The sequence below is a fragment of the Aedes aegypti genome, chromosome 3, assembly GCF_002204515.2.
Source record: "Aedes aegypti strain LVP_AGWG chromosome 3, AaegL5.0 Primary Assembly, whole genome shotgun sequence".
Classification (NCBI taxonomy): domain Eukaryota; kingdom Metazoa; phylum Arthropoda; class Insecta; order Diptera; family Culicidae; genus Aedes; species Aedes aegypti.
Window position 1 is genome coordinate 227,779,583 of NC_035109.1, and position 144,179 is coordinate 227,923,761.

The following is a 144,179-nucleotide window of genomic DNA, read 5'->3' on the forward strand; positions in this document are numbered from 1 at the left end:
TTCTTAAGAAGTAAGTTTGACACATTTCAGATTTCAAATAATCGCAAAACCAACCCAAATGTATTGAGGTGTCTTAAAAGGAGCTGTTTTCCGAGCTTTATGACGGAAAAGAAATGTTCATAGAACTCACTGGATTCGAACCGTACAATTTTCTATTTCCAGTCTTACTTGAAGCCACTAACCTGTAGATTACTTCAAATAATAATAAGACATTTGAATTCTTCTCTTTTAGGTTTTAGGGATAACACATCACCAGTATGACCAGTAGCGGCCCTCAGGAAAAACGTCTCCGAAAAATTTAAATTTGCCTATCTCAGTAACGAGCAATTATTTTGAAATTTTTTAAAGTTGTATTTTGTGTTAACATATAGATGTATTATAAATGGTACATGGACATTGATTTTTCATTGTACTCAATGCGAGATCATCTTTCCAATATTTTGCTGTTCGGATAATTTGCGGACACCCTGTATCAATTTTTGCTTATTTCTATAAATGTTTATACACTAGCCACCTTAAGTATGGAATTCAACCAGTTTTGCAACACCCATTTTCAATATAGCAACACTTCAAAAAGTTTAGTCATCGCCAGTTGCTGTTGTAGTGATTTTAATCTCTGGTGTTGCAATATTCAAAGCAAGTGTAGCAATACTCGGTGAAGCAATTCCATACTTTAGGCCGGTAGTGGATGTATACAGTTATTACAATTATAGTTATTGGACTCGGTGTTGAGAATACCATGAGTTCATTTGCTACACGGGATAAAAATCTGTGGTAAAAATAATTATTTCAGCTGACCCTTTCATAAAACTACCATGGAAATTCAGACCAATTTACGATGTTATGGTACACCCCACCGCATTACTGGTACATTTGACAGAAATAATTTGCAACAATCTGATTCCAACTACAGACATGGTAAAATCAAGCGCATTTCTGGTCTGCTGAAAATTGCCGGTGCGAGCGCTTAAGTTAACCCCCTTAAAAGGTAGTTTTTACCGCACATATTTTTTGCGTGAACCAAGTTCGTTTGGACAAAAAAGTATGTTTTTTTTGCAAAATAATTAATTTCCTTGATTTAACGTTAACAACACGAGCAACCAGCTTCTCTTAAAAAAACAACTTGGTTTGATTAAACTTATATATACAAATTCATAAATTTTGGAGTACAAATAATTAACACAGATAAAGTTGACCGCTTTCGGTTCAATTTGTTCTCTTGGTGGAAAAATAAGAGAACCATTGTCTCTGCGTACATTTTTGAATCGGGGTGTAAGTTGTCCGGTTACGCTCATACTTTTTGGAGGCTCCGTACTGTAGAAATAGTTCGCAATATTCGAGACAAAAATGCTGTCTGCTTGGGTGGCCGAGTCAATGATGGACTGAATAACATATAGGTATGTCTTGAAAGTCCATACATGATTGTTTCAACAGTACTAATATACAATTGCTGGTGATTTGATGATAGCTTAACGGGTGATTGAATCTTTTTGCCTGTCTATCATTATCAACGAGATTTTTAGCCCTGAGCTAGTTTATATCGGGAGCAACGGCTTTACTTCCCTTCCGAAGGAGGTCGTCACTGAAATTTTTGGTGACTATCTCAGGGATCGGATTCGATCCCAGGTCTTCGGGTGCGAGGCGTATGTTCTTTTAGGGTACTTATTTTTTTATTTCGGCTTGCAGTCACAATCAAAAGCGTTGATAATTTTAGTTCATCGCTGGCGTTTCGATCCTATGGTTTGGATCTTCTTCTGGGCCTGTGTTTATTAATACATTTTTTCGCAAGCATCGGATTGCTTTGCGGTCTTTGGCAATGTTGTTCATTGTAGAAATACCTATCGACATTAGGGCGGTTCAAAATTTAAAAATGTTCGAAAATTCAATCTCCCATATGCTCCTTACCATCCTTACTATAAAAATAGTGTTCTGTGAAATTTTCAGCTTTGTAGGTGGTGATTTAAAGGTGGCCCAAAGACAATATAGGTTTGTATGGAAATTACTATGGAGAAGTTTTGAGATATGTTCCAAACACGGTAGTTCTGTAATATTATTACAAACTTACTATTCCATATTGAAAACCCGTTCTTCAAACCATAATGAAGAAATTTGCTGAAGAGAGAAATTCAATCCGAAGGATAGCAGAAGAGATATCCATGAGTTTGTTTGCTATTATTTAGCTTAATATACACTTGCTAATTTCTCCGATCGAGCTGAAATTTTGCACAGTTGTTATGGGACCTAAATGCAATCTAAAAAGTGGACTGGAGCGAGAATCTAAATTGTCCATATAACTGTGTCCCAGGCTACTGTACACAGTTTTGTGTAAACGGTGATAAACAAACCGAATGAGTGAAATGCGCACAGAGTAGGAACGCTTGAAATGCTTCTGAAACATTAAAAAACCATTACAGTTCAATAGTTTTTCAGAGATTTTTTCATCTGAATAGCCGAAGCGGAAGCAAATGGGGAAAAAACTTCCGCATTTGCGACCATGTTCCGGCTTTTCGTTAAAAACAATCCCGGAAAACTTCCCATCTTACCAACGGTTAACTGTTTGCTGCCACGCGGGAGACAGTAACGTTTCCATCGATCCCCGCACAGCCGAAGCTGCGTGGAGCTGGCTTAGCGTGATGTGAGTGACAAGCGTTTGTTCGTAGTCACAACAATGTCTACGTTTAGGCGTTTTGATGATGGGAAAGAACTGCGATGTTTTCGAAATGGTTGTGAAGAAAATTTCTTTTCTCTATTTAATAGATTGCAAATCCATGCAGAATGTTTGCAAAGTATGAATAGAATGCAAATTCATGCCTGATGGATTTAAAAATCTGATATTTTTGAGATAGAGATTTCTTTGACTTCTCTGAGCATGAACATGGCCATTGATGATCTACAATTCGTAGTTACTACTCCGTGGTTGACCAGAAATATCGAAGTTGAACAAAAAAATGTGGCTTGGCATCTTCAATGCGCACTTAAGAGGATTCCAAAATTAGGGCATCGGCCGACATCCATTGTTATTAGAGACCGAAATGATCCCTTCATCTTCAGAAGAAGTTTCTTTAAGTGGGCAGCTACATGAACTGGGTTTATGTGTTTTTTTTAAATATACAATACAAAGTTTTTTTAAATATGTGTTTGATGTTATGTAGAGTATAAACAAGTATTGCCAGCCATAGTATGTTAAATATTTACATGAAGTTAACATTCCTACAGTTGTCGCAACAATATTTGTTCCATAATATGTTACATATTTAAAAAAAGGCTAGGTGATTTGACCAAGTGGAGCTGGATCTTGGAAGTGTGGGGCGATCGAAAAATTTGAGGTTAGCAGCCATATACCAAGTTAGTTGGCGTAACATTGTGGCGCAGGTCATGTCTTGAAGGACGTAGAGCCAGCAAAAGTAAAGTAAGTATTTAAAAAAAGGCATGAAACGAGCTCACCAAATTGATTCTAAATTATCGAGCAGCAAAAGTCTTTTTCAATTTATAAATACAGAGCGAAAAACATTCCGAGAAAACCTAAAAAATACATCAAGCAGGCTCTCAGTTAATAATTGTGGTAGTAGTGATAGAAGCTAACTAAGAAGCCGTTATGTCAAAAGGAAGAGATATATACAATGCAAAAGAAATGTATGCATCTATTCATAAACTTCTCTCAAATGTAAATAATTTCAAGGTCCACATGGTATATGATGATTAGTGTAAAACACCTACAATGTATGTGCAAACTAGAATGTCTACACTTGTAAGTTGCGTTCGACTTAAAAACTGACACTAAATCCGAAAGATGGCTAATAAATTAAAGACACGTGTAATTACAACGTTCAACAGCAACACCCTTGAAGCGCTGATGGGCTAGCACGTATTGTGGTGACGCATAACACCATAAAGTACACTTTGTTCCGTGGATGGCTAGTTGCAACTGAACGTGAACCAACAGGCGCAGGCCATCGAATGGTTGAATGGATCGCTAAACTGCAATCAAATTGACTGCGCATGGTAACAACCAATATCGGTTCATCGCTGAATGGGCGATGGTTTAGGTTTCAGGCGACTGGCTCGTTGCATTATGTTTTACGATTATTGCAAATTATGCTCTGACAGAAAGACTGCGCCAACGTTGTGCATCACGCGCATCGCAAAAATGTGGCATTTGATCTCCACATGATTATTAGCCGTTCGTTGGATAATGATCTCGTGACATGAGCAGTGAAAAGCTTCGTGTTAGATAACGAGAATGAGTGAGATGAAACTAATTTCTTTGCTGAAAATTATAATATTCATAAAGCACGTAGTTCCATTTTTGTTATGGATTTTCATAAGATAGGCCATCTGTAAGAGGAAAAGATCTGGAAATCAGATGAATTTTCTCTTATCTTCAACTAGAGGTAAATACATGATACACTAACTTCAAGTTGTCGATATAGTAAGGAGAAGTTAAATGTAACTCTATCCACAACACACAAAACTTTCCAAATCAAACAAAAAGTCATGGACTTTAAGATGTACCTACGTGGTTTCGGTCAAAATTTTTTTACCTTATTTTTAGAATGTAGGAAAAATTCTTGACAATAAAGAATCAAGCGGAAGAAACAAAAATTCGACAGTCAGTGTTCGCAAGAAGCAGGAAGATGTTGAGATCAATAATGCTAATGCAGCCCACAGATGACAAAGACTGTTTGTCCTACATTGACTCCGCTCCAGGTTGGTGCTCATGTTGGTGCTATGTTTGACCGTGTGTAGTGCTGCTTGATGTACCAATTTGACAGTTCGTGAAACCTATTTAACGGTTGGCGAATCGGTCGGGCAAAATCAAACGAGTTTGAATTAGTTAAAACCACCGGTGGTAGGAGACAAAAGTTTGACGAACTGATCGTACGTACAGTCCGTAGGGATGTTGTACGACTATAGATGTCAGCATGTCAAATTAAAGCTTAAGCGTCACATGAACTGCCGATGCATATGGGTGGCAAGTTGAAATGCGTGAATTTACGCAGCGTCTATGCCATGGTGCACTAGCAAATGTACGCATTTTAGTTGTTTCTATATATTTCACTAGCGTTTTCCACCAATATTTAACCTATTTTTTTAGCAAATCCACCAGTAGTTCTACTTGTAGTTACATAAAAAGTTCAACAAGGAATTCCTCCATGGATTGTGATTGTACCATGAATTGCTATAAGGATTCCATTAAAAATTTTATGGTGATGCTGCAGGAATTTCTTTAGGATCTACCAAATCTACCAAAATTCCTTCATGGTTTTCATCAGTAATTTCTTCATGATTCTTCATGATGCAAATGAGAATTCAACTGATGATAATAAATCTTCGAGCTGTTTAGTAGAATACCTATAAGTAGATGAAATAACCAAATTTAGTACTGTACCATTCAATTCCACTAGAGTTTGTATCCTTTGACAGATACGCGTATTTCGACCTCAAGTTACAGTTGAGTTCGAAATACGCGTATCTGTCAAAGGATACAAACTCTAGTGGAATTAAATGGTATAGTACTAAATTCGGTTTTTTCATCTACTCATTCAACTGATGCTTTTTTGTGTTTGTCGACATTCATTCTAAAGCTCGTGCTGTGACTGCTGACCATGTCAACGAAACGAACGTCGCGCAAAGTGTTGAAAATTTGCAGCACTGGCTGTGAGTGTGAAGCTGCAGCATACTGTATTTACATGTGTGTCGTGGCGTGCAAAGCAAGGCACTTGTCAAGCGTTATAATAAAGCCGAGAAACGAATGAAGGAGAAAAAGAGTCTGATGTCTAATCCATGCTGATCAAATGAACCGACTCTCACCAAAAAAGAGCCTTGGATTACTCGTTCTTTTGAGTGATCCGGATCTTTTGAATGGCTCCGACTCTAATCAGAAGTACTTATAAGGAATCGAATTGTTCATTTTCCGGGTCACTTTTTGTCTGATCCATGCTGATCAAATGAACCGACTCTCACCAAAAAAGAGCCTTGGATTACTCGTTCTTTTGAGTGATCCGGATCTTTTGAATGGCTCCGACTCTAATCAGAAGTACTTATAAGGAATCGAATTGTTCATTTTCCGGGTCACTTTTTGTCTGATCCATGCTGATCAAATGAACCGACTCTCACCAAAAAAGAGCCTTGGATTACTCGTTCTTTTGAGTGATCCGGATCTTTTGAATGGCTCCGACTCTAATCAGAAATACTTATAAGGATTTCACCAGGAACTCCATTAAAAATTCAGAAGTCCCTCTAGGGTTTTCATCAGAAGTTATTTTAGGAATTCCATCAGGAGTTCCTTCAGGGATTCCACCTGAAATTCCTCCAGGGATGCCATCAGAAGTTCCTCTAGCAATTCCATCAGAAGTTTCTCCAAGAATTCCATCAAGAGTTCCTTCAAAGATTCCTGTTGAAGTTGTTCAGGATTCCATCAAGAGTTCTTTTAGGAACTTCATAAGAAGTTCCTCCAGGGATTCCATCAAGAGTTCTTTCAGAGATTCAACCTGGAATTCCTCCAGAGATCATATCTGAAGTTCCCCCAGAGATATCAGGAGTTCCTCAAGGAATTCCATCAGGATTTCTTCTAGGGATGCCATAAAGAGTTCCTCTAGCAATTTTATCAGGAGTTCCATTAGAAATTCTATCTGGAATTCTTCAAGGGATTTCATCAGGAGCTTCTATGCCAGTGATTCCCAAAGTATGCAAATTCACCGGGACGATTTTCAAGCCCAGGGGGGCGAAAGTGCTAGTATGTAAGAAATTGAAAACAAAACAACTAATAACATGTGTAGAAGACACTCTTAAATAGGGGATTGTACTCTTATGCATTTGAAGAATTACTAATTGCAGATCTCACTAAGAGATACAACTGGGCATGCTCATTTTCAAATAATGTAAGGCAAAACTTGGGCCCAGATAGCCGTAGCGGTAAACGCGCAGCTATTCAGCAAGACCAAGCTGAGGGTCGTGGGTTCGAATCCCACCGGTCGAGGATCTTTTCGGGTTGGAAATTTTCTCGACTTCCCAGGGCATAAAGTATCTTCGTATCTGCCACACGATATACACATGCAAAAATGGTCATTGGCATAGTAAGCTCTCAGTTAATAACTGTGGAAGTGCTCATAAGAACACTAAGCTGAGAAGCAGGCTCTGTCCCAGTGGGGACGTAACGCCAGAAAGAAGAAGAAGAAGGCAAAACTTGAGGATTGTCAAAAACCAAAATTTTGTGTAACGCATTCATTTGTTGTACCTTCTGTGAATTGTCAAATATGAGTAAGCAACTAAGAGTTTCATCAAAAACAACGTAGAGCTGAATAATTTAAACAAATATTTTGAAACCGTAAAAAACAGTGTTTTGATGACTTTGCAATAGAGAAATTTTAGAATTAGATAGCAGATGCTTTCATTGTTGGTATCTGGTTCCTTTCGCACAAATTTATTGATAATATTTATTTTGAAATTTTTGAAGAAATGGTGAAAAAATCTTTGTTTTCCTGGTTTTTTTGAGATACATATCACCTTCAACATTATGAAATTTTTGAAATATCACCTTTTGGATTATATTGCGGTAAACTAGAAGTTGAAACATTTTCAGGATTTTCAAATATTTTTTTAAGTTTTAGAAACAATGATAAAATGTTTACAAGATCGCAATCATCAATCCAAAATTTTGAAATATATTCCACCATCTCCAAACAACATGTGGTTCAATACGAAAAGATTAAAAAAAGAGGAAGTGGACCAAAACTGTATCGATGGTCGCAGTTCAGTGAAAACTGATTCAGAAGCCAGTAATGAACGCATGATAATTGAATATTTGTAAATCTGAATTACTTAATAGTTGACCCTTACATTAAATATCGATTATCGTAATTTGAAGAGTTATGGTGAGAGTTTTGTATTGAATATAAAATAAAATTTCATGTAATAAAAACGATAGATTGCTGATACTGTAAAGATAAGAAATATGATAGTTATTCCATGACTCTTTTATGGATATGCAAGTGCAGAATATTTTTGACCTAGACCGGAACAAGTGATTCTTGGCAATAACAGGAAAATGTACTCTAAACATTCATAACAAGATACTTGCATTATTTCTTCTAGTATTTGAACTTACCTATTTGATAACACATATGTTTTAAATTATCATCAAAAAGATCAAAATTGATGGAGTCTTTCACTTATCTTTACAAAGCCAAAATATTCCTTAATGCAGCTTGTTTGAACATAGATTCTGAACAACATTTTTTTTTTCAAAATTAAAAAAAGGTCACCTTTTCGTCATATATAGAGTACTACATTAATTTGATATTTTGATCAATTTTCGGTACACTTATTAAAAGATGTGGATCAGAATCTCAACACATAAAAATAAAATTAACACATCAAGGGGGCGATTCCAAAATTTATTGTTCTCAAGGGGGCGAAAGTAAAAAAAGTTTGGGAAACATTGTTCTATGCAGATTTCATCAGGAGTTCCTCAAGAGATTTCATCGGAAGTTCCTTCAAAGGCTCCATCTGGAATTCCTCCAGTGATTATATTGGAAGTTCCTCAAAGAAATGCTTCAGGATTTCTTTTAGGGATTTTGTAAGGGGTTCTACCAAAGATTCCATAAGGAATTTCATCAGGAATCTTATCAGGAATTTCAACAGGATTTACTAGAGGGGTTCCATCAGGAGATCCTGCATACCACTGTGACCATTGACTTGATCTATTGTGGTGTTATCTTTTTAATTTTTGAGATATTTCTTGTATGAAATCTTTCTAGATAATTGCCCTGTGATTTTTTCTAACGATTCTAACTAAAAATCCCCCAAATAAATCCTACAGAGATTTCTCTGAAGATTCCACCAGAGTTCTATCCAACGATATCAGCTGATATTCTCAAATGGGTTCCATTAGAAATTATTTGAGAAACTCCACCAATATTTAAAGGTGATATTACTGGGAATTCAAAAAATCCTCCAGAGGTTCTCCCAAAACATTCTGGAAAACATCTACCATGGATTCCACCAAGAAATTCTCCACGGATCTCATCTCACCAATTTCTCAAAGCATAAAAATAATTAATTTAAACTTTAGTTCATTCTATCATTAGGGCTTTTGAAGTCTGTTGATGTTGACTTTTAAATAAATGAAGAGTCCACAAGATTTTTTTTTCTTAAAACCAAAAATATTTCCGTGAGAGAATCTATCAGGAACCGCGAAGGATTGAACTAGAAATCCTTCCACTCTCTACTCTAGGCAGTGATGGCAAATTGGTTTACATGTTTGCTGAATCGGAACAAAGGCTGATTTACTCACACCTGTCGTACTCGCGAGTAAACGAAGTGATTTGTGAAAGTGTTCGAAGTTATTCAGTGTCAAATGCGCTTTTATGAAAACAACTATTTCTTCACTGAGATTTATGGTTTTCAGCAGTTTTTGACAACAAACTGGTAGTTCACTGTCGATTTGATAGATATACAATGGATTTGTTTACCGAAACTATAATAAATCACAGTCAATCACAGAATTCTTGAAGAAAGCATTGGAAGAACGTCGCGAGCTTGTCAAGTCCATCAGTAATGTTAGCACCAGGATCGTCAAACAGGCCACTAACAGCAAGTTCACCTTATCAACCGCAGAACGCGGACTAAAAGAAGCCCTGTCGTAGTTGACTTCTATGAACACCCGCTTCTCCGTTTCTCCGGACAAGGGATACACCAGGCGAACAGATGAACATCATAGGGCGCTTGCAGCAAACAAAGTGTACCCTACGGCCCCCTTTGATTTGGCTGGGTAGGGTAGATGTACCAATAGTGGAGGTACTAAGCACGATTGAACTTCATTGAACCGCCTACATTCAAGAAGCGTAATTAATGTACTAGTTTATGTTGTAACGGGAAGTAACGACCATTGACTTAATGAGAAAATTGATTTCATCGCAGTAATCCACGGCATGTCAGTGAAAAATAATACCTCCACTATTGGTACACTGTTCCTTTAGTTGCGGTATATTTTTAATTTGTATTCCTATAGTTGCGGTATCCGTTGTTTTCTCATCGGATCCTCCACTATAAGAACACTTTACCGCAACTATTGGTACAAGTAAGTGAAGTTTTAGAAATTTTAGTGATATTTCATCAATTTTAAAGCAATTTGAGTGGTCTTTTCAACTATTCCATGTATCAAGAAGCCAATACGTCGATTGGCAGTGTTGGTTCTGTGGCTAGTGTAATAAAATCAGTGAAAACGGCACTACCGCAACTATAGGAACACCCACAACTAAGGGACCCTAACTGTTTGAAACGGAAAACATGTCATGTTATGAAACGTTTCCCAGCAAAATCAAAGGGGTCCGTTGCAATGTCATATATAACAGGTCCGGCTCTTAGTATGTGTTTGCTTGTATTAGTCACGAAAAAGATGGAAACAAACGATCAGCTGATGGTGACGACAAGGCTGCGAAAAATTTTGTTCGCAGTTTCCTCAACGTGACGTCATCTTCGGCTGCTTCGTGAACTTTCGGCTCGCCGAAGTTGCCATTGCACAACTACCACTTCAAAACTGATGTTATCACAAATACTGATTTGATAATCGCCCGCACCTCTAGATACCCCACATCGGGTCCGTTGGGCACACTAAACAAAGGCTGCATATGGTGCAAATAGAAAAAAGAGCAAAAAATGCGAGGAGGGGAACGAAAGAACGAACGGGGAATGAAAGAAAACCTTCGCAGTGCTTCCAAGGAGAGTGAGAGAGGGTTCGGTGCTAACAGTGCTGGGTGGCCACCAAAGTGGTCAGAGCCAGGCGCACTCAAAAAGGGGATGTGCTCTTCGAACTCAAGAAAAATTCTTCGATCAAGTAATCAGTCTACCGGGAGTTCGTTAAGTCCTGGGCATCAAGGCAAGTGTTGAAACCCTTATCGTAGAAAGTTGAATACAGAATCGGAACGAGATCAAAGATTTAAATGAAATTCCAAAGTTTTTCAGAGCCTTATTGAAATCCTTTCGATAACTGCAATTGGGTAGCAAACAGAACAGAGATAATGGCAATCCAAATAGGGTTGCCATCAGGGTTGCTACATTAAAATCTGAATTTTTCCTTAGAATATCTGTATTTCTGTATCCTGGAGAAACATATCTGTATTTTAAATTTGTATACTTAAAAATTGAAATAATCATGAGATTTAACAAGAAATTCAAGCAAATACTAATCATTTGAAACCTAAATGCAGAATAGTCACAACAGGTCACAACTCAGTTTGAATTTTTAAGGTTTCAAAAATATTTATTTTCATATTTGCTCAAAAATCTGTATAAATCTGTATAATGTTGGCAAAATTCTGTATACAGAATCTGTATATCTGTATTTTTGCAAAATATCTGTAATCTGTATATACAGATTCTTGGTCATAAAATATTCGCAAAAATCTGTAAAATACAGATAAATCTGTATACAGTGGAAGCTCGTTATAACGACAACTTTTATAGCGACAAAAGCTCTCTTTAGTGACATGTTTCGGTCCCTTGAAAAATATTTTAATGTTATAATTGTTCTCTATAACGACTTTTCCTTATAACGACGGTCCCTTGCGATGTCGTTATAACAGGCTTCAACTGTATGTGGCAACCCTGAATCCAAATCATAGGCCGATACCTCAATCAGGAAGTAGTCGACAGCTCATATTAAGATTGTGCCAAAATCAACGGAATCTTTGTATGTGTTGCTGTGCCGATTTGGGTGACCAGAAAATACGGAGAGAATGTCAAGGAAACAACGGAGCATATAATATACGACCGCCATCTTGTGCGGGATATACGAAACCGCAAATGTTCTGAATCGGGAAAAGACTGTGCAGAAAATCAGCAGAACGTACGCGGAATACGATCAGCAGAGGGATAACGCAGGTTTATCTTTGCAGCACCGACGGGCGTAATGTAATATCCGAAATAGGCCGTCGAGGCACCTGGGAGCTACAAGTCATGTGTTACCTGGAATCATTGGCACTTGTCCGATCAGCATCGAGATTATGGTCGGGGCTCCTATGAGCCAAAGGTCTCCCTCCACCGGAATCGCAGGACCGACCTCGGCGTCTGCGCGGATAGTATCGGTTCGGAAGACCTTTCGTCGTTGGGGAAATCTGCGTCGGAAATCCATAGCTGGGGATTATTCTGAGAAGTACATAACGTATGAACGGCCACCCGGAATCGCTAGACTTTGGTTGGTATTCTACTGGCTAGAAAAAACGCTTAGCGGCAACATCGGTTCGGAAGATATTTCTATGTTGGGAAACTCTCCATCGGTGTAGGCAAGCTCCATCGTCGGCGACTAGACTGCGTAAAATCAGTTGAGAGATGATCAAGAAACGCTAGTGCTGTTTTGATGCAGTGTGCGAAATCGCACGTTCGAATGATTTGTTATTATGTGAGAAGTCCTTCAAGATATGTTTTTCATTATTGCTTTCGTGGCAGATCTGAAGAGCAGACTTAAATAAAGTAGATCGTTTTAATTTGATGGCAGCAATTGTACAATTATTACCATGACTATCCAACAGGTTATGGGCCCAGAAACGTCTGGATACACTGAAGCGATTTGACATGTACAAAGATCATTTTCTTAAGAGTAGCAAGCGCATACCGAATGGTTTCTAAAGAAGCCGTTTGCATTATAGCGGGGATCATGAAGGAAGATGCTCAATGCTTCAACAAAAGAGGTACCCTTGGAGTCCGCAACGCATGCAATGCAGCCCACAGACGCTCAGACGGTTTGACCAACATTGATACTCATGTTGGTGCTATGTTTGACTGTGTATGATGCTGCTTGGCGAACTAATTTGACTGTTTGTGAAACCGATTTGACGGTTGACAAACCAGTCGGTCAAAATCAAACGAGTTTGTTTTTGCTCGGTGGGCGGAGCTAAATGTTTGACGAACTGATCGTACTATCTGTAGGAATGTTGCACGAATATCAAAGTTAGCTTGTCAAATTGAAGCTTCGGCGTCTCATGAACTGCCGATGCAGATGGGTAGCAAGTTCAGTACGTCGCACAGTGCGTTGCTGCATAGACAAAAATAAGATTTCTAGTTATTCTATCCGACGATACTTACTACCACAAGTGTTTATAGATAGTATCCATTATTGAAACAAGTATTGATAAGCTATACAAAGCACTAACACTACTACAACAAGCGTCGAAAGTATCAGTTGCCGGAGTAGCAAAAACAAAAAAAAATGTCGCATGTTTTTAGCATTCTTTTCAACTCGTACGGAGAGTGTTGAAACAAATCTATTCAATCAAAATCTAAAGGAGAGCATGCCTGAAGGTTGATAATGTATATTTGATAGGATACACCAATTTTAACTTTGAATATGAGTTGGCTATGAAATCAAACTTGAAATACTAACATCTAACTTTGATTATCGATTCAAAAAAAGTTCCACCGGGTTCCGCCCTAAATCACGCATAGACATGTTGCTTATAATGTCGTCTAAGAGGTCTGAAAGATACAACTGCAACTCCCTGCAATTCTTCGAGATTTTGGCTATTTTTAGCTAACCAGAACAAATATGAAAATGAGTTGTTGGTGATTAAAAAATCCGAAAATCTTGCAACGCTATGTGATCCTGGCTCAACCAGACATTAGACCAGAGCTAGTTTATGGTTGAAATAATATATTTTAATTGTAGTTTTCAAGATTTTATTCAAAATTTATATTGAAAACTGAAAAATAAAAAAAAAATGCGATCATTTTGCACAAAGGCGTATAAGTCATTTTTGCAGCCACGAATGAGAAGTGATATATTTGCAAATGACTTCTTACATCAGTATGGGCAATACAAGTACAAATTGCTAGGTTTTTCTTGAAAAATAATGAAATTGGCGCTTGGGGCAGTTTTGCGATTATGCGTATATTATGTGTTATTTATGCAAATTGTAGCTCTTTTGACCAGAAACAACTTTTACCAAAGTGCTCAAATGGCTTGATCTTCCAGTTTTGATTTTTATCCCGCATCTCCATACATTCAACGCACTGTGCGTCGGCTAGAATGCGTGTGCTCCCGATGAAGTTGAAAGATTTACAGTTTCCAATCGCTAGTCCCTTTACGTCGCTGTGGTCTTCGCCTTTTTATGACTCGCTTACAGGGCCTGACACCAACCCCCTAAATTTCCGGACCATTCCCCCTAAATGTTCGGAGGGCCATAGTGCACAGATTAGCTTAGAGTGCTTCTCTGGCACTCAGACGATGTTAAGCCACCCCTGACATGGGGAATAGACGCTGTTGTGAGCCACTCCTAACATGGAGTACAGACGCTCCAGGTTTGCAGAAGCAAAAGCAGAAGTAAACCCCTTTTCCCTGTCAGCGACCAAAGATCCCACCGGGGTTGGTTACCCGATCTTCCCAAAGGTTACTCGTACCCCGGCCAGTACCGCGAGGAGGTGGGCATAGGAGTTTCTGGGCAGGAGGCTAAGAACCGCACAGAGTGGTCGATTTCATTCCTTCAAGTACGCGAGGTACCATGCCCAGCCATTTATCAACATTTTTCACAAGACGACAGACTTTTGAAGTATTTTCCGTACTCTACTATTCAAAAAGTATCTCTTGAAGAGTAGTGATTATGAGACACGTGATTATACGTTTGTTCCTCAGATATCTGAAACCGAATAATTTTTGCGCTTGAGGTTACGAAAATCGGCGCAACTACCCTTGTACATTTTTTTTATGCTAGCATTGTGAATGCAACATCATGGTTATCCAATTCGACTATGGTTCATGGTTATAAATTTACTTGGTTGACAACACTTCAGATAACAAAAAATACCTATGCCTTTATCCTTGAGCTATCTATCTAGACTCTGCTTATTTGTCGAAAATTAACGTAGATGTGCATCAAAACAGACTCGTAGATCCATTACCCTTCTCACCATACACATGTAGCAATTATCCCGATTCATTGTCATAGCACCGAAGCGTTGTTATTGTCACGCGTTTCAAGCTTTTAAACAAAACCCACTCTTCGCACATCCAAGCATTACGTGAATCATAGCATCACTTATTAAAACAATCCATTCACCATCTCTACCGCATCTGTGCGTTACACGCATGCCCTTGAGCTTAAACTTGATCTTCATTGGCCTGTGAAAATTCTCTCTCACTCTTCGTCATCGGCTTTGGAGACTTTGGACCATTGATCTCCATTTCGAAGATCGACCGGTAACGATTTTTGAATCTTTCACCTTTTTCTTGGACCGGCCGGCCTGTTGTTGACGGACATGTATAAGCAATTATTCCATTAGCTTTGCGTGTCGTTGCACTGGCATACTGGCAAGAATCATTGAACTGTGAGTTCCGCGAGAAGTTTTACCTACATCGAGGGCGGAATGATTCTGAACAGGGAAGTGTTCACATATATGGAAACTCATAAAGAAAATTTATTATAATATAATATAATCATATTCTCTGGTTCATCCTAGGGTTGAGCACAATTACTATTCAAGCCCTGATTTTATTCAGGGACGTCCTTTCATAAGCTCATAGGTCCTTTTTGAAAGTTACTTATGAGTTAGAAACCGCTCTATGTTTTGAAAACATTTATTCTATCACACCGGAAACATGCGTAAAATTCAAATCGAGGACTCTCGGGCACGATTCTGGGCAATTTTACGCATTCTTGTTAGAATTCGTCTAAACCTACCATGTCTTACGTGTCTCAATTTTTTCAACCCACGCTACAAAGTTTGCCGGCTTAGTTTGTTTCGTACATGGCTCTCGTCTAGGCTGGCTCATCTGGGGGTCAAACTTTTGCTTTCGTTCCGCAGCTCGTCTCTCCACTGCTGTCTATCGCTGCTGAGCACGTCGTCGTCAGTATGCAGCATGAATGGAAATGAGCATTGTTGAAGGCATGGACTTGCAGTTCGAGTGGTTGGTGTACACCATAGGTTCCCAAACTTTTTAGAGTGAGCAACCCATTTTGCGACTCATCAGTGCAAAATGTTTACATGAAGAAATTTTTTAATGCCTTTTGTGACGAGTTTCGTTCACAAAGTGAGATAAACATGCGACATTTTTATTTGCACCAGTCACAGATACTGGTTTTTGATATTTTACTCATTTGCATTGTATATGTTGTTTTTTGACGTTAACTACGTCTTACGGCAATATACTGGGTGTCAATTGAAAATCTAAAATGTTGCGACCGTCACGAAATTATGTAAGATTTTGAATGGTAATAACTCAGCCATTTATCCGTAGATTTTCAATATTTTCCCACCAATCGGTCGGAAATTTATACAACATTTTACTCAAATGGAGAAAACTTTTGATTTTTTACGATAGACTGTCGAAAATTGGGAAAATGTCGACCCCTTTCTTACGCAACCAAACTCGTTCATACCGTTTTGATTCATATTACTGACAGCTTCATATTCCGGACACTCTCGTTTGTATGGGAAACATTTCACACGAAATGTTTCAATTTTCGCCGTCCAAAAGTTCTCATTTTCGAGGCTCGTTTTATTAGGTTTTTTTTTCCATAAATATCATTGCAAATTTATAATGCCCAACTACCTTAGACGTCTCTTAAGTGGTTAAACGATTTCAATTGATGATTTGACTGTTCCATTAATGATTATCATGAGCTGTCCGTAATTCGAATCAAAGCGTCCGGAATATGAGGCAAAAGTGAGGGAGCGTCCGGAATAAGAATCATGAAAAGGCCACACGTTTTGATTTATTTAAAATTATTCAAGTTGCGAACGCGTATTCTTCACCCACCATCCGAAAGTTAAGGGCTTCCGACGCTCGATAACGCTAAGAATTCATACAGAATGATTTATTTTGTATGGTCCAAGCTGGGTTATACTTCACTGAGGCCTTAAGTGTCCGTAATATGAATCAAAACGGTATTGTCTTCCACGATTCTTTTGGGTTGGGAAGCGCACTATAAAGGAGACCATTTTCAGCTTCTTCGCTCATTCTTCTTTTGATATTAACTACATCTTACGGCAATTAAAAATCTAAAATGTTGGGACCGTCACGATATTATGTTAAAGTTTGAATTAAAGGAAGGCTGCAACTATGAAAATCGACTACAATAGACCATTTCCGTCAGACCTTACCCCCAATTTTTATATTTTTTTTCGAAAGGCGATTATTTTTAATGATTATTGACGCTTTCAGATATTTTTTATATGCACTCCTGATTTTCTTACAATTTTTTGAAAATTTGGGGGTTTCAACCCTACGGGTATAGAAGGTGGAGATTTTTCAAAATTTATAACATCCCTGCATCGAATGTTTGTAGACACAACAAAATGGCAAATCCAGCAGCAACAAAATTGACTCGCACGTTGATTTGTTGCTTATCAACCTCACGCTAAACTTGTTCCGCTCAAAAATCAGTACCGGGTGGACAAAATCGGCCTTCTCATGCAGCATATGTCCAGTGCAAACAGGTTGTATTCATTATTGAGCGTAATGATAAAATCCTAAAACATCATAAAAAACATAATGAGTAAATTACGCATGGCGAAAAACGCTCGAAATGCAGAATTTGCTTCTTTTCTTTATTATGAAAACATGACAACGTAGATCGAACACATGCGATGCGTGAATATGGTTTAGCGTGCTGCTTTTATGCCCTCAAACAGTCACCGAAATCACAAGAATTCCACGAAAAATGGCCGTCGTTGTAATCCAAATAAACATTTCATCTCATTGCCTGAAGCTGCTGTGGTGCGCCGGATGATCCGCGATAGGTTCCTGATCTCTTGTGGTTTTGTGGCCGGCGGAAAACTGGTAACGAAGATTCCACGGCGCGGAAGCACATCATTTTTATTCCCGGATATCCATGGAAGCCGGGGCGGAATCCAAATCAAAATAATATATTAATCGAACAGCTCTTGCTACCTTGAAGGCGGCATTGTTCCGGATTTCAGATTGGGATCAAATAGCTTATAAGACGATATGCTGCAACACAATCATATTTTACGTCGCCAGTTTTCCAATGTTCGCAAAACCGGGAGAGAGCAGGAACCTTTTCGAAAATTATTCAGCTGGAGCACCACAGCAACTTCATGCGAAGGATAAGAAGGGGATCTTTAATCTTTTCGTGAAGAATTTCGTCGCAACGGCTATTTTTGCTCTCTTCCTGATGGTCATTTCCAGTTCGTCTTCGTCATCGCGACGCTAAAATTACGGCGATTATCGCAACAGTTATCCCTAATATTGTGATTAACTTTACTGAGCTGGAAGAGTTCTAGCTAAACGAACGCTATTCATTGAAAATTGTGTTTCCGAAATTATAAGCTCGTCCGAATTCAGCAATATTTGACTAATTATCCTAAAATTTGATCAACGATTGTCCATGTAAACATCTATCCCAATGTTTTTTAAGTAACCATTTCAGTAGCCAATGATTTAATAGACCATTTCCGTCAAAAAATTTTATTTGCTCATGAGCTTTCTTTCAATTAACTAAACGAACTTCCCTAAGGAAGCCATATGTTTTGAGGCCCCTAACTATTAAAAAACAATGAAAAACTGGCGGCACGACAGTTCACCCCACGGTCCCCTACATTTTATTTCTCTCGGATTTTTAGCAGGCCCTATTTTTCCCTAGGATTTTATCTCCACGTTGTGGTGAATTTTGATCAGCTGTTCCTCTGCGGTCTCCACTCAAGCTTCTGGATTTACTCCAATGGTTAAGATTTACTCAGGTGGCGCAGATCATTGATGCGTGACACTACACTCAGGCAAATGGACTATCGATAAACATAGGAACCCCTTATGAAAATTCGCCACAAGAAATCGAGTTGAAATTCATAAATTTGCCTTATGAAACCAGAATTTGAAAACTAAAAACGTTTACGCGGCAACCTGGAATCGAACCAAGAACCTTGCGATCGATATGCCCGAGCGTACACCACGCGCCTATCGACGCCTTGATGTGGAGTAATGCTAAAACTATACATAAAGCGTTCGTATTGCAGTAATTGTTCCACCTTTCATAAGGCAAAATGTATGAAATTCGATAGTCTAGTTCGCTGCGTGTAGTTCTCTCTTTTATTCTTTCGCTATTCTTATGCAGAGCAAACAGTGACGTCAGTCGGAAAATAAAAGAAAGAAATAGTGGCACGCATCAATGATATGCGCCACCTAAGTAAATTCAGAACATTGGTCTCATCTTTGTTGATCTTCGGGTTTGGATGCACTAGTTGTTCCTTTTTTTGGTAATGGTGGTGACTGCAATCCCCACATCCGTCCCGGGAACGACCTTGGTACTGGTGCTGGCCGTTCAAATATCTATCTTAACAGGTTCCAACATCGGAACCTTAATGTTAATTGCGTGCGCAAACATATTTCCCCGTTTTATTTTCAAGACCCCAAACAAGGGGAAACTGGAACCATCAGGAAGAGAGCGAAAATAGCCGTCGCGACGAAATTCTTCACGAAAAGATTAAAGATCCCCTTCTTATCCTTCGCATGAAGTTGCTGTGGTGCTCCAGCTGAATAATTTTCGAAAAGGTTCCTGCTCTCTCCCGGTTTTGCGAACATTGGAAAACTGGCGACGTAAAATTTGATTGTGTGGCAGCATATCGTCTTATAAGCTATTTGATCCCAATCTGAAATCCGGAACAATGCCGCCTTCAAGGTAGCAAGAGCTGTTCGATTAATATAATATTTTGATTTGGATTCCGCCCCGGCTTCCATGGATATCCGGGAATAAAAATGATGTGCTTCCGCGCCGTGGAATCTTCGTTACCAGTTTTCCGCCGGCCACAAAACCACAAGAGATCAGGAACCTATCGCGGATCATCCGGCGCACCACAGCAGCTTCAGGCAATGAGATGAAATGTTTATTTGGATTACAACGACGGCCATTTTTCGTGGAATTCTTGTGATTTCGGTGACTGTTTGAGGGCATAAAAGCAGCACGCTAAACCATATTCACGCATCGCATGTGTTCGATCTACGTTGTCATGTTTTCATAATAAAGAAAAGAAGCAAATTCTGCATTTCGAGCGTTTTTCGCCATGCGTAATTTACTCATTATGTTTTTTATGATGTTTTAAGATTTTACCATTACGCTCAATAATGAATACAACCTGTTTGCACTGGACATATGCTGCATGAGAAGGCCGATTTTGTGCACCCGGTACTGATTTTTGAGCGGAACAAGTTTAGCGTGAGGTTGATAAGCAACAAATCAACGTGCGAGTCAATTTTGTTGCTGCTGGATTTGACATTTTGTTGTGTCTACAAACATTCCCAAGTAACAATTTCAGTGCTTTTTGATCTTAGATGTTATTTATGGAGGTTTTATTAAAGATGTAACCATTCCTAACAGATTTAATAAAGCATTTCAAAGTGCCAAACGTTCTTTTCGGTAAAACCCACTTTAAAATGCTTTGTAGATATCTACAAGAGCTCCTGTTAAAACTTATTTGCTGGTCACATTTTTTGATAATAAATTGTATTTTGAAGGAGCTGTGTAGTGTCTATTAAAACCTATACTTAAAACCTCATCTTGCTTGTCTTGTCAAGGCATTAGTAAAACTTCTAAGACTACGCTAAGTCATGTTAAAGCCTTCTTAAATCTCAACTGTCTGATGCATGTTATTGGGTTGCAGTCTGCGTGTGGTTATCAATATCATTATGTTGATAATGATAATCACGTAGTTAATTATGGATTATTCAGAACGCAAACATAGAAATGACAAATATTCCTCTCGATGAATTAACAGAATATCGCATATTTTTCCCATACTTGCCTGAACTTTCCGTTCTAGTGGGACAACTATGCTGCACACAACAGCTGAGCTACACGATAAAAGCTTTCATTTTTCAGGCACTTATCACTTACCGTTTTCTGCATCAATACAACCGATCAAGCACGACGGGCTTTATTATAACAATTCATTCAAATAAAACAGTTAGATACATAACGGCACAAATTTACCTTTTATTTACCTTTTTGACAGCACTAGCTTTCCTGAGTGCATTAAGTTTAAGTCAAGGCTCCCTAAAAACCAATTTGTCTTAGTGCAGAACAAATATTCTGATTTAGGAATATTTTAGCCAGTGAGGGTTTTGCGCACGGGTTCTTAAGATCAAAAGCGTTTATGAATGATTATATTGTTCGGAATAATCACCAATTGATCTTAAACCATCCCAGACAAGACCAGCAAGATTTAACTGGATGGAATCCATTTTTATTGTCGCCGTTTCGGATTGATAATTACAATATGCGTGGGAAATTCCAATTTATGATTGAGATGAGCATGAAATCATTCTGAAAATGGAATGGAGTAAAATATTGGATAGCCAATAATGATGTCTTAATTATGGCGCGTTGCTGTAAATCGAAAAATTTTATGTCATTCCACCAGTAAATTTTTGTTGGCAGGAATTTCACGCGATAGTAAGGAAATTTTCTGCCACGCAAAAAATGATTATTTTAATTTATTATTATGAGTCGGCAGACATCATGATGGTTTCAATATCAAAAAAAGTTATGGTTTATAAACAAATTATTGGTTGATGTTTGTTCAATTATATGCTCTTAACATTGGTTTTATTCTGTGTATTAGGATATCGTAAAAGATTTAATACCGCTAGTTGAGCTCAATAAGGCTATACAATAGCTCTTATGAATGTTTTATAGCATACAACAAGGATAGATGTATTCATACGATACAAAAGTAAGAAGTTTAGAAACGGTTTTAAGGTATAGTCTTAACAACCTCCTGTAGTGTGGGCCTTTTCAGGCTTAACGGAGTTTTATCAAAGGTTTATTAGGGTTATTAAGACTAATAAGTTCTAAAATGAGTTTTAACGATATGGTGGTAACAACAGCTTGTAGTGAATGAAAAAACTAAAAATGTTACTTGGGATTCGATGCAGGGATGTTATAAATTTTGAAAAATCTCCACTTTCTATACCCGTAGGGTTGAAACAACTGTGCCGCACGACAAAATTCACCTCAAAACCCCAAATTTTCAAAAAATTGTAAGAAAATCAGGAGTGCATATAAAAAATATCTGAAAGCGTCAATAATCATTAAAAATAATCGCCTTTCGAAGAAAAATATAAAAATTGGGGGTAAGGTCTGACGGAAATGGTCTATTCAAATATTTCATCAAAGTAGTATATGAAACACTTTTAGAGCTTTGAAAAATGCGTAATTTGGTGAGTGAAAAAACTCGCTCTCTCTTTCCATTTTGGAGTTATTGTCGTTTATCTCACAAAAACATGCCTAATTTGATTGTGAATATCAATGATTGGGGCAAACACAAAAAATATCTTTTGACGGCATTTAAAAGACAAAATAAAATTGTATATTATATAAAAAAATACAGATGTGTTATATTTGTAACTCCGATAAAATGTTTTGAAAAACATAGGATTTTTAACAGAAAAACTTCAATAACTTTTGAACTTGCAGGGCCTGACACCAAACCCCTAGAATATTCGTAGGACAATTCCCCCCAAATGTTCGGGGGGCCATAGTGCACAGTTAAGCTTAAATTCTTTACTCTGACATGTGGAACAGACGCTGTTGTGAGCCGAACCAAAGTTACCACCGGGGTTGGTTACCCGATCTTTCCTAACGTTGATCGTACCCAGGCCAGTACCGCGTGGTGGTGGGAAGCCATTTACCAACCGGGGCAAGTGAGAACTAAAAAAAAACGATAGTTCACACAAATTGTTCAATATAAATTTCAAATGTTAATATTTTGCAAATCTAATAACACGATCACATTTTTGCTGTTGTGTGCATGGATTTGATCGAATAATTTCGAATTTGTGAAAACCTTAGAAGAAAGTAGTAAAATGAGCGAAAACGTATTACGTATACGTATTTTGAGATTGATCTTGTTTGATAAATATCATTTATTTGAATGTTATGTGCGACTTTCTAGGAAAATGTTTGAAACATGTAGGAAAATTTTGAATCCGGTGATTTTTGGTAGATTTCACTTAGGCAGTATTAGATTTTTGAAACACCCAACTTTCAAAATTGAGTATGAGTCGTAACGCTCGAGCCTTCTCCTCTTCCTTTGAGCGTTATGACAAATTTGTGTTATTTGTCATTGAAAAACTTTTCCGAAATGAGCTCTAACGGATGGTCCCCATTTTCCCAGATTCTCACTTGCTCCGGGGTATCCTTAAAAAAAAAAAATACGCATGCAAAGAACTCATTTTCTACATAAAACCTTAATTTTTGTTAGGTAATGAATGTAAGATAGAGATGTACCATTCATGCATTGAAAATACTCCATTGATAAATATTGATTTGAACTTCTTACTACAAGAGACATTGCGAACAATTTTACCCCCCATTTCACGGTTCATTTGTATATTATAGATGAATAATTACAAATATATTACAAAGTTTCGAGGAAGCATTCAAAAACAAAGTAGATAAAAGCTTATTAGAATGCTTCGTGACCCACCAGTGATAGGCCCATGACCACCCAGGGGGTCGCGACCCACCGTTTGGGAAACTATGGCGTACATATTTACACACTTTACATGATCTTCCACGAACGTCTAGGAGGAAAACTAGTAAATCTAACGCGGTTTTTTTTGCTTAGATCCGCTTCAGTGCAGATTGCTCTCAGAACGAATCGGCATCACGAGCTGCCACTGTTGCGTTAGTGCTACTCGAAGCCTGACGCCGATCAAACGTGATTCTTGAAAAGTGTCGTTCCGGTCGTTCGCGGTCGTGCTTCCTGATGGCGAGAGCGTTGAGATTGTGAACGTGCGTGAGATTTTTAGATTGTCGTTTTAAGGTTCAGGTCAACTGTTCACGAAATGAGTGCCAAAGTGTGAAAATACCCACAAAGTGTATTTCAGCTCTTTACCTCCCTTTTAATAATATGTTTCTGGCAACCGTTTCTAGAACCAATTAAGCCAGTTAGATAGGATAAAGCATGTGCAAAAAAATACGTTCAACTTAGAATGGGTGCACTCAGAAGTGACGGGAAGCTTGCAGTGACCAATGAAGTTGTTGTACCCATTTAGTTGAGGTTCAATGCAGATCAGTTCAAAATCAATGTCAATCAATGACAGCGCGTGGTAGCCGAAGCTGAAAAAGTGTCGATTGATTTTGGTCACATCCGTTTGAGCGTCGACACGAACGTATGAAGAATGAAGATACTACACATTGGTTTGGAAGGAGTAATTTATGAGCATACTATTTAAAAATACCAATTATCCAATTGATATGTGATAGAACACATTTTGAATGCCACTTCTGGGAAATTAATGGGGCTTGCGTTAAATTTTGGTATATGGGTTACTTATTCCGTGCATACCAGTGATTCCCAATTATGATCGTTTTGTACTCGATGTATTTGATGCGGGAGGTACATCTTTTCCACTAATTATCAGCCGTCAATAAGAATCTAACACAGCTAAAAATATGTTGTTAATTTCTGTTTTATTTCATGCACATATTTGCAGCATCAATATAAACTGAAATGTCAACTTCAAATCGTTTATTTTTCAATTGAATGCACTTTGAATTCACACGATCATGTAACATTCAAGCATCTTTAGTTGAAAATAAAATTGATGCTGTAAAAATAGATGAATTTGATTTACTTCTACTGTAATTTTTTGTTTACGCTACATTGAAATTTAAATATTTTTATCTGTAAAGATACAGTAAGGTCTCTCATTACTCACCGCGACCCACTTTTATTTCACCGTAATTTCTCTGCCGTATTTGATAGCAAAAAGCTGATTTTCGTTTGTAGCTGAAACATGATATAAGCTTATTTCCCACAGAATTTTGTTTAAATTATTTGGAAAATGGAATCAGTTCATTGGGCCGATGTATGTTGGGCCGGAGCTTATTAGGTTAAATGGGTTATTTGGCCGAAGAATGTGAGGCAGAATGGGTCATTAGGTGGAAGCATTCGAAATATAACGATCCAACCTAACGTACTTCATTCTAATGACCCATTTCCTTGAAAGACATCTGGGGAATTGCCTGTGCATAAAGTGGGTGGTAGCGTTTAAGGTATCTATGCCTATCATCTGCTTTCTGGGTGGGCCCTGTCACTACGACTTCAACTGTTAACACGTACCGTAATTTCTGGTAAAATTGGCGCATTCATGTTTTTTTTTAAATTTTTCTCTTTAAATTCCTTTATTAGTAGCGTGTCACATTCACTGAATACCGTAAAATAGGGTGAAATTGATCACTTTTCATCATTCTATTCTATAATATATGCTAGGATGCATGTATTATCATCTATATATTTTTTTATCATCTATATAATGTTTAATTCTTCTTCTTCTTATTCTCCTTTTCTTGGCATTACGTCATCACTGGGACAGAGCCTGTTCAATAAGCACTTCTACAGTTCTGAGAGCTTTCTTTGCCAAAATGTATATTAATCTAAATACCGTTTTGATTCATATTACGGACACTTAAGGCTTCTGTAAATAAATAGAAATCTGTGTACTTCTTATGATTCTTATTCCGGACGCCACCTCACTTTTGCCGGACAATTTGATTCAAATTCTGGACAGCTCAAGTAAATCATAGGTAGAAAAACCAAATGATAAATTGAACACGTCAAACCACTTAAAAGACGTCTAAGGCAGTAGGGCATTATACATTTTAATAGATATCTTTTGAAACTACTTATTAAAACAAGCCTCAAAAGTGAGAACTTTTGAACGGCAGAAAATGAAACATTTCGTGTGAAATGTTTCCCATACAAACTAGAGTATCCGTAATTTGAGGCTGTCCGTGATATGAATCAAAATGGTATGCAGGCGAAATTTTGATAAAATGGTAACAACATGACACACATTATTTTTAGGAATAAAAAAGTAAAATTTATGATTTCGGGCCTAAGTTGACTAATCATTGCGAATGAATATTCAAGGGTGGCTTCAAAACTTTTGCAAATCGTTTTGAAATTTGTCAAATAATATTGTGGGACTTGTTCATACTTTTAAAGCGAATTCCTCCTGCTGGACATCCATTCCTTATTAGCAAATTGGTCCTGGAAAATGTTCCCCGATTTACCTGAAATTCGATATTCAATCTTTTAAAAGTTCACTCTTCTCTCGAAATTCCTCCAAAAAATCATTGAATCGAATCTAGTATAGATATATTTCGTTGAAAGTTTTATTAGAAATTCTCCTGTGAATTTCTACGAATAGTTTTCCAAAAAACATTACAAATTCTTCCGTGGAGTTCATCAAAAGTCCTTTAAAAATATTTCCAAAATACTTCACAAATTGCGTTAAAAAATCTTCTGTGTTTTTTGCTTTTGAAATTTTACTTCAAATTCCCGGATTAGTCAATAATTGGAAAGAAAATTGTTTTTGAAATGTCTTTTGCTTTTGAATCTTCAGAGGAAATTTGTTGAAAATTCCCAGAAAAACTTTTGCTTCCAATTAGCGTAGCGGTGAAGGAATCTGTAGAAAAACATGTAGCAAAATAACTGGGAAGAGGAAAAGATTTATAAAGATAGTTATAAAGAAATTTTTATTGATCTTCGTTAAAACATTTCTTTATTTGGAATTTTAATTATTGGCAGAATCCATATTCGTGGTTTGAGTTTTTGTGCGATTCGAGTGCGGAATCTCTAGAGGCTTTCTGGCAGAGTTCTAGAAAACCAGAAGTCAAGGAAGGATAGATTTCAAGGATAATTTTTGAAGAAGACTCTGATGGACCTTCTTGAGAAATTTGTTTTTTTTTGTTAATGCATTAGAAAGGTTTCCACTATCCTGTAAGTTACCGCCACAAAGAAGATTATAAATTATCTTTCATTGTACCATTGCCCATCTATTGTTATACCTGCTTCAACATTTTGTTGTTTCTCTTTTCTTCGCATTGCGCTTTAAGGAGCTTCGTGCAAAAATCTTTCCATAATCTAAAAAGAAACATTTTAAAGAACCTAAAAACGGTATACTATAGGAGCTTTAAAAATTGACAGATTTCTTATACGTATGGTTCCAGATTCCTGAAAGTACATAAGGAATTCCTCAACAAATTTTCAAAGTAGTGCAAAAGTTTCCACTACGATTTAAATTTATTAAAATCTTACATTTTCGTGATAATCTTCTACAGTACTACAAAATAGTCGATAAAAGATCCTTCAAAAAAGTTTGTTTGTAGTTTCTAGGGCCAGGTTCTACATCAATATGTTCACCATATTATCATGAAACTTCGGAGTTCACACAAAATATCAACTTAGACTTCAGTTACAATCACTTTCAGTAAAAATTCCACCCGTTTTAACACCAATCATTTTCTGTTATGAAAGACGTTGAAAAAAAAACAAGAGTTTTCTTAGTAAATCCTACAAGCTTTTCTGTGAGGTACATTGTCAACAAGTTGCAAAAACGCTGTGGTTTTATTTTTTGTATTTTACGACAGGAATTCAGTATTTTTTCCGAATTGTATGTAAGCTGCCATTATTCGAAAAATTACCAACAAAGTTCTTTCAAACTTTGTTTTGTATGTGTTTCTTTAGAAATCTGACATGGAGTTGTTCGTAGAGGAATTTTTAAAGTAATCCTAAAAAATATTCAAAAATTCCTGGAGTAGTTTTAGAACCAAAAAATGGAGAGTGGATAAATCTTTAAATGTTATTTATGAAAGAATCCTGAGATAACCATTTGCAAAAAAAATGGAGTTATTTCCAGAACCTAAAAGAATACTTGATGGAACTTCTGGAGATTTTTTTTGAGAAGTTCATGAATATATTGCAAAATCCTAGTGGTGTAAAATTTCTTTTAAAAAAAATCCAAAAGAGTCGTTTGTGCGGTATGAAGGAAAAACTCTCTGGAAAATGCATAGATGAATGTTTAGTAATTTTTCATAAGAATCTTAGGAAAACAATAATATAATTCTTTAAGAAACCTTGAACAAAATACTCAAAAAATCTTTGAGTATTTTCGCAGAAGAGTTTTTGAGAACGGCCTTCGACTGATAGATTTTGCCGCCTCCAAGAACATGGCCATTCGTAGCACCTATTTCCAGCACAGCCTCCCGTATCGGTACACCTGGAGATCACCTCTGCAGACAGAATCGCAAATCGACCACGTTTTGATCGATGGACGGCACTTCTCCGACATAACCGATGTCAGAACCTATCGTGGCGCTAACATTGACTACGACCACTACCTGGTGATGGTAAAACTGCGCCCAAAACTATTCGTCATCAATGATGTACGGTACCGACGCCCGCCCCGTTAAATCTCGAGTGGATGAAACAACGGGTTGTTGCCAATGCGTACGCGCAGCATCTTGAGGCAGCGTTGCCGGATGAGGGCGAGCTCGATGGGGCCCCTCTTGAAGACTGCTGGAGGACAGTCAAAGCAGCCATTAACGACGCTGCTGAAAGCATTGTCGGATATGTGGACCGGGGCTCAAGAAACGATTGGTTCGACGAGGAGTGCCAGGAGGTTTTAGAGGAGAAGAATGCAGCGCGGGCTGCAATGCTGCAACATGGTACGCGGCAAAACGTGGAACGATACAGACTGTAGCGGAAACAGCAAACCCGCCTATCCCGGGACAAAAAGCGCCGCCTGGAAGAGGTGGAATGCCAAGAGATGGAGTTGCTGTACCGTTCTCAAGAAACGCGGAAGTTCTATCAGAAGCTCAACACATCCCGCAAAGGCTTCGTGCCGCGAGCTAAGATGCGCCGGGATGAGGATGGGAGCATCTTGACGGATGGACGCGAGATAATCGAAAGGTGGAAGCAGCACTACAATGAACACCTGAATGGCACAGAGAACACAGGCACAGAAGGTCAAGACAGCGAAAGCGATGGCTACCTCAGCACAGCGGACAGTGGAAACCAACCAGCTCCCACGATCCCCATTCAACAACACTCATCAAGATAAGCCCGGGTTGGTTGGCCGCTTGTCTGCATCGGCTGATAGTCAGAATCTTGGAAACGGAACAGCTACCGGAGGAGTGAAAGCAAGGCGTTATAAGCCCTATCTACAAAAGGGCGACAAACTGGAGTGTAAAAATTATCGTGCAATCACCATCCTAAACGCCGCCTACAAAGTGCTATCCAAGATTCTCTTCCGTCGTCTGTCATCTATAGCAAACGGATTCGTGGGAAGTTATCAAGCAGGTTTCATCGACGGCCGCTCGACAACGGACCAGATCTTTTCCGTGCGGCAAATCCTCCAGAGATGCCGTGAGTACCAGGTCCCTACGCACCATTTGTTCATCGATTTCAAGATGGCATACGATAGTATCGACCGCGTAGAACTATGGAAAGTCATGGACGAGAACAGCTTTCCCGGGAAACTCACGAGACTGATAAGAGCGACGATGGAAGGTGTGCAAAATTGTGTGAAGGTTTCAGGCGAATACTCCAGTTCGTTTGGATCCCGCCGGTAACTACGACAAGGTGATGGACTCTCGTGCCTGTTGTTCAATATTGCGTTGGTGTTATGTGTAGACCCAGGCTTGACAGCCGGGATACGATTTTTACGAGATCCACTCAACTTGTTTGCTTCGCGGATGATATGGACATTGTCAGCCGAACATTTGAAAAGGTGGCAGACCTGGACACCCGCCTGAAACGCGAGGCAGCAAAAGTTGGACTGGTGGTGAATGCGACGAAGGCAAATTATCTGCTAGCTGGTAGAATCTTGCTGATGGCTGACAATAACGTTAGCCGTGAAATACGGAGGCGCATCATCAGTGGAAGTCGGACCAACTATGGCCTCCACAAGAAGTTAAAAAGCTCACGCATAACCTACTTAGTTTTCACATTTGGAATGTTTGCTTTTCGGATTAACAAAACGACTTAAAAAGATTTTCAACTTTCGCAGCCTAACCACTACTTACATTGCTCTGTTATGTGACATATTCACCAATCAAAACATATCACTACTTGAGTCGATTTTTGATTGGAATAAAAATGTCATAAGTAATTGAATAAAACAGTGCGTCATTTTGTCATCATTTTTTGTGGTATATAACAGAAATTTCCTAGTTTTTTGAAGCGAACTTATTGCATGCAAAATTTAAGCAACATACACAGGGAAAATGGTAAAAACAGGGGTTTATATTAACCCGTATAGGCATGAGTGAAAGAAAAAAAACTAAAACTCTCGCCACTGGGGGTTTTTTTTATTACCGTACGGGTTTGGGCCGAAGGGTCTCAGATTTTCATGAAACTTTTTCCACAGGCAGAGCTCATGGATATATGAATAAAAAAAAATTGAGAAAAATTCAGGGTCGCCTATTTTTCCGGAAAACTCAGGTGGAAATTTTTTGTTTTCCCTTGACACTACTTACTTTGAAAAATCATAACTCAAGAACGAAGCATCGTAGAAACAAAGTTTTATATTAAAATTTAAGCAAATTTTCTCAAAAATCCAAAAAAAATATAAACTGGAAAAAGTTTTCCACAAAATTTTCCACCGTTGGGAAAATTCGTAAAGAAAAGCCGGAAAAACTATGCCCGAACTCGTGGAAAATTTTCATAAAAATATTTTCGAGAAGGTAATTTTATAAGCTTCAATCACTGAAATTTTTGGAATGCACTTTTTTTTCGTTTTTGAGTTATGGCCAATTTTGTGAAAAATGTCCAGATGTGCCATATAAGACTTTTCTTTGAAAAATCATAACTCAAGAACGAAACATTGTAGAAACAAAGCTTTTATATGAAAATTTAAGCAAATTTTCTCAGAAATCCAAAAAAAATATGAACTGTAAAAAGTTTTCCACAAAATTTTCCACCGTTGGGGAAATTCATAAAGAAAAGCTGGAAAATCTATGCCCGAACTCGCGGAAATCTTTTAATAAAATATTTTTAAGAAAGAAACTTTATAAACTTCAATTCTGGTACTTTTAGGATGTACTTTTCTTTAGTTCCTGATCTATGGTCAATTTTGTAAAAAATGCAAAGATTTGCCATACATGCCTTTTCGTTTAAAAATCATGACTCAAGACTCATCATGACTTGTCGAACCGGATTCAAATTATCTCAAAAATATGAAATTTTTGAAATGGAATCAGTTTCCCAGGACATTTTTCACTGTTTATGAAAACAAATAATGAAAACCCGATTAGCTATTCCAGCTTTCAAACAAAGTATGAAAAGAGCGATCAATAAGATCCAATCCTACAATATTTTTCAATACGCTCATTTTTCGTTCCTAAAACATGATCAAATATTGCTAGGATGAGCTGTTTGAACCATATATTTACAAATTTATAAGTTCATAAACAAAATTTCTTAAGAACGTAGTTTAGAAACAAAGTTTTCTTCAATCAGAATGTAGGCAATTTTTTCCTGTTAGGTAACTACAAAATTGACAGTTAAATAAATGGGTAGACAATATGACAAATAGGTATTTACCAATTCAAGTTTAAAGCGTTTAACTGGCTTGAGAATCATAAGTTTACCAAAAACTAACAAAGAGCAGTGAGAAAGTGCAAGTGTTGTCTATCAGCTGTATATTCCTCGTTATTATTTTTTGGAAAGTGAAAAATGTTTTCCCGAAGCTGTTGAAATGGACAAAGTTCAATATTACGAATACAATTCTTTATGCTGTAACCCCTTCGGACTGGACGGCCACAAATCAGTAAGGACAAATCTACGATCGATCAGCCAAGGCCTCATCAGTAAGCTTCATTCGAATGGAGTTCGGTGGATTACGGAAAAGATGAAAATTTGCGTGAAGTGCTCCATTACCGGTTCGACAAGTCATGATGAGTCTTGAGTCATGATTTTTAAACGAAAAGGCATGTATGGCAAATCTTTGCATTTTTTACAAAATTGACCATAACTCAGAAACAAAAAAAAAAAAGTACATCCTAAAAGTTACTAGAATTGAAGTTTGTAAAGCTTCCTTCTCAAAAATATTTTAATAAAAATTTCCCGCGAGTTCGGGCATAGATTTTCCAGCTTTTCTTTATGAATTTCCCTAACGGTGGAAAATTTTGTGGAAAACTTTTTCTAGTTCATATTTTTTTTGGATTTCTGAGAAAATTTGCTTAAATTTTCATATAAAAACTTTGTTTCTACAATGTTTCGTTCTTGAGTTATGATTTTTCAATGAAAAGTCTTATATAGCACATCTGGACATTTTTCACAAAATTGGCCATAGCTCAAAAACGAAAAAAAAAGTGCATTCCAAAAATTTCAGTGATTAAAGCTTATAAAATTACCTTCTCGAAAATATTTTTTTGAAAATTTTCCACGAGTTCGGGCATAGTTTTTCCGGCTTTTCTTTACGAATTTTCCCAACGGTGGAAAATTTTGTGGAAAACTTTTTCCAGTTCATTTTTTTTTTTTGGATTTTTGAGAAAATTTGCTTAAATTTTCATTTAAAAACTTTGTTTCTACAATGTTTCGTTCTTGAGTTATGATTTTTCAAAGAAAAGTCTTATATGGCACATCTGGACATTTTTCACAAAATTGGCCATAACTCAAAAACGAAAAAAAAGTGCATTCCAAAAATTTCAGTGATTAAAGCTTATAAAATTACCTTCTCGAAAATATTTTTTTGAAAATTTTCCACGAGTTCGGGCATAGTTTTTCCGGCTTTTCTTTACGAATTTTCCCAAAGGTGGAAAATTTTGTGGAAAACTTTTCCCAGTTCATATTTTTTTTGGATTTTTGAGAAAATTTGCTTAAATTTTCATATAAAAACTTTGTTTCTACGATGCTTCGTTCTTGAGTTTTGATTTTTCAAAGTAAGTAGTGTCAAGGGAAAACAAAAAAATTCCACCTGAGTTTTCCGGAAAAATAGGCGACCCTGAATTTTTCTCAATTTTTTTTTTATTCATATATCCATGAGCCCTGCCTGTGGAAAAAGTTTCATTAAAATCTGAGACCCTTCGGCCCAATTTGTACGATAATAAAAAAAAATCCCCCACTCAGCGAATAAATAACGGATTTCAATTATTTTTTGACAGTATACTCGTACACATATCTTGTTTCTAAAAGTGGTCAAAGGATTTCGGGAATGTTCATTGGGCTGGAGTAATTCTGGTCGATCACTGGATCATGTCGGGTGAAAGGGATGCTTTGCTTCTGTGCCCTTGGAGGTAGGCACGTATCAAATCACAGATAATTTCCGGAATCGGCTATAAGTGGCAATATCACACTATCAATGACCATTTTCGGGTCCCCGGGATACATCAAAATTACGATATATTGGCCTACTTGTATCCACACATCTGTACCAAGCATATGGGAAACAGCCTTTTTTATACTACTTGGCCCACCGGAATAATTCCGACTACAGGAATATTTCCGAGTACATGTGGCCACTTCTAGAAAATAGATATGCGTACCAGTATACTGACAAAATATTGAATTGAATTGAAAATAATTGAATTCGTTGAGTATTCGCTATGCGATAAGAGTTTCAGTATTTTGAATTCCACTCAGGCATAAACGGGTTAAAACATTATTAGAAGACAGGTTGTGATTCTTCCTAATTGATTTCATCAAAACCTTATGAAAGTTACTTACGTCGATTTGGAAATTCAATCGAGGTTTGTACTTATTCTAAATTTATCGAAGGAGGTTTAAAACAATTAATTGGTCCACATCAGTAGACAAACAAATTTATTGGTCTACATCAGTAGCCGTACGACAGAAACATCAATTATTTTTTAATGTCAGCGTAATCGGCACCAATTTGTTCGTATTGTTCCACGCGCCTCAGGCATAGGGGCCGCCCATCAATCACGTAGCACAAAATTTGGTAAATCATTCCACTCTTTCGTTCACGTTTTACTTACAAGATTATGTTCATATTGGGTGATCTTTTTCCTTGAGAAATACATGGTTTTTGCACAATCCCTCAATGGTCATCAAAGTTGTAGCAAGTTCCACATTCGCCCTCAACGCACACGCGACGACGACGTCTAATTTTATTGTCCATTTCACACTTTCGCGCCAACTATTTTCGATTTTTACGATGACACGCATTCATCGGCCGACGATGTTCGGTAACAAGCATCGGAACTGACCTAGTCTCCTCGAGACAACATTATAGGTATGTCAGCCGGAGAAGTGCGTGGGGCTTCCGATCGATTCCAATGTAATCGGTGTTTAGCCGGCTAAGGTTGTTTTTTTAAATATTTGTGGGTCTACAATTTTCCCATTTCCAGCAAGCGTCGCTGTTTTGCTTATGTTATTGAAAACATGATGTTTTTATTATAGAGCATTTCCAGCTTGAAACGCGAACCGATTTTTTTATCTGAATGAAATTTTGCGCATTTATTAGTAACTGTCGGATATGACATTGTTTAAATAGTTTAAAATAGTTTTAAATAACTCGAATATTTAATAATGAGGACTTAAGGGAAAATTTACTTAATTTTAAGTAGAATATGTTTTTGGTTTCAAATAAATACAAAATTTCCTATTTCGACCTGTGCTGCACAGTATTAAAAACAAGATTGTCAAAAAATATGTTGGAGCATTTGACCATCTGAGGCTAGCTGGCCAAAACTTGGACTAGAATTCAGTTTTCTCAAGAGAAAATATAAAACAAATCGAAGGATATGGTTTTGATAATATCGACCTTATAGGGTGACTTGTTGTATTTTCGGCCGGCTAAAAATACGTAAACTTCCCTATATAATTTTCTTGTGGATTCGCTTGGATATTTCTTCTGAGTGTATTCTTTCCTAACAATCCTAGTAATTTCCTGCAAATTTGGCGAAGAAATCATTCTAATCTATGACATCGTCTTTGAGTTAATAATTTTCAAATTATAAAAATACTTTTCTTTGAAAGGCCCTTTTTAAAAAGCAGTCTAGGTGATGGAGTAAAAATTTTATATGAAATTACTTAGCTACTAATACATACGGCAAGCTCGTATCAATTTGCAAAATGGAGCATCTACGCGATTTGCATTTACAACTGGAAATGCTCTATGTTCATTCATGCAGTAGAGTAAGCGTTCGGCCCTGAGGCGTCGATTTCGAATTGGATCGCACCGGTGAAACGTTTAGGCTTAGACCAAAACCGCAATTTTCGACGCAATAGGAAGGTTTTCTATATACTGACTAAGAACTGCTAAGTAGACCTATGCACAGTCATGGGGCCGCTAATCCATTTACGCCGACGATGAATGAATTATACACTCTTTGGAATATTAATGCTGAGCAATAAGTCATTTTAGAAAAAGATTCTACAGGGATCATTTGGGAAATTTTTTTGGGAGATATCACTAATATTCATTAATTTCACATATATTTCCCATACGGTTTCTATCTACAATCTTTCCGTTAAATTTCCGGGGATACAACCTGTAATTTGTTTTTAAGCGGTTCGTAATTTTATTTCGCATTTGAGTGCCTTCAAGGAGTTTACTTTATATCTCCAGGGTTTCTAGCAAGCTTAAGACATTCTGTGAGTAGTTTTATAAGAATTCATTAACTGGTTTTTCCAGGGATATCTACCTTATGCCTTGATGGGTACAGCGTAGCGTTACGAGCAAGCGTATTGTAGAGCTCGATCTTCGGTGGTCTTGGGTTGGGCGGTCTTCTCCAGTTGTCTCGAGCCTTCAGGGTCGTCAGGTCATCTTCCACTGCGTACAGGCAGCGTATTTGTGGTATTCTACGGAGTCGCCGACCTCTTGAAAACATGATGTTTTTATTATAGTTCCCTAGACCTAGTTCCCTTCTTAATATTATGTTCTCAATTATTATCCGATATTTACACGCTTAAAAATATTAGCATCTTTATACACTTGACAAAACTCGTGATTTATGCATCTGTTCCACCCAACATTTTCTAGTTTTCCACGGAGTATTGACCGCAGCACTTTACGCTCAAAAACACCGAAGGCTTTTCGGTCTGCCCCTTTCAACGTTCACGATTTGTACTCATAGAGAGCCACCGCAAGGATCAATGATTTAAACAGGACGAATTTGGTTCAAGTTTGCACCGTTAAAAACTCTATTCGCAGCAGCAAAACGTATTTTCACTTCGTGAGACATGTTGTCACATGTCACAAGTGTTCCAAGATAAACAAATACTTCGTCAACTTCAAACACTACCTCAGCACCTACCTATCTATACCTAGATACCTTTATCTCCACCTGCAAGCATGTACTTCGTTTTGGTAGAATTTATGGTCAGGCCTATCCTCGCTGTTTCCCGCTTGCACAAAGGCCTCCTCTACTGACCTGAAATGGGTTCGAATAAGGTCGATATCATCTACAAAGCCTAGGAGCCGGTTCGACTGCGTGATGGTAGCGTCGTTTCTCTGCACGCCAGATCTCTTGAGTGCAATGTTGAACCGTAATTTCGAAAGTGCATCTCCCTGCTTCTTTCCGTCTAACATCACACACGAGGTTGATACCTCGTCTGCAATCCGGACACTTGATTTCAAACTATCCAGCGTTGCACGTATCAGCCCAATTAGCTTCGCCGGAAAACCATGTTCAGACATTATCTACCACAGCTCATTTCTTTTCACTGAATACGTCGCTTTAAAATCAGTATACAGATAATGAATTTGCAAGTTATACTCCAGGAACTTCTGGTCCGTTGTCGACCAGCCCTCACAAAAACCAGCCAGGTATTCGCTGACGAAAGACTCATGGAGCTTTTTCATTCTGTTAAACAGGATGCGTGATAGTATTTTGTACGCTGAATTCAGCAGAGTAAATCCTCTGAAATTTGCACACTTCAGTTTGTGCATTTTCTTGTAAATTGGGGGTAGGAGGCCATCCAACCAGCCGTTGGGCATTTCTTCGTCCTTCCTTACGTTCAGAAGTACTTGGTGGATTGACTGGTAAAACTACTCACTTCTCTGCTTGAGAAGCTCGATCGGAATCTCGTGCTTCCCAGCGGCCTTGCAGTTCTTCAGTATGTTGATAGTCCTTTTTTAGATGGAAAATGGGTCCACAGCTTGATCGTCGTCATCAATGTTCATTTTATTTCTGGGTAAATTTCTGCTATCATCATTCAAGAACTGCTGAAAGTGCTTCAACTTGGTAGCCACCGCCATTTTGTCTGTCAACAAATTCCTTTCTCGATCATTGCAAAATCAATGTTTATGCAAATATCCCGAAATCCTTTTTAACAGATATGCTTGCCACTAAATAGGCACACTTAAATTAAAATTTTTATCAATCCCAATAGTGCATTAGTTCTCTGCTTTCATTTTCCATATGTCTTTTCAAGAATCCGAAAAACAACTTTATTAAAAGGATCGTTTTCAAATCCTACAAAAAGTGATGCAGAGATGGACGTAGAAAGAATCACTGACAAGGGGGAGCATTCGGTAAAATTACCTAACAGTCTTCCTTAAAATGCACATAAATTTTTATTGTAAAACATGAGTCTAGTAGATTTCAGAAAACCTCTCGCTTCAGTGAGTTAGAAGTGCTGGGAATAATATACATCGATTTTCAACCAAAAAATCATACCAATGATTAGAAAAAAAATCCCAAAGATTCATCAAGTATTTCTTTGAGAATCTTACATATAAATTTTTACAAGATTTGGAAGTTTTCCCGAAGAATGTCATCAAAAACAAAAAACTTGCCAAACAATTAATATTGTAAGAAATCCACCTTTCGAAGCTGCTATGGAAATTTTAAGAGATATGCTTATTGGCTTCTTAGGAATCAATTGGGCTTTTAAGAAGTCAGTTATCAATCTTGGGAAAAATTCTTATTAAATTTCTCCAATAACTCTAAGAATAGTTTATTACGAGTAAGAAATTCCTCACATTCATTCATCATCCAGAATCAGCTTCGCGAACCCCCTAGAGAGTTTATACGGCTCCCCAGGGGTCCGCGGACCATCGGTTGAGAGACCCTACTATTGAAATTTTCAAAAGTCCCCTATGAAGTTCTAAAATGTTTTTTAGTGACATCTCCTCAAATTTTGTTTCTTCAATAATCTATAGATAAATTCCCATAGGTGCTTCACCACTTATGATTTTCTTCAAGAATTCTTTAAGAGCTTTCTTAGCAGAAATTTCCTACAAGAGTTTTCAGGAATTGCTGATCGAACGTTGTTAGTGATCCTATCAAAAAATCGTTCTAAAAATTACAAATGTTTGGAATTTGATTTCTGAGAAATTACAATTGATTGTAATCCGATAACAAATTGCCTTAAACTGAACCAAGTAATCAATGCTGCTGAGATATTAGTATGAAACATACAGGAACGATCAAAAATGATCATAATTTGAAGTATAAAATCAGTGGTACAATGTAGAAAAAACTTTGGAAAAAGAATATAAGTCGAGTAGCTCATGTTCCCCAATTTCAGATATAGAGATTCTCTGCAGGACACTATTGTTTATTTTTTTCGCATTGGTGTTACAAAAATGCATTGAATTTTCATTGTATTCGACGACATCGGTATAAAATTTGCAACTGAAGTAAGAAAATCTAACATCGAGAAAATCATTGTAAAACGATATATTTTTCATCAGATATACAGCAATTTCTTGATACGTCTTCTGGAATGTAAAGTTTATCTAAATTCATTTATTTTATTTAGTTAACATCTAAACAGCTTACATTGAATCAACAATTTCACGCCACAATACTTGGTTCGTGGCCGCATTTCTACATCCTAGGTTCTTCTCCACGCTCGTCAAATCGATACACACTTGATCCGCCCACCTAGCTCGCTGCGCTCCACGCCTTCTTGTACCAAACGGATCCGAAGCGAACACCATCTTTACAGGGTTGCTGTGCGGCACTTTTGCAACATGCACTGCCCATCGTATCCTTCCAGCTTTGGTCATCTTCTGAATACTGGGTTCGCCGTAGGGTTGGGCAAGATCGTGGTTCATCCTTAGCCGCCAAACACTGTTTTCCTGCACACCGCCAAAGATCTCCTAAACACCCGACGTTCGAAGACTCAAAGTGCTTGCAAGTCCTCCTCGAGCATCGTCCAAGTCTTATGCCTGTAGAGGACTACCGGTCTTATGAGCATTTTGTACATCGTGCATTTGGTGCAGGGTGGATCTTTCTTGACTGCAGTTTCTTCTGAAGCCCATGGTAGGCACGACCTCCACTGTTGATGCGCCTTTGTATTTCCCGACTAACATTGTTGTCAGCCGTCAGCAAGGATCTGAGATAGACGAACTCGTCTACCACCTCCGTCTATCGTGACACTGCTTCCTAGGCAGTACTTGTCGCGCTCAGTTCCGCCTACCAGCCTGTACTTTGTTTTCGACGCATTAACCATTAGCCCGACTCTTGTTGCTTCGCGTTCAAGGCGGGTGAACAATTTTGCCACCGTTTCAAATTTCCCCCAATAATATTAATGTCGACCGCGAAGCAAATAAATTGTCCGGATCTCGTGAAAATCGTGCCTCGACGGCTAAATCCGGCTATTGAACAACAGGCACGAAAGTCCATCGCCCTGTCGTAGTCCGTGCCGAGACTCGAGCGAACTGGTGTGTTCGCCCGAGATGTTCACGCAGTTTTGCACACCATCCATCGTTGCTCTAATCAATCTTGTGAACTTCCCGGGAAAACTGTTCACATCCATGATCTTCCATAGCTCTACACGGTCAATACTGTCGTATGCTGCTTTGAAATGGATGAATAGATGGTGCGTAGATAGGGCATACAACGCCTTCCTTCCACGATAGCTGTTCCGTTTCCCAGATTCTGACTATCAGCCGATGCAGATAAGTGGCTAACCAACCCGGGCCCATCTTGATGAGTTTGGCTCCGATACCATCCTTGCCAGCGACCTAGTTGTTTTTGAGCTGTTGAATGACATCCCTTACTTCCCCCATCGTGGGAGCTGGTTGGTTTCCATTGTCCGCTGTGCTGACGTAGCCATCGCCTTCGCTGTCCTGACCTTCTATGCCTGTGTTCTCTGCGCCATTCAGATGTTCATCGTAGTGCCGCTTCCACCTTTCAATCAACTCGCGTCCGTCCGTCAAGATGCTCCCATCCCTATCCCGGCACATTTCAGCTCGTGGCCCAAAGCCATAGCGCGATGTGTTGGGCTTCTGATAGAACTTCCGCGTTTCTTGAGAACAGTACAGAAACTTCATCTTTTGGCATTCCAGTTCTTCCAGACGGCACTTTTTATCCCGCAATAGGCGGGTTTGCTGTTTCCGCTTCAGTCTGTATCGTTCCACGTTTTGCCGCGCACCATGCTACAGCATTGCAGCCCGCGCAGCATTCTTCTCCTCCAAAACCACCTGGCACTCCTCATCGAACTAATCGTTTGTTGATCTCTGTTCCACATATCCGACAGTGCTTTCGGCAGCGTCATTAATGGCTGCTTTGACTGTTCTGCAGCAGTCCTCAAGAGGGGCCCTATTGAGCTCGTGCTCTTCCGGCAACGCTGCCTCAAGATGCTGCGCGTACGCATTGGCGACATCCGGTTGTTTCAGCCGCGCTAGATTGTACCAAGGCGGGCTGATACCTGCTCGTGTGTGTTGCCGCAGCTCTGTGCAGTACATCGGAGAGTATGCGTGTGCTCCCGTTGAAATTGAGAGATTTGCAGTTCCACGACCGAGTTTCCAATCACTAGTCCATTTCCGTCGCTGTGGTCTTTGCCGATTGTTCTGGTCCGTTTTCTTTCGATGTGTTTTTACGGTTGGCTTGCAGGGCCTGACTCCAAACCCTTGATTTTCGGAGGACCATTCCCCCTAAATAATTGGAGGACCATAGTGCGCAGTTTAGCTTAGAGTCTTTCTCTGGCACTCGGACGATGATCAGCCGCCCCTGACATGGGGAACAGACGCTCCAGGTTTGCAGAAGCCAAAGCAAGAGAGGGATTTATTTCATTACCAGTGCACAGTGGTCCAGGAATCAGTTTTACGCGGAAAGATGCATTTTGAGCTTTAGAATGAAACATTAGACAAAAACGGTCTTCTACAAAGTTGTTTGTATTAGTTGGGCCCTTTGTTTGGTGTTTTTGAAAATTAGGGTGGACCACATTTTCATAGAAATTATGTAACCAACTTTCTTATTTGTAGAAATTATATTATACATGCTTCAGCAAAGTTATAGACCATTCAATTTCAAGCAACTTTGCCAAAAAAAGTTTTTTTTGTATCTCTTAAATTGACCGATTTAGAGCTTTTTTCCTGCAGTGACATAGGGTGGTCCGAACAAAACTGGTTTTCTGGCTCTAGTGTTTTCAATACAAATTTGTCATCAAAGTAGTCTATGAAACACTTTTAGAGCTTTAAAAAATGCGTAATTTGGTGAGTAAAGAAACTCGCTATCTCGTTCCGTTTAGGAGTTATTGTTGTTTTTCTCTCAAAAACATGCCTACTTTGATTGTGAATATCTCTGATTGGGGCAAACATAAAAAATATCTTTTGACGGCATTCAAAAGACAAAATAAAATTGCATATTATATCAAAAAATTACAGATGTGTTATTTTTGCAACTCTAATAAAATGCCTTGAAAAACAAAGGATTTTAAGCAGAAAAACTTTAATAACTTTTGATCTAAAATAGATATCATCAATATTTTTGCATGAAAATTTGTGTTTTGTTAAGTTCTTAAAGTCGTTCATAGATCGCTTTGACGAGAAATCTTATATAAGAAAGATGGGGCTCTAAAACTATTTTGAAGATTTTCATAGCATGTATTTCTTTATTATTTTGTATTTTGAGCATGAAAATGAAATTTTACACAAAAATGATCTTCTACAAAATTGTTTCTAAAAATGTAAGCTTTCATACTGTTTCATTTGAAACTAGGGTGGTCCACAAAATCACACATATCATATAATCAACTTTTTTATTTGCAAAAATACTGGTATATTCTCTTAGGCAAAGCGGTAGAACTTGAAATTTTGATCAACTTTGCCAAAAAAAGTTTTTCTGTAGCTCAAAATTTGACCAATCTAGAGCATCTTTTCCTAATCATCGCAGGGTGGTCCAACAAAAATAAGTTTTTCAACTCCAGTTTTTTTAATACTAGTTTTTCGTCAAAGTCATCTATGAACGACTTTTAGAACTTAACAAAACGCAAATTTTCATATAAAAAGATTGTTGGTATCTATTTTAGATCAAAAGTTATTAAAGTTTTTGTGATAAAAAATGTTTGACTTTCGAGACGTTTTATTAGAGTTACAAAAATAACACATCTGTAATTTTTTGATATAATATACAATTTTATTTTGTCTTTCGAACGCCGTCAAAAGATATTGTTTATGTTTGCCCCATTAAGAGATATTCACAATCAAAGTACGCATGTTTTTGAGAGAAAAACAACAATAACTCCTAAACGGAACGAGATAGCGAGTTTCTTTACTCACCAAATTACGCATTTTTTAAAGCTCTAAAAGTGTTTCATAGACTACTTTGATGACAAATTTAAATTGAAAACTCTAGAGCCAGAAAACCAGTTTTCTTCGGACCACCCTATGTCACCGTAGGAAAAAAGCTCTAAATCGGTCAATTTAAGAGATACAAAAAAACTTTTTTTGGCAAAGTTGCTTGAAATTGAATGGTCTATAACTTTGCTGAAGCATGATGAAACCCACTATATATGAGTATTTTTGGAACGGGACCGACGAGTAGATGTCGGAAATCGATGTCCGACGCAATTTTGAATCCAAGATGGCGACTTCCGGTTTGTGAAAATCACTTGAAACCCACTATATATGGGTATTTTTGGAACGGGACCGACGAGTAGATGTCGGAAATCGATGTCCGACGCAATTTTGAATCCAAGATGGCGACTTCCGGTTTGGGAAAATCACTTGAAACCCACTATATATGGGTATTTTTGGAACGGGACCGACGAGTAGATGACGGAAATCGATGTCTGACGCCATTTTGAATCCAAGATGGCGACTTCCGGTTTGTGAAAATCTCTTGAAACCCACTATATATGGGTATTTTTGGAACGGGACCGATGGGTAGATGACGGAAATCGATGTCCGATGCCATTTTAAATCCAAGATGGCGACTTCCGGTTTGGGAAAATCACTTGAAACCCACTATATATGGGTATTTTTGGAACGGGACCGATGAGTAGATGACGGAAATCGATGTCCGACGCCATTTTGAATCCAAGATGGCGACTTCCGGTTTGTGAAAATCAATTGAAACCCACTATATATGGGTATTTTTGGAACGGGACCGACGAGTAGATGACGGAAGTCGATGTCCGACGCCATTTTGAATCCAAGATGGCGACTTCCGGTTTGTGAAAATCTCTTGAAACCCACTATATATGGGTATTTTAGGAGCGGGACCGATGAGAAGATGACGTAAATCGCTGTCCGACGCCATTTTGAATCCAAGATGGCGACTTCCGGTTTGGGAAAATCACTTGAAACCCACTATATATGGGTATTTTTGGAACGAGACCGACGAGTAGATGACGGAAATCGCTGTCCGACGCCATTTTGAATCCAAGATGGCGACTTCCGGTTTGTGAAAATCTCTTGAAACCCACTATATATGGGTATTTTTGGAACGAGACCGACGAGTAGATGACGGAAATCGCTGTCCGACGCCATTTTGAATCCAAGATGGCGACTTCCGGTTTGTGAAAATCTCTTGAAACCCACTATATATGGGTATTTTTGGAACGGGACCGATGGGTAGATGACGGAAATCGATGTCCGATGCCATTTTAAATCCAAGATGGCGACTTCCGGTTTGGGAAAATCACTTGAAACCCACTATATATGGGTATTTTTGGAACGAGACCGACGAGTAGATGACGGAAACCGCTGTCCGACGCCATTTTAAATCCAAGATGGCGACTTCCGGTTTGGGAAAATCACTTGAAACCCACTATATATGGGTATTTTTGGAACGGGACCGACGAGTAGATGACGGAAATCAATGTCCGACGCCATTTTTTATCCAAGGTGGCGACTTCCGGTTTGGGAAAATCACTTGAAACCCACTATACATGGGTATTTTTGGAACGGGACCGACGAGTAGATGACGGAAATCGATGTCTGACGCCATTTTGAATCCAAGATGGCGACTTCCGGTTTGGGAAAGTCACTTGAAACCAATGCAATATGGATATTTTTGGAACAGGGACAGCAGAGTAGATACCTGAAATCGATGTCTCACGACATTCTGGAATCCGAGATGGTGACTTCCGGTTTGGTTTTGGAACGGGGAAAATCGATTAAAACCCAGGATGTCGCCATCTTGGATTCAAAATGGCGTCGGACATCGATTTCCGTCATCTACTCGTCGGTCCCGTTCCAAAAATACCCATATATAGTGGGTTTCAAGTGATTTTCCCAAACCGGAAGTCGCCATCTTGGATTCAAAATGGCGTCAGACATCGATTTCCGTCATCTACTCGTCGGTCCCGCTCCAAAAATACCCATATATAGTGGGTTTCAAGTGATTTTCCCAAACCGGAAGTCGCCATCTTTGATAAAAAATGGCGTCGGACATCGATTTCCGCCATCTACTCGTCGGTACCGTTCCAAAAATACCCATGTATAGTGGGTTTCAAGTGATTTTCCCAAACCGGAAGTCGCCATCTTGGATTCAAAATGGCGTCGGACATCGATTTCCGTCATCTACTCGTCGGTCCCGTTCCAAAAATACCCATATATAGTGGGTTTCAAGTGATTTTCCCAAACCGGAAGTCGCCATCTTGGATAAAAAATGGCGTCGGACATCGATTTCCGCCATCTACTCGTCGGTACCGTTCCAAAAATACCCATATATAGTGGGTTTCAAGTGATTTTCCCAAACCGGAAGTCGCCATCTTGGATTCAAAATGGCGTCGGACATCGATTTCCGTCATCTACTCGTCGGTCCCGTTCCAAAAATACCCATATATAGTGGGTTTCAAGTGATTTTCCCAAACCGGAAGTCGCCATCTTGGATTCAAAATGGCGTCAGACATCGATTTCCGTCATCTACTCGTCGGTCCCGCTCCAAAAATACCCATATATAGTGGGTTTCAAGTGATTTTCCCAAACCGGAAGTCGCCATCTTGGATAAAAAATGGCGTCGGACATCGATTTCCGCCATCTACTCGTCGGTACCGTTCCAAAAATACCCATATATAGTGGGTTTCAAGTGATTTTCCCAAACCGGAAGTCGCCATCTTGGATTCAAAATGGCGTCGGACATCGATTTCCGTCATCTACTCGTCGGTCCCGTTCCAAAAATACCCATATATAGTGGGTTTCAAGTGATTTTCCCAAACCGGAAGTCGCCATCTTGGATTCAAAATGGCGTCAGACATCGATTTCCGTCATCTACTCGTCGGTCCCGCTCCAAAAATACCCATATATAGTGGGTTTCAAGTGATTTTCCCAAACCGGAAGTCGCCATCTTGGATAAAAAATGGCGTCGGACATCGATTTCCGCCATCTACTCGTCGGTACCGTTCCAAAAATACCCATATATAGTGGGTTTCAAGTGATTTTCCCAAACCGGAAGTCGCCATCTTGGATTCAAAATGGCATCGGACATCGATTTCCGGCATCTACCCATCGGTCCCGTTCCAAAAATACGCTACTAAATTGGTTCTCGTGGGATTTCTATAAATAAGAAAGTTAGTTACACAATTTCTATGAAAATGTGGTCCACCCTAATTTTCAATAAAACCAAACAAAGGGCTCAACTAATACAAACAACTTTGTAGAAGACCGTTCTTGTCTAATGTTTCATTCTAAAGCTCAAAATGCATCTTTCCGCGTAAAACTGATTCCTGGACCATAGTGCAGTGGTCCCGGCAAACTTCGTTTTGCCATCAAGTAGGCTGTTGAAAAACGCTATGGATCGTCCCATACAAAATGACAGTTTCGTGCACTCTCGTTTCTCCAACTTTCCCGGTGAATATCCTGGGATTTTTATACACACAAACACGTCGGAACCCTTGACGAACAAAACGGAGAAAGAATCATTCAAATGTGTATACCCGTTCGTAAGCCATTTCGTGACATACAAACACCATTCCATTTTTATTTATATAGATAGATAGATATATATATAGAAGATATTTTCTGATTTGTTAAAGATGTTTAAATATACTTTGAATTGGCATCGTATCACTTCTCCTGACATGGACACATTCAATGAGGTACAACCACTTCGAGACATTTAAATATTGTGCCGGGGGCCACTTACCAAAATTGATAAATTTTGTACTAAAATACATCATTGAATTACATTGCCGACATTCGTATTGATATTTCCAAATCTATTTTTGTATGAAACAAACCTAGTCAATATGTGTTGCAAAATTGCAAAAACCAACTAATTTTGAATTAGACGGCTTAGTTGTCTGGGGGATCTCCCCATATTTAATTCTTATTTGCATCGCCGTCGATCTAAAATACCGTTGATGGCGATACTCGCCTTGCCGAGTCTCGAAGGACTTTCTTCACTAGTCCTTGACTAGCACTGAGAAGCACTAACTCGCGATCACAGTGAACGAACCACGGAATTTTTCTAAGTCCCTTTTTACGGGGGAACTTTGTCGTTTTTCTCTGCTGTAAACGATTACACACGCGCCGGAGATAAGGTCAATGTCATCGACTGACCACAGAGACGAAGAGCGAAACGTAGCTTCTACTTCAACGTATATTTGATAACTGACTTCTATTTACAATTTTGCTGTTCCTTCTCCAGCCTACAGCGTTGCTGAGTGACCATCGGCTACCTAATGTTCGGTCAGTATAGATCGCTCACTCTCTGGCACACTCTAAGGCGATAGGAGAGCATTGTCGGAGTAATTTGGATACGATGAATTCATTGAATAAAATAAACTATTTACAACTATGGGCCATCTCCAACATTCCGGCCACCTTGAAACATGGATGTTTCAACAAATTCAAACTATTTAAGAATAATCATTCGTAACAGGTCTTCTCTCTGAAGTTCGGCTGGATACTTCTAGTTGCCGTTGACGGAGACTTCACTGCGTTGACACGGGACTTCAGTTCATTCCAATTCTTGCCTCGGATGCAAAGAAGCCGGTAGGAAGCTCATCGTCGTCGACCGGGAACAAAAAAAAGACCAGGTAGATCTTACGGGGAAACAGTATATTATTGGACCTGCAATTACCTTTGCAGAAACACAGGTGCGCATCGAGCAAGTTCTCCCAGTAAGGGTTGCTCTACCTGGTTTCTATTTTCACGATCTCGGCGACGGAAGAAGTGCGATTCGGGCCACAGGACGCACCACTTCGTTGGCGCTCGCTGTCTTGAGGGTCACCACACGGACGACACCGTCTTTCCCGGGATGGAGCTTTACAATTTTCCCCAGCGGCCAGTTGGCAGGGGGGACGTTGTCCTCTTTTATGATGACGATGGTGCCGACCTCGATGGCGACCGGCGGATTGCAACCTTTAGTTGCACGAGATTGGAGTTGCTGCAGGTACTCGGGATACCAACGGGACCAGATCTGCTGCAGACGTTTTTGGGTTAAATCCCAGTGGTCCAGTCGGTTTTCGGCGGTCTCCTTCCAATTTGGTTCAGGAACCGCTTGGAGGTTACTTCCGACAAGGAAGTGTCCTGGCGTTAGGACGTCCAAATCGGTGGGATCCTCGGGTATCGGCGTCAGAGGTCGAGAGTTGAGGCACATCTCGACTTGCGCCAACAAGGTCAAAAGATCCTCGTAGGCTATATTGACGTTGCCAACGACCTTCAGTAGATGCGTTTTTGCCGACTTGACGGCGGCTTCCCAGAGTCCTCCAAAATGTGGTGCCCTAGGTGGAATGAATTTCCACACTATCTCGTTTCCGGAACACCAGTCGAAGATTTGCTGACGATCGGCGGCTTCAATCTTCAGCATGCGGTAGACTCTATTGAGCGCATGTGAAGCACCCTTGAAGGTAGTGGCGTTGTCGGAATGGAGTTCGACGATCCTTCCACGGCGGGCAACGAGACGACGAAGTGCTGCTAGGAACGCAGGAGTTGACAAGTCGCTCACTAGCTCAATGTGGACAGCCTTGGTTGAGAAGCAGACGAATATGGCCACATAGACTTTTATTGGACCACGATTTCGAACTGCTGACTTCACATAGAATGGTCCACAGTAGTCGACCCCGCACACGGAAAACGGACGCGTCGGCGAAACTCGCGAGACCGGCAGATCGGCTGTGCTCTGCTGGACTAGAGTGGGCTTGGATCGAAAACAAGTGTGGCATTGGTGGAAGACGGACTTAACAAGATTTCTGCCGCCAAGGATCCAGAATTTCTGGCGGAGAGTGGCTAGCAGGAGTTGGGGCCCTGCGTGCAGTAGGCTTACGTGGTAACTGCTAGCCAGCAGAGCAGACAGCGGATGTTTGGCGGACAGAACGATTGGGTGCTTATTGTCGACGGATAGTGCGGCGTTACGCAGACGACCGCCGACGCGAAGAGTGCCGTCTTCATCGACGTACGGTTTCAGCCACTTGAGTGCTGACGACTTGGCGACACGTTCGCCATTCGATAAGTCTGATATCTCCTCAGCAAATATTTCACGCTGTGCTAAACGGCAGAGTAGATGTTCAGCGTGTTGGAGCTCGGCGGTTGTAAGTGGTGGGACTGGTGGTGATTTTGATCGGATGCTACCGCCCAATGTAGCGATGTGCGACCTGGTCTGGCGCTGCTGTGCGCGCTCCTTCAAACGATGTAGATAACGACTGCAGAATGCCACCACTCGGCGTAACTTGTTGTAGCGGGAATATCGAGAAAACAAATCAGTACCAAAACTAATCTGGACGGCAGTCAACGCCACAATTGGATTTTTGCGTCCTTCTTCGGACACGGCGGGAGAATTTTCTTGGTCGATGATGGTCTTCGGCCAGCAATCCGGAGCCAGAGCTAACCAAGTTGGGCCTTGCCACCAGCGGAAACAACCTAGGATGTCTGTTGGGTTGAGACCGCGGGAAATGTCATCAGCAGGATTATCGGAGCCAGCGATATGCCTCCAGTGGTCGATGCACGTAGTGTTCTGGATCTTAGACACCCGATTAGCGACGAATGTCTTCCAACGGGTTGGTGATGAGCGCAGCCACTGTAGCACGGTACTGGAGTCTGACCAAAAATAGGCGATGGAGTTGATTTTCAAGAATGCTTCAACCTTCTTGAAGAGTTGCGTTGCCAGATGCGCGGTGCAGAGTTCTAGTCTGGCGATGGAATGGTGTGTAGACAGTGGGGCTACCTTTGACTTTGACGTCAACAGGCGAACTTGAATTCCATCCGTCGAAAGTGTGCGGACAAAGCAACAGGCTCCGTACGCAACGGATGACGCGTCGGCGAAGAAATGAAGTTGAATACTGTCACCCTCGGGAGAGAGCACCAAACGAGGAACTCGAACTTCAGCGAGCATGGGTAATGTAGTATGGGATAGCTTCCACTCGTGTTGAAGTTTCTCTGGTAATGGCGAATCCCACTCGCAGGAAACACCGTCCTGCTTCAACGCCCACAGGCGCTGCATAAACAACTTTGCCTTTGCAATGACTGGACCTAGCAAGCCCAGAGGCTCGAAAATTTGAGCGATGTATGACATCAATTTCCGCTTGGTAAGAACGGCAGCAGGGATAGGTATTTCTACCTTAAATCGGAGATTATCGGCCTTCGGATCCCATAGAAGGCCGAGCGTGGAGATTGTCTGCTCATCCTGTAAGTCGTGAAGAGGCTGGATGGCCAGATCTTCCGGCGGTACATCCTGCAATACTTCCTGAACGTTAGACGCCCACTTTTTGAGGGTAAACCCGGCGGAGCCGAGCATAGCGGTGACTTGCTGTCGGAGTGCTACAGCAGAGTCGACGTCCGGTGCGCCGGACAGTAGATCGTCAACATAGAAATCTTCTACAACTGGGTCGACAGCAGCAGGATACAATTCTGCTTGATCATTGGCGATTTGCTGGAGGGTTTTCGTGGCTAAGTACGGCGCACTCGCTGTACCGTACGTGACGGTCTGTAGCTCGTACGTAGTGATGGGATCGGACGGACTGCTGCGATGACGAATACGGAGGAATGGAAGATCTTCGGGATGGTGCAACACTTGCCTGTACATTTTTTCGACGTCTGCTACAACAGCGACGATTTGCGTCCGGAACCTCAGGTAGATGGAGTAGAGGTCTTGCTGGACGACAGGTCCAACGAGAAGCGTGTCGTTCAACGAATAGCCGGACGAGGTCTTGCATGACGCGTCAAAGACTACCCGGACCTTCGTAGTCGTGCTGGATTGCTTGAAAACGACGTGATGAGGAATGTAGCAGTGTGGAATACTATCATCCACAGGCTCTTGTATCTTCTTCATGTGCCCGAGTTGGAGGTACTCTTCCATGAACCGATTGTATGAGTCCTTGGTTGCAGGATCTCTTTCAAGTCGGCGTTCCAGGCTCAAAAAACGACGATCGGCTATTGATCTGGATTCACCCAAAACCTTTTCAGGGTCTTCAGTCCGCGGCAGGCGGACGACGTATCGTCCAGTTGCATTGCGTGTCGTCGTTGCAGCGTACAGCTCTTCACAACGGCTTTCTTCGGTGGAACGAACTGGACCCAATGGAATGGTTTCCATGTCCCAGAATTTGCGTAGAGCGGATTCCAGTCGATCATCGGCAGTAGAAAGGTAGCAGAACCGTGGAATGCAGGTAGCCGAGCGAGAAGCGGGACCAGAGACCGCCCAACCAAATGGAGTTTCGACTACCCACGGAAGACCTTTGCCCAGAGAAATCTTCCGTCCTGTATGTAATTCCCAGTATGTTTCACTACCGATAACTAGATCAACACATCCGGGAGTACTAAACTGGGGATCTGCTAACTTGACATTAGGAAATTTCCACGCCGAAATGTCTATCGGCGTTGTTGGCAGCTCCGACGATGGCTGCTTCAGTACCAAGAATTGCAGTTTCATCGAGATCGTTCGATCTCCCGACTCGATGGTTGCAGTAATGGCACTCCTAATCTTCTGTGTAGATGATCCGATGCCTACGACGGACACATCCACTGTAGATCGACGGCTGTAGAGACTCTTTGCCAATGGTTTCGAAATGAAATTCGACATCGATGCCGAATCGAGGAGAGCTCGGGCCTTGTGCGTGTTACCGTGGTCATCGACGATGTTAAGAATAACCGTTTCCAGAAGAGTCATGGTGCAGGTGGTTTGGACGGCCATGCTGACCTGACGGGAACCAGAAGCTTGTTGAGACGTGGATGGTAGCGGTTGTTGAACCAATGGAGCCGCTGAAACAGCGGGCTTTGATGGCACGGATAATTCAGATGGATTTGCTTGGATGGCTGGTGTAGCGGAAACCTTTACTGGAGCGGTATCGTGTAGAAGCGAATGGTGCTTCTCGCGGCACGTACGACACGAATATTTGGAACCACACTTCTTGGATTGATGACCGAAACTAAGGCAGTTCCAACACAGTCGTTTTTGGGAAACCAATTCTCGGCGTTGGCTAACGGTTTTCCCGAGAAATACCGGACAAGTCCGGAGCGAATGGCTGTCCGAACAGGAAAGCGGACACGGATAGCTTGGAGGCGAAGCAGTTGCTGCGTTGGCTGACACCTTTTGCTTGAAACTCTTCTGTGGATAGCCGGCCACCTTCGACGAGGCTGGATAATGACTCTCTGGTCCCACTGAATTGAGAATCCGTACGCGCTGATACAGAAATTCGACCAGCTCATCGTATTTAACGTCGTCCTTTTGGCTGGTTTTCTCCTCCCACGCGCGCAGTGTAGCTGGATCCAACTTGTAGCAGAGCAGATAGATGAGCGGCAAATCCCAATGGTCCACCGGTTCGCCCAGTTTGGATAGGGCGCGAACATGACGTTGGTAATCGTCGACCAAACCGTGAAGCCGTGTTGCACACTCCTGCTTGATTGCTGGCAGATCGTAAAGAGCCTTGAAGAGCTGCTTCTTGAGGTACTTGCGATTGTCGTACCTTTTCAGCAGCGCATCCCATGTCGTTGCGTAGTTGTCAGCCTCGATATCCACCGATTCGAAGGGTTTCTTGGCACTACCCTCGAGAGATTGAAGAAGATATTGGAGCTTGGCGACGGCAGGAATGTCACCGTTCACGTGGACCATTGACGTAAATGTATCCCGGAATGAGATCCAGCGCGAAAAATCGCCGTTGAACTTCGGCATTTCGATTTTGGGTAGGCGGAGGTGGAAATTCGGATGGTGTTGAGGAACTAGCACTGATTCATTGAGCGCCGACTGGTTGGCATCTGCATTGCGCTTCGCAAGAAGAAAACCCTTTGCCTTGCAGTAACGTTGCTCGAACACCACACGTTCATCAATGTGTACATCCAGCGCTTCTGGGTCGTCGTATCTCTCCACCGCTGACTGACAATCCGCGAAATCTGCGTTCAGCTTATCCAGGGAATCAATCCGCACACACAATTGAAAACTGTCGCGTTCATGGTCGTAATCACGGATAAACCGCTCCAGCGCATCCAGCATTTTTATCAAGCATTTGCGTTGATGCATGCTTAATGCCAGCTGCTTCTCCTCTTTGACAGGCATCGCGAACGAAATCGAACGGAAACGGTAGTTTTAATCGAACGCAAAAATCCTTCCCGTCGCGAAACTAACCGTTTCTACGCGAAACCGAACCGGCGAGGGTGATACACAATCGATCGATATTGCTCCTTCCCGTCGCGGTGTAAAAACCCTGCGCGACGTTTGAAATCGACGGAAGTGGATCGTTTAATAATCGAATCGATCTCTCCTTCCCGTCGCGAACGAACCCACTTCTACGCGGTATCGCAAATCGAGGGCGCGAACGGATTTCCACTCGATTCGCGGCCGTCTTAACCACCAAGTCACAAAGCAATTGATAAAAAGCTACCCACTTTCTTACGTACTAAGTCACGGCTACTGCTAGCCACATGCAATAAAAGCTTGGAACGGACTCACCGGGAGCAATCCTAGGGATCGGATGCTTTCCAAAGGCTGGATGGATTTGCGCCAAATGGATCCAATGGCACCGATGCGATGGCGCCGAGTCGCGTCCCCAAGCCACGCTAGCAAGCGTTGAAGATGGCGATGATGGCGAAACGGGTTGAATCACCTTCCACACAATGGCCACAGACGTTCACAATGGCCAGGGCAATGTCCGATCTTCTTCACTACAATGGAGTAACACTCGCCTTAGTGCACTCTCAAGCGCGAAATTGTTATTTCCACACCACGCGAAACGTTTGCCGACGGCAGAAAATGCTCCGAAAGTTTGCTTTCTTTCACCCGCGATCGAAGCACTAGAACCGATAGTCACTATCGTTCACCCAATAATGTACCGTCGCAAAATCGTTTGCGATAATTAATTATCTCCCACGGCTGCCCGTTGTGATACTATCACCACGCACGAAACAGTCACCGAAACTGCACTGATTGCAATCGATTGCCGTTCTCCACACACCCACGAGGTTTACCCGCCTTGGTAAAACCTCCCAGCGCACTCGCACTGTTTGTTCGCACAAAGCAAAGCAATAGAAATTGCCAAATTGAATGGCAGCCACCACCGATGACCAACGCGCGCGTTTGGTCTGATTGCTTTCGATCACTTTTTCCGCGGAATCACTTCTCGGTCTGAATTGCCTTCGATCCGGCTCGAAGGACCAAATGATGGCGATACTCGCCTTGCCGAGTCTCGAAGGACTTTCTTCACTAGTCCTTGACTAGCACTGAGAAGCACTAACTCGCGATCACAGTGAACGAACCACGGAATTTTTCTAAGTCCCTTTTTACGGGGGAACTTTGTCGTTTTCTCTGCTGTAAACGATTACACACGCGCCGGAGATAAGGTCAATGTCATCGACTGACCACAGAGACGAAGAGCGAAACGTAGCTTCTACTTCAACGTATATTTGATAACTGACTTCTATTTACAATTTTGCTGTTCCTTCTCCAGCCTACAGCGTTGCTGAGTGACCATCGGCTACCTAATGTTCGGTCAGTATAGATCGCTCACTCTCTGGCACACTCTAAGGCGATAGGAGAGCATTGTCGGAGTAATTTGGATACGATGAATTCATTGAATAAAATAAACTATTTACAACTATGGGCCATCTCCAACAACCGTTTTGATTCAAATTACGGACACTTAAGGCCTCAATAAAGTATAACTCATCAGGAAGCATATACAATAAATCAATCAATGGAATCATCCGCGTTATCGAACCTTGAAACCCCTTAACTTTCGAATGGTGAGTGAAGGTTTCGATTCCGAAACATGAATAATTTTAAATAAATAGAAATGTGTGGATCTTACATGATTCTTATTCCGGACGCTTCCTTACTTTTGCCTCATATTCCGGACACTTCGATTCGAATTCCGGACAGGTCAAACAAATCATAAATAGAAAAGACAAATCATCAAATGTAATCGTTTAACCACTAGAGAGACGCCTAAGGGAGTTGGGCGTTATTAATTGTCATAGATATCTATGGAAAATGCTTGTTGAAACGAGCCTTGAGTGAGAAGTTTTAAACGGCGAAAATTGGAACATTTCGTGTGAAATGTTTCCCTTGCAAAGTAGAGTGTCCGGAATTTGAAGCTGTCCGTAATATTAATCAAAACGGTATATCGGCGCACAGGTCTACTGCTAAGTAGAAAGCTGATACCGTAAAACGGGGTAACTTTGATATAATTTTGGAAGAAAACTTCAATATTTCTCATATATTTTGCTCAAACGATCTGACGATAAACACAACTTGTTTTTTCATATAAAAAATCAATTTGCCTTGGCAACTCCGGCAACAGGCAAACAGCAAAACTCTATGCATACTTGATAATCTTCTCAATATCAATATTAATATCATTAATAAATATTAATATTTTAATACTGGATCTAGTGTCCTGCCCCATGGCATAATGTTTCAAAGAATTACAATTTATATTTTTAAAACAAGTACTGCCGTCATATCTATTGTTTGCACTTGATAGATTGCCAAAAGATTTATTCTGAATGGATATATTATTTTTTTATATAATTGAATGTCGGTTTTCTGTTTTTGGGTAACTTTGATAATTATACTCCAATCGAACAAAATTGAATGAATTACGAACATTTATAGGGCGTTGCATACCTCTAGGCGAATGGTCCCAGTTTGAAAAAATGGTTATCGCTAAGAGATTTGAGACCGAATTCATCTTCTACTAGGCTGTCAAGGATAAGTGACGAACTTATTATGACTTCATCAAATAGTGATCGTAGAACAGATTGTTTGAAAGCGTTGCAAAAATGATAAAAGCTTATATATTTTTAATATTTGCATATAAATCCTCAAATGCACTTGATTCCAACGAAAATAGCTTTGATATGAAGTGTCATACTAATACTTTTTTCTTTTGCATTCATTTTGCTTAACTGATTTACCGTTTTGATTCATATTACGGACACTTAAGCCCTCAGTGAAGTATAACCCAGCATAGAGCATACAAAATCAATCATTCTGTATTATTCCTTAGCTTTATCGAGCGTCAGGAACCCTTAACTTTCGAATGGTGGGTAAAGAATACGCTTCCGCAACTTGAACAATTTTAAATAAATCAAAATGTGTGGCCTTTTCATGATTCTTATTCCGGACGTTTCCTCACTTTTGCCTCATATTCCGGACACTTTGTTTCAAATTCCGGACAGCTCATTATAATCATTAATAGAACAGTCGAATCATAAATTGAAATCGTCAATCCACTTAAGAGACGACTAAGGTAGATGGGCATTATAAATTTGCATAGATATTAATGGAAAAAGTTTATTAAATCGATCCTCGAAAGTTAGAACTTTTGAATGGCAAAAATTGAAACATTTCGTTTGAAATGTTTCCCATACAAAGTAGAGTGTCCGTAATTTGAAGCTGTCCGTAATATGAATCAAAACGGTAACAGAAACATCGTTATTTCGTTTAGAATGTTGTCGGTCTCGCACTATCAAATTTACCCGCATTATCATAGTAACCCGGTTTTCGGTATATGAAACAACTGAATTCTTACTTATACTGTGCATAGCTTGATAAATTCTTGCACCGACCTTTTAAAATGCTTGTAGATCATGGCAATCATTCTAAATCGTTTTGGTGTTTTTGTGTGATAATTCTTAAATTTCAAAGAGCAATCGCGCAGAACACACCTGAGTAAGATTTTTTTAAAAACGTTGGCAAGATATTTTTACACGCAATGCATACTAGAAAAAAATATGTCGATTAAGTTCTAGGCCTAGGACAGCAGGTTCTAGAACAAGTAAATGTTCCACTCGACTGTTCTATTCGCTTATTTCCAGTCACGCCAAGTTGTTTAGTTTGTATTTTTAAACTGATATGTCAGCTTTACAACTGTTGGTGCACGTTATATTGAAATAAATCACACATGAGCAAATAAATGTAATTCTGTCAAGATGGCATATAAATCAATGTTATATAGTAGAAAATGGAAACGATCAGTAGTTGCAATGAACTTAGAAAAACAACAAAAAAAAACAACCTTAAGTACCAGAGAAAAACGATCGATCCAGTATAATTTCACCCTTGGAAAGAATCACTCAATTCAATTTCCATTCTGCCGGTTTCATCTCTCCGAATAAGCCATACTTTTACTTAGCAATCAGATTGATGCACCGTCAAAAAAATAAGTGCAACAGAGCAATTTCATACTGAACCTCGTAAAACCATTACTTTGGGCTGCGGCTTTCAGCATGTGTACTTGGAGCTTACTTGAATCGCCGCTAAACATGTTCGACCTATAGGCAAATAAACCGTATAATTTCGAAACAGAATTCGGCACAAATTGAAACGCGCACTTACTGTATGTCAATGAGCTAGTGGCTACTTGCTGGAACATTTTGTCCGCCCAATGGCGATTTGTAAATTCGTCTTGAGCAACGGTTATTAATCAAAAGCGTGGCGCACGTTTCGAATTGTATCATTTTAAAAGGCCGATTTATTGCTTCGTTTGCCTAGCCACGACGATATGCTGCTGCTGCTTATGATGGACTTATGAGGGCTTTAAATCGAAGTGCGTGTATGCGAAGGTGCCGCCACTTATTGCGTTTTCATTGCCTATCGTATGGCAGGTGGGAGCGAGCTATTTGCAAACAATATGCCTACCGGTACACCGAATGAAGCTGTAAAATTTCGTTTATGCTGCTGATATTTACCTTGAACTTGACACTGGAGGGTTGCATGGAACAAGGTCGAGAAATGCGATTGTGATCACTTATCTTTTATGCCGTTGATATTCAATTAAACTTTCGTTGCATTGAACAGATTTTTTCACGCTGGGCGTAACTATAGGAAACTGGTTACAAAGTTGACTTCAGCATTTGATACTATAGTTAATGAATATGTACTAATGATATGATAAGAAAAGTTCAATGTATTATTATTTGAAAAAGGTTCAATGCAAGTCCTGTTTTAAAATCAATTTATCTTGTTGTCGGGCGGTATGAATAAAATTTAGTAAAGTTGAGTTAACTACATTTTCGATAGTAAATGCTACATGTGGAACACGAGTGGAATATGTTTGTGTCATTGTTTTTCACTACACCTTTCGAACATAACACAAACAACGCGTTTGTATGAATAAAACTAGCATTTACAGCCAACTCTCCCTAACTCGATATTGAAGGGACTATCGAGTTTGGGAGGTATCGAGTTACAGAACACAAAACCAAAGCAACTGTGATTCAAGGGACCATCCAGCTAGCCATGAAAACCAAATTTTACTATGGTTCTCTAACTCGATATCGAGTAAGGGAGAGTTAACTGTACTACTAAGATAAGGCTGTGTAAAACAAACCAATCAATGGAACCTAGCAACGATTTTTAAAATCACCCCCGATCTAGTGAAAAAAAGTATATTTTTGGCACCGCATTTCTTGTAGAAAATCTTACCACGTTTGGGGTTCTCGCATTTGATATTTGTCACATTTCCTTCATATGCCCAAATTGACCTGCATGTGGACGCAGCAAGTACCGTTGTTGTTTTTTTTTTTTATAATAATGAGAGCACCAGTACTTACACATTAAGAAAGCTACTAAACCTGAATAGCGTCTGTTGCTTCCCTGGGCAAGTTTATCTGGAGATTTTCGTCTTTCAGTCTAGTGATAGCGATCAAAACGTTATGTTTTTTCTTCGTCCTATAAACGGGAGCAGCTCACAAACTCATTAGCCCATAGTGAAAACTCATTATTCAAACCTTAATGAAGGATGTTGCTGAAGAAGCAAATCTATTTTGAGCTAATTTTGTTTACGATTTTTGTAGATGTTTGCAGGGCTATAATCCCATATAAAGCTAAATAATAGCAAACAAACTTATGAATATCTCGTCTTCTATCCATTGGATTTGATTGCTCTCTTCATTAAATTTCTTTATTATGGTATGAAGAATGAGTTTTCACTATGGCATGATAAGTTTTAAATAACATTTCAATACTAACGTGTTTGAAACATTTTTCAAAATTTCTCCATAGAAACATACATCGCTTTTGGGCCACCTTTAAATCACCACTGAAAAAGCAGAAAATTTCACAGAACACTATTTATATTATAAGGAAGGTAAGGAAGATGAGAGATGGATATTACAAACTTTTTAATATTCTGAACCGCCCTAATGCTTAACATGATTTTTGCTACATTTCCATTTTCCCGTTACACAGAGATTCAATGAATTAGGATTAGCCTACCATTCTCAAAGTGCACAAATCGTTGCGTTGCGTGGTAACGGAGTCCCAAGTAATATTCACTCATTTAACAAACACCATTATGGCAGTTTTGTTCAGCATCAAGTTAATAACATTTTAATACTTTTCATAGTCAACCTTTATTCAGGCGTTGTTCACAAAAAATGGATAAACTTTGAAGCATGTCGTTCAATTTCAACTTTATTTTTTAGCTTTTAAAACGTTTTACAAGCATTTAGTTCAGCTTTTATACGACTGGTCCAAAAATAATTAAAAAAACAAAAAAATCTTTTTCTTGACGCTTCAAATGTAGTGTACACAATCATCATGATATAACAACCATATTTAAAAATCGGCTGGATACTGGATTCGAACTCGAGACCTTCCTATCGTCAGCGGTATGCCTTGCCATCTGCGCCATCCTAGAAATGATGAATAAATCGTCCAGTGCAAAATATAAACCTCTCATAGCTGAATATTGATCATGTTTGAGCTTCTATTCGACATCGTCTAATCAACACATGGTACGCTAATCAAAAACTGAACAAGCATATTATTCAGCTGCTGTTTAGTGCTGATCCAAGCTGAGTTTAGTCGGCTAGTTTTTGCGCACAGTGAGAAAATTCATGTCAATGATGATCAAAAATAATGTTTATTTACACAAAGTGAAATCAGTCTGAAATGAATAAGGTGAATATGCATCGAAGTCAAACCTTAAATTTTCAAGAGCACAAATCTAGAAAACCAGACACCGCAGCGGTTCGCGCTGAAAACCTAATCAATTGGTCACACGCTGGTGGTGATCAATCGATTAAGTTTTAAGCTTGAACGGATGATTAGTTCTCTAGATTTGAGTTCTTGATAATTTAAGGATTGGCTTCGATGCATCTTCACCTTGATCTAATTTCAAAATAAGTTTTAGTTTGATCAAAACTTCAATTTGAATGATTCATTAACTTAAATTGAAATTAATTTATTTTATAAATTATATTTGTATAAATTAATTATATTATTGATTTGTATTTTTCATAAACCTATTATGTATTGAAGAAATAGTCCTCTGTATGAATATATTTAAATCATTTGAAGTGTTCTGAGGATTATGCGCCTGAATAGAAAAATGTTCTAATATCATGACACGTGAATTTTTTTTCAGAAATGGCCAAGTAAATCATTTTTCTTATATCGCACTATTTAGTTGTGAAAAAATGTCATAAAAAATGTAGCTCGCTATAGAAATTTATTTAATCAATTCTGTCAAGGAAATTTCCAATTTTCTTGTACGAAACAACATCCCGAGCAGGCGAAAATAGCTTAGCAGTAGCAAATTATAATATGGGCAGCTAGAAGTGATATTAACTTGATAGATACAATATATAAAAGATCTGGAAATGATATCTAAAATTAACTACACACAAAAAAAAACCAAACAAAAGTTGATGTTGTCTTCAGAAATAGCCTTGATTGTATTGAAAATAAGCAGTTTAATCGGAACGAACTCACCAAAGCCATTTGTTTTTCGGATAGTTTCCGAAAAAAGTTTCAATAAAATGATTTGATAAAAAATCGAATCCACCTTCTCTTTATGATTCCGCATTTTAATTTACAGCATGGGTACGTCGTCGATAAAACTCACACAATGAACTGAGCAAAACTGGACATTTGATTTTGGTTTTAAATATTATTTATCTTCACGTAGCACAATAATCGTAATCAAATGCGGTTTTGTCACTTTTTTAACATTTGTTTTGAGAAAGCACTGATCATTATCATCAGATCTCCTAACCATGATAACTATGCTTTATCATTGTATTTTAACAGAATCTCACTTTTCACTGACGAAAAAAAAAGCTATCCGGGTGGCGTAGTACCGGCCGAACCATCAACTGAATCACGAAAAATCTACCATGCAGAACACCACAGGTCATTTTTTAATTCAATTTCCGTACAAATAAAACACTGTTACCATTTAACAAAACTTTAATAAGAACATTTGCAATTTGAAATAGCAAAATCAGGCAATTCAATTTTCACATTCCATTCTCAAAGTGCACACAGCGAGAGCTAAAAATAATAAAACAGCGGTGCCGACCACGTCCTTAATTTTATCGAGGAAGGGAAGAAATGTTAGATACCATGACCCCACAGTTATGGATCAAATAGTGTGGAGTCCAACCTATAAAATTCAATAAAACGACATGGAAAACGTAAAATTGTAATTGAAAAGCACGAATTGAATCGTTTCAAATTGGAACTTCGGTCAGTAATCTGTTTTGAGTGTAACATTTACATAGGATTACATAAAAATTAAAAATTGCATCGGTTTCTGAAAACCATATTATGGATCAATTTTCATATTATGGATCAAATTGTGACATATTACGGATCAGTGCGCAAAATCAAAGATTTTAAACTCAATGCATCTGTATTGCATGATTTGGTGAAATTTAAAAATGTGTCACATATTACTGCAAAAAATAGCATTGTTAGAGCTGGAAACAAGAATAAAATGTCCTTTTTTGTGATGTACTGCATTGTTGTAACTGAGGCATGAACTGTTTTCGCTCCACACCAAGTTTTCCACCCATCTTTGTCTGCTAAAAAATGAAATTTACTAACCTTGATGTTGTATTAGTTTTAACCTTAGTGCTATTGTCTGAAAATGTCGAATCCAATGCTTAGAATGGTAGAAATCTACATTCTTTGGTAGTGATCCATAACCGTAAAAAAAACAATCATTTCCTGGTCCATATTATGGATCACTAGTTAGAAGTGCTAATATTCGGAATTTAGAATCAACAATCAAGAAAACTGTTTTCTAAAGATGAATTCACACTAAATCGAAGCGAACGAGCATGTTTTATGCTATAACATATGAATTTTACCACTTGTGGGAGCTTATGAATGCTGACGGCACTTCTTACAGAAAACGACCATATAATGATAGCTGTGTTTTACCAACTGAACATTTGTCAAATACACTGCTATTAAGCGGTTGAATGTTGTGCTTAACTTTACAAATGCTAGAAGACAAATAGCATAACATGGGAAAAATATGTTTTACGTCAACGTTTATGTTTTGAGCGAGTTATCCGATGTTGAACGCCAAAGTGATCCGTCACTGTGGGTGATCCGTAACTGTGTGGGCATGGTAGATAACCATTTTTACTTTAACCCGAAAATGCCTCTGCAATTTCACGGTTATTATGGAAATAGTATTGTGTTACTAGGAATTTGGGAGTTACCTCTGGTTGGTGATGCGATCCATGATATAAAGACTGGAACGCGGAAAAATTGGTTGACTTCAAATTGATGTATTTCCGTTGAAAATGCACGAAAAAATAACCTGAAATGCTGCATTTGTAAATTGTTTGTGTATGTAAATTGGTTGCTATGATGAGTTATCATCTTTTGCACTCCAGTTTTCAAAATGACGTCCAAGTAAGGTGTCGGCCAAGGTAGACGCGTCACGCGAAGCGACGCAAAAATCCTTTTGAGTTGGACATTTCATTATTGATAATTATCAATAAATATTCCCTCCTGTCTTCTTAATAAATAATCACAACCTGTCTTCTAAAACTGTTTTAAAATGAATTACCTTTTTTAACATTTCTTCGCAGTGTACATCCCTCAAATTTTGCATACAATCAGATCGCGTTCAAAAACTAGATAGTTTCTATTATTTTTAACAAAAGTAATTATAACAAAATGATAAGCCGTTTCATGCAGTTACTTTCGACGTTTTTCTACCAGTGTAAAATCGGCTCAAGTAGTGTTTTGTTTTGATTCGTGGTTAAGTCACTTTGTCTCTCTATACAGCGGGGCGGCGAAAGTAGTGGTTAGGTTGCGAAAGTTGAGTTGACTTTCGTCGTTTGGTTAATCCGGAAATAAAACGTTCTAAAAGTGAAAAATCTAGTTGGGTAAGAGCTAGGGGCAGGACAGCTTTTGGTTTTGAGTAACCTCTCGAGTTGATTTCAGAGCAACTCAGAGTAACTCTTGTTGCTCGATTTCATGTCTGCATAGCAACCAGTGTGAAAACTTGTTATTATGTGAAAACCGATTTCGCCACTAACGTGCGTTTGCGAAGACAAGCCATTTTTCTTCTTGATTCACATACGGATGGTTGGCCATAGAACCGTGGAATATTTTGTAATACTGTACTTTTCCTTGAAATTTTTGGACTCCGAGTTGCTAGTCTACAGATAGCAGATACAAATGCGATGGGTTCGTTTTCCATTGGCTGGAATTATGGGAGAGAAACATGTATAAATTCGTTTCCAAAAATGTTCTATTCCAGAAGAGCTGAGTTAAGGTTGAATAGGGTTCCTGGGATGTCCAGGATTAATTTGTCTAGGACACGGAATGAAGCCGTGCGTGGCATCCATAATTACTGATTATATTATGGTTGTTATTTTTAATCAGTTTTTCACTGCAGTCCAGAAAAACGATTGTTATGAACGTTTTCCGAACCAATCAGCATTGCAAGCTAGTCCGTTATCCCATTTGCTTCTTCCAACAGACAAAAAGGCATTGAGAGTCGACTTCCTTGCAGATAAAACCCTTCCAGTTCGCAACCCCATTTCCCAGAGGTTTTAAAATAAAATTACAAAAGTTTTATACATTGTTTTATTATCACAACAAATTAAGGATTGCTTCAACACATGAATGATTCATTTGAATGGTCCTTTCCTCCAGAATTGACGGAATATTACTGCAAAACGGTACTCATATTGGCTGCAGCAAATAAAATTCCAGTACTAGAGATGTTATTGAAGTGTTGCAATATTGGCTTAATAAAATTGAGTGAAGAAACACTTCCACTGACACACTTAAATTTGGAACATCGCCGAACTTCACTTTTGTTGGACAGAAACACAAAATTTGTTCAATTTATTATTGCTAGCTGAAAATAAAGTTTGACATATGAAATGTGCAAACTAGATATCGTTAGAATTCCAAATCCAAGTACCGTAATTTCGGGTGAAATTGATCAATTTTCACGGTTTTTCTTGTATGATTTCTATTAGGTTGACAATGCCAAAAAACTGAATGCAGGAAAACAAGTACGAAGGTGAGCCTTATTGACTCAAGTATCAAAATTTTCTAACAAATGTAATTTTAGTGCTAAAAAATATGTCTAAAATGAAAAATCGGGAGATCTCATTTCGGGGTGAAATTGATCACTTATCAATGCCATTATTGTTAGTTTTCAAAACAACTTAACATAATAAATTTGAGCTCCCTGAATCCGAATATGCTTGCCAAATTCTTAACAATACAATATTTATAGAAATAATGAATGTTTAAATTTCAAGAATAACGCAGAAAACGCCTGAAAGTATGCAATTTCCTAAGGAATTTCCTGATATATACCAGAAATTCAATTATTACAACGAAATCAACGAATTGGTACGAGTTTTGGTTATGAAATCTAGTTTGGGGATATATCTTAAGTATCCTCACAAACTTTCAGGATTATACCATGTCCAAATCCGTGTCTAGAACTAGAAGTTTATTTATGTTTGTCAACACTGCACCGTACAAGATTTTGAAATTTTACATTATTTTAATAGAAATGAACATTTTTGAACGCAAAAAACTTCACAACACACAATTTGGACATACTTACGACAAACAACGTTCATTCACTGCAGGTTACATTGATATTTGTGCTCCATTAGGAAGAAATAAAACCGAGTGACACAGTGATCAATTTCACCCTACTGATCAATTTCACCCGAATTTACGGTAATCGCGAATAGTTCTGAGCAAAATGCGAGTAACTCAAACTTGCTCTGTGTTCAAAGTGTTGCTCTGAGCAAAGCTGTCCCACCCCTTGGGTAAGAGCGGAACATGTGGAATTTTGCCTGCGAAACACGTAGGATCAATAAAGTAAGTTTATTCACTTTTTTGACTTGAGACTATTCAAACAAGTTTTCGAGAATTATTGTTATGTCATGAAAATTGTTCAAATACAGAAGCTTGTCTTGTTTTTAAATTCGGACACCTCAGCAAGTCTTTTTTATAAGGTACCGCGGGGCAAGTGGGAACGAAAAAAACGATAGTTCAAACAAATTGCTCAGTAAAATTTTCAAATGTCAATATTTTTCAAATCCAACAACACAATCACGTTTTGGTAACATATTTGCTGGTGTGTGCATGAAACTAATCGAATAATTTCGAAATTGTGAAAACCTTGGAAGAAAGTTTTAGTATGAGCCAATGGACGCAGTTACCTCGCTAAGCGGGGCAAGTGGGACACATCCAGTTTCATGCGTCAATCTACATCAATAAGTCAACCATTACAATAATAGGATTGATATGTCATAGATTTTTAATTTCAAGTACATATTTGATGTACATAAGGGATCAACCATAAAATACGTTACGTCTTAGGAAGAAACCCTTTATTTAATAGTATGTCACCTCACATTTAATATTAACTGAAAATTCCTCAATAAAAGCGTAAAGAGGAATTAAACATGTTCAAAATATATCATTAATAAGTTGTTAATTAAAATGTAGCACATAAACAATCAATAATTGACGTAATTATAAATATGTTTTTTTATTTGCTGTGTCGTCCGATTTGGACACGGCTCGGACCTATGTAGATCCATCTCGCCGTTATAAATATGTTTTGTTGTTATTTATATGCATGGCAGAAAACCACCTTATGGGATGGAATTGTTTTCCACCACTACTTAATTTGGTAGAAATAACAAATAAAGTTCAAATAACCTAGAAAAGTAATCGTTCTCATGATGCATTTCAAATTTCAGCTGTGAATTTGTTCAATTTTTAAGTCTTATTTCAAAAATAAGAAAAATAATTAAAAAATAAAGACTAATAACACTTTTCTTCTCCCTCTTATGCAATTACATAATTTGAGGTTGATCTTTTTTGATAAAAATCATTTGTTTGAATGTTTTAATGCTAATCTCTAGCAAAATGTATGAAACGTGTAGGGAAAGTTTTGATTCTGGTTTTTGTTTTGATAGGTCCCACTTACCCCAGGTACAAATATATTTTGGGGTAAGATAGACCATCGAAAATTTCATATGAAATGAAAACAAAATACTGGTTTATCGTTAGCAGCTTGTAATAATACTAAAAATTATAGCTTACTGATGGAAATTAGATTTGAAACACATTTATTTTTTGCGAGTCAATGCAAGACGTGAAACGTGTCACATTTTGTCATGCAAGTTGAAAATGACGCTGAACTGACAACTGTTACACGAACCACATGGTAATAAAAATAATAATATGTTTAGTACTAAATACATTCCTTGTCATTGTATCTTCAACTTTCTAGAAGAATACTCCCATGAAAAACTTTTCCTAGTTGAGCTATGACGAAACGCCCCACTTACCCCGGATTCTCACTTGCCCCGGGGTACCTTAAATCTGGACACTTTTGAATCAAAATCCGGACAGTTCTATTTTAACGTGGAATTATCAAATTAAACCATGTTAAGTTTTTGAAACTAACAGAGTTTGAATCACTTTCAAGTACTTATGCAATGTGAGTGACATATAATCATTTTAACATTTAAATGTAACAGAAAATTGTGGTTTGATTACCTGATCTGAAATGCTTGTAATTTAAACTGCAACAATCACTGATTTATTAAATTTTTCTTCCTTAAACGATGCACTGCATTGCTCTTGTTATTAATTTTACATATTTAAAACATGTCAAAAGCTTCCTTTTTAATATCAGTTGGAAACTATATTCCTACACTATCAAACTACACGATATTAAACCAATTATCGGATTTCAATACACTTGATTCCAATGCCGGACAGGGTTGCATTATAGTTTGTTAAATATTGTGGGTGCGTTCGTTGACGCAATCACAAAAATCACTCGTACCGCGAAGAAAGAGTATTCAACTGAAGAATTTTTTTCAGTTTTGTTGTTATTTATTATTTGGCGATAACTACTAGATTATAAATCAAAGTTAAATGAGCAGCTATGTTGATTGAAGAAGCCAAGAATTGATACTAACATATTAACATTTAATTAAGCTCTTAATTAATGAATATAACAAGAGTGTCCGGATATTGGTACGGTCCGGATTTTGATTCACCACGGTACGCTGCGAGCAACGCAAAGACCAGTACTCCGCCCTATCGAACGGTATTGGGCCTTGATCAGATGAAATTTTCTAAAAGTCTAATAAATCCATGGAAAACTAGCAGCAGTTTAATTCAAACAGTGCGTTCGGCGGCGAATGAGATCGATGAAACTACTGTACAAATTTTTATGGAATGGGTTGAATGGAAAGTATGGCAGTTCGGAAAAAGCAAACCAAAAGAATAAACGAACATTTATTTCTTTTTATATATGAATTAGGCTACCACAAGAAACAAATAATGTTTATGAATTTTGACTGAAAGATTCGAATTCCAATATTTATTCAACCCAAACCGGAGTTGCAATGCTATTCGATAACTAAGTGACACAATTGATGGACCAAACACAACCGATTTTCTTCATACAAAACTTCTGCTCGTTTAGACTGGGGGGAGGGGTTGGCCTAGAGCTGACGTATTCCGCTCAGATGCTCAAATCCATATAAAAATAGGTCAAAAAATAAAAAATAAAAGTACGTTTTGATTGCTTGATATGGATGTTCGAGGGTTATGGAATATGGATAGAAACCAACTGAAAATGTAACACAATATTAAACTGGAATATTTCGGATGACACAATTCAACAGTTTGCAATAACTGAAGGATCTCCCAAAAAGACCAATAGTGATTTTTATTTGATACCGTCTTTCCTGTAGTGTATTTAGTGATGCATTTCAAACTAAAAGCGAGCCAAAAGTGAACGGAGCACGTATCAAGATAATACGAGAATGCAGTGATTGTGATGTCCCAAGCAGAAGGCTGTCGGTACTTTATCGCCCGGCTTTGTTCAGGTTTATGGTTCAAGCTCTAGCGATCAAAATGAATTATTTAGCATTTAACGAATTACATTCATATATGACTGAAATAATTTATGTTGATTAAAAATAAAAAAAAAACTTTGGCATGGAATTTTGCCCGTACAGTGAGATGGGCTTAAATTATGACATTAGTGAAATAACAAAGTTTAGATTGAAAATGCACATACAAGTACCACACATGATTGGGGCTTGAAAACTCTTATGTGACCAGATTTGGTCATACGTCTGTAGATATGCCTTACTTAAAACAAGTGTGTTACACACAAATTCATAACATTGCAAGTTACAGTTTCACAAAACTACTGTGGGAAACAAAATGTTTCCTAAAATTTATGAAATTTTATTACATCCTTATATTAAGGCTAAATAGACCGTCATTCGTTTTGGCAGCTAAGTTCATATTGATTCGGAAAAGTATCACTATAAGCGCTGACATTTAGAAAGTATGGTGATAATTTTTCAGATGCGTCAGTGCAATACCGTGGTGAATCAAAATCCGGACGGTACCAATATCCGGACACTTTGATATTATTCATTAATTGAAGGGTACACTATAAAATAATGCGATAGAATTCAATGATACGTTTTACTTTTAACATTAATGATCATTTCACAAACATTCGTAATCTAGTTACCATTGCCTGATAATTAATAAAAATAAAAAAGTTGCTCCTGACGTAGGTGGTTTCTCTACAGTGTGAGTCATTTGAGCACGAACAGCTACGAACGAAGCCACAGCTTTATGTTGCCAATAAAATGCATAAATAGCAGTTTTCAGAAACCTACTAAAGTTTTATCGACACTATCAGTCTTACTAAAACGACTTTTGCTTCTACTTCTCCGACGTTTCGGCGTATATTTCGCCTTCAAGAGGCTGCGTTTTGTTGTGTGTATTGGTGTCTTGTTCGACTTGTGACCGTCTAGAATTTGTAATGGCGTCTCACTATGATCTGTGCATATCATTCTTTCTGTCTCTCACTGTATTACAAAATGTTTCACTGGGCTTTTTAAACTAGCTTTCGACTGCACCTACGCTTTTCGATAAAAGCTCTACGCGATAATCGCCCGCGCTCAGTTGCTTTTGCCTTTCCTTTGAGTTGCCAAAGTTAATTTCATTTTAATTTGCAAATAACTTGTTTAAAAGAGAGATTAAAAGGTACTTCTTCTTAAGCGTCAGGGTATTGATGCAGGTACCAATCGATTTACATCAATTTGAAATTGTATCAGGTATCAGGTATCAGAAGGCCGGCTCCAAAGGCACGTTCCCTACCTGTTGGGAGATTTGTGCCATCCCCATATTTGAGCCTATTTCAGCATCTACACGATGGGAAAGGAAAGGGAAGGGAAAGATGGGAGGAAATAGGAGTGGGGTCCCTTGAAGAGAGAAGATCGCATGAGCGAATTGAGAGCATGTAGCTCCATACCACAATGGGTTCGAACAGCGCCCTAAAAAGGGCACTGCAAAACGCATGAGCGTAAAGAGAGCCTATAGCTAGCTCATTACCACAGTGGGTTAAGAATAAAAGAATGTCCTGAAGATTCAGGCCTCTGAATTCAGTTTCACTTAATAAGTGTTTACCAAGTAATTGGAATCGCATTTGCGCAAAAACTGGACAGTTACATATCAGGTGATACGAAGTTCCATAATCGGAGTCACAACTATCACACACAAATGAGTCAGCACGCTGAATATTTGCCATGTGATAGTTGAGTCGGCTGTGGCCTGTCAACGCTCTGACCAAGAGACTGCAATTCTGCTTTGACAGATTTGTTAAATACTTCGCCACCCTTGGAGATGGCTCAGTAATGTACAATTTTGTTTGACGACACGACTCCAACCTATTCCAATATTGCTTGTGCTGAGTTGTCGCCCAAAAGTTTATCTGAAGCTTTACCCAGCACTTCGAAATTGGAATAGTTGGCTCAGGGCCAATGAAGTCATGCGATGCTCCATCGCGAGCTAGCCCATCAGCCAATTCATTTTCAGCGATGGAAGAATGGCCATGTACCCATACAAGGTTTACAGAGTTGACTGAATTCAGTTCCTCAATTTGAGTTCGACATGCGATAACAAGCTTCGACCTTGAGTTAGCCAAAGCAAGAGCTTTTATAGCAGCCTGACTATCTGAACAGAAGTATATGACTGAAAAACGGTGCAGTTTCTACCGAGTGAGTAAAACTGATTCAGCCTTAGCTCACGAGAATATACACCTGCACCAGCTCTACCTTCATGAAAGGAGCCATCAGTGTAACATACTATATTGTTTGAAATACTTCTTTCCAAATAGCCAGACGTCCACTCCTCCCGTGAAGGAAATTTTGTGGTAAATGTCCTGTAAGGAATGTGACAAGCAATTGTTAGATCACTTGGAGCAAGGACAATTTTGTCCCAATTCACCAAAAGTGGAAACAACGAAGTGTGTGTTGATCTACGATTCACTGGATTTGTCTCCAGTAGATCCAGTACCCATAAACGGTAAGAGCAAGAAAGTGCTTCTTGTTTAAAATGTATGTGTAGTGGCACAACGTCAAAAAGGGCCTTGAGCGCTGCTGTGGGAGTTGTAGAGAACGCACCAGACATCGCCATCAAGCACATCCTTTGGAGATGGCCCAATTTTGATTGGATTGTGCCACCACACAAGACATCCATATGCCAATATTGGTCGAACAAGTGTTGTGTAAATCCATCTGATATACTTGGGTTTGAGGCCCCAGTTTTTACCAAATGTTCGCCGGCCATTCAAGCTTTTACGACTCTGAAATCAATGTGAGGTGTCCATGAAAGTTTGGAATCAAGAATGACTCCGACATACTTTACTTGATCAGCCACATTAATCTCAGTGCTAAAAAGACGTAAAGGTCGAATTCCATCAAGGTTTCGTCTTACCGTAAAAAGAACAATAGATGTTGTATTCGGATTAACCGAAAGGCCATATTGGCGATACCTTGACTACCTGAAGAGCACTTTGCATCTGGTCGAATAGGGTGCTTATGCACATACCAACTATCAGAGCTAGATAGTCGTCGGAAAATCCATAGGTAGGAAAACCGCAATTAATGGTGATAAGACTCCCCCTGGGGGGCAGCCGCAAACAGTCAATTTTCTAATCGCTACTTGACCCAATGTCGAGAAGAGATGTCGGTTTTTGAGCATTTGATGAATCCAATTGGTAATCATTGTAGGTAGCTCATGGTTTCGTGCGGCTTCCAATATGGCATCGAAAGACACGTTATCAAACGCACCCTCAATATCCAAGAAAACACTCAAGCAGGATTGCTTCTGAGCGAATGCTTTCTCGACATCGTATACAATTTTGTGTAAAAGAGTCACTGTGGACTTATCAACTCATTTGATAAACTCAAATCCCTTCTGCAGGATAAATCCCATCTGCTCCTAAAGATTTGAAAGGAGCAAAACTATTAAGTGCCCATTGAATCGATTCAGTAGTTACGATACTGCGAGCCGATGCCTGAGACTTAACTACATGAAAAGACATTTGGTTCATCCATAGATGCTTCACACATCCGGGGAAGTGTGTTTGAATAAACATTCTAAAACTTCTTCATCAGAAGAAGTGAAGTCACTATTAGCGAATTACGTTCACTTGGAAATCCTCAGATTTTGCAAGGTTTTTGTTCAGCCGGCTAACTTCACTCAAACTAGAAACATTTGTAAGTACAAAGGTGTTTCCAGCCGGATCGTTCAGCAGAACGAAGAGCCTTCTTGTAAGTCTTGCAAGCCAACTTGAACGACTCTGATCCAGCTGAACGGCGTTTGTTCCAACTCCTTCTACACTGTTTCCTGAGCCTAGCCAGATCGGAGTTCCACCATGGGGTCCCTCTTGTAGTCTTTACAGACCGCAAAGGACATGCTTCTTCAAAAGCTTCCATAATGTAGGATGTTGTAGTATCAACGTTATCATCCAAATCACTTGGATCTTCAATGGACGGAGAATATCCATGAAATTTGGTCGCAACCAATTCAGTTAGTTGGCCGGGGATTCCTAAAACGCAAAGTCTGCGCAGTTACACTTGAATGTTCAAAGAGGATGTAGCGATGATCAGATAATGATTCCTCATCTGATACATGCCAATTCGTCAACTCGTGACTGATTCTGTTCGAGCAGAACGTTATGTCTAACACTTCTTCTCTATTAGATACCATGAGGGTTGGGCGATTGCCTATGTTAAGTAATCCAAGATCTGTACTACTTTTATATTCCATCAGACTGGAGTTTCTCAAATTGATATATGAGCTGCCCCAGATGATGTGATGAGCATTGGCATCACTGCCCACAATCAGCGGAAGGCCTTCTGTTAGGTTCTTGAACTAGCGCCACTTGGGCTGTACCATTTTTCATGAGTCTGCAAAGATTAATCGTTGCTGTTCTTTTATGCTGAAGATTGATCTGAGCTATCCTAACCGTAGCCACCGTAACTTGTTTAAAAGAGAGATTGAACATTTACTTCTTGCTAGGCGTCCGGGTATTGATGCAGCACGGTACCAATCGATTCACATCAATTCGAAATTGTGACATGACTTTCCAACAATCATCAACGACGCGTATAAATGTCAATGATGGCTTACTTCGCCTTAAACTCACGATAATACTTTTACGCACCGCTCGTACGCGAGTACGACAGCTCCCCAAGCCACGACGTCAAAATCATCATAAAAGGGTCTTCTAAACGATTGGCCAGGAGGAGTTCCGACCTGTAAACCTAGGCCGACTTTTTAAAAGTTCAGCGCTCTCCAGCTGACTAACGATAACGGCCTACGATTGATAGTTCCAGCCGCCTGGTGTGTGGCGGCGAAGGATGCACCACGAGCTTGCTCAATTCTACGTCGAATCCAGAATCCAGAAGGTGGCCAAAACTGGAAGGATACGATAAGCAGGACATGTTGCAAGAATGCTGGACAGCAACCTTGCAAAGATGGTGTTCGCTTCGGATCCGGTTGGTACAAGAAGGCGTGGATAACAGCGAGCTAGGTGGGCGGATCAAGTGAATAACATATGATTTAGTGTTATCTGTTTAGATGTTCACTGAATAAATAAAAAATATTAAGCTTTGAATAAACTTAACAACGATCAAGCCTATTTGATCATTGCTAAGTTCAACATACGACGAAGACAAAAAAATTGATGATATTTCGCAAAAAAGGAAGAAGCTTTCTTCAAATGTATCAAACGATTAGGTACTCGGAAATCATCTCACGCTATACGGATCGGTAATCCAATGCTTTGCTTTGTACATTAATTGGAACAAATAAACCATCGAAATATATTATATAGCTACCTCTGTTTTGTTTTGATTCTATGGCATCGTCGTGCACCAGTCGTGTGACCGGTTTCTGCTGCTGTTAATGCAGGCGGCTGACGGAACCAGCCTTGAACTTGAACTTAAACAAAAACCCCTTCTGTCCGTGCGACTCAACGAAAGAGAGAAGAAAAGCAAATAATAGCATAGTAAAAATAGTGCATTGCATAATACGCAATAACAACATAATAACCATGCTGTCGAACAGCTCACCGCAGCAAACGGCGAGTCACAGCATGCATTTCGACTCGCTCTCTAGCAGCAGGGTGTGAAATTCCGTGTGCTCCACCCCGGACCTCAAGCTACAATACCTGCCTGTTGGTGCGTTTGCCGCTACATCATCTCTGCACGAGCGCTTATTATGTTGATGGTCTATTTTTTTTCTATTTCAATGAATCAAGCCTACACCTTATGCTACCATAGCTCCGGTGCCATGCACAGTGCGACAAAATTCGAAAAATAATGCTGTTTGTTTTGTCTGTAGCGAGAAATATTATTCATATCTTCCTTTTTCTTCCTCCCCTTCTTCTTTTTATTCATATTTTTCTTTCTCTACTCCTTCTTCTTCTTGGTATTACATCCTCACTGGGTCAGAGTCTGCTTCTCAGATTAGTTTTCAACTAGTATTACACAGTTAACTGAGAGTTTTCTTTGCCAAATATATAATTTTCGCATTCGTATATCGTGTGGCAAGAACGACGATACTCAATGTCTTGAGAAATCAAGGACAATTTTCATTACGAAAAGTTCTTGGACCGACCGGGAATCAAACTCAGTCACTTTCTGCATGGCTTTGCGTACGTTACCTAGCTAGAAACAGCATGATAGAAAATGCAAGATTAACAATTTTGATACCTTTTTTTCAATTCCTTCCATCCACTGTTACGCTCAGCGTTCTCTATGGCGCCTTTGAGTTATCGGATCCGGTTTTAGGGGGTCTCCAAGCCAGTGGGAATACCTCATGAATGAAAGTGAAATGAATAAATATTTGCACGAGACTCAAGACCTCATCTGAGGCGTTACAGCAACAATATAGCATTTCCAGCTTAAAACGCAAATAAAAATGTCATTTCCAGACTGGCTGTTGAAAATACTAGCGAGGGGCACCGACCTTTTAGCAAGGCAATAAGAACAACAACTAATTACAATTAGCCTATGCTGTAAAGCTGTAATTTATTAATCAGCAAGTTATAATTTATACATTAGATATTAATAAATACTCACAACTTCAGTGTGTTTTCCCAAAGGAACAAATTGGTTCCTTTGCGCCCGTGCTGCGTCTTGTTTTCACATTCTTTATTTTGATATGCATATTTTGACAGCACAGGTGCAGACATAAAACACACACGCAAAAAAATTGTGCGGTAAAAACTACCATTTAAGGGGGTTAACTTAAGCGCTCGCACCGGCAATTTTCAGCAGACCAGAAATGCGCTTGATTTTACCATGTCTGTAGTCGGAATCAGATTGTTGTAAATTATTTCTGTCAAATGTACCAGTAATGCGGTGGGGTATACCGTAAACATAGTAAATTGGCCTGAATTTTCATGGTAGTTTTAAGAATGGGCGTAGTCAGCTAAAATAGGGTTTTTTTCGACTTCGTCGTAAGCGCTACTATTCGTAGTATCAAACTTTAAATGTTCCACTATGGCGGATATTCAAACTTACCTGCAACATAGATCCATTATCCAAGTGTAATTTTGTGAAAGCTGTTATAGTTTGTACACTTGTACACCAAAAATGCAATAAAACTACTGTATTTCGATAAATAACTTCAGTTCAATTATCCACTTTGCACTTTTTCACCGAAATCGCATGGACGAACACGATTTGAGAGAAATGCTTAGCGATCGACTGAGCCACACCACTTTCCAACACAAGTTTCTTCCCGCCCCCGTGGGTGACTTACTTCGCCGGGCACTTATTTTCACTATGGAAAACCTTCGTACTTCTTCACTGAAGAATTTCATTCCAATCACACACCGTAAAACTTCAATAAATCACCAAATTTTACGAAATTTCCTCAACCGCCGCGTATAATTGAGAATGTAAACAAAGTTCAATCCGTCGTACTGAGAAAAAAAAAAGCTTGTGTGCATCAATGTGTGCGCGACGCTCGACGTAAAAATACGATTCCTTTGATTGTGTTGTTTTCGCTGTACTGTGAGCAAATGCCATAATTTTACGGTCAAAAAGTATTGTGTTCATATGTTTGGGCTGAATTTTGATGACGAACAATTAATTTTAAAGGAAATTAGTATATTCCATCATGCTGAAGGAATGAAGGGAGATGCCCGTAGATCTATATATTCTAGTAAAACATTTTATTATAGCGTTGATATGTTGTGTTTTAACCATTCAATACACATAGTGAGCCGAAAGCTGTGAGACGAATCTGGAAACTGATTGCGACGGAGTTGAAAACGATACGACGGACTGAGACTACGGTAAGATGCATTTTCTTTGCATTATTTCCAAAAAGAGATCAAGATTTATCAAAATGTTATTGTACAATGCTAAAGCCGTTTTGAGAAAGAATTGTTTGGCATCGGTTTGTATCAGCATCGTTCACTGCAATACTGTGAAAATTGCAGTTCTCACTGACCAATGCTTAATACGATGGATACTAGCACATCACCCTAGTTATTTTTACCACAGAATTTTTTCCCGTGCACGAAGAATGACAGACACAAACATGACAGTGTACAGGGGTTCACAAAACATTTCTCACGTAACACTGGCTGTTTACAATGTAAATGCATCTTTGCGCAGGTATTAGTAACTATCCGATATGGGCATCGGTGGGGCAAGAGTTCGCAAACTAAATCACAAAATATCCATACTTTTATGGAAGGCATACTTTATAGCAGCCAAGAACTAATGATTACAGAAAAATAAACTTTGAATTATAATAAAAAATATCAATACAGAGTTAATTTTGATATATCCAATAAGTGAAATTGTGGTAACTTTTTTGCACGATCAAGAAAATTTTGCTAAATTTGAAGATGTTATGTGAATTTGATCCAATTCGATTTTGACGTAGAACTACGTCTTTCTTCTCTATACAGGAGTGAAATTGAAATTTCAAAACCAAGAGCGTTACGTTGGCATGAAATATTTTAAACGTTTATAACTTTTTGCTGGTTTAACAAAATTCCTTGATTAGCACCTCAATCGAAAGATAAGACAGCAAAGCTTCATGTCGTTTACTTACTCAATCCCACATACCTGTCCAAATAGTTTAATAACTGTTTTAAAAGAGAAGTTTGTTTTTAAGCAAATCTATAAATACGGGTGTCTAGAGAAAATTTGAAGTCATTTGCTTTTCACTCTCCGATTGGCTCGCATCTCAGCAGGCGACAGATCGGCTTGCTCTGACCGGGCGTGCTTCTCAGGCACAGACATCGATAGCGAAGGACGCCCCCGTTTGTCTTGCTTCGCTCAAATCAAACTGTCGAGCAAACGAGAGAAGATGCCATCCGAAGCTAAGGCCATCACCGCTGCCGCCGCCTAGAAGAAAAAGAGGAAGCAGTCCACAGGTGAATTTGCGGTCGAACTGTGAACACGGTCGGGCGAGTCATTCTCGCTTTGTGGTTCACCGCTTGTTTGCGTTCACCCAGCCATCGTCATCGCCGCCGCAAATTTCATCGGCCGAGGAGCTGTTGACCCGCGCTTCAAAATTTTGACTCGTGATGAAATCATCATTGGTGGTCAAGAAGCACCATTAGGAGCAAATACCAGAAGCCCCCTGAGTTTTGCTGGTGCGAGCAGTATTATTTATCCGTAACAACATCGAAGCTAAAAAAGCCATCGGTTCTTTTCAGAGCCATCAAATTTGTGGAAAAGAGTTAAAAGAGAAATATTTCCGTCTTTATTTAAAACTTTTAATATTCCTAAATCAATTCCACGGCTTCATACAACATTTCATTTGTCATGAATAATTTATGACTCAACCATTTGAGATTGTACTCGCGGACGCTGCTGCAGTGCCGTCGGGGTGAGTGCTCAACATTTCACAACGATTGTAAAATAGAGTGGCTTTTCCAACAGCGCCTTTTATGTTCCATATTTTATGGGAACACTTTGATTAGGAAAATTATCCCATGTAACAAAATTGCGACATATTTAGAATGCTTTTGAAAAGACATTCTCATTGAAAAATTTTAATAATTTTGGCACCCATGGATCAGAAATTAACCGTCATAATAAAGAAAACTATTAATTATCAATAGCTCGTATTGAATATTTAGGGAATGCCAATCATTCCAACAATTCATGTTCGACCAATTTCTCACGTATTAGTATTCTCCGCAATTTTCAAGTAATTCCAAGCCCAACACATTATTGGCACATACCCATTTCCCAGATTGGTCGATCAGAAAGTGAAGAGCACAAAAGGGAGGAGCATCATCTGCTATTCCAAGGTTATAAAACATGCTGCCTTCGTCGGATTCAGTTTCATTCCATTTCCGCTTTCGAGCTGGTAAGAGCTCCTCCGAACTTGCTTAGCGAGAAGTACCTCGCTGCTAGAAGCCTGCTGAGCTGTTAATCCAGAATCTGGTTTGTGAAATCGCTCAAGATTTCAAGATTGAGCTACGTTTCCAGATTTCAACTAAATCCCTGTGATCCGCTACCCTGTTGCTGTTGTGCACCCATGAAATATTCAGCTGGTTTGTCGAATAAACAGAGAACTTATTCACCTCTTCTTCTTCTTCTTCTTCTTGGCATTAACGTCCTCACTGCTTCTCAGTTTAGTGTTCTTATGACACTTCCACAGTTATTAACTGAGAGCTTTCTTTGCCAAAGTTTCCATTTTTGCATTTGTATATCGTGTGGCAGGTACGATTATACTCTATGCCCAGGGAAGTCAAGAAAATTTCCATTACGAAAAGATCCTGGACCGACCGAGAATCGAACCCAGACACCTTCAGCATGACTTTGCTTTGTAACCGCGGACTCTAACCACTCGGCTAAGGAAGGCCCCAACTTATTCACATGCATTTGCAACTTTTTCGATTTTCCATACAAAATGACCAACTTTGGTAAGTTAGATCTCAGTTATTTATGGAAATATTTTCGAATGAAACTTTCACAGAACATCAGATGTAACTTGAATTTTAACATATATTTTTAAATAATTTTTCCAATCACAGGTTCATAAGTAATAACGGTTTGACTAAACTGTAATTTTCGACGAAACATTCAAAACTTTTTATCTTAAAATCTGATAGCCTTACACAAAAACTGTCTTCAGCAAACTTATTCATCTTGTCAAAATCTACAACTTTGCTGAAGATACCATTCCTTCAATATGTTTAGTTATGTCAATTATAAAAAATCGTCAAAAAATTCACTTTAGTCAAACCGTTACTGCTTTTCAACGTGTGATTGGAAAAATCACTCAAAATTATATGTTAAAATTTAAGTTATGTCTGATATTCTGTGAAAATTTCATTCAAATCGGTCCATAAATATTTGCGATATAGTTTATCAAAGTTGGTCATTTTGCATGAAAAATCATAAGAGTTGCAGTTTTTTTTTCTCAGCGAAGAATTACACCATCAAAGAAAATAGCGCGAAAGCAATAACCAATCGCGTGCGAGTAGCGAACGGAGTGACGAAACAACCAAGCGAGAACCCCACCACTCGCCATCGGTGAACGGAGCTCGAGCAAATAAAACCACTGGTTGTTCTGCTTCCAGCTCATTCACAAATCGAACGGCATAATGAACGGATCAAGCAGCGGAGCACAGCAGTGTGCGGTCTGCCTCTCCTTACCATGCATATTCTTGTACTTAATGAAGTCAATGAAATGGTTTGGTTTGGCGATGGAGCAAAGAGTTATTAAGAATGATTTTACTTAACAAAGAGTTGTTGATAAATATTCCAATCAATAAGAGTTGTTTTGAAAAAGTTCACTTTTAGCAGAATTTTCCTCGGAAAATTTCTGCTTTACCAAAGAGTTGTTAATGAAATTCCTGCAGCAAAGGGTCGAGTTTCTCCCCACGAATATTTCCAGCCAGGACCAGTCATGGAGGACAATCCATCCCGAACATCACGTCCCCGTTTCCAAAATTCTCGAGTACGGAAGTTGGAAAATGTATTAAAATTGCGACAGATTTTAAATACTGTTCAATAAACTGTTTCTTGACCAATTGTAATGAGCAACTATTGATCTGAATTGATTTTACTACATGTTGTCTATTGCGTTAATCTGAGAAATAGGCTATATGAAATTGATGTCTTGGCAAGGGATGTACAAGATGGGCATTATGCTGTTATTGCATCCCGACGGCACTGCAGCAGCGTTCTCGGAACATACTCAAATTGTCGTATTGTCGATTATTTGTGATAAATCAGATATTGTATGATGCTACGAGATGAATTAAGAGATTATAGCATGTATGTGGTAAGCACATTAAGAATTATTACTAGCTATACTGTGTTTATCACGAGAAATTCTTACTAGCTCGAAAGTGTAAATGAAATGAACCGAATCCTGTTGTTGTTACGGAGGGATTTTAACCCGAAGGTCATTCGTCCCTTAAATGAACCGAATCTGTCGAAGATAGTATGTTTTACATAATATGAATTGCAGACGATGCTCCTCCCTTTCGTATTCTTCGCCTTCTTCTGATTGACCAATCTAGGATAAGGTACATGAAGTTGATGTCTTGGTTAGGGATTTACATATCTTGGAAAATTCACATGCGCGTTCGTATGGACAGTAAAAATATCAACATTATTTTAATAGCTTACAATAAATTAAAATCACGCATGTTTTGCTTTCGTGCAAATTTTAAATATTTCTGATCAATGTTCAATGTGTTCTGATTTATATACTATGACATTTGCAATAGACTAACATGTAGAAAAATTTCAGATCAATAGTTGCTCATTACAATTGGTCAGGAAACAGTTTATTGAACAGTATTTAAAATCTGTCGCAATTTTAATACATTTTCCAATTTCCATATTCGAGAATTTAGGAAGTGTTCCCCCATTATATGATAAATCAACGATGCTGTTAGAAATACCATACAAACTGAGTAGTATGATGTTATTACGGTCCGACGGCGCTGAAGTGGTAAATTCTCAAATTCATGTAATTATGTGGGTTAAATTATGTGAACCAAATTGTAGTATACCGCGATATTTAGATCATTATAGATAAATCAGTAGATATCATCCAATAAACCCTTTTATGAACGTATGTTGGCCCTGAAAAGGGCCGATTGAGCTTGGGTGCTGTGACTACGAGTTTACCACGAGTCGAAATCTAGAAGCGCGGATCGGTCAACCTAGAAATCTTGAGCGATTTCACAAACCAGATGCTGGATTGGCAGCTTGAAGATTAACAGCTCAGCAGATTTCTAGCAGCGAGGTACTTCTCGCTGAGCAAGTTCGGAGGAGCTCTTACCAGCTCGAAAGAGGAATTGGAATGAAACTGAATCCGACGAAGGAAGCATGTTTTATAACCTCAGAATAGCAGATGATGCTCTCCCTCCTGCTCCTCCCTTTTGTGCTCTTCGCTTTCTGATCGACCAATCTGGAAAATGGGTATGTGCCAATAATGTGTAGGGCTTAGAATTACTTGAAAATTGCGGAGAATGCTAATGCGTGAGAAATTGGTCGAACATGAATTGCTGGAAGGGTTGACATTCCCTAAATATTCAATACGAGCTATTGATAATCAATAGTTTTCTTTATCTTGAAGGTAAATTTTTGATCCATGGGTGCCAACATTATTACAATTGTTCAATGAGAATGTCTTTTCAAAAGCATTCTTAATATGTCGCAATTTTGTTACATGTGATAATTGTGCTAATCAAAGTGTTCTCATAAAATATGGAACATCAAAGACGCTGTTGGAAATGCCACTCTATTTTACAATTGTTGTGGAATGTTGAGCACTCACCCCGACGGCACTGCAGCAGCGTCCGCGATTACAGTCTCAAAATGTTCAGTCATAAATTATTCATGACAAATGAAATGTTGTATGAAGCTGTGAAATTGATTTAGGATTATAAGAAGTCATATATAAAGTCGGAAATATTTCTCTTTTAACTCTTTTTCCACTAATTTGATGGTCCTGAAAAGGGCCGATGGCTTTGTTTTGCTTTGATGCTCTTACAGATAAATAAAACTGCGGGATGTTATCAGTTGATTGCCATGGTCAAACGGGGAATCCTCAACTCAAATGTATAAATTTGAGCAAGTTATTTGCTTATACGACGAACCGAAAGTTTCGTGGCGTGGATGGCGCACAATAGTAACAGGTAGTGGATCACCAGGCTTAAGTCGAAATCTGATGATGGCGGCGATGACGATGGCTGGGTGAACGCAAACAAGCGGTGAAGCACAAAGCGAGAATGACTTGCCCGCTCGTGTTCACAGTTCGACCGCAAATTCACCTGTGGACTGCTTCCTCTTCTTCTTCTTCTCTCGCTCGCTCGACAGTTTGATTTGAGCGAAGCAAGACAAACGGGGAGGTCCTTCGCTATCGATGTCTGTGCTTGAGAAGCACGCTCGGTCAGAGCAAGACGATCTGTTGCCTGCTGAGATGCGATCCAAGCGGAGAATGGAAAGCAAATGACGTCAAATTTCCTCTAGCACCCCTATTTATAAATTTGCTTGAAATCAACGTTCTCTTTTAAAACAGTTATTAATCTATTTGGACAGGTATGTGTTATTCAGTAAGTAAACGACATGACCCTTCGATGTCTTGTCTTTCAATTGAGGTGCCATTCAAGGAATTTCGTTAAACCAGCAAACAGTTATAAGAGTTCAAAATATTTCATGCCAACGTAAGGCTCTTGGTTTTGAAATTCCAATTTCACTCCTGTATAGAGAATTTTTATTTTACTTTCAAACTGTGCGGCATAATCAAATACAAACGTATTCAGTTCCGATGGTTAGTGCCTGTGCTTTTACTGTTCATAAGTCGCAAGGTGGAACTTTCTCCGAGGCCGTGTACGACTATGACAAAAGCCAGGATCAGCAATTGGTATATGTTGGTTTGTCGCGGGTTACTTCACTTACCAAGCAACACAAGGAAGCAACGACCAAACAAACAAATTCAATCATCTGGCATTATTCCTGGAACACCAAACACTGGTTCTCGGAACCACAGAACGACAAATGTTTCTTTTCAGGACTACCAAAATGAGTCCAAAAAGAGTTAACTTCTGAAAACTTCATTCGATCAATAAAAACACAAAACTAGTACATTTACAAATTCATACACTTGACAAATCAAATTATTAATCATCGTAGTTCTACGTCAACCCCGCGGTAATGTAATAGACATTACCCACCCCAACTTTTTGGACTCGCAAGGAGCTTGGAATATCATTATTGGATGTGAGATCTTCAAAATCTATTCATCTTTTCTTTATTTCAATTCAAAGGTAAAATAGGGAGCCAGATTGTATTATTCGAAGTTTTGATTCATTTCGGAGGGGTTTTAAGAGCTACGGCCACAATATGCGTCATATTGAAGTGCTTCTTAGAGAAAAGTTTTTGTTTACCCTATAAATACCCTCATGCCAAAGTCAATCACGGAAGCATCCTAGTTCTTTATCGTACTACATTAAATTTTAGAGATTAATATTCCTTTACATTTTCCAGTGAGCACAATAGCTCTTTTAAGGGAATGTCAAGTAAATTGCATTTCACTATTCGAATATGCGAAGTGTAAACAAAAAATATAAATAAACTTTGTTTTTTTTTTTTAATTTAGCAACCATCTTCAGAATAAAAAACCTTTTTTTTTTCATTATATGAAAACTAATTTGTGAAATTTTCTCTACTCGTAAAATAGCCATCCCAAAATAGCTGAATGTTTCACAAACTTGTTACAAAAGCCTTTTGTTCGTTTTTCTGAATATGCAAGAGAATTTAGTCATTTATTTACCTTATAATAAAACAATTTGCTGGTGATTTTGTTTAACTCTTCAGAAGTCTGCTTCGTTTTTGATATAAGTGTAGTGATGAATTTCAAAAATGTATTTGGTAAGCTTTATATTTACTCCGGTTCTGGAGGGGTTTTTGACTCCCAAACCCCCATTCACATTCCAGTTTGTCGCCCTTCTTCGTTTCCCAGATTCTTACTATCAGCCGATGCAGACAAGCGACCAACCTGTCCGGGCCCATCTTGATGAGTTCGGTTCCGATACCATCCTTGCCAGCGGCCTTGTTGTTCTTGGGCTGTTTAATGGCATCCCTAACTTCCCTCATCGTGGGAGCTGGTTGGTTTCCACTGTCCGCTGAGCTGACGTAGCCGTCGCCTTCGCTGTCATGACCTTCTGTACCTGTGTTCTCTGCGCAATTCAGGTGTTCATCGTAGTGCTACTTCCACCTTTCGATCACCTCGCGTCCGCCCGTCAAGATGCTCCCATCCTTACCCCGCACTATGGGCCAGAAATCAAAATTTCGCGACAAAATTCCAAACACCTTCAAAATGATCAACAAACAACCTGAAAGTAATACTAACTTAAGAAAACATGAAAAAATGTGTTTGGGATGACTAAGATACATTTTTAATTCAATTGATAATTTTTGTAAGGACTATGATTATTTGGAAATTATGTTAATAAAGGCTGTATTAATTCAAATCCGCTCACTTCTCATATTACAAAATACATTGTACATTTCAAAGATCTAATTCATTCATTTCAGTGTATTTTGAAGATACACTATAAGATAGCTGAAAGTCTGAAAAATGTGATCATGAAGTCATAGTTGTTTTGATTGCATTGATAACTGTTGATTTATTATATTAATTGTTTTTCACTGCACATTTGCGTATAATTCATCATTTGCACTATTAGAACTATATAATGCATAAATTTCACTTTACATAAACTATGACAAAGCCATGAAACCATTAAGCATTTACAAAAAAGTATTATGAATTACATATTTGTAGATGCTATGCTGTCTTAAAAGGTGACAATTTCACATTGTAGGAAGCATTTCAATCAAATTCACTTTCGGAACATTATGGTCGGAAATATTTTAGCTGCAATGGAGGCCTTACATAACGCATCAATGAAAACATCAGAGCATCCGATTTGCGTCAGCTTATGAGCTCTATTTTATCATTACGTGCAGAAAATTCATATATGAGAATCATGATTTTTTGTGCAGATCTCGTATATTTTTATGTTTTATTCAAATTCAGCAGAATTCCTAATTTTCATTTCCTTTCAACGAAATTAGATGATTCGTCTATGTACAATTGAATGGTTCATATAATAAAAGTACTAAAATTGACCCGACAACATTACGCTTAAGTTGCCGATATTTCTGGCAGCAATTTAAAGCAGCAATTCAAATGATTTTTTTTTTCTTTTTTTCCTCATTGATTCACTATGACCTGGCCATTTGGTGATGTCTTGTAATTTTTAAATTTTTCTTATCTTTTATACTGTGTTTTTTTATGATATTCAAACTTAGTATAGGAAGATAGCTCAGTAGGTAGCTGAATTCTTTTATAATCTATTAGCAAATATCAATTCACTCTTATTGAACCATCAATTTCCAAAAACGGGCAAGCTATCGATCTTTATTCTTGATTTTTATAACTTTTGCAAAATATTATACCAATGATTCAATCCTAACTGAAAATAACCAGTAGGGTTTGTATGATTTTTTTAGAAATTTTTTAGTAAATTTCTATTAAATTGAATTTAAGTCATTGCGATTTGTTGAAAAACATAGACATATACCAATTTCAGTCGTTTTATATTTCTTCAAAACTACGTTATCTTTACCTGGAAGTTGTCCAGAAACCACGCTTAGATCGTTATATTATATAGATATATTATATTATTATAGTCTTATCAAACCATGAAAAACAAGGCCTCAAAAAAAAAAATGTGAAAATTCAAGTTTTTTTTGCGATTTCTCAACCGATTCAACCTAGATTTCTGAATGTCACCTAGCTCATGAACAGACTCTTACTCAAAAGTAGTTGATTATAAGTGCTTTAGTTGTTTTCATTCCAATCAAACTTATTTAATTGGCTGATTGTATGAACAGATGTGAGGTTTAAAATATAGGATTGAAAAAACGACTAAATTATCACATGCACTTGAATCGATGAATCTCGGCCATCCGCAAGTATATGCAAAAACTTTTGGTAGCATATGAAAGAATGGAGTCTAGGCTTCCACCTCAAACTGGTTGCAAGCCGAATACTGTGGAATATCATAACTTTTAAGATGAAATAGTGAAAATATTGTAAATGTTAGTAGTACATTGTAAAATCAATGCTAAAATTTAAAATTAATTTTATTTTTATATCAGACACGTGAAATCCACTAAATTTGCTTTCCAAATATGTACACACAATAATTTTTCGTGCAATTTTTCCCCTCAAACCAAATTTTCTTATGATAGGCTGAAAATCAAGTTTTCCAGTTTAAACAGAATTGACCTCAAAAAAATGCAATGAAATGATGTAATAAATCAAATAAAATAGTTGGTATACAATCACACATGTTCTCAATAATAAGAAATTCATCTCGAAAGTTAATTTTATTGAAAAAAGGTTTTTGGACTTTTGTCGCGAAATTTTAATTTCTGGCCCATAGTGCCCCGGCTTATTTCAGCTCGCAGCACGAAGCCTTTGCGGGATGTGTTGAGCTTCTGATAGAACTTCCGCGTTTCTTGAGAACGGTACAGCAACTCCATCTCTTGGCATTCCACCTCTTCCAGGCGGCACTTTTTATCTCGGAATAGGCGGGTTTGCTGTTTCCGCTTCAGTCTGTATCGCTCCACGTTTTGTCGCATACTATGCTGCAGCATTGCAGCCCGTGCTGTATTCTTCTCCTCCAAAACCTCCTGGCACTCTTCGTCGAACCAATTATTTCTTGATCTCAGTTCCACATATCCGACAACGCTTAATATATTTGATTCTGAACGAAAAAGTTTTTTATGGTAACATCGGAAACAGTTTGACAAAATGGAAAATTATTGTTGATATGATTTGGCCAAAGTGAGTAGTTACTCTTGAGTTTAATGCTCACTTCAAAAACATGGCTACTTAGCAGTGGGCTGCAAATTTCATTTCAACTCTCTTTGTTGTTTTCAAAGATTTCAAACTTTTATCCACTTCTTCAATATCAAACAAACTGCTAGTTTCAAGAATGGCAACCCCAGGTGCAAACCATCGGGCTTGATCTCTTTGGATTCCCATTTTTCATGAAAATCCAGCCGTGCAACAGTCTAAAACAAGTGAACTCATAACTTGTCGACCAAGGTTTATTTATGCAAGGTATCACAGGTAGTGTCATCCATAATCAAGGAAACCATTAGACGGTATGAATAAAATGTAGTAAAGTTGAGTTTACTACATAATCAGTAGTAAATGCTACATGTGGAACACAAGTGGAACATGTTTGTGTCACTTCACTACACCTTTCGAACATACCACAAACAACGCGTTGGTATGAATAAAAGTAGCATTTACTACAAAGCTACTGGTTGCTACTAGAGGTTGCTACTCATGCTTTGAGATTGTTGTATTGAATGGAACCATTGAAATTTAAGTGAAAATCATTGAAAAATAATTTAAGCTTTGATATTTCAAAAGATATTTTGAGATTTCCGTAAAAAAAATCTGATATTTCAAAAAAAGTTTTGAGATTCCGGTATGTTTACCGTAGGAAGTTTGAATTTTCGCATTACGATGGTTATGTTGTTTCTCAGGAATTCTCCAATGTTTGTGGGAATTCAGGTATTATTCATGTAATACTGAACTTTACGTATGAACTGTGACATTCAAGATCCTCTGATTTTCTTTGGAATTCCAGAATTTTGGGGTTCCGATAGACAACTAAGATTCGTTATAATAATTCTGGGATATTGTTAGCTTTCCTGGGATTTTTGTGGCAATATTTGAAATTCGGCAATTGATTCGGTTATTGTTGTTTTGAAATTATTTTGGTATCTTTGAGAAGGTATTTCTGCAATTTTTGAATTTTACATAAGATTCTAAGTACTGCAATCTAAAAAAGTCTAGAATTCCATAAATTCATGTTGCTGTAATCTCTTTATAGGATGATTTCTAGCCAAAATTTAAAAAAATCACACATAAAAATTTTTGTTGTTAAATCGTTATAAAATTCACATTTTCATAAAGGGATTGCCAGATTTATCGCAAATTAACATGTCAACAATATTTTATTTCAAGTTATAAAAAAATAGATAAAAAATTGAAGGAATGTTTCCAAGCTATAACCATCTTAGACGGGGCCCAGATAGCCGTAGCGGTAAACGCGCAGCTATTTAGCAAGACCAAGCTGAGGATCGTGGGTTCGAATCCCACCGGTCGAGGATCTTTTCGGGTTGGAAATTTTCTCGACTTCCCAGGGCATAAAGTATCTTCGTATCTGCCACACGATATACACATGCAAAAATGGTCATTGGCATAGTAAGCTCTCAGTTAATAACTGTGGAAGTGCTCATAAGCTGAGAAGCAAGCTCTGTCCCAGTGGGGACGTAACGCCAGAAAGAAGAAGAATGAATTCACTAGAGCTAAATATTTCAGTTAATGTAATAAAAAACTAGTACCTAGGTACTAAAAAGTTCTTTTCAATTCATTATTCTTTTCAAATGTCGTCATTCTTTGAAGGAGCAGTTTTCAAGTAATTTTATTATCAACGATGTGAACATGATGATATTATGAATTTATTATTTATTATTATTCTTCATAATGAACTGCTAATCCCCATCTGATGGAAGTATTTGGAGAGTGTGCTCGGGATCTTTCTATGAATTCCGGTTTATGCAGCTTACGGACGTGGGTATTCATGAATAAAACGGCAGGAAAAATTGCTTCAAAAAAACCTTTATGGCGAAAACAATGTTAAATGTCGGTAACTCTACTTATGGCCAATTGGCTTATTGTGGCTTCCTGCTTCCAACTTCGTCAAGAAAAGATTTGGCTTTGCTGACAGATGTTGATAACAGGGTTTGCGTTAGAAGCTTTGAATAATTACACGAGAAAATAGTGCTTATTACACTGCGGAACACGTTTTTGTCTCAAGCACCAAAATACCGCTTTTTACTTAAATAAGGGTTGCTGAATCCATTGCCGTTTTCAAAAATATCATAGCACGTCTAGTTTTTGAGATATTGACCGTTGAAAATACAAAAATTGACTATTTTAGACAACTTGCATGCAAGTTTGCCGGCTTGTAAGGCAATTTATTCGCCTAATTTGCCACAGAACTTAAACTTTATGTGTACAACAATACTTATCAATAAAGTTTATAATACTTTCGATGCGGAAAAGTTATTTTTTGACGATTTAAAGATGTATTGTATTTTCCCATTTAAGAGAAACGAAGAATTATGTATGGAGACAGCAAACATGTTAAAAAAATCGATTTAAACTAAATTTAATCCTGCAATTGAAACCAAATTATGTCCAAATTGAAAGTTTAGGTACTATTTTGCATGCTTAGTTGATTAGATCACACAAAAGTTTGATAAATTGTACTTTAAATTTTATGTAAACATCAATAAAACCAGTGTTTTATACAACTTTGGCGACCTGTAGCAAAAAATTGTGACGTGCTGGAACATTTCTGAGAATGGCATCAGACTCAGCAACCCCAAAACGACTAGAGACACGTAATTTGATCTTTAAGACATGCAAAATGTCATTTTTGTTACGCTGTGCTATGTATCGGGTAAAGGAAGACTAGTTGACTGTGGAGACAAAAATCGGCTCTCAGAACATGCCTGAATGAAAACAGAGCGTGAAATGTCAAAAACGCAAGAGGTTGATCAATATGTCGAGAGAGTAGGGTCCATCAAATTGAATAACAAAATTTTGCCAACCGCATATAGATTGTTTGTAGAATTGTTGATACTTGTTTTCCATTATTCAATTACCCAGCGTATGCGCGACAAAATGCTGTTGCGATTAACCCTTTCGACCAAATATCTATTCGAAGAAATGTCCATTCGACTAAATGTACTTTCAACCAAATGTTATTCGACTAAATGTCTTTCGACCAAATGTCATAGATTCTCAAGCTTCAGCTTTCTTAAGAGAAATTATAAAAAATGGAAAGGTATAGTTTTGAAAAAATCTGCTTATTTAATATTCAATGTTCATCCACCATAATTTCCGTCTAGTGTATTTGGTTACACGGGTAGAAATCAGATCCCAAAATCATGATTATGCACCCTGATTTCAGAGTGTTCTCATCTTATGAAAATAAATCATGATTCGGACTCATGACATCATGAGTCAGATTACCGTAAAATAAAACAACCGTTATGTTATTGTAGCTGATTGCTCGAAATCATGACTAGCGCATCCATTTATGATCTATTTATAGTTCTGTCAGTCAATTCGATAAAATGAGAACCAAAAAAAAAATTGTCAGAGCGAGGTCCGAACCAAGAACCTTCTGAATGGGAGTATCGTGTTTTACCACACTACCAACTTGTCGTGTTGAAATGAGGGTGAAATCGATACGAATGACTTGAAGCAAATCGCACCGCTTAGTGTTGTCATTCTGGATTTTACTCATATGTAGAATCATGATTATAACTCCGAAAACCATGATTTGTCTTCCTGATACCCATCATATCGAAGCAAATCTAGAGGTGAATGAACCTATGCTGGTTTAAAACCTCTTAAATAAAAAAAAAAAAAATCGAAGCAAATTCATGAATTTCATGGATTGTAAATCATGATTGAGGAATCAGATTTTTTTCCGTGTAGTCTTTGTTATATACTTACATTTCTTCAATGACCAAGAGTACCATTGAAAGACCTTTTTCAAAACAATTTAAAAAAAATGATAGAGAGTGTCATATTTGACAGCCTCTACAGAAAGTACAAAATTGCATTAAATTCGTAAAAAGTAGAGTCCACACGATTTGCGTTTTGAGCTGGAAATGCCCAATAGAGAAAGGTAAACAGTGAGACGCGCGAAGCGTTGCTTGAGTCATCCACATCCTCTTAGTTCCGACTGCGAATTTGGGGAAAAGATGTGGGTCATTGGTGATATCGATGTCTTCGGATAAATATGAGACTGTTCGAATATGATCCAAAGCGGGCCCAAGGCTGAACCGTCGACACGCTTCAACGGTAGATACTTACAGCCAAATGATGATGACAAAACTGTTAAGGTATGCTTTTTACCTCCGTCTTACCACACAGGCAAATCTCAATTCAGTTGCGATCGGACTTCGGACTACAAGTCACTTAGGTAATCTGCATCTTCTGTCGTGCGTAGCGAGTGGTCATGCGTTGTACCGGTAGTGCTCTCAAGTGGACAGATAGTGATTAAGAACAACCGCAGAAGAAAATGAGTAGTGTCATAAAGAAACGAAGTTTTTTGCTACCAGTGATCGTAATTGTGCTGACGCTTAGTATTGGGGGGACACGGTCAGCGGACATCACCGATCGGACATCCCCCCTGGATAGTGATATGATGAGAAATTTGTTCCATTCGATGCGCAAATGGATGTTCAATATGGTGGGAAGAACGGGACTGAGGACACGTGGACACTTCCTGCAGGATAAAATTCCGGACGATTTGCCATTTCCGTGCAATGTCTCACTGGGAAGAAGCCGGCGAACGCCGAATAGTGTACACAAGCTACGGCCAGGTGAGTGACCGAATAATAAGCTTCAATAAAAAGAAACAGATATAAGAGGGCTTTAATTGGTAAAATGTTATTAAAATAAATGATGGCAATGTTACGACTGCGGAAAATAAACTGGCTCAATTCGTTGAAATGATAAATAAACGCAAGATTAAGCCGTTTCCGCCCATCCCAATGAAAAAAAAAATATAGTGGTTGTAATGTAGGCAGTTTTCTAAAGGTAGATTTCGCACGTTAATTTCGTTAACTTGGTGAAAAATAATGTCATGAGCTTGTGAGAGTATAAATCTTAATATAAACTCTTATAGAGCCAATTGATTACAGTTGTAACCCAAGAAGATAGTTTATATCGGAGTTGTAACCTATAATAGACGTTGAATTAAAATTTTGAAGAGCTTATCTATATCGGCATGTGGAGTTATAATTCTAGTTCGCAATGTTCTGAAGCATTACTAGTTACGCTGTAGATCTGTATGATCTGTTTTTCAAGTAGTTCTTTGAAAATTTAAAACAGTCGTTGAAGTCGGTAATCTTGGTAGAGTATAATTTAATTAGCCCGTATAGGTATCAACTTTGTTCATAATCTTTTTAAAGAAGCCTGGTTACGTTTGAAGATATAAAAGCCGGTACTCAAAAAAATCTTTCAAAGAAGGGTCGTTGATTCTGATAGATTATATTTTCATGTGTCTGTATCGGTATTGTGGTTTATGAACCTTTTGGTGATCACAGGTAACAGTTGTAAATCATAAGATCTGTACTCAAAAAAGTTTTTGGATAACTTTCTAAGGTCTTTGCACCAAAACCTTTGACATTGGACCTAGGGGGTGACAATGGGCGAAATAATGATCTTAAATATCGCAGTAAAATTTTTGAATATTGATATAAAATTTCAATGAGGTATTCTTAATAGTTATTAACAGGTACCACAAAAAAAGTCTCGGGAGCTAATACTTAGTTTTCAATAAATAGTTGAGAATATGACCTTTTTAAATTATCACTTTACTGCTCATAACTGCATATTTGTAACATTCGACAAAAGTAGGCTTTGAGTAAATGGAATACCAAGTGTACATTTCATGGCAGTATGGGGGGAAACTAAAATTTCTAAAAATTACCAAGAACTCAAAAGTGCTTATTTGAGGCTGATATTTTGTACAACTCATATCGCATACTAGGTGAATAGTCAGAAAATAATTCTGGTAGAAATTTCATTGCTGTTACATTACGAGGCTCATTTATAATCTCAATGTTACTGTTATGCGGTTATAATTACCAATGTGACAAAACAACTTGGTATTTTTTTCGAATTTTCTAGAACAATCCCACAGATTTCAGTAAGTTGATCGAAAGTATTTATCATTTGATGACTCTCCATGGTATTAACTCCAATTTGTCAAAAATGTCGAATGTGACTGTTATGCAGTTATGGGCAGTTTAAGAGTTTTACAAAAATTCACACTTTAAGGTGGATGAATACTTTTTTAAACTGTCACAATTATGTCCATCTTATAATTTGTTATTGGAAAGCTGTACACAGATAAAAATATTTAAATTTCAATGTAGCGTAAACAGAAGAGTATAGTAAGAGTAAACCAAATTCATCTATTGTTACAGCATCACGTTGCATTTTTACTAAAGATGCTTGAATGTTCCATGATCGTATAAATTCAAAGTGCATTCGATTGAAAAAGAAGCGATTTGTCGTTGACATTTCAGTTTATTTTGATGCTCCAAATATGTGCATTAAAATAAACTGAAATTTACAACATATTTTAGCTGTGTAGTAAACTTTAGCAAAAGACGATTTTCTTGATTTATTATTATTTCAAGCAAATTTTAGTTTACTTGACGCAATGTTATCCCCTCAAAGGGAATGAGAAAATGTTGAAACGTTTCCCATTCAATGAAAAACAAACGAATTTCAAATATTTAACAACTACCAAACTTCCACTCGGTTGGTTAGCCGTAAACCAAGAATCATAATTAAATAACAAGTGTTCAAATATTTGCTCAGCATTTGCAAATGCATTATGTACCCATGAAAGTATTTCCATATTCAGAAAAACAATGCATGTAAAATTACGAAAATGATTTATAAAACCAATCAGGACATACGTATTTTTGGCCAAATCGCACCCTCGATGACGATAGTACCTTAAAATAGGGTGAAGTTGATCACTTTTGAGCGATTCTGTTATATAATCTCCAATAGGATGCATGTATTATCATCCAAACATTTTTAAAACCTGTACTGGTTGGATGTTTATCGAATTATACATACGAAATTCTTACGTACCGTAAATTCGGGTTAAATTGATCAGTAAGGTGAAATTGATCACGGTGTCACTCGATTTTATTTCTTTCCAATGGAGCACAAATATCAATGAAACCTGCAATGAATGAACGTTGTTTATCGTAAGTATGTCCAAATTGTGCGTTGTGAAGTTTTTTGCGTTCAAAAATGTTCATTTCTATTAAATTATGTAAAATTTCAAAATCTTGTACGGTGCAGTGTTGACAAACATCAATAAACTTCTAGTTCTAGACATGGATTTGGACATGGTATAAACCTGAAAGTTTGTGAGGATACTTAAGATATATCCCCAAACTAGATTTCATAACCAAAACTCGTACCAATTCGTTGGTTTGGTTGAAATTATTGAATTTCTGGTACATTTCAGAAAATTTCTTAGAATATTGTATACATTTAGGCGTTTTCTGCGTTATTCATGAAATTTAAACATTCATTATTTCTATAAATATTGTATTGTTAAGAATTTGGCAAGCATATTCGCATCCAGGGAGCTCAAATTTATTATGTAAAGTTGTTTAGAAACCTAACAATAATGTCATTGATAAGTGATCAATTTCACCCCGAAATGAGATCGCCCGATTTTTTATTTTGGGCATATTTTTTAGCACTAAAATTACATTTTTTGGAAAATTTCGATACTTGAGTCAATGAGGCTTACCTTCAAACTTGTTTTCCTGCATTCAGTTGTTTGGCATTGTCAACTTTATAGAAATCAGACAAGAAAAACCGTGAAAAGTGATCAATTTCACCCGAAATTACGGTAACCTAATAGTTGTTTTTTTTTTAACTTATATATATATCAGCATACAAAATTCTAGGGGGGGCCTGGATGGTTCTGGGGGAGGGAAATGGCCAAGGGGGTCCAAAATATGCAGGGGTCCAAAAAATATTGGTGACCTTATATGGGGTCATGCACAAATTACGTCACGCTCCAAGGGAGGGTAGGTGTCGAGCCAAGCGTGACAAGCCTTACAAAATATTCGAAGACTCATACAAAAAGAGTGAAAAAAGGGGGTGGGGGAAGGGGGTCGGAAAAATTAAAATTTGGCGTGACATAATTTGTGTACCATCCCTATGAAGAAATAGCCGATCATAGTATGTAGTGGGAAAGAAAGGGTTAAATGAAACCTGACAGTTCAAACATTTCCTAGTTCATTTCAAACGCAACAAACAAATTGTTTCGAAGAATTCTGAAAAAGTAACGTTAGTAACAAAAGGAAGATAATGAAAATGCCGTATGGATCAATGGACCTATGCACGAGGACGTTTTAGCGGTGCCGTGTTATTTATGTGACCATGGAAACCAGTGAATTCAGCACCGCTCAAACGCCAAATTCATGAACTCGTGCATCGGTCCATGCACGAGTTCACTAATTTGACGTTTGAGCGGTGCCAAGTTCATTGGTTTTCATGGTGACGTAAATAACACGGCACCGCTCAAACGTCAATTAGTGAATTCGTGCATTGGTCTATTTAGCATTTAAATTTTGAATTTTTGGTTGTACAGACTTTTAAATCACAGGTGTACGGATTTTGATTCAACCTTATTAGAGTGTACGGTTTAAATCCAACGCAATTGATTTTTATTCCTGATTTTAGAAGCTTTAATATAAGGCTCATGTTGTGATTGTCTAAAAAGTTGTGAAAGTTATAGAAAAAAAAACTTATTTATTGCCTATGACCGATCAAAATATGTTTATCAGAGGCTTTTATTTGGCTTAGTGTGGATTTCGGTCCCTCACGGTAACAACTGCCGGAGGCCAATCATGCTACTTTTGACCAACCAGCCTTTGTCTGGGATTGAATGTAATGGATAAATGATTAGTTTTGTCAGACAGTGTCCTTTATCGCGCCGACATTCAGTGTTTGAGTATGAGCCAATTAACAAATTGCAAAAAATTTCTTACCACCATGTGTACTTATCCCTTTTTTATCTTCGGTTGCTTCCAGGTGATGTCAACGTTATAGCTGCCATGGGAGATTCACTAACAGCAGCCAGTGGTGCGGCGTCTACTAACGTAATGGATTTGTACATGGAAAACCGTGGCCTTGCTTGGAGCATCGGAGGTCAATGGAACTGGCGCAACGTGACGACGCTGCCAAACATTTTGAAAGAATTCAATCCCCAGGTGAGCAAAGCTGTTCGATTTATATTTATTTACCATTTCAATGTTGTTCACCACCTTTTAAGTGCGAAATAGATGAGAAAGTTATATTGAAAGGCATTATTGATTGGTGCTATTATGGCGCGCTGTTATGGACTCTTCAAATACTCAACGGCATCAATGATTTAGTGCACCAGCACAAAACGATTCCAAAAATTGTACACAGAGTAGCGGTTGCACCCTCAAATGGTACCAATCCCAAATGAGTTGAGCTATTTTACATAATCGTAATCCGGGGTAACATTGATTTTTTTCGATTTGTTCTAAATATGCAAATGGAAGGGGTCTTCCTTAGCCGAATTTTTAAGGTTTAAGTCCGCGGCTTCAAAGCAAAGCCATACTGAAGGTGTCTGGGTTCGATTCACGGTCGGCCCAGGATCTTTTCGTAATGGAAATCTCCTTGACTTCCCTGGGCATAGAGTATCATCGTACTTGCCACATGATATACGAATGCAAAAATGGCAATTTAGGCAAAGGCAAAGCTCTCAGTTATTAACTGTGGAAGTGCTCATAAGAACACTAAGCTGAGAAGCTAGCTCTGTCCCAGTGGGGACGTAATGCCAAGAAGAAGAAGCATATGAAATGAAGCTTTCTGTATCATTCCTAGGCATAGGCCAGGGGAAGTGGTTCACCTAGAGTGAATTTATAGCACAGAAAAAGTAGATTTTGTATGAACATTTACAGAAAAATGAATGACAAGTTCATTCACTTCTCCTGGCCTATTTCCAAACACTTTACGCTCGACTGATGGGTAGATTTCGCTTCCTCAACTTGAATAAATTTAAATAAATAAAAATTCATGGCTTTTTCATAATTCTTATTCCGGAAAAATCCTCACTTTTTCCCAATATTCCGGACACTCTGATTCAACTTTCGGTCAGCTCATGAAAATCATATTGTTAATTGAACTCACCAACCTATTACAGAGACGTCTCAGGCAGGTTGTCATTCTAAGATTTTAGAAACATCTATAGAAAATCTTGATTGAAACTGGCATCTAAATTGGAAACTTTTGGTCGGAAAATTTTGAAACATTTCGTGTGAGATGTTTCTCATACAAAGTAAAATATCTGGAATTTAAACAAGAACAGTACCCTCCTCGAAAAAAAATTGAATCAACAATTTTCGATAACATATTTCAATGGATGAATAATTCTGCTCATTCTGATACTAATGATAATACTGAACCTCCTCGTAGTGCGAATCAACAATTTTCTATTAAACATTTTCAATGCGTGAATGGTGTTTTTCTTTCCTCAATATATGAGCTTATGAAAATTTTGTTTTTTGCAAAATTGAGTGTTGTTAATGTATAAATTTATTACCTCTTCCGAAATACTCATCTCTGTGGTTATGGATTATTATTTATTTTTTCGGTTTTACATCATTTAGCTTGATAAAACCTCGCCAACAAAATTTCGCCAATTCACTCGGTTCATGGCTGCTGCTCTCCATCCTCGACTGCGACCCACTCTCTCCAGTTCCTGGTGCATCTGGTCGATCCACCTAGCTCGCTGCGCCCCACGCCTTCTTGTTCCGACCGGATTCGTAGCGAACACTATCTTTACAGGGTTGTTGTCCGGCAATCTTGCAACATGCCCTGTCCAGCGTTTCCTTCCAGCTTTAGCTATTTTCACGATACTAGGTTCGCCATAGAGTTGAGCGAGCTCGTGGTTCATCCTTCGCTGCCACACGCCGTCGAAGATCGTCCTTAGCACTGAGCGTTCAAAAACCCCAAGAGCTTGCAAGTCCTCCTCGAGCATAGTCCAGTAGAGCATAGTAGAGGACTACCGGTCTTATGAGCTTTTTGTACATCATGCATTTGGTGCGGGGGTGAATCTTTCTTGACCGCCGTTTCATCTGGAGCCCATTGTAGACCCGACTTCCACTGATGATGCGCCTTCGTATTTCCTGACTAACGTTGTTGTCAGCCGTCAACAAGGATCCGACGTAGACGAACTCGTCCACCACCTCGAAGGTATCCCCGTCTATCGTGACACTGCTTCCTAGGTGAGCCCTGTCGCGCTCAGTTCCGCCTACCAGCATGTACTTTGTTTTCGACGCATTCACCATTAGCCCGACTCTTGTTGCTTCGCATTTAAGGCAGGTGAACAAATCTGCCACCGTTTCGAATTATCTCCCAATAATATCCAAATTGGCCGGATCTCGTGAAAATCGTGCCTCGACTGTGAGGTCCGGCTCTCCGTATGACACCTTCAAGCGCAATATTGAACAACAGGCTCGAGAGTCCATCGCCCTGTCGTAGTCCCCACCGAGACTCGAACGAACTGGAGTGTTCGCCCGAGATCTTCACGCAGTTTTGTACACCGTCCATCGTTGCTCTAATCAATCTTGTGAGCTTCCCGGGAAAGCTGTTCTCGTCCATGATCTTCCATAGCTCTATACGGTCAATACTGTCGTATGTCGTCTTGAAATTGATGAACAGATGGTGCGTAGGGACCTGGTACTCACGGCATTTCTTGATGATTTGCCGCACGGAAAAGATCTGGTCCGTTGTCGAGCGGCCGTCGATGAATCCTGTTTGATAACTTCCCGCGAACTCGTTTGCTATGGGTGATAGACGACGGAAGAGAATCTAGGATAGCACTTTGTAGGCGGCGTGTAGGATAGTGATGGTTATGGATAACACTACCGAAGTTACATGAGTGCTGCCAATTATGTAAACAACGTAAATGTTGTTTCTGATGAAAATAGTATTGCTGAAAACGGTTCCGTTGTCAACATTTTTATAACTATGTTCACTTTAGCAAAATAATTAAATTACTATTAACCCGTACAGGCCTCAGTGCAAGCAAAAATTGTAAAACCCTTACCACTCAGCGAATTCTTAATGGAATCAAGTGATTGTTTGTCAGTATACTGGCCCACATATATCTAGTTTCTAGAAGTACACTGAGGAACGCGGAAATATTCCTGTGGCCGGAGTTATTCCAGTGGATCACTGGGTCAGGTCGGGTGAGAAGAGTACTGTGCGTTTGTGCCCCTGAAGGTAGGCAAATTCCATGTCACAGATAATTTCCGGAATCGACTATAATGCGGCAGAATTTTAAGAAAATTGCATCAGTGTAAACCTTTTGCGAAACGGTCAAATTGGATAACTATGAGTTTTGCATTTGATTAATCCTAAGAATGACCATTTTCGGGTCACGGGACGCCTCAAACTTACGATGAAGTGGTTAATTTATAACTGAACATCTGTGCCAAGCTTATGGGAACGCATTTTAGTGCACAATTATGTTTGATTTCTACTTTTCGAGAATTTAAACGGTTTAGTATCTAACAAATCTATAGCCGGTTCTTCAGGGCATTACATCGAATTGCCACATCCGGTATATTTTAAACGGTGCAAAATTCTTCATTTATAATGTTGAATATCATATCTTAATTTTTTTTTTTTAATTTTTTTATTAGTATCATTCCAAACATTACATTCATTTCTTATATCTAGGTGTTCTGTGTTATTAGACAATACTATCATCCTAATTTGGTTAAACAAATTTAAGATTTAATTAACATTTTGTTAACAACATATTACATTTCATTTGCCGTAGCAGTTCAGTTTTTTTACAGGTGAGTTGATTTCACCTGCTTATAAGAGAAAAAAAAAACGTTTTTCATATACTTAACCTTACTTAACCTAAACATATAACGCATTAATCGTGGCAATAGAAGATTGTAACGATTTTTGCCTGAAATTATTAATGATTGTATTTGACATTTGTTCCAATGTTTCAACATTGGATATTCTATGTAACTCATTGGTACTATACCAGGGAGGAAGCCTCAGAATCATTTTCAAAAATTGTATTTGGAATTCTCTGCAGAGCTTTCTTCCTGGTATTACAACTGCTAGCCCATATTGGTACAGCATACAACATGGCTGGCCTGAAAATTTGTTTGAATATCAAAAGCTTGTTCTTAAGACAAAGTTTTGATTTTCTATTAATAAGGGGATAGAGACATTTTACATATTTATTACATTTGGCTTGAATGCCCTCAATGTGATTTTTGAAAGTTAAATTCTTATCTAGCATGAGCCCTAGATACTTAACTTCGTCTGACCAATTTATTGGAACCCCTCTCATCGTGACAACATGTCTACTTGAAGGTTTCAAATAAAGAGCTGTTGGTTTATGTGGGAATATTATTAGTTGAGTTTTGGAAACATTAGGAGAAATCTTCCATTTTTGCAAGTATGAAGAAAAAATATCCAAACTTTTTTGCAATCGACTACAGATGACACGCAGGCTTCGTCCTTTGGCGGAGAGGCCTGTGTCATCCGCAAACAAAGATTTTTGACATCCCTGAGGTAACTCAGGTAAGTCAGATGTAAAAATATTGTATAATATTGGTCCCAAAATGCTGCCTTACAGGAAGTCTTTCAGATCTGGAGCTCTGATAATTAACCTGAAGTGTACGATTTGACAGATAACTTTGAATTATTCTAACAATGTATGTTGGAAAATTAAAGTTTTTCAATTTTACAATCAAACCTTCATGCCAAACACTGTCGAATGCTTTTTCTATGTCTAGAAGAGCAAGACCAGTAGAATAGCCTTCAAATTTGTTGGAACGGATCAAATTTGTTAAACGTAAAAGTTGATGAGTGGTCGAATGTCCATGGCGGAATCCGAACTGTTCATTGGCAAAAATTGAATTTTCGTTGATGTGGGCCATCATTCTGTTCAAAATAACCTTTTCAAAAAGTTTACTGATAGAGGAAAGCAAACTGATTGGACGATAGCTAGAAGCTTCTGCAGGATTTTTGACTGGTTTTAACATTGGAACAACCTTAGCATTTTTCCATTTGTCAGGAAAATATGCTAATTGAAAACATTTGTTAAATATATCAACTAAAAATGATAAGCTACTTTCTGGAAGTTTCTTGATGAGGATGTAGAAAATTCCATCATCGCCAGGAGCTTTCATGTTTTTGAATTTTTTAATAATAGTTCTCACTTCTTCCAAATCAGTCTCCCAGGCATTTTCGAAAACGTTCTCTTGATTGAGAATATTTTCGAACTCCTGAATAACTTGATTTTCAATTGGACTAGTAAGTTCTAAATTAAAATTGTGCGCACTTTCAAACTGCATAACAAGTTTTTGAGCTTTTTCGCAATTAGTTAGTAATAATTTGTTTTCCTCTTTCAATGCCGGTATTGGCTTCTGAGGTTTTTTCAAGATTTTAGATAATTTCCAAAAGGGCTTAGAGCCAGGGTCCAATTGAGAAATTTTATTTTCAAAATTTTTGTTTCTTAATTGAACAAAACGTTTCTTGATTTCTTTCTGCAAATCCTGCCATATAATTTTCATAGCAGGATCGCGAGTGCGTTGAAATTGCCTTCTCCTCACGTTTTTAAGACGGATCAAGAGTTTAAGATCATCGTCTATAATCACGGATTCAAATTTTACATTTTGGAATTGCAATGCTCCGGGCTTCAACAATGGAATTTGTTAAAGTTTCAAGAGCATTGTCAATATCAAGTTTAGTTTCTAAAGAAATGTTAACATCAAGATTAGAGTCAACATACGTTTTATATATATTCCAGTCGGCTCGTAAATAATTGAAAGTGGAGCTGATAGGATTGAGAATCGCTTCTTGGGATATTTGAAATGTAACAGGGACATGATCAGAATCAAAATCAGCATGAGTAATCAGTTGGCTACAAAGATGACTAGAGTCGGTTAAGACCAAATCAATCGTAGATGGATTTCTAGAAGAGGAAAAACATGTGGGCTATCAGGGTATTGAATTGAGAAATATCCTGAAGAGCACTCATCAAATAAAATTCTGCCGTTGTAATTACTTTGAGAATTATTCCATGACCGATGTTTGGCATTAAAGTCACCAATGACAAAAAAAAATTGACTTTTTGCGAGTCAATTTTCGCAAGTCAGTTTGGAGCAGATTAACTTGCTGTCCAGAGCATTGAAAAGGCAAATAGGCAGCTATGAAAGTATATTTACCAAACTGTGTTTCAACAGAAACACCTAAAGTTTCAAAAACTTTAGTTTCAAATGATGAAAACAGTTGATGTTTTATACGCCTATGAATGATGATTGCAACTCCCCCACATGCCCCATCAAGTCGATCATTACGATAAACAAAAAAGTTAGGATCTCTTTTGAGTTTAGATCCAGGTTTTAAATACGTTTCGGTAATAACTGCTATATGCACGTTATTAACCGTAAGAAAATTAAACAACTCGTCCTCTTTACGAGCATTCCAATTTAAAATATTTAAATTATTATTTGGATCCATTAGAAAAACGTAATCCAATAACAATTTGATTTGTAAATTTTACACCTACTTGGACTGCTTCAGTCATAGTGGTGGCTTTGAACAATGCATCAATCATTAGATTCAATTGTTCAGTTAGAAAATTAAAATCAGAGGCAGACATGTCATGTGATTTCCCATTGGAACTTCCGATAGACGAAGAAGCGGAGTTACCTGTGGCGGTAGGGTTTTTTCCATTTGATTTGAAACAAGTAGAATGGGTACCCATGGATCGAACAGGAGAGGAGTTCGAATATCCTGCTACGATATCGGCAAAGGATTTACCGTGGGTAGATACTTTCGAAATTGAAAGATTCGAACGGCTACCCGACGGATTAAAATTAGTTTGTGAATGAGCATGATTATGATCTTCCTGATGGGTATGATTCATGATCAAGCGATCGTTAACTGAAAAATGAGCATTGTTCGATACTCTACCAGGCAAATTCCGGAAACGACCGTTATCGTAACGGATATTATCTTTCATCTGCCTGGCACGAGCCTCAATGACCCTTTTGCGTGAAGGACAATTCCAAAAATTGGACTTATGGTTAGCCCCGCAATTACAGCATATGAATTTGGTGGTATCTTCCTTCACTGGACAGACGTCTTTGGCGTGAGAAGAACCTCCGCAAATCATGCATTTAGCATCCATGCGACAATTTTTTGTACCATGACCCCACTTTTGGCACCGACGGCACTGAGTGGGGTTCTGGTAATTTCCTCCAGGTTTCTGGAAATGTTCCCATGTCACACGGACATCAAACAAAAGTTTTGCTTTTTCTAAAGCTTTAATATTATTTAGTTCTTTTTTGTTAAAGTGAACTAAATAAAATTCTTGAGAAAGCCCTTTCCGAACAATGCCAGATTGGGTTCTCTTTTTCATAATGATTACTTGGACTGGGGAAAATCCAAGTAAATCATTTATTCCATTTTTGATCTCTTCAGGTGATTTATAGTCACTTGAGAGACCTTTCAAGACAACTTTGAACAAACGTTCAGTTTTGTCGTCATAAGTAAAAAAATTGTGCTTCTTCTCTTCAAGATGTCTGAGAAGAAGCTCGCGATCTTTAAGAGTTTCCGGCAAAACGCGACAGTCTCCTTTCTTTGCTATTTGGAAGGAAACCTTGATTCCCCTAATGGAGTTCAAGATCTCCTGCCTAAATCCCCCAAATTCGGAACAACTGACCACGATAGGCGGCACTCTTTGCTTCCTCACTTGAATCAAAGAGCCTGGGCTAGAGGCTGCTTCGATTTGGTGTTCGGAAAATTTGTCTAGAGCATCGAACTGATTGCTCATTTCGATACAATTATTCATTTCACCCTTGGAAGAAAGTTCGCATTCCGGGGAAGCGTCCTTTCTTCCATTCTTGCCACGTGTAGTGACAGTTTTAAAACCCACTTTTTTGGAAGGAAGTAGTGAATTCAGAGATTCACCCTTCCTTTTGTTAGTTGTTGATACCATGTTTAGTTAATAAACGAAAGAAGACGTGACCTTCGAGAGGTTCTTTCCCAAGACGGTGTCCAAGAAGGATTACCACCGCTAGCTTTCGCCAACGGGTCCAACGAAAAATCGAAGGCACGGGTCCAAACAAGGATCGTAAAAAAATAGTACTGAAAAGTACTGTTTTAGTAGCACTGAAAAGTACCGTTTTTAATTTTAGCACTGAAAAGTACTGTTTTTGTAGCACTGAAAAGTACTGTTTTATTGCTTTAGGTAGTTTTTAAGAAAACTTCCAAGAGCAGAGAGAATTCGTGTACGCACAGCACGAAGGTACGATGCGCACTGATATCATATCTTAATGATTTATGCAAATCCAAGTGATTATCATTGAAAATATATAAAGTTTACTTGGCATGTCCCAAAAATAGCCATTTTTACCCGACTTGACCCAGTGACCCACCGGAATAACTCCGGCCACAGGAATATTTCCGAGTTCCTTTGGCTACTTCTAGAAACTATAAATGTGGGCCAATGAATTCACAAAAAATCATTTGAATCCGTTAAGAATTCGCTGAGCGGTGAGGGTTTCAGTATTTTTGCTTTCACTCAGGCCTATTAAAAATCCGAAAATCACTCAGGAATTTGCCTGAGTTAAGACGCATTTCGCGGCTCATGTTGTTTCTAATTTTAAAACACAAAAAGTAGATAACTTGTTTGACAGTTTGACATTCATATTCGTCTTCAGGGACCATTTTTTTTTAGTAAGTAATGGCATTTTCATTATAATCAAACAATGTTTATAAGGGTGATCATTGTTACCCAAAATCAGCTGAATCAAAAATAAGAAAGATAAGTAGATAAATCGAAGCCAAGCTTCAAAGAGCACAAATCTGGAGAATTGAGCATCCTTTTTAGCTGAAAACTAAATAGATTGGTCACTTGCTGGTGGTGAACAATCGATTAAGTTTTCTGCCTAAATGGTTGTTCGGTTCTTCAGATTTGTGCTGTTGAAAGTTTGAGGTTTGGCTTCGATTTATAATCACCTTCACGTTAAACATAATTAAAAACGTGCTTTTAACATTTGGACACAGTGTACAGTCAGAATTGATGGGTGCCAGTACTTGTTCTAAAAATATAAAACTTGCAAATTTGCATTTTCGAATGAAATTTTTAAGAATTATTGAAAAAACTGATCAATATTATCCCGGATTACGGTACTTTAATAAATCCGAAATTTCCTTTGGGAATTGTCTACCTTCAGGCGTTAGGTTAGTAGTGACATTTTCAATATCACCGAACAATGTTTACATGGGTGATCAATGTTACCCCAAATTGGGTCAATCAAAATATCGTCTATAACATTTTTTAAACGTACCGAAACATTAAGAAAGCAAAATACAATCACTATCGATGAATGCCAGTACTTGTTTTGATAATATCTAACTTGCATCATTTGCATTTTCGAAAGACATATATAAGAATTATTCAAAAAAATGATCAATGTTTCCTCTGATTACAGTACTCAATCTCACAGCACCAAAAAAAATGGCGTTTATGCTTCGATACCATTTTTAGTCCAAAGCCCACTATTGAAAAGCTATCACTAAATCGAATACTGATTTGTTATTCATCGTGTGTATTGCACGCAATTATGATTAAATAATGTTTACTTTTACACCATGTGCCATTCCAAAGCAAACAGAAAGAAACACATCGCAAAACGATGAACCGCTAATAAACACCGACTTTATGTTACGTCTTCACACTTTTATGACGTCAACCGGAAAAGGTTACCGACAGAAATGTCACCATCTCGAGAAGGGTGCCAAATGACGACGAACTTTGAAACCTTAGTCATCTCACGTTGCATCTTTTCTTCGTTTTACAGCTCGTCGGTTATTCCCTGGGCGATGCCTATCCATTCCACCGCGAAACGCAGTTCAACATGGCTGAAATAGGCGCAGTTTCGTACGACATACCATTCATGGCACGTTCGTTGGTCAAAAGAATTCGTTCCGATCCTAGGGTGAACTTCAAGCGGGACTGGAAGATGATCACAATTACCATCGGGGGGAATGACATATGCTCGTTTGTGTGTGCTATGGAACGTCCAGATGATCTTCCGCAGAAGCATCGATTGAGGATGATCAGGGCACTTCGCTATCTACGAGACAATATGCCGAGAACGTTCGTGAATATCGTTTCAGTGCCATCTGTAGAAACGGTAGTATCACTCGAATCGAAGCCGGGAGTGTGTCACACTCTTCATCACGGTGAATGTTCCTGCTGGGTCGGGACTGCCTACAATCAGACTGACGAAACAAGACAACGATGGAAGATCATTCAGGAGGGAATGGTTAAGGTGGAAAAAGAAGTTTCACAGATGGACGAGTTTCGTCGCCTAGATGGATTTGCCGTGGTCTACCAGCCGTGGTCAACGCACTTATCGGTAAGTGTTGGCATTTATTCTGTTTGTTCGTCTGGCTGAGAATGGTGACGGAAAATGGTTTCCATGTCAATGAGCCGCCAAATATTGGCTTTATATCAATATTGTCCGGCTGAAAACAAATCACTTCCACATGGTTTTGGTTGCCCACTAACTTTTGGCTTTTATCATTTGTTTGCCAGTCAAACGAGCTAAATGTATCTAAAATGGCTTAAGGATAAATTATAATGGCTGTGATGCTTTATTGACAGTTGTGAATTGAACCAGAAATGTTTAAAATGTTTCATCTTCAGGTGGTAGTGGTGCGTGTCTAGTAAATCTGCATTAGGTAAGGTTTTATCTCTTTTGATCCTATGGAAGTACTTTCACGATGCTTCATTCACTATAGTGCACTGTTATAGGATAAACCATCAAAACATTGAACGATAGTTGGTTTTGAATGAGTAATTTGCGGCTTCGGCACCAACATAAAGAGAAAACAAATTCACAGTCTTATTCTATTAATTAAAGGGTCATCCAATAATCACGAGGTCATTTTTTTGGAATTCCAGACACCCCTCTCTCTCGTAGTCTTTTGACCATGAAATAAATTCAATTCTATATGGACCGTGGTCATTGGCCAGACCAACGCACCTCTCCTAAATGGCCACGTGGTTTATGAACGACCTCTTATCCTAAAGAAATTTTTCCGAATTTAACGTTATTTTCAGGCTCAAGCGCTATGAGGCATTTTGGTACCGATATAATTTTGTACTTAATTACTTTTACTATTTGAGTGCATGTAGTATAACACAGCATATGTTCCCTTAAAAAAAATCTGTGGCCGTATTGCCCATTGCATGGTGACGTCTAGCAGTTGAAAGAACCGGCTTGAGAAGTTAACAAAAAATGTAAAAGTTTGAACGGAATTCGAACTCTGGTCTTGCGAGAGAGATAGTTACGCACAATACCTCTTGGCTATCGCTATACAAGTTCAATTTGCTACAAGTTTTGTGTTGCTACTTGAAATGAATTCTTTGGTATTTTCTTCGATCGAATCCGATTACGTTTACAGCATAATATTGTTGTAAAATGGATGTGATCGAATTCACCTACGTCCGATTATTGATGCACAGCCAAATATTACGTAGGCCGATATGTATTTTTTTTGTTGCTGTTTATATGAGTGTTTCTTTTCTGGCTTTGCTTTTTAATTAGTCTAGTTAACAATGAAACCTCAATGCAGACATACATTAATGTGACAACTTGGGGTAGCACGGTAAGGTTCAACATTCAAAACGGTGTATCTTAGAGCATAGTTTGTCTTTTTGAAAGTTTATTTTTTATTAACAGAAGGGATCACATCATTCGTTAAATTACTTTAAATTTTTGAAAGACTTCAACAACTAGCGATTCTGATTTTACATCCGTCGGATAATTAAAATCCAATTCAGGCTTGGGAATGGACCATCTTGCAGACGTACAGGAGGTAATCGGTTCACTCTCTAAAAAATCGTGATCTTCATGCGGTCATTCATGTAAGCATGAACATGTAACATGAAGAACCAACCGGATGTCGCGGCAGCATACGCGCAGCACCTCGAGGCTGCATTACCGGAAGAGGGTGAGCTGTATAGAGCCCCTCTTGAGGACTGCTGGAAAACAGTAAAGGCAGCCATCAACAATGCAGCTGAGAACAACGTCGGGTACGTGGGACGGAGTCGACGGAACGATTGGTTCGACGAGGAATGTAGGCAGATTCTGGAGGAGAAGATCACAGCGCCGGCGATCATGCTGCAGCAATAGACCCGGCAGAACGTGGAGCGTTATAGACGGAAACGGCATTAGCAGACCCGCCTCTTTCGGGGAAAAAACACCGCCTGGAGGAGACGGAGTGTGAGGAGATGGAACAGCTGTACCGGTCTCAAGAAACACGCAAGTTCTATCAGAAGCTCAACGCTTCCCGCAACGGCTTCGTGCCGCGAGTCGAGATGTGAAGGGATAAGGATGGGAGCATTGTGAAGGACGTTCGTGAGGTGATCGGAAGCTGGAAGCAGCACTTCGACGAACATCTGAATGGCACTGAGAGCACAGGCAATGAAGGTCGGGACAATGGAGGAAATGCCTTCGTCGGTACTGCGGAAGATGGAAACCAACTAGCCCTCACCGTAAAATACCGTAAAACGGGGTAACTTTGATAGTTTTTTTTGAAGAAAACTTGAATATTTTTACATGTTGTTTCAAAGATTTACAATTTATATTTTTAAAACAAGTACTGGCATCCTAGCTTTCGATTACAGTCGATAAATTGACAAAAGATTTATTTTGAATGGATATATAATTTTTCATATAATCGAAAGTTGGTTTTCTGTTTTGGGGTAACTTTGATAATGGAGTATGATTCGAACAAAATTGAATGAATAACGAACATTTGTAGGGCATTGCATACCTCTAGGCGTTTATCGTTATATAGAAATTTCTGACTTAGATTACAAAAATGTTCCCAGTTTGTGAAAATGCTTTTCGCTAAGAGATTTGAGACCGTATTCAAGTTCTATGATAACTAGGCTGTCAAAGATAAGTGGCCAACTATTCAAAACTACATCAAATAGTGATCGTAGAATAGATTGTTTGTAAGCGTTTCGAAAATGCTAAAATTGTGTAAATTTTTTAAATTCATATAAAAAGCCAAAAATATTCTTGATTAAAATGAAAACCGCTCTAACATGAAGTGTCATACTAATGTTCTTTAGTTTTGCATTCGTTTTGCTTAACTGATTAACAGAAATTATGATATTGCGTTTAGTATGTGGTGGGTTACGCACTATCAAAGTTACCCGCATTATCAAAGTTACCCCGTTTTACGGTACCTTTAAGCCCTCTTACATACATCACGGGTAGTTAGATGTTGTTAATGTGAAGAAATTTGCCAAAGGAGGTTGCCAATTAATCTCTTGAAACAAAAAAATGTACTCACAGTTTTTTACCGTGAACAGAAAAAAGATAATCTCTCCAATGACGTCAAAACATTTTTTTTCGAAGATAATCTTTGATAACTCTGCAACCATAGAACAGATAGATATAGAACAGTAGTTTCATCGGCGCAATCAAAAGCTCCAAAAGTGCTCGGAACAAAGTTTTTGCGAGAAACTAACGCATAAAAAGTTATCCATAAAAACTGAATTTTTCATCATATGTTTAAAACTGACGATTTATGCGCAAACATTTTTGTCGTCCTAGCTGTGGCTTTGGGACCAATGAGCATTCATTAAACAGTACCCTGTACGAAATTGTTCAAACACATTTCTAGTCATATGGCCATTATTTTTTTCACGAGCAATATCTATCTCTCCATTATGCATTTCACAGGAGGTAAAGATCTTTGCAATTCTGCAAGAATGCGTAAATCTTGTCTAGGATTTGGAAGACCACCCAAACCGGTGTCGAGAACAAAAATTGGCACACTTTAACAATTGTCTTCAATATGTTTGATTTGCAAAAGAATAATAGAATAAATATCCCGGAATCCGGAAATCTCGGATTTTTGTCTCGGGAAATTCCGGCTTCTTCTTCTTCTTTCTGGCGTTACGTCCCCACTGGGACAGAGCCTGTTACTCAACTTAGTATTCTTGTGAGCACTTCCACAGTTATTAACTGAGAGCTTACTACACAGAAAAAAATATTTAATTTTCAATGTGATGTAAACTGAAGTCTTTTGTAAAATTAAATCAAATTCGTGTGTAGTTACAGCATCATGTAAATTTAAATGCATATACATTTAATTTACAGCTAATAATGGTTGAATATCACATGATCGTGTAAATTTAAAGTGAAATCGATTGAAAAATAATGGATTGGTCGTTGAAATTTATGTTTATTTTGATGCTCCAAATATGTGCATGAAAATAAACTTAAATTTACAACATTTTTTTAGCTGTGTATGCCAATGACTATTTTTGCATGCGTATATCGTGTGGCAGGTACGAAGATACTCTATGCCCTGGGAAGTCGAGAAAATTTCCAACCCGAAAAAATCCTCAACCGGTGGGATTCGAACCCACGACCCTCAGCTTGGTCTTGCTGAATAGCTGCGCGTTTACCGCTACGGCTATCTGGGTCCCCATTCCGGCAAACCCCTTTTTTTTGAAGCCACGCGAATTAAAGCTCGATTACTTGGACTTCCATAAGCACTCTGAAACGGTGGCATTTTGAGCGATTTGTAGTTAGCCTCCATTTAGCCTCCAAAACAATTTTTGCTGTTGTAGGGTTCTTGGAGGCTAACTACAAAATGTTGAAGGCTAAGGTTTTGGAGCATTTTGGGGACAAACTAATAATGCCAATCGAAAGATCAGAAATTTACAATCGAAATAAGTGTAAAAACTTTGAGTTTTGGTTGAAAATTGCGGCTATATGACGAAAAACAAAATTCTGCTACCAACTGTCTGTGTTGCGTGTAGTCAAAGACGGTGAATAAATAAATAAATAAATATAAAATAAAATTTGTGTGCAAGTTTGGAGGCTAACTACAGAAATCATGAAAAATTTGGAGGCTAAGGTTTTAACAGAGTGAATTGATTAATCCAGCACATGGAAAGTTAGCTGGGATCCAGACGAAGCGAATAAGACTAAGAAATCAAAAATCCATTGATATTTACTCATCTTTTCGGGAAATCTACGGATTTTTATAATTTTATTGGATTTTCAAGCATGGGTCCCACTAAAAGTTGGAGGCTAAGGTTTTGGCAGAGTGAATTGATAATTCCAACACACGGAAAGTTAGCTGGGATCCAGACGAAGCGATTGATGCTAAAAAATCGAAAATCCGTTGATATTTACTCAACGTTTTAGGAAATCTACGGATTTTTATAATTTTATTGGATTTTCAAGCATGGGTCCCACTAAAAGTTGGAGGCTAAGATTTTTGCAGAGTGAATTGATAATTCCTGCACACGGAAAGTTAGCTGGGATGCAGACGAAGCGATTGATGCTAAGAAATCGAAAATCCGTTGATATTTGCTCAAGTTTTTGGGAAATCTAACTGCAAAGGTTCATAGCGTTGACGAGGGCCTCCCTGCGGGAGGTACGCTCGTCGTCCCTAAGAGGCTCTGGTAAGTAAACAAAAATAAAATAATTCGATGTAATATAATATCACGTGTTTGTTTTTTACAGAAATTCTTTTCTATAAGAATAGTATTAGGCGCCTCATAAGCGGAATTGCGCGGCAGTTCCCAGCGCGCCGTAACCTGGGTTTCTGAATCCACGGTACCTTACACAATTCCCAAGAAATAAAAAATATTCCGGCCGGATTTTCTGGAATTTTTTCCAAAAAAAAAAACTCAAATCTCCTGATTACTGTTCGGATTATTTTTGTTTTATTGGTTCCTTCATGGTCTCTCTTTGGTTTCCGTTTTGTCTCTTTATAGCCTCTTGTTTTGTTTCTTTCCGGCCTCTTATTGGTCTCATTTTTTTCAAGCATTATATTTCTAAAGTTCCTCGAGGCACTCAGTCGCTACCAGTCCTGCTACTGAGCTTATAGTTGGTCACATGATGCGCCGCATTAGAGCGCTTATTATTGTTAAGTTTCGGAAAATGCGACCTAGAAATAGTCTCCACGTTAAATTGAAGTATAAGTGGCATGTAGCTTCTTACCCTTACACGACCTTATTAATTTTAATTAGGTTATGACTCCAAATCTACAATTCCCTCTACCCTTTTGCCCCACTTGAAAAGTGGATGGAGCCGTCCATCAAAACACATTATCCATCAAATTTTAAAGAATAAAAAAAAACCAAATGTAATAAATAGGGCACAGTCACAGAATGGGTTTTCCAATCATCACAAGATTTAAAATAATATGATTTAGGAATGAAAAGATTAAAATAAAATAAAAACGAATAATCTGAAGTTTCAGTCTTTTTTGTTTCAAATAAATTAAGAAAAATCCTAAGAAATCTATAATCTATAACCGCAATTTTTAACCAAAACTCAGTTTTTACACTTGATTCGATTGTAAATTGTCTGATCTTTCGATTGGCGTTATTAGTTTGTCCCCAAAATGCTCCAAAACCTTAGCCTCCAACATTTTGTAGTTAGCCTCCAAGAACCCTACAACAGCAAAAATTGTTTTGGAGGCTAAATGGAGGCTAACTACAAATCGCTGGCATTTTGAACTAAATTAATGAAATTAGTGCGGTAAAACGTATTCAAAATGTAGATGCAGCCATGTAACTATAACTCTTTAATGAATGTTCGAATCCTCTGAGCAGAATCTCAAATAGAGAAACTTAAAAGTAGATGGAGTACCGTGTACCTTTTAATTCCGCTGATACGAGTAACTGACACTGAAGAAGACTGCAAGTGGTAGTCGAAATACGCGTATCTGTCAAAGATAAGCATTTAGGAGCGGAATTAAAAGGTACACGGTACTCCATCTACTTTTAAGTTTCTTTACATGTAACTATAATTTATTTTGTCATATTGATCTATTACAGTCATATTTCATAGCTTTATATTAAAGAATATCGCATGTTCTTGTACGTAAAATATTTCCATTGCCATCACAAAAAATAGGTACTAATTTCACAGTTGACAGCATACAGCCGTCGCGTGCACACGTGTTTGATCGATAGCTCCGTGATAGCAGTGTCGTATTTTGTACTCTCTCGAGCCAAAGCAGTCCCTCGGCTGACTAGTGCTTCCCATCGGGGCTGATACGGAGCCGGATTGTTAGTTCGAGTCCTCTCTCGGAAGATTTTTCGGGCTTCACAGAGGGGCCCACAGTGTGGTTTGTTTGAGTGAGAAACACGTGGTGATCAACAGATTCAAATTCTTGTGCTTGGAAAGAGAGAAAGGAAACTGCCGTGTGAGTAGTGCCGAGGTGGACCCTGTGGTCTCCAATTTCGGAGACGGACCACGTAGTGACCTTGTGATTTTGCGAAAGGGGGAAAGTGCAATAACCGAAAAAATAGTGCGTAGTCATCGATTGTCTGTTAGTGAACTTGTCGTGGGTTTCACAGAGACGACAAAACCGCGCCGATAAACAGATTAAGTGTAGTGGTAAAATCGCTGCTCTGCTAGCATGGAGCTGGCAAGCGGTCAGCTCTTCCGCCCAGGGGACCCGGGGGCCCAGGCGGTGGACAAAAAACTGGTATGAACTGGAGACAAGGTGAGTACATGGGACCAACACTCCCATCGTATATGGACCGGGATGGAACTGCAGGTTCTCTGCAGTATTTAAAAATGCAAGCCACATCTGGATCGACGCCTCAGGATCCGTTCCTGCTGCGCATCTCGGTTGAAAAGCATATTGGAGCTCGGATCGAGGGTGCCTTCAAGGAGAACCGTGGCGTTTCGTACGTTCTTAAGGTACGAAGTGTGGCTCAGTTCAACAAGTTGCTCCGCATGGAAAAACTTTGCGATGGAACACCTGTTTCCATCACTGAGCACCCACAACTAAATCAGAGGCAGTGTGTGGTTTCCAATCCAGACGTAGTGGGTCTTGACGATGATTACCTGAAGATCCAACTCGCCACTCAAGGGGTTAAGGACCTTCGCCGAATCCGACGCCGACTACCGGATGGATCGTTCGTGAACACGCCGAAAATGATATTAACGATCAGTGCTGGGAATGGTAATAGTAGTAGGCTTGAGTTTTTGCGAAAATCACGTGGCTCTCCTAATACAGTAGTTCAAAATTGTGAATCTCATCAAGTAGCCTATGTTGGCTACATGAATTTTCTAAATCATTGATGGCTGCAAATGCGGGAAATGCAACGGGAAATAGAACATTTTTCTACAGTAGTTTTGGGTTGCCCTTAGCAACGGGTGTTTTGCTATTTTCAACCCATTTGCCTACAGCAGCGATACGCGTGAGTTTCACTGGCTCCGGCAGTGTCTGCATATTTCAATATACAGTCAACAACGCCGATCCTCAGTAGGCTCCGTCATCGTTGAATTCTTATTTGTGTGAATGTTTGTTTGACAATACATGCACGAATCTGGTAGAACGTGCATTCAGTTTTTCAATTACTTTTGCTACACTAATTCTCATCCACTACTGACATTCAAATTCAATTTCACTAGTGAAAAAAATCATTTCCGTCAGAATACCCCACAAAACATCCGCAAATTGCAAAAGTTGTATTTTTTTATTAAAAGACAATCATGATTCATCAACTGGAGGCATCACATTGCCGTTTTCTTACACCAGTAATATAAAATTCATTTGTAATTTTTTATATTCAATTTTCAATTTCAGTGCCTCTAGGTGAAACTGAATTTTGAAATGACACCAACAGTGGGTGAAACTGAATGTGTGCGTGTGTTGCAGCCACTCTCTTCCTCGTCGCAATCGCACTCGAAGTCAGATTGGCTTCTTGCTAGCGGAGTTTGTTTTTGTTCGTTTTCGCACTGATCGGGTATCATTCGGCTGAATTTTTACGACACTGGGCTCCGGTGACTGTGATTCGCTACGCTTGCCTACTGTAGTGTGAATCTCAGAACTTTTCCCAACTCTGTTAACGATTAGTGGTACGGTTATTCCGGAGCATGTTGACTTCGGCTGGATACGGTGTAAGACCAGGAATTACTATCCATCGCTGATGTGCTTCCGTTGCTGGACCTTCGGTCATACCGGCAAGCGATGCACTGCACCGCAACGTATTTGCGGTAGTTGCAGCAGAGTGCACCCAGAAAATCAGAGCAGAAACCCCACCGCAAAAGAGACTGAAGCCGATGTAACTGCCATAGCTGGTTCCTCTGGTGAAAATCAGGATATAAGCAGGTTTGTCTGTACAGATTCGACCTTTTGTATTAACTGCAAATCCGATGACCACGCCGTTTCTAGCCGGAAGTGTGCCATCTATTTGAAGGAGATTGATATTCAGCGAATAAGGGTTGACAACAACATCTCCTATCCCCAGGCAAGAAAAGATTATGAAGCCCGCCAAAACGCCAGTGCCAGTACCGGAACCTATTCTGGGGTAGCCAATGCGAGCAAGGACGCAGAAATTGAGACCCTGAAAGCAGCTATCCGCCGAATGCAGATGGACTCTAAGGCGAAAGATGAAAGAATGGCAGAAGTGGAGGCTGCTTTTCGAGGCCCAAGTGTTGGTGAACGCCTCGATAGAGTCCGGGAACATGGCACAATCGACCAGCTCATCAAGCAGATAGCTGATTTGACTGCTACTGTCCAGAAGATGCAGCAAACTGTAGAAATGAAAGACCAGATAATCTCCAAACTTATGGCTGAACGAAAAAGCGCACCTGTTCTCGAAGCGTAAATTCCTCGAGAAGCTTTTTCGATCACAGATACCCAGGACGAAATACCTGCATCCCAGGAATCGATAGCTACTACTGATCCGAAATTAGCAGCAAAGATACAGGAGTGGATTGGCCGGAATACCCTCAGCAGTGTGAAAAACGTCATACTACCGAACGACACAACAAAAACTGAGAACAAAAAGGACCAAGGACGAAAAAGCGAAACAAAAAATCCAATGAAGACGTTACATCAACCGACGAGAGCATGTCTTCAGTTGTCTCTCAAACATCACGTCGAACTACTGAAACTAGCACTTCCATGCCCAATAAACGAAACCATGATGGATCAGACTCCAGCAACGATCCGAATAACTCTCCTAATCTGCGCCGGAGCAAAAAGGTTCCCAAGCAGGAGGAAGTCAAAAAAGGTAAGAAGAAGTAAGTTCACCGAAACAGCTCAGTCCCTCCATTGAACGGCCCTACACAGACGGTTTACATTTCAAACACCATTTTCACTTCCCTTTACCCCCTGGAAGATGAAGTAAACGTGGAGTGGACTGAGCAAACAATCAAAAAATCAGAGAAAGCCTCGGGTAGCCGGGGCCCCGAAAGTGCGGACGTTACACCCCCACCGGAACTAGCGGAAACCCCCCGACACCCGAATGTAAATGGGACGCAAAAGGGCCAAAAAACCCGTTCCCCACCATCTCCAGTCTCGGATCAGAACAGCCAGGGCCCCGTCGGTGCGGAAGCCAAGGCCGTACCGGAACCGCCGGACAACCTCTGGCATTCTGATTCAACTGGAAGAGGGACGCACAAGGGTGTAAAAACCTGTTCCCCTACCCACACCGATTCTCCCACCTCAACATTTGTTCGTTCTAATGAAACATCTTTGTCCTTAAATGGTGGCACTTTGCCGTCTTTCACTTTCGGAGACTTGCCTCGTTCGGGAAACTCTTCTCCTTGCCCGGAAAATCAACGCAGCCACATTTCCCGAAACCGATTAACTCTAGCAGCACAGTGGAACATGAACGGATTTTTCCACAACCTACCAGACTTGGAGATGTTAGTTTCTCGCACGGATAAAAATCTGATCCCCACACCATGATTTACAAATCATGAAATTCATAAATTGGTTAGGTCATAATATCAGGATCACAAATCATGGTTCCTGGAGTCATAATCATGATTCCTCATAAGCGTAACATCCAGTGTGAAAACATTAAGCGGCGCACTTTGCTTCATCCCATTCGTATCGATCACTCTTAATTCAAGATGACGAAGCGGTTGAGTGGCTTACAATCGGAAGGTTCTTGGCTCGAATCTCAATGTATGCAATTTTATTTTTTTTTTATTTTATCGATTATAAACGGATGCGCGACTCAGAATTTTTGGCATTTGAATCATGATTCCGAGCAATCAGCTACAAAAACCTTACGCGTGTATTGCGTTACAACAATCTGATTCATGATATCATGTGTCCAAATCATGGTGTATTTTTATAAGACGAAAACACGCTGGAATCATGATATCATGAGTCATAATCGTGTTTTTGGATTCTTATTTCTACCCGTGCGGCACCGGCCAGTAGTACTCGCCCTGCAAGAGGTACATAGGGTCGACCCAGCTTTTATGAACAACACCCTGGGCCGACAGTATAAATGGTACGTAAAAACGGGTGTCAACGTTTACCAATCGGTTGCCATTGGAGTGTCGAACGATATCCCAGTAACGGTACTGGATATCGAAACGGACCTACCCATCATTGGAATAAATATTTCATGGCCTTTTCCGGTCTCCATCGTATCTATATATCTCCCGAATGGAAAAATCCCAAATCTTAAAAAAAGCTTAGGTCGAGTGCTGGAGCAAATTCCTGGTCCCATGATCTTGCTTGGAGATGTAAACGCCCATCACAAGGCTTGGGGAAGCCGCCATAGTACCGCTCGTGGGTCCATCCTTGCTGGTTTAGCCAACAAGCATGACCTAACTATTCTCAACGATGGTTCTCCTACCTTCTCACGTGGGAATAGCGAAACATCTATTGACGTCTCTCTCATTTCGGCTTGTATAACCAATCGCCTTCTGTGGTCTACGGAATTAGATCTTCAAGGCTGCGATCATACTCCCATATTGTTAACATTGGATGGCTCTGCCGCTCCGGAAACAACCCGTCGCCCCAGATGGCTATTTGACCAAGCTGACTGGACGACCTACCAAAAAATGACCGAAGCAAAAATAGAAACTTCTCCTCCGGAATCTCTTCAAGACTTAACCGAACTAATATGCTCCACTGCTGCTCAGACCATCCCTAAATCGAGCCCAAACCCAGGTCGTCGCGCATTATACTGGTGAAACGAAGAAACTCGTAAAGCCGTAAAGCTGCGACGAGAAGCTTTGAGAAGGGTTCAGAAACTTCAAAAAAAATCTTCCTGAAAGTCACCCTGATCGTGCTAAGGCTCAAGAATCATACCAAAATGCGAGAAACGAGTGTCGACAAATCATAAGAGGCGCAAAGGAAGCATCCTGGACTGGATTCCTTAACGGAATCAATGAGGAGCAATCGTCGACGGAACTGTGGAGGCGAATCAACTGTCTTCAAGGAAAAAGACGAGCACAAGGAATTGCCCTCAAGGTAAATGGATCCTTGACACGTGATCCCGCAATCATTGCAGACGCTCTGGCGGATCATTTCCACAGCATTTCATCATTTAATCGTTACCCTGAAACTTTCCGAAACGAGAATCAGTCACCTGAGGCCATAACACGAGATTTCATGGTCTCTCCAGATCGTGGTCAGAAATTCAATCGGCCGTTCACTATTAACGAACTTGAATTCGCTCTAAAAAAAAAACAAAAGGAAAATCTTGTGGGCCGGATGAAATCGGCTGTCCAATGTTAAACCACCTTCCTCCGAGTGGAAAAATAGCACTTCTCAATGTGATGAATGGAGAATGGTTAGATGGAACGTTTCCGGAAAATTGGAAGCACAGTCTGATGGTGGCAATTCCGAAAAACTCGACTTCAGCCTCTGATGTTGGAAACTATCGTCCGATTGCCCTGACTAGCTGTGTTTCCAAAGTAATGGAGCGAATAGTCAACCGCCGCCTGGTTGAATTCTTAGAGGACAATTGCTAGCTCGATCACCGGAAACATGCCTTTCGTCCTGGTTTTGGCACAGGAACTTACTATGCTTCGCTCGGTCAAATTCTAGATGAAGCCCACAAAGAGGACGAACATGTTGAGCGAGCTTCTTTGGATCTAGCCAAAGCATATTATCGAGCCTGGACGCCGGGCATCCTTCAAAAGCTTGCCCGTTGGAATATAACTGGAAGCATGCTTGCGTTCGTCCGGAACTTTTTAACGGGACGAACATTTCAGGTTCTTATCGGAAATCACAAGTCTAAATAGTCAAGGAAGAAACGGGAGTCCTTCAGGGTTCTGTTTTAGCTGTGACACTGTTTCTAGTGGCTATGAGTGAGGTATTCGATGTGCTCCCTAAGGGTGTGTATATACTTGTCTACGTGTATGATATCCTTCTCCTGGTCAGGGGTAAATACTCAAAATGCATCAGGCGAAAGCTTCAAGCTGCAGTTTTGGCCGTGGTAAGATGGTCTGACAATGTTGGCTTCGATATTGCAGCGGAGAAATGTGCATATATGTGGCTCGAACCATCGCCCTCCGGGTAAAATCTTCATAAGCGGAACACCGATGCCCACCAAAAATTAGATAAAAGTTCTGTGTATCTGTGTATCTTTTGATCGCAAACTTTCCTTTCATACCCACTTCAAAAGTGTGAGAGCGTCTTGCAAAAATCGAGTCAATATGATCAAAACCATCTCTGGAAAACGCAGTCGTAGTGATAGAAACATCCTGAAGCGCGTAACAGATGCCGTGGTTTGCAGTCGCCTACTATATGGTATTGAAATCACCTGTAGAGCCCTGAACGAGCTTATAAAATATCTCTCGCCTATCTACAACAAATGTATCCATTATCTATCTGGTCTTCTTCCTTCTACACCCGCAATATCGACTTGCGCGGAATCCGGAGTTCTTCCGTTTCGTTACAAGGCGGTCTTAGCGCTGTGCAAACGAACAATTAGTTATCTCGAGCGGACCGAAGATGAAGGGTCGACTTGCTTCCTGGAAGAGCAAGCAAACTTAACCCTCGAAACCGTGGCCAGAATCCAGCTTCCACCGGTGGCCGGACTCCACCGAATTAGACCGCAAAGCTGGATGGCTACTCCCCCATGTATCGATGCTTCCATTAAAGTACAATTCAAAAGGAAAGCCACTCCGGAACTTGTCAGACCACACTTTTTTGAAAGAATAGCCAATGAGTATAACAATCAGATCAGGTACACAGACGGCTCGAAACTAGGGGATAAAATTGGCTTAGGAGTGATCGGCAATCACGATGAGCAGTGTTTCAGCCTGCCGGATATTTGCTCCGTTTTCTCAGCAGAAGCAGCGGCCATTCTTCAAGCCATCAATACACCGAGTGATAGACCCATTCTGACGGTGACGGATTCAGCCAGTGTTCTGGCAGCTGTAGAGTCCCCGAGTAACAAGCATCCTTTTGTTCAAGGAATTCAGGACATTCTCGACCGTGGCGAGGCACACGTTACTTTTATGTGGGTGCCAGGCCACTCAGGGATTTCTGGTAACGAGCGGGCTGATATTTTGGCAGGAATAGGCCGTAGTAGCCCATTATTGACCAGAAAGATCCCCGGCGACGATGTCAAATTGTGGTTGAGAGATCAAATCTGGATCGCCTGGTCCAACGAGTAGCGGCAAGAGCGGACCCTATTCTGTCGAAAAATAAAAAGCATCACGAGTTCGTGGGATGACTTACCATCCCGTAGAGAGAACAAATAGTTCTGTCGCGACTTCGAACCGGTCATAGTAGACTTTCCCACAATATGAGTGGTGGGACATCCGGATTCCGTTTGTATTGCGACTCTTGTGGTGAGCGCAATACGACCGCACACATGATTAGTGTTTGCCCTGCGTTAGATGAATTACGAAAAAGTCATGCCATCACTGATATTGATATGGCCCTCCGAAATGACGCAGTCTCCGAAAGGCAGGTGATCAACTTTCTGAAGGAAGCTGAACTATTTAATGACATCTGAAATGAGTTTGGGACCTGGGCAGCAATCTCCAATCTGGGAAACAATCTCTCGGTGTCGTAAGTCCCACCCCAAAATATCACCAGTCGCAGCTCAAACTCTGTTTGAACTTTATTTTCTTTAAAAAATACATGACCACTGGCTACGTAAATGGAAATTGAGATGGTTAAATTCAGGCAAAATTGAAATCGGACAGAACGTAATACGTAAAACAAATTGTAAGGCCCTTTTGGCTAACACTAAACAATAGTTTTTAAGTAGTTTTAATATTAGTAGTAAATTTATTGTATGACTAAGATTGACTAAGAAACCTTATACTCTGTACTAAAACTCTGTATCTGGTTGTACCCTTAAGATACTTCCAGAATTTTTTTCTATATGACCCGAGACGAACCAGCCACGGGCTGAAAGTCTCGTAAATGAAGTTAATAACAATAACAATAATATGTACTAATTTTCTATTCTGTTCATTGAATTATTATCCTGACAAACATCATGTTTTGCTAGACGAAACTTTGCATCGACTTGATGATTACAATTCATAAACTAATTTCTTTCTATGTTTCAGCTCAAAATGAACGGTAGAGATGTGGACTACTCCTTATTAGCATACGACTGTTTTCACATGAGCCAAAAAGGAAACGCGTAAGAGTGAAAATCATTTCATGTTGTAAACCTTGTCACCATAACTGTAACATTTGAATTTCCTTCTTTCTTACGACAGGTATGCTGGAACAGCGCTGTGGAACAATCTGCTGGAACCGGTGGGAAATAAAAGTCTCAACTGGCGGCCGCTGTTCGAAAATTTCCGATGCCCCACTGAAAAGACGCCCTACATCTACACCTACGATAACAGCTAAGACCCCACCGAAGAAAGTGAACTGAAACGACGACCTAGCTTTGCTTTTGTGCAGTCCTCGCTCACAATGAGCACTTTAATTTTAGTTTAATTTATTCCACCAAACTGTTGCAATGTTAGAATGTCAGACAGTAGGCTTCAGTACCTTGCCGTCAGCTTGATTGATTTCAATTAGATCAGTAAGTTAGGTAAGCCCAATAAAACTGCGCTAATTGTGCATCTAAACTCGAACTGGATGAAAGAATACGTGAATCGAAAGAAACTCCCATGGTTCAATTACAGCTCCAATCACTGCAGGATCTCTTTGGTTGGGCACCAAAAAAAGTACACCTGAATGGAGGCGATTTACTTTAATTGATTATTGTTGCCGATTGAGAAATGGCAGACTCGGTCCATTGGGCAGCCAAACGGCTCATTGAGCTCCTTCTCGGTGCCACATTATATGGCATCGGTGACGACGACGACGACGACAACTACTCAACATGGCGAGCTAGTATAAACCCTAGGCTACAGTTGTGTCTCTTACTGCACGGTGGATGGTGACGGGCCTTAGCAGATAATCCAAGTTAGTTTATTTTCTATTAAAATTAAGGCTGATACAAATATTAACACCCCTCCTATACAGGTCAAATTTAAATCCATAGGACGATTGAAAAATATACGAAAGAACATCGGATTATCTTTAAAATCAGTTAACCAATGCCAAAATCAAAATTGGAGCAAAAATGTCGATAAACAAAAAGTTTTTGCGATCGATATATTTTTTGTGATTCAAAAATGATGTTTCCGGTGGAGAAACTTATAAACATACATTATCTTACATTGTAGTTTATATGTTCAATAAAGTGGGCCTTCCTTAGTCGAGTGGTCAGAGTCCGCTGCTACAAAGCAAAGCCATGCTGGAGGTGTCTTGGTTCGATTCCCGGTCGGTCCAGGATCTTTTCGTAATGCAAATTTCCTTGACTTCCCTGGGCATAGAGTATCATCGTACTTATCACACGATAAACGAATGCGAAAATGGCAACTTTGGAAAAGAAAGCGCTCAATTAATAACTGTGGAAGTGGAATACCAAGAAGAAGAAGATTACGAAATCTATTGAGCAGATGTCACCAATCCGCGTATCACCAACCCATACTGTACCTGTACCCGATGTCTTCGATGGAACAGTGTCAAAAAGAAACTAAAGCTCGAAAATGTAGATTTGTTGTCGCCGATAATGCATTTTTGTTTGCATAGTTGAGCAATGCAGGCGCACGCTCATGTGCATTTGTTTGCATGCAAAGTTTAAGACGGGGGAAGAAGCCATAAAAAAAAGTTCGCCGACAGTTTTAATGTAGTCCGCAAAGTACCTACGTAAGTGCATTTGTTTGCAATTCGAAAAACAATCGAAAAGTGCAGCACCTCCCGTTCAGTGGTCCTCCACAGTTCGCCATCGCTTCCAATGTTCCAGCGAGAAGCAGTGGGTACCTTACCTGCCACAGCCGATGCCGAGGATAGTATTTTACCAAACCAAAACTAGGGCGCGTGGATTGAATTTGTGATTTACGTAATCTAATTAAAATGTAGGAGTCGTATCGGGTTTGGATATTGTTCTAGATTGGATGCTGTGAATAGTTTGTTTGCTAAACAATGGCAGTTTAAATGTTTCATGGAGTTCAAATGGTCTGATTTGGCCTACATTTTAGTCTAGTAGAACATATTGTTTGGAAGCGTATTATCTTACAAATTTTAGCATCGTTCTCTTCAAATCTTCAAAATTAAAATAATATATTTTTTTAGAATATTAAATTTGAATAAAATCAAAACAAGTTACATCAAAACAAACTACTTCAAGTTTTCTCTATTTTACCCATTTTATCAACAAAAAATTATCTCTGTTTGATCATAACTTCATGAATACTCAATTAATTAATTCATAGAACATTTTTCACCAAAATCAAGTGATTCGGAGCTACAGATTTTCAAATAAAATGCATTAAAAACTATGTTTTTGGGATTTCTGCTTTCAGTCTTTAGGGATCATAAACGGATTTCCATTCTACACCTGACGTTTCGGTCACATTTATTGTGCCTTTTTCGAAGGATCTACAAATGAACAATTAGTACTAAGCATAAAACATTAACATAAACACAATCTTACAGACACGATCACTCCGTTCACTCGTTTCATGTATGTCTTAAACATAATTGTACGTCGGTTGAGTGTCATACTATGCGCTGATCGATAGTTCAAGAATCTGCCTGATGCAATCGGTTTAGCATACCATTCTGTTTTAATTGACTGGTCTGGTTTTCTGACCAACATGAACTATAACTAAGCTGAACTATTGATCAGCGCATAGTATGACACTCAAGATAAATGTCTCCAAGAATCTGATCAAAAGGGTCACCACATTTTCTACTAACGTAGACGATGCCACAACGAAGAAAATCATCCACAACCAACTACGACAAAACGACTATCCCAGATCACTGATCATTCGCCTCATCAACCAAAGCCAAGTAAATCAACCCTCCGTAACTCCACCCACGAATGACGAAAAACAATACCGACTACGAGATGGAAAGGCTACGGGAGAGAACAGCACTACTGGATCATTGCATCACCAACAACCACCAATTTCTACTAGACAGGGTACAAGTATTGGATTCCACTAGCAAGAAACAAAATTTAGCCATATTAGAGTCATGCCACATCATGAACACACCACACACTGTCAACAAGCGTACCGATACCGATAACTTGAGCGGCACGTACGCTGGTGTGTTACACACTGCCAAAACGATACAACACACAACACGTAGAACAACAGAAAGAGATAACACACAATAGTATTATAGCTATAACGACACACATGAAATTGATATCTGGCGTGAAAGTGACGGTAGTGAATTATCGTAGGAGGTACACCAAAATTCAACCGGTAGATTTAAAACGAGCGTAGAAGAAGGGAACTCGAAACACGTGAGTTTCTTAACACCTCCTTCACAAACTGATACCCTGTGATCATGTGTTTCGTTACAGTTATGGTCCGACGTACAATTATGTTTAAGACATACATGAAACGAGTGAACGGAGTGATCGTTGTCTGTAAGATTGTGTTTATGTTAATGTTTTATGCTTCGTACTAATTGTTCATTTGAAGATCCTTCGAAAAAGGCACAATAAATGTGACCGAAACGTTAGGTGTAGAACGGAAATCCGTTTATGATCCCTAGAGACTGAAAGCCGTAATCCCAAGAACATAAGCTCCATCACAGTCGATTCCTGTACATTGCATTCAAAACTCATAGGCTTTTCTCAGAAGTTAATCGAGAGTCAACTGATAGATTCCGACGCCTTCAAGAATATGGCCATTTGCAGCAGCTACAGCTCTGATTCCCGTATCGGTATACCTGGAGATCACCCCAGCAGACAGAATCACAAGTCGTCCACGTTTTGATCGATGGACGGCACTTGTCCGACATAACCGATAATGATAGTGAAATTGCGCCCAAAGCAATCCGACATCAACAATGTTTGGTACTGACGCCCGCCTCGGAACAATCAACCAAATGTTGCTAATGCGTACGCGCAGCATCTTGAGGCATCGTTGCCGGATGAGGGCGAGCTCGATAAGCCCTGAAGGACTGTCAACGCTGCCAAAAGCATAGTCGGATTCATGGAACGAAGTACAAGAAACGATTGGTTCGCCGATGAGTACCAGCAAGTTTTGGAGGAGCAGCATGCAGCGCGGGCTGCTATGCTACCGTATGGTACGCGGCTAAACGTGGATCGAAACAGATTAAGGCGAAAACAGCAAACCCATCTATTCCGGGACAATATATGCAACCTGGAAAAGGTGGAATGCCAAGAGTTGGAGTTGTTGTGTCATTCTCAAGTAACGCGGAAGTTCTATAAGAAGTTCAACGCATCCCGTAAAGGCTTCATGCCGCACGCTGATATGTGCAGGTATAAGGAAGGGAGCATCTTGACGCATGACCGAGAGGTGATCGAAAGATGAAATCAGTATTATGATGAACACCTGAATGGCACAGAGGACACAGGCTTAGAAGGTCAGGACAGCGATGGTGATGGCTAAGTCAGTACTGCGGACAGTAGAAACCAACCAGTTCCCACTATGGGACAAGTTAAGGATGCCATTCACCAGCTCAAGAACAACAAAGCCGCTGGCAAGGATGGTATCGGAGTCGAACTCATCAAGATGGGCCTGGAGAGGTTGGCCACTCGTCTGCATCGGCTGATAGTCAGAATCTGGGAGACGGAACTGCTACTAAAGGAGTGGAAGTAAGGCGTTTAAAGGAATAGGTCGACCGGCAAACGGAAAAGCAGTTAAACGCCGAATGAACGAGATTAAGATTAAGAAAACTGGTTTATTGTGCTAAATGCGACTGGTCGCTAACTGGGAGGGAGAAACCAATACAAAATTTCTGTACGTCATAGTGAGCCGGGATTCCGCTGTCACGAACTGTCACTATGAGCCCAGATCTCAAACATTGGACTAACATAGAAAAAGCGCGTAACTGATTAAAACACATTTTCGCATTTCATCAAAAGTGACAAAAATTGAATGAAAATCAATTCATGCACACAATGCAAGTAATGTTACGTGAGCACCTTTCAATCGGATTGAATATAAAGCATTGAAAAACGCATCATTTTACTTTTTCCAATAAAAATGAATATTTAGTGCATAGAAAACTGTGGCCCTTTTTCCATGTTTGTCAGGAAAAATCGAAAGTACACAACAAAAGAAAACTAGCGATTTTCCCCAAGCCTGCCTTGATTGTTGTTGGCAAGCTGGAGTTATCTTGCAGTTCAAACAAACATTGTTCTATATTTCGTGTGTAGTATCGGTGCCTCCCTCCCAGGTCGCTACAAGTGGTTGTTAAGGTGAAACATCTTGGAATCCAAAGATGGCCGGCACAATGGCCGACTTCTCACCCTACTCACGTTTTCAAAGGCACAAAACTGGAGAAATAGTTTTCAAACGTTCCTGATCTTCTTATTTTAAGCTTTCTGCTAGTGCACAAAGCCAAAATAAAAAGTGCACTATTGTGGGATGCTTTCTTCGCGAGATTTGTGCTTTTAAAGTTGTAGTGCAATCTTAGAAGTTGATTCCAAACTGTTTCACCTTAAGTACTTCTGAAAATATTTGACATGACGATCGTTTCAAAAACTCACGGACTACTCCGTTAACAGCGTTATATGCCCCATCTGAAAAAAGGCGACAAACTGAAGTGTGAAAACTGTCGTGCGATCACTCTCCTAAACGCCGCCTACAAAGGGGGCGTCCATTTATTACGTAAGAACATTTTCGGGATTTTCCAACCCCCCTCCCCCCATGATAAGATTATTTGTATGAAAATCCAAAATAAATTGTATGGCGCGTAAGAAATCTCAAACCCCCCCCTCCCCCCATAACCCCTTACGTAATTAATGGACAGCCCCAAAGTGCTATTCCAGATTATCTTCCGTCGTCTATCATCTATAACAAACTAGTTCGTGGGAAGTTATCAAGCAGGTTTCATCGACGGCCGCTCGACGAAGGACCAGATCTTTTCCGTGCTGCAAATCCTTCAGAAATGCCGTAAGTACCAGGTCTCCACGCATCACCTGTTCATCGATTTCTAAGCGGCATACGACAGATTTTGCCGTGTAGAGCTACGGAAGAGCAAGGATGAGAACAGCTTTCCCGGAATGCTCACAAGATTGATTAGAGCAAAGATGAACGGTTTGCAAAACTGTGATCTCGTGGGAACACTCCTGTTTGTTTGAATTCCGCCGAGGACTACAACTAAGACTACAACAAGCTGATGGACTTTCGTGCTTGCTGCTCAATATTGCGCTTGAAGATGTCATGTGGAGACTTAACAGTTAAGGCACGATTTTCTCAAGATTTGGGCTATTTGTATGTTTCGCGAGTAACATGGATAATATTGGGAGAAAATTCGAAACTGTAACAGATTTCATAAGCCTGAAAAGCGAAGCAACAAGAGTCGGACTAGTGGTGAATGCGTCGAAAACAAAGTATATACTGGTAGACTGAACTAAGCACGACAGGGCTCGCCTAGAAAGTAGTGTCACGATAGATGAGTATTCTTTCGAGGTGGTTGACGAGTACGTCTACCTTGGATCCTTGCTAACGGCTGACAACAACGTTAGTCATGAAATACGAAGCCGCATCTTCTGTGGAAATCGTGCCATACCACAAAAACTGTAGTCGGAGATGATTAACTCCCGCACTGATTACACGATGAACTAAACGCTCATACGGTAGTCTTCAACGGGCATGAAACGTGAAACACGCTCGAGCAGGATTTGCAAGCTCTTGGGATTTTCGAACAACGGGTGCTTAGAACGATCTTCAGCGGCATGCAGGAGAACGGTGGAGTGTGGCAGCGAAGAATGAACCACGAGCTCGCCAAAATCTACGGCGAACCCAGTATCCTGAAGGTGGCTAAATCTGGAAGATTACGCTGGGCAGAACATGTTGCAAGAATTTCGGACAACAGCTCTATAAAGAAGGTGTTCGCTTCTAATCCGGTCCGAACAAGAAGGCGTGGGGCGCAGCGAGCCTGGTGGATTGAACAGGTGCACCAGCAATCAGCAAGGTGATATTTAAATAAAAATCTCTATGGAAATCTTTGGTGAATATTCATGAAATAATTTGTTTAAACATAATTGACCATTTCACCTCGTTCTAATTCTTGAATTGAAATATTCTAGGAAAAGGTATAGAATACAGTGAATATGCAGCAGCAAAAACGGAATTCCTCGTGAAATGCACAAATAACTTATAAAAATACTTATAGGGAAATCAGTAGAGACCTTCTCTTACCTTATTATGAATAAATTCTATCAGAAATTTTTGGGAAGACAATAATATAATAATTCTTGGAAAAAGTTTTGTCCATGATTATCTGTCTTTTAGTCGGAATGAAATACATTTTATGGTGGGTTTTATAAAGTAAATTTCTGAAGAATATAGAAGCTCATGCTGAGAAATTTTGAAGATACACTATCCGCCAAAAGTACAGGCATGCTTAAGGTGAAGATGAATCGAAGCCAAAATTCAAATGTTCAAGAGCACAGATCTGGAGAACCAAACATCCGTTTAAGCTGAAAACTTAATCGATTGATCACTAGCTGGTGGTGACCAATCGATTAGGTTTTCAGCTCAAACAGATGTTTGGTTCTCCAGATCCGTGCTCGTGAAAATTTGAACTTTGTCTTCGATTCATCTTCACCTTAAAATAGTATTATATTATTCAGTTGAATATTGAATAACCCTCAGAAAGATTATAATCACTTCAATGTGTGTTTACTCACATTGCAATGCCACGAAATTCTTGATATACCGTAAAACGGGGTAACTTTGATAATGCGGGTAACTTTGATAGTGCGAGACCCACAATATATTAAACGAAATAACTAAGTTTCTATAAAACAGTTAAGCAAAACGAATGCAGAAGTAAAGAGTATTAGTATGACACTTTCTGTCAAAGATATTTTCGTTGGAATCAAGTGCATTTGAAGATTTTAATGCAAATATTAAAAATTTACCAGATTTTACCGTTTTTGCAACGCTTACAAACAATCTGTTCTACGATCACTAATTGATGGAGTCATAATGAGTTCGTCGCTTATCCTTGACAGCCTAGTTATAGTAGAACATGAATTCGGTCTCAAATCTCTTATCGAAAGCCATTTTTACAAACTGGGACCATTTTTGTAATATAAGTCACAAATTTCCATATAGCGTTAAACGCCTAGAGGTATGCAACGCCCTATAAATGTTCCGGAATCCATTCAATTCTGTTCGATTTATACTCCACTATCAAAGTTACCCCAAAACAGAAATCCGACTTTCGATTACATGAAAAATAATAAATCTATTCAGAATTAATATTTTAGCAATCTATCAAGTGCAATCGATAGCTAGGATGGCAGTACTTGTTTTAAAAATATAAATTGTAATTCTTTGCATCAGCATGCATATATATTGAAGTTTTCTTCGAAAAAACTATCAAAGTTACCCCGTTTTACGGTACCGTAAAACGGGGTAACTTTGATAATGCGGGTAACTTTGATAGTGCGTAACCCACCGCATACTAAATGAAATATCATAATTTCTGTTAATCAGTTAAGCAAAGCGAATGCAAAACTAAAGAATATTAGTATGACACTTCATGAAGGAGCGGTTTTCATTTAAATCAAGAACATTTTAGGCTTTTTATACGAATTTAAAAAAATTACGCAATGTTAGCATTTTAAAAACGCTTACAAACAATCTGTTCTACGATCACTATTTGATGTAGTTTTGAATAGTTGGCCACTTATCTTGGATAGCCTAGTTATCATAGAACTTGAATACGGTCTCAAATCTCTTAGCGAAAAGCATATTCACAAACTGGGACCATTTTTGTAATCTAAGTCAGAAATTTCCATATAACGTTAAACGCCTAGAGGTATGCAATGCCCTACAAATGTTCGTTATTCATTCAATTTTGTTCGCATCATACTCCATTATCAAAGTTACCCCAAAACAGAAAACCAACTTTCGATTATATGAAAAATTATATATCCATTCAAAATGAATCTTTTGCCAATTTATCGACTGTAATCGATAGCTAGGATGCCAGTACTTGTTTTAAAAATATAAATTGTAAATCTTTGAAACAGCATGCAAAAATATTCAAGTTTTCTTCGAAAAAACTATCAAAGTTACCCCGTTTTACGGTACCCTAAAAAAATGTGTCCAGAAGGTCAATGGTATTTGGAAACAAGTTCTATCGCGTGATAAATATAAACAAGAGAAATTTTTTATAGAGTAAAGTGGGACAAGAGTTTCTTTTTAAGATTTCTAGCTCAAATCAAATCAAAACTTAGAAATGTCATGGTGGTTCGAATGCTATTCAAGTAAGAGACTTTCACTCCAAATATCATAAAAATCGATTGAGATTTGGAAAAGTTATGGCTATTTTTTGTTTTTCGACGTAAATATTGTAATATTTGGTCAAACTTTCGATGCCTAGAACCAAATGAAGATAAAATATTTTTCAATATTTTATGTAAGGGCGTTTCTAGGCCTATCAGTAGGATGCTTTGACGTGTATTAGTTTTTGCATAAATAGTTGGAATCAATTTTTGGCCCATCAATTTTGAAACTGTTAAAACTAAAAATGGGTAACTATTTTGACACAAGTTTGTTCAGCAAAATTATAGCCAATATGTTGAAGGTTCGCTGTATGGTATTTGTTTTGTTTCATCTGCTATTATTTTCCTGGAAACTTTGATTATACCACTAAGGTCGAACTTTTGCCCCACCTTACTCTATTGGATGGTCTCAGTCTCAATCTGGTTCACTTCCAAGGAAGATAGAAAGTTCTAGTCTTCGGCGAAGCTGTTCAGAGTATCGATGACTTCCAAAGCAATTTGGTGAAAAATTTATATTCCAAAGTATCTTGGCAGGATTTCAAGAGTAATAATTTGCAATTCCCTTATACTTAGGTATAGATAATAAATTTGATGTTTGGCAGAATTTCTAAACAAAATGTTGATGGAACTCTTTAAGTAATTAATTGTAAAACTATGAAAATTCTAGCAAAATCCATAACGGAGTACATTTTTGAGTAAAAATCTTGAACCAGAAAACTAAAAACATCCTTCTGTTAAAGAGTAACATAATACAATTATGTGTGAATTGCACACAGCTAAGCTTGCATATAAATCTTACAAAAATACTTTATTACTTAGGTTTACAGTGAACATCAACCTATTGTCCAAAAACTCGGTCACTACGTGATGCTGTTACAATTTGCACTTCGATAGTGTTTTCTCCATCAGACGGTTGGTTATCAATCGCGTTAATGCCGGTTGCTGCTGCTATAGCTGCTTCGTACTTTTGAATAACATTCAAATTTGATTCACCTACATAATCATTATCTGCTTATACTTCTCACTTTCGCTATCAAAATGTTGTCGGCTGTGGACTTTGGAGTTGGTTGCTCTTTAATTCACCTGCCCGAGGTTTGTTCAATCCCATCGAAGCTCACAGCAAAACAAAATTGTTGATAATAATAACGGTCAGAGTGAATCAATTGCATAGCTGGGTGTTGCTGCGTCTCGCCACTGGCAAAAGTCGGTGAGTAAGTTGCGAGTGTTTACTTTTTAAATTATGATTGCCCATAATGAGTCGAATAATGCGGTGTGTAAACAAACAGCATCATACTGCTACCTGTCGGAAGGAATTCGATTCCATTACCTACTCACCCAGATGGAAGAAAGGAACTTGGTAAATCCGTAAACAGTTAGTAAAAAGTTGAATAATACATTAGGGACGATGTAAATGAAGACCCAACGATGACAAAGACCGCCAGCTAAGGGTTGCGGACTTGGCTGGTAGTGTAACCTGGGCACTGTTGTCCTTCTGACATCAGCTAGAGTGAGGGGGTGCCAGGTGCTTGGGACTATTGCCTACTTAAAGCGAAAGCCATTCAGACAGCCGTACGGAATACCACCTTTAGTACTTCCTCCGGAAGGTGGCCGAGCGTCTGGTCCATCTGACCTGGGGCTCAAGCATGGTCTACCTAGAATGTGGCGGGGGTTCATCAGTGGGCTCTAGTGAATCTCTGCAAAAAACCACATATCTGCAAGTAGCCCTTGATGGTAATGGTGAACAGTGTAGTTTGTTTCTGCAGTGCAGTGATAAATAAATTAAATTACGTGTGAAATAGTGGACTTGCCGCGGAACAACGATTTCTACCGCGAGCAACATTTTATTCTGAAACAGGATAAGTAGGAGGCAAATTGTCTCTAACGCTTGTCCTCGTTTAATTTTGCATTTAATTTTGCCCCAGCAGCTGCTGGAGGCTGGTAACTTTTTTGTACACTGTATTGTTTCATCTGTGTTAAGTGTTGCATGCATGTTTCGTTTGGTGGAAGTGTATAGGTGCTAAGCAAAATGACTGAGTGCAAGCAATGTGGGACCCCGGTATTAATTTCTGAAATACCGACCACATGTACAGGTTGTTTGAGTGTGTACCATTACAAGTGCACACCACTGACGAAAGCTGTTGCTAAGCTTTTCAGCGAGAACGAAAATCTGCTATTTAAATGTAGTGATTGTTTATCAAGCCAGTGTTGTGGCGAGCAGAATTTAACGCTCCCGACCGTACGAATGTTCGAAGAAGAGATGAAGAAGATTTCTTCTATTTCGGATTCGTTCAGTGACGTTCGGGAGCAAATTGCTGCTCAGATAAACGACGCGTTAAAAACCGGGATGGAAGAATTGGTGAGAAGTCTAAATAGTACCATGGATAAAGCAATTTTTGAAATGTCAAAATCTGTGGGCAAAGAGTTGGAAAGTATGAAATGTTCATTTTTTGAATTTAACTCGAATAATAATTTAGTTGCAATGAATGATAAGCACGGTACATCAAGTACGGCATTGGAGCCGAGCCTGCTTCCCAGAGGCAAGAAACGTAAGGTTCAGGAAGACGTTTGCGCTATGTCGGATGATGTTTTTGTTGAAAGTATTAGTTTCGCGGATGTTGTCAAGAGTAATGCTGGGATTAAAATTAGGAATAAGAGTACAAAAAAGAAAAGCACTGCGAATGATGTAATGCAAGTGACTCGTAAGGCTCGTCCGGTCATTGTGATCAGGCCAAAAGAGTCCAACCAGAGTAGCGAGGATACTCGCAAAATTTTGATTAACAAATTGGATCCGAAAAAACACAAAATAAGTAACTTGAGACACGGGAAAGATGGCTCTATTATTGCTGAGTGTGCAACAGGGTACAATGTAAATGTTGTGAAAGATGGCATTCAAAGCGATTTGGGTGAAAACTACAACGCAGTTGTTCCCTCATCGGTGCCAAGACTTTTAGTGAAGGGCATGAGCGATTAGTTTTCCTCCGATGAATTCATTCGGATTTTAAAAGATCAGAATGAAGACATCGCGATAAATGAAGTCAAAGTAATAAGGATGTATGAAAATACACATTTCAAGTACCGTAATTTCGGGTGAAATTGATTATTTTTTATGGTTTTTCAAGTCTGTTTTCTATAATGTTAACAATGCCAAACAACTAAATGCAGGAAAACAAGTACGAAGGTGAGCCTCATCGACTTATGTACCGAAATTTTCTAACAAATGTCATATTAGTGTTAATAAATACCTCTAAAATAAAAAATCAGAGGATCTCATTTCGGGGTGAAATTTCATTATTATTATTATTATTATTATTATTCATCCATCTGACATTATTGTCTACATGAACGGCTAACCTACTTGCACTAATTACAATTTTACATCAAGTTAGATCTTAAAATACGATTTTTGAACATTGCACTTGAAATCGAAAAATCAAACAGACAATAAACATTGTTAAACAATTTACACATAACATGAATTGGATCATTCTTACCGTATTCAGTGCGTCTAAAGTCTAAATGTAGGAAATCAGCTCTGCGCATGAGGCGTGGTGGCACATTTAAACTCAGTTGACTTAAAATATTTGGCGAGTCTATCTCTCCTGTGAGAATTTTTCCCACAAATAAAACTCGGTGCAAGTTACGTCTGCTGGCAAGAGTTTCTATCCCTAATAATCGACAACGATTCTGATAAGGTGGAAGTTCGACTGGATTATTCCAGGGAAGATGTCTCAACGCGTATCTGATAAATCTAGATTGTACTGCCTCAATTCTAGTTTTCCAGATATCCATATAGGGGCTCCAAACTACAGAAGCATATTCAAGGCCCGGACGCACTAAAGAGAAATATAAATTTCGTAGGCTATATGGATCGCGAAATTCACTGGAAAATCTAATCAAAAATCCTAAATTTTTGTTTGCATTAGCAATTATGTTCGCATAATGATCTCTGAACGTCAAGGCTGAATCTAAGTTTACACCGAGATCCTTCACAGACGTTACCCTCACTAATGGTTCATCGCAAAGGGAATAACACCAATCTACAGAACATTTTTTACACGTGAAGGATATAACTACGCATTTGTTAACGCTTATTAGTAATCGATTTTTGCCGCACCAGTTTGCAAAAATATTCGCCAGTCGTTGAAGCTCTAAACAGTCGTCAAGAGTTTTGATTACAAGGAAGAACTTTAAATCGTCTGCATACAGAATCCTGCAGCCTGGCGGAAGAACTAGACATACGTCATTAAAAAATAAAGAGAACAGGAGTGGCCCTAAGTTGCTCCCCTGAGGGACACCTGATTGATTGCAGAAGCAATACGATTCGATATCACCTAGCTTCACTGACAGACGACGATTGGTCAGGTATGACTCGAGCCAACAAACGAAGCCGTCGGTGGCTCCCATGTGCTTAATTTTCGCCAGAAGCAAACGATGGTCAACGCGGTCGAAGGCAGCTTTCAGGTCCGTGTATATTGTGTCTACTTGAAGTCCGCGGTCCATGTTTTTGATGCAGAAAGATGTGAATTCTGTCAAACTGGTTGAAGTCGATCTGCCCGAATAAAACCCGTGTTGGTCATATGAAATATACTGCTTTGCCTCGCTGAATAGTACTGTTCCCACGAGAGTTTCTAGTAGTTTGGATCCAGCGCACAGTGACGTTATTCCGCGATAGTTGGCAATATCTCGTTTGTCCCCTTTTTTGAAGACCGGAAACATTACACTTCTCTTCCAGATTTCAGGAAACTTAGATTGCGTCATTGATTTATTGCAAATGGACATCAATGGTTCGCAAAGAGCATCTGCACATTTCTTCAAAACCGCAGGAGGGATTCCATCAGGTCCAATTCGCCAAGATGATTTCAATCTTCCGATTGCGGTTTTGACTTGTTCAACTGAAAAGCTAATGTTGCGCATATCAAGTACATTTTCCGGAACGTTAAGTAGTGCGTCCGTAATTTCATTGTCCGAAATTGATTCACTGTTGAAAACGCTCGAAAAGTTAAGGGCGAATAAGTTACTCAGTTCTTCTGCGGTACTAGCAACATCGTCTTGCAGAAACATGCGAGAAGGTAGTCCTGATTCTTTCCGTTTACTGTTAACATAGGACCAGAAACGTTTAGGATTGTGTTTCAAATCATTTTCTGTTTTTTGCACGTGCAGTGTGTACAGCTGGCGATTGTAGTTCTTATACGCATTGCTTGCTTCAGTGAAAACGCGTTTAGTACTGGCATTTCTGTTAACTTTGTATTGACGAAGTGCTCGCGCTCGTTCCCGTTTTAATTCACGTAAGAGGCGGTTTGACCAAGGAGGATGTAAAGGAGCACGTTGTTTAGGGACATGCGTTTGAAAAAGCAGGTTCATTGTGTTCACTAGGAATTCCACGGCGACGTCAACATCATGTGCGTTATACAAAGGGGACCAATCAGTAAGCTGAAGAGCATGGTTCAATGAAGTAACATCAGCTTTTCGAAAGTTGAGTTGATTGACTTCAACTAAGTCTACAAACGAAATGGGCACAGGACATTTAAGAGTAACAAGCAAGGCAGGATGAAAGTTATCAGGTCTAACGAGTGCCTCTATGGCTTCGTTTACAACGCATTCTGGAGCCGTTAAATCGTTGACGAACACAAGATCCAGTATACGATTCCTGGAATTCGTAACAGCATTCATCTGCTTCATGTCGAATAGTGACATGCCATCGATCAGTGTAGAGCTGGCCCTGGTGAACGTTGAGATCATAGGATCAGGGTACATGTGCAGAGTAGAACTTCTTTTCCAGTTAAGTAGAGGTTGGTTGAAATCTCCGAAAAGTAAATGGAAATCACTATGACCGAGAGAGTTGACAATGGCACTAACCGATTCAATGTGTTTGTTGATACACTGAACATCGATAGCATTATCAGGACTAAGGTATACAACACCTATGCAGATGTTTCGGCCTGATGCAACGACGCATACCCAGAGTTGCTCAATTTCATCACTTATTAGCTGATGCAACTTATGAGAGATCAGCCTGCGAGCAACAGCCACAAGCACTCCTCCTCCCCTTTCCTTTTCCGAGCTCATTGCACTCCGATCATCCCGATATACATTGTACAAATTACCGAGCTGAGATGAGATAATCTGTTCGTTCAACCAAGTTTCTGTTAATACTATGACGTCATGTTCTGCCTCAATTGCTGCCAAGAAGAAATCATCAATCTTCGTGCGTAGGCCTCTCACGTTTTGGTAGAATATACTTAGTCCATGGAGGATGTCGTCGGGTGTGTCTAAAAGAGCATCAGGTGACGTGCTGCCGTTACTTCCGGGTAGGACATCGCCTTGGGAACGCATCTGGAATATGGGCAATTCACTCAGATTGGGTGCAGCGTCATGTCGCGCTTCGGTGGAGCATATACCATTCTGTGATTTACCTGACAAGACAGTGTAATCCATCGATGAATGGTTCAGCTCGGGTTGTAGTCCTCCAGTAGAACCAAAATTTTGGGAAGTCCGAACCAACTGAAACTCGGATGATTGATTCAGACAGGGTGCAGTATCATATCCTGCTTCGGCGGAGCATATACCATTCAATGAATTACCTGACAAGACAGTGCAATCCAACGACGAATGGTCCAGATTGAAGCTCCCTACGGTGACATCCACAATGTAGGATGAGTTGATAGGAAGCGTCTGTAACTCGGAGATTAGATAGTAGTCAATCCTCATTTTGGTATTCTGTAGACGCTTTTGATACAGTGGGCAGTCCGTACTCCAAGCCGAGTGACAAATGTCGATAATATCATCATCCCGTGAGGTTCGCTGCTTGTTGATCTTATCGCAGTTTACGCATTTTTCATAGTCGGACTGACAATCTTTCACTTCATGTCCATCAGCACATTTTGGGCAGCATAATGGGTTCATGCACGACGAAGCTCTATGACCGTATTCAGAGCATTTGTAACAACGCATGACATCAATGGATTCGATAATTGGACAACGCTCCCAACCAATGTTTACACGTCGCATTTTCATCAGATGATCGAAGGTTTGTGGATCCATTTCTAAATAAGCCATCACTGAGTCAGAACTCCTATGCTTTCTTTTTACTATACGAGTAACTGAGATTTCAGACGGTTCGGGAATGTTGTTCTGCTTTTTCAACTTGCTCATCAATTCATTTTCCGTAATATCCTCTGATAAACCAATAATCTTCATTCTTGGCTTCAAAGGCTTCTGGAGATTCACATCGTATGCTTCAGATAGAGATGCACTAGCGACGTGGAACATCTTTTCCGCGTATTCTCTTGATTCACAACGAACGATGACGTCACCATTTTCTTTGCAGCGTACTTCCTTGACAGCGAATTCGAGTGGGTCCAGATGGTTACTAATAGCACGTTTTGTAATTTCGGAAGATTGAGTTGCTTTTGGTTTGAATGCGACGGACCGTTCAATTCTAGTGACCAACTTGGATTTTACAGCTGGAGATTTCTTTGCAGTGGATACAGCTGTTGTCTGCAGGTTTTCACGTGGGGGTGCTACCGGGGTATTCATAGTGGAGGGACCTTTTTGTTGGACTTGCAAGTTACGCCTTTTTCCTGAACGAAGCAAACCACCTATTCCAGGGTATAAATCTCTAGGATTAGCTTTATCGTCTGAATCATTTTGAACAAGTACAGCTGCATACGAAGTGCTTTGTTCTGTCAGAGTAGTCGGAGTTACTTCTGATGAAGTGCTAGTCGGTTGGAAATGGATTTTCAGAGCCTTTACTACATTGGTGGTTATTTTCTTCTCAAGACCATCTAGCTTGTTCATCATGGATGTAGTTAGTTTCAGCTCAAGTTCGTTAACGGTGGCGGCTAGAGTTTCAATCTGTTTGGACATGTTGTTACATTTTCTCTGAATGTCAGTCAGACATACCATTTTTTTCCTGCATCCATGGCACATATATTTTAGAGCCACATTGTCATGCATTGCTTTGGCTCCCACTGTGTTGATATCCGAGCATTTCACATGAAGGATTTGATCGCAACCACCAAAACAGTAAACACGATCATTCTCAGACTGTATCTTCTGAACGCAAGCACTGCACAAAACAGAGTTCATTGTTTCTCTTTCACTTTCGTAAACACCCGATTCCTATGCCCATAGATGGGCGAAGAATGGATGATTCTTTACTGTTTACTGTATCACAAGTGAGCAAATTTGTCTTCGCAAAATCTTTGCAATTTTCAGACTTTAGCACTGAACTACACGATTTTTCGAAAGCCGATCACGAGAACTTTACACCAGTTCATTCAAAATACGAATAAAAACGGTATACATACGATAAAACATAAAACTAATAATGAGTGCAAACACGCACGTTAGGTCCAGTTTGACGTCACACAACTATCTACTATTCTCACTTGTCAATGCCATTATTGTTAGTTTCCAAAACAATTCTTTATGATACATTTGAGCTCCCTGAATCCGAATATGCTTGTAAAATTCTTAACAATGCAATATTTATATAAATAGCGAATAGTTAAATTTCAATAATTACGCGGAAAACGCCTAAATGTATGCAATTTCCTAAGGATTTCAATGATATCTAACAGAAATTCAATTATTTCGACCATATGAGCTAATTGGTACGAGTTTTGGTGATGAAATCTGGTTTGGGGATATATCTCAAGCATCCTCACAAACTTTCAGGTTTAGACCATGTTCAAATCCTTGCTTATAAATAGAAGTTCATAGGTGATTGTCAATACTGCACCGTGCATGATTTCGAAATTTTACGTTATTTTCATAGTAATAAACATTCTTTAACGCAAAAAACTTCACAACACACAATTCGACAATAGTTACGACAAGCAACGTTCATTTACAGCAGCTTACTTTGAAATTTGTGCTCCATTACGAATAAATAAAATCGTGTGATACGATGATCAATTTCACCCTTCTGATCAATTACACCCGATTTTACGGTACAAAAAGTACAATGTTGTTATTGAAGTTGACAAAGAGACGCATAGTTGTTTGTTAACGGCGCAACAAGTATATGTTAAATTTGATCGGTGTCGTGTTGTTCCAGAGATTAGTGTTTTGAGATGTTTCAAATGTGGAGAATTCGGGCACATGAGCATGAATTGTAAAAATTGCGATGCATGCTGTAGGTGCAGTGGAAGTCACAAGACATCCGAATGTACGTCAACTGTTTTGAAATGTATCAATTGTATAAAAATGAATAAAGAACGTAAAATGAACTTGGACGTCAACCACGGAGCATTCAGTTATGAATGTGAAGTCTTTAAGAATTTGTATCAAAGAAAAAAGAGCAGCCTACATTTCAATGAATAGCAACCAAGTTCCAATAGTAATGTGAATCAGTTCGATATCTTGTATTTGAATATAGCCGGTTTATCTACAAACTACGTTGAATTACATCAGATTGTAGAAGAAAAACGTCCATATCTAGTATTTTTATCAGAAATGCATATTGTTGACATAGATTCATTTAATCAATATAGTATTCCGGGTTATAATGTGGCTGCATGTTTATCACATTCGAGACACACTGGCGGAGTTGCTATTTATGTCAAATAATCAGTTCAGTACAGGCTTCAATTGAACGAAGTTTGTGAAGGTAATTGGTTCTTGGGCATCGCAGTTGATCGTGGCATGAAGATGGGTAATTACGGTGTATTGTATCACTCTCCCAGTTCAAGTGACCAGCGTTTTGTTGAAATTTTGGAAAACTGGCTTGAGATGTTTGTAGATTGTAGTAAATTAAATGTTCTTGCTGGTGACTTTAATATTAATTGGTGTGACAATTCGAATTCGAATCATTTGAAACGATTAGCTGACTTTTTTAATTTAAAACAAAAGGTAAATGTTTATACACGTATTTCCAGACATAGTCAAACTTTGATTGATCACGTTTATACTAATTTGGATTCTGTTAGTGTTATTAAAAATTCAGATTTAAAAGTAACTGACCAAAAAATGGCGTAGAAATAATAATAATACAAATTGGAATAGGTACAAGGTCGCGCGTAATAAATACTCGCAAATGGTTAAACAAACTCGTTGCGAGTATATTCAGAGGAAAATTGATCAGCATCAAAACAACAGCAAAGAGTTATGGAAAATTTTGAAATCCTTGTTAAAACCTAGTAATTGTAAACCGTGGTCCATAGCTTTCAATGGCACATTAGAAGAATCAGAACAAGTAATAGCATGTAAATTTAATGAGTATTTTGTGGACAGTGTTTTATCGATTAACCAATCCATTGAGTTAGTAGATGAACCTGACGAAATAAAACAGCCGATTAAAATAATTGCACATTTGAATGTTTTCACCCAATAACGTTGGAAGACCTACGAAATATTTGCTTTTCTATGGGAAAAACGGCTGGCGTAGATAACGTTAATGCGAGAGTAATACAAGATTGCTTTGATGTCATCGGCCACAATCTGCTGGACCTGATTAATGAATCGTTACAAACTGGGCACGTGCCACAAGTTTGGAAGGAATCACTTGTGATTCCTATTCAAAAAGTTGCTGGGACGATTAAAGCCGAAGAGTTTCGTCCCATCAACATGTTGCACACATTAGAGAAAATTTTAGAACTTGTTGTAAAAGGCCAGCTGTTAGCATATTTAAATAGTAATAATTTGCTAATACCAGATCAATCGGGATATCGGGAAGGTCATTCCTGTGAAACCGCATTGAACCTGGTGTTGGAAAAGTGGAAAGAAAACGTAGAGCGTAAAGATACGATTGTTGCTGTTTTTTTGGATCTCAAACGCGCTTTTGAAACGATTTCTCGGCCCTTGTTGTTAAGAACAATCAAGCGCTTTGGATTTTCGGGTTCTGCATATAGATGGTTTGAGAGCTATTTAACTGATAGAACCCAACGGACTGCTTTCAATGATTCTGTTTCGAGCCCCGTGGTGAACAGCCTTGGCGTACCACAGGGGAGTGTATTAGGGCCCGTTTTATTGATTATGTATATAAATGACATGCGACGAGTTTTACGTTTTTGTGACATAAATCTTTTTGCAGATGATACCGTGATATTCATTGCGGCTAAAAATCTTAATGATGCCGTTGCACATATGAATGCAGATTTACGTTTTCTGAGTAGATGGTTGAAGTACAAACAGTTGAAATTGAATATAAGTAAAACTAAATTTATGTTGATATCGCGGAATCGAACAAATATAGACGTCTCAATACAAATTGATGATGAGACAATTGATCGCGTGCGCGAAATTAAATATCTTGGCGTGATTATTGATGACAGATTAAAGTTCGAAGCTCACATTGACAATGTTATCAAGAAAATAGCCAAGAAGTATGGAATACTATGCCGATTAAAAAACGATTTAACGATTGCTAGTAAAATACATTTGTACAAATCAATCATCTCTCCACATCTGGAGTTTTGCGCTTCCATTTTGTTTTTAGCAAATGAAACACAAATATCGAGAATGCAGCGTTTGCAAAATAAAATAATGCGTTTGATTTTGAGATGCAACAGATTCACTTCCTCGTCTTTATTATTAGATGCTCTTCAGTGGTTATCGGTGAAGCAAAGAATTGTATTCTTGACGATGGTGTTCATTTTTAAAGTAATTAACGGTTTATTGCCTCGATATTTGTGTGATCGAATTGAAAGAGGAAGTGACATTCATAGATATAATACTAGAAGCGCGACTGAATTAAGAACACCACAGTTTTTGTACGGTGCTTCACAAAACTCTTTGTTTTTTAAAGGAATAACTGTTTTCAATTCGATGCCTATAGGGTAGATGTGCCAATAGTGGAGGTACTAAGCACGATTGAACTTCATTTAACCGCTTTAATTTAAGAAACGCAATTAATGCACATGTTGATGTTGCATCGGGAAGTAACGACCATTGACTTAATGAGACAATTGATTTCATCGCAGTAATCCACGGCATGTCAGTGAAAAATAATACCTCCACTATTGGTACACTGTTCCTTTAGTTGCGGTATATTTTTAATTTGTGTTCCTATAGTTGCGGTGTCCGTTGTTTTCTTATGGGATCCTCCATTAAAGGAACACTTTACCGCAACTATTGGTACAAGCAAGAACAGTTTTAGCAATTTTGAAAAGACAATTTACACCGTCTTCAGCCATAGGCTGCACAGACTGAACATAACTTACATTAGACAACGGACACACGGAACGACCAGTGGACCAATGAAGAATTTTTCGTTTGACGAAAAGTTTTCTCCGACTGGGGCGGGAATCGAACCCACACTCTGTAGCACAATACGCCTAAACGACTGACGCCGCTAACCGCACGGCTACGAAGCCCACAGCATAAATTTAGTGATATTCATCAGTTTTAAAGCAATTTGAATGCTTTTTTCAACTACTCTGTGTTTCAACAAGCCAATACGTCGATTGGCAGTGTCGGTTCTGTGGCTAAAACAATAAAATCAGTGAAAACGGCACTACCGCAACTATAGGAACACCCACAAATAAGGGAACATTTACCCTACACATCAAACGTGCTGCAACTCTATCACAGTTTAAGAGATTATGTATTTCACACGTCAAAGCTGCCTTCTGAACAGCTACATGTTAACTTTTTTGTACTTGACTAATATTGTATCTTGACGAAGTTTTGACTAACGAATATTTTGTATTGACTATATTGTAAAATACGTTTAATAATTATTGGGGCACTAATAAACTACGATCAGTGGCGTAGCTAGGATTTTTGGGGCCCGGTGCGGAGTTTGGCTTAGGGGCCCTCAAAATTAAAGCAAACGCCGTCTAAATGTAAGGCGCTAATGTTAAATCGTCTGTTAAAATAAACGATGAACAAAAAGTTTTTTGTAGAATTAAGACTAAAGTGGTGCAACTTACCTATGTTGATATGTTGTTGTATTAGTTTTATGGTAAAAATGTCAATTAATGTGCCTACAGTTCTTCTTTTCTTAATTATTGTTCAGAAGTACATTAATTTACTGAAAATTATCTAGTGAACATCCAGTGAATTTCCAAGGAAATGGAAATATTAGCTGACGAAGAAGCTCTGGAAAACAATGATTCATATACAGCTTTAATTTGGTATTCTATGAAAATTTGGACACTTTCTAAATTTTGTGTTTTTGAGTCGAGATTGATTTAAAAAATTCTTGATGAAAGCAATGTTCTAAAAATAAAAAATAAAATACTTTAAGTTACAATATTCACTTCAAATATTTCTTCATGTAGCTCATTTTGTAATTTTCACGAATTTCCTACGGATTACGTTTTAGACTCCTTAAAAAAAATAACGTAGGATTTTTCTAAGGAAAACCATGGAAGTTACTTTAGGGGTTCCATCATAAATTCCTTCAATGATTCTTTCAAAAATGTTTCAAAAAAAAAACATGAGTACTTCAGGAATGTATCCAATGATTTTACCATCGTTTTCTTGAAACTTCCACCAGAATTTCGATTACCAACATCTTCAAGATTTAAACTAGTATTTTCTCCATTCTAGAATTTCCTTCAAAATTATCGTTCAAATTTCATCTAAAGAATTCCTTTTGGAACAACCCCTGAGATTGTTCCTAAAATTCCTTCAGGAATTATACTAGAGGTTCTTAGAGAAATTTCCCACAGGTGTCTTAAAAGATATTCTCCCGTCATTTTCTCAGAATACCTCCAAAAATATAAAGATTTTTTTTTCAGAAACTTGTGGGGAATTTTGTTTTAATAAATTTGGGAGATATTTCAGAAGAAAATCCTATGGTCATATATGATAAATCATAAATAAATTTGTAAGTAACTTAAAATGAGTCTCTGGAAGGACTCCTGAGCTCCTGAAGAAGTCCTCAATGATTTCGTAAAAAAATGCTTGAATGATTGAAATAACTCGAATACTTAGTTGATGTGGACTTCAGGTGAACTTTTGATGAAGCCATTGAGATTTTACTTTCACATGAAATGTTGGATAAATCTTAAAACAATAATGGAAGAGCTTGACAAGGAATCCCAGGTCAAATTTAAGGAGAAATTCCTGGAAGAGTATAAAATATACCCGAAGAAATAATCCCTGGAGGAATAAACGAAGTAATTCCTAAGGTAAATGTGTATGAATTCTTGAAAGATCCCGTGTAAAAATTCCTGAAAAGATAACTGGATTAACTGGCACAGGAATACTCGTAGATCTTCCTGGAAGAAATCCCCTAAAGATTTTCTTTAACATCTGTAAAATGTTTGTTTTAAGAACTGCTGTAAGAAACTATGGAAGATCTTCTATAGTTACAACTGGGAACCACAATTGTCAAAAGAAGCGTTGTAGTGCTCATGGATGTTCTGGAACAAATTATGAATAAATTCCTTTAACCATGCCTTGAAAAAACGCTGAAAGATTTTTCGGGAGACTTGGTAGTGGAATCAAGAGATAAATTTCGGAAGGAGATCCCAGAAGTATAACTGAAGCGATTTTTGTAGAAACCACAAGAAGAATTCCGGAAATTTTTACTTGAGGATCCTGAAGAATCTGTGAAAAAATCGCGTAATAGTCTCTGAAAGTCCCTCTGGAACTCCTTGAAGCAGAGTTCACTGCAAGCAGAATAAAGAAAAAAGTGGCTTTAGAGACCTTTCTGCTTAAAATTGGCTTTAAAGACCTTCCGTTAAAAATAGAGACTTGTATTAAAATGGAGACCAATCCTCTAAAAAGAGATCTGCTACCAGCCTTGAATGTGTACAAACTATGTCTCGAGAATACCGTGCTGCTTAGAATTCCCGGACGCTTCGTAAGCCGGACAGTTGCATTTTTTCTTGGTGTTTTAAGGCTAGATTTCGATGTTTTTCGTATAGAATCCATAAATGCGATATCTTCTGCATTCTCTATGCACAAAAGTTGTATGAATTAGGGACGCT

General features: G+C 38.9%; 1 protein-coding gene across 3 annotated transcripts; it reads left to right on the forward strand.

Annotated features, from left to right (window-relative positions):
* Positions 1 to 23,587: 23,587 nt before the first annotated feature.
* Positions 23,588 to 120,583, forward strand: LOC5567302 (phospholipase B1, membrane-associated). 3 transcript variants are annotated; one of them, XM_021851154.1, is made up of 6 exons: positions 23,588 to 23,772; positions 90,003 to 90,454; positions 94,716 to 94,894; positions 104,564 to 105,124; positions 120,062 to 120,138; positions 120,218 to 120,583. In XM_021851154.1, exons 2-6 carry the CDS (start codon positions 90,151 to 90,153, stop codon positions 120,351 to 120,353), a joined length of 1,257 nt encoding a protein of 418 aa, XP_021706846.1. In that variant the 5' UTR covers positions 23,588 to 23,772; positions 90,003 to 90,150; the 3' UTR covers positions 120,354 to 120,583. The 3 variants fall into 3 exon arrangements, with proteins under 3 accessions (XP_021706846.1, XP_021706845.1, XP_001651741.2); XM_021851153.1 differs by having other exon boundaries at positions 23,588 to 23,741; XM_001651691.2 differs by having other exon boundaries at positions 23,588 to 23,741; positions 90,079 to 90,454.
* The last annotated feature ends 23,596 nt before the right edge of the window (positions 120,584 to 144,179 follow it).

Excerpts from the sequence above, each read along its gene's own strand:
- LOC5567302 (XM_021851154.1), top strand. The coding sequence starts at position 90,151 with ATGAGTAGTGTCATAAAGAAACGAAGTTTTTTGCTACCAGTGATCGTA. Across the intron at positions 90,455-94,715 it reads TGTACACAAGCTACGGCCAG|GTGATGTCAACGTTATAGCT; the intron begins GTGAGTGACCGA and ends GGTTGCTTCCAG. Across the intron at positions 105,125-120,061 it reads CGTGGTCAACGCACTTATCG|CTCAAAATGAACGGTAGAGA; the intron begins GTAAGTGTTGGC and ends TCTATGTTTCAG.